Consider the following 111675-nt stretch of genomic DNA (forward strand, 5'->3'; position numbering starts at 1 on the left):
TAGGGGTCCACCGCACAAACCGTGGAAGCAGCGGATGCGGATACTTGATGATGCGCAGATGGAAGATGAACAACTCTCCAGTAGTGGTGTGCAACTGCGGTCATCCACGACAGACACCGTAACAACGTAGGACGACGCGAACGCCCGATCCGCAAATACGAAGGAGACGTCGCGGATGTCTCCTTTTTTGGCATCGACACCAGCAGCCACACGAAATAAGCAGACTCGTGGATACCCATAGATATCCAGACTCACAGAGATGCACAGAGACTCAGGAGACCCAGAGACACCCCTAGAGACCCGTATAAACACATAGACCATGGAGACATCACAGAGATGATTCACCACTCCGCTACTCCCTGTCGACGGGGTCGTCTGGCATGACCACCCGAATGTGACATTGTAGCTGTTGCTCTGCATCCACATCAGCAGCCGTACGGAAGCAGAAGAACACGGATGTCCAGTATGGGCACGGGGTCAGCGAGTTACAACAACCAACAATGCAAACAACACGATGGGAGAGAGAGTCGCACGCAAACTGCAAGTATGCAGCACGCGTCATCAGGGTCGGGATCGAACCCACGCCCTCCTGCGTATCAGGCGAGGTAGTCAACATCTCATAGCCACAGTGCCACTCACAGCCGTCCAACCAGAAGACGGTGGGAGGAGGAAAGCCGTGGGGAGGGTGGCAGCGCAGCACGGCCGGGGAGCCCTCGGCGGCCATGATGGGTTGAAGCAGCTCACGGGGCCACAGGGGAGCACCTGCAGGATACAGGCAAAGACTCCCCGTGTAGCCTCAAACAGACCATTGGGGCAAGTGCTGTCGGCGAGCAGCATCACCTGTGAAGGCCGACGTGGCACACGACAGGGTTGGTGGTCAGCACTGCACCCGGGCCGCCTTTGTCTCCCCAATGGTAATGTTTTTACATTTCGCATTAGATACTCGTTTGAGACTGAGTCGACCTAGGGGAGGGCCCAGGACGGGTTCAGTAACAGTCGTTGGTTGTTGTCTAATTAAACCTGACTAAGTGCAGCCAGAGGGACAGCGCACTTTGTGTGTGGGGAGCAGTAGTGTAGCAGTTAGCGCACTGTGTGTGGGGAGCGGTGGTGCAGCGGTTAGCACACTGTGTGTGTGTGTGTGGGGAGTGGTGGTGCAACGGTTAGCACTCTGTGTGTGTGAGTGGTAGTTCACGGTCCAAGCGTGGCATCATACCCCCCCCTCACTCACGCGCCAGCCGCACGGTGATGTTTGCGGTGAGCGCCGTGCCGGCCCGGTTCTTCGCCGAGCAGCGGTAGACCCCCTCATAGGCCTCCACGGTGATGCTGTCATCGCCGTAATCCGCGGACGCCACCACCACCGCCGCCATGTCTACAGTGAAGGTGCCCGAACTTTTCCCATGCCGCCTCACGTGGGGGTCGCTGTCCGGGTCAAAGCTCCGGCCATCTTTGCTCCACCAGAACCTGCAGCACAAACGGGAAGGGAGGGAGGGGGAGGGGAGAGAAGGGAGGGAGAGAGTTAATAAGAGATGGAGGGAGGAAGGGGGGGAGGGAGGTGGGGAGGGAGGGCTAAGTCGGGAGGGAGGGACGGAGGGAGGGGATGGAGGTTGGGACGGAGGGATGGAGGGAGGTGGGGAGCGTACTTGGGCGTTGGGTTGCCGTGTGCCTCACACTCCACCACAATGTTGTCCCGTGGGTCCACGATGTAATCCACCCGCGATTGCCGGGTGATGGACGGAGGCTGAGTAACTGCAAGATATCAACGGGTTAACAAACCGTGGCAGCAGCAGCAGCAGCAGCAGAAGAAGAAGAAGAAGCGGATACCTGACAATGCAGCAAATGTAAAATAATAAGAACTCTCCGTCAGTGGTGCAACTGCGGTCATCCAGAACAGACACCCAGACACCGTAATAACCTATAACGACCCACTGCCCGATCCACAAATACGAAGTAGGAGACATCACAGTGTCACCGGCTCGCCATATCCCTCTCCTGCCGTGGCCATAACGAGGGGACAGGCCGTTGAATACAGACAACCACAACAGACGAGATCGGAGGCGACGAGTGGATACTCCGCGTTGTGTTCTGCCCTCCTCCTGAGGATCGAGTGACTCCACCACCGAGGGACACCAGAGGGTCGTTGCACGGCAACTCGTTATTTCTAAGTGTTCTGAGGAGCATTTGTGCTTCTGCAATAGTGACCAGGTGCACACCGATCGACCCAACGTCCCACAGCACCTCACTGCTCAATCCCCATACAGCGTCCATCTGAATCTGAATAGGTGCCCTGTACCCTGAATTGATTACTCCACTGGTGGGCATTGCCTACTGTGCAGTCACGTGAGTCTATGGGTCCAATCTAAGGTCATCATTAACTCCGTTGGATAATTATACGTGCGGTTTGTTACAATCAAGCCCATAGCGGTTACATTAGCGATGATGATACACAACTCTGTGACTGCTCCTGACGTGGTTATCTGGGCTTGGCCACCTGCATGTGAAATTGTAGTTGTTGCTCTGGAATTGACATCAGCCATAGGGAAGAAGGAGATGGCTCATACATATCCATACAGATCCAGACTCAGAGACTCACAGACACTCGGAGACCCATAGAAAGTTGTAGAGACTCAAAGACCCATAGAGACTCACGTAGACTCATAGGCACCCACAGAGACTCAAAGAGATCCACGGAGACTCAGACCCAGAGACTCTTGTAGACCCAGGCTCAGAGAGCCCTATAGAGATCCATAGACTCAGAGAGACCCCATTGTGTCCCAGTGTCCCATTGTGTCCCAATGTCCCATTGTGTCCAGTTGTGTCCCATTGAGCCCTGTTGTGTCCCATTGTGTCCCAGTGTCCCATTGTGTCCCAATGTCCCATTGTGTCCCAATGTCCCATTGTGTCCCATTGGGTCCCATTGTGTCCAGTTGTGTCCCATTGTGTCCAGTTGTGTCCCATTGTGTCCCGCTATGTCCCATTGTGTCCCATTGTGTCCCGCTGTGTCCCATTGTGTCCTGTTGTGTCCCATTGTGTCCAGTTGTGTCCCATTGAGCCCTGTTGTGTCCCGTTGTGTCCTGCTGTGTCCCATTGTGTCCCGTTGTGTCCCATTGTGTCCAGTTGTGTCCCATTGAGCCCTGTTGTGTCCCATTGTGTCCCAGTGTCCCATTGTGTCCAGTTGTGTCCCATTGAGCCCTGTTGTGTCCCATTGTGTCCCAGTGTGTCCCAGTGTCCCATTGTGTCCCATTGTGTCCAGTTGTGTCCCATTTGTGACAGGAAAAGGCGGCTTCTGAAAAAGAGCGACAGAGCAGCTGAGTGGGGCTTCCTTGGTAAGATAAAGACATCGTTTAGTTGATAGACTTTGGTGGGTGATTTGTGGGTGTAGTGTTGTAGAGGGGGTATCAGCTGGGAGAGGGGGGGTGTTTGCTACTCACCGCCAAGGGGCAGGACGAGGGGGTGGTCACAAAGAGCGCCAAGCAGAGATGCCAACAACGCCACGAAGCAGGCGGTGGTGGTGGAGAAAGCCTCCATCGGGATGGGGGCCGGGCGGATGGTCGGACCGGGGGGGTGGGGTGGGGGCTTCCTTCACTTGGCTAGGAGAGGAGGAAAGGGGGGAGGAAGAGGGGAGGAGGAAGGGGCGGAGGAGATGGAGAGGCAGGAGGGGGAAGGATGGGAGGGAGCTTTGAAGGCCTTACAATGGAATAAGTAATATTGAAAAAAAACTTTTAAAACGCTTTATTCAAATGTACCGTACTAGTAATGGAAGAACTCCACGACTCCAGGAAGTGGCCCCGAAGCTTGCCACAATGTAAAGGGGACCGTGGGCAATTACAGCCAGCGTCAGTTGAGCGTGGACAATTAGACCCAAGCCGAAACATGACGTATAAAAATGAATGTTTAAAAATATATTTTTAATGATTGAATATCGTATTGTCATCAGTATGACACAAGTATACCAAGTTTGCAGTCGATACTACATTTGGAAGTGGGTTAAAATTGAGTTACAAGATTTGAGGACACAACAACAACAGAGTGAGTTCAATAAAAGCGTGTTGAGTACAATCTCACGCGGCGTTCGGGTTTTCTCCCTGTTGTTTGTGTACTAAAAGCTGTCTGGGAAGCCAATTTCAGCTTTCTGCCTCGTCGGCAAGTATCCTGGAGGTGTTTTAGAAATACAGATGAAGGTTTTCACCCCGACGAGCTATGAAGCTCTCTTACACAAACGTCGAGGAAGGGCACGGGGTCAGAACATGAGGACAATCACTACAAAGACACGATACGTTCAACGTGAAGAAAAGGAAGACAATACACTTTTAAAAATGTATAAATTATCTGTACATCGATTAAATGTACATGGTAGTCCCCGACTTACGACGGAGATGCGTTACGACGAACCCCATCGTAGGTCAAAAAATATCGTAAGTCGAAGATGGCCTTAGCCTACCCAGGAGTCTTAAAGAATGCTGATAATTTAGCAAAACACAGCAATTTACAGTAGCGTACTGTATAAACTATACACTGTATGTATTGATTAATTACAATACTGTATTGCTCGGTAAAATGTAAAGTAAACACCAGGGTAAATTCTTAGCCTACCTATATGAACTGCAATTTCATTCTTGCTCTCACTCACCCACACAGGCGGAGGAGGAGGTGAGGATGAGAGGGCTTGGCTGAGGAGGTGTCAGTGGCAGCAACACAGCCACAGCAATGGTGGAGCAGCAGCAGCAGCAGTCCAGTAAAAAGCCAGCCAGCACGCGACTTGACTACAGCCAGCGTCTTTGTTCAGGGCTCAGGAGGCGAAGTTGTTGACTCAGCCCTGTTGACTCAACACGCCCCTTAGCAAGGGGTGGCTTAAGCTCTGGCAAATAGGCGATGGTTTCCGCCGAGTTGTGTGGATTAAAGTTTCACATTCCTGGGATGCATTGCCCAGTACTCACGTCTAGAGTCAACATCGGCGTATACACACAAAGACAAAGATCCCCCGTGTAGCCTTAACAGACTGTAGGGTCAAGTGCTGTTAGCGAGCACCTATGAAGGCCGGAACGGTACACGAGGGGGTGGGTGGCCAGCACCACGCCCGACCGCCTTTGTCTCCCGAGTGGCAATGTTTACACACCACACAAGGTACTCATTTGAGGCTGAGTCGACCTAGGGGAAGCCCGGGACCGGTTCAGATAATCGTCACTGGTGTTGGCCGTGAGCGGGAATCGAACCCGCGTCGCCAGGTTCATAGTGCAGCGTAGCGCTAACCGCTACACTACCGCTCCCCACACACACATATACATACACACACACAAATACAGTGAGGGAAGAAAGTATTTGATCCCCTGCTGATTTTGTACGTTTGCCCACTCACAAAGAAATGATCAGTCTATAATTTTAATGGTAGGTTTATTTGAACAGTGAGCGACAGAATAACAACAAGAAAATCTAGAAAAACGCATGTCAAAATGTTATAAATTGATTTGCATTTTAATGAGGAAAATAAGTATTTGACCCCCTCTCAATCAGAAAGATTTCTGGCTCCCAGATGTCTTTTATACAGGTAACGAGCTGAGATTAGGAGCACACTCTTAAAGGGAGTGCTCCGAATCTCAGCTTGTTACCTGTATAAAAGACACCTGTCCACAGAAGCAATCAATCAATCAGATTCCAAACTCTCCACCATGGCTAAGACCAAAGAGCTCTCCAAGGATGTCAGGGACAAGATTGTAGACCTACACAAGGTTGGAATGGGCTACAAGACCATTGCCAAGCAGCTTGGTGAGAAGGTGACAACAGTTGGTGCGATTATTCGCAAATGGAAGAAACACAAAAGAACTGTCAATCTCCCTCGGCCTGGGGCTCCATGCAAGATCTCACCTCGTGGAGTTGCAATGATCATGAGAACGGTGAGGAATCAGCCCAGAACTACACGGGAGGATCTTGTCAATGATCTCAAGGCAGCTGGGACCATAGTCACCAAAAAAACAATTGGTAACACACTACAACGTGAAGGACTGAAATCCAAAATCGATCCTGAGATGTGTACAAACCTGGTGGCCAACTACAAGAAACGTCTGACCTCTGTGATTGCCAACAAGGGTTTTGCCACCAAGTACTAAATCATGTTTTGCAGAGGGATCAAATACTTAATTCCCTCATTAAAATGCACATCAATTTATAACATTTTTGAAATGCGTTTTTCTGGATTTTGTTGTTGTTATTCTGTCTCTGTTCAAATAAACCTACCATTAAAATTATAGACTGATCATTTCTTTGTCAGTGGGCAAACCTACAAAATCAGCAGGGCATCAAATAGTTTTTTCCCTCACTGTATACACACACACATATACACACACATATATACACACACACATATATACAGGGCTGGTTGGGTGGGTGAGTGGGGTGTTTGTTTTTGGCATCATCCGAGATAGTGCTTTGGCGCGCGGCAGTCACACACACAAAAGACAAAGATCCCCCGTATAGCCTTAACAGACTGTAGGAGCAAGTGCTGTTAGCGAGCAGCACCTATGAAGACCGGCACGGCACACGAGGGGGTGGGTGGCCAGCACCACGCCCGACCGCCTTTGTCTTTCTCTCCGGGCGGCGCACGATTCTGCTCGCAGCTCCTCACTCACTCTCAGAACTCACCAATTGTATTCGCGCCGCGGCCCTCAGCTTCTCGCAACTCTTATCGCTCATCGAAATCCTTGACTCTGGAAAGCAACTCAAAATATCAGGGTAAATGTAGAATAAAACTTTCAGCGACGCTGTCGGTCAGCACCCAGCAACACTTCACCCCTCTCCTCTGCAAGACGAAGTTGCATGATCTTTTGTCCTTGCTTATATGTGAAATAAAGTGAATAAAAAAATAACGACGTCGTGATATGTATACAAAAATCACGACTTCGTGATATTTTTAATATTTTTTAATTCACAGTCTGTTCAAGGCTACACGGGGGATCTTTGTCTTTGTGTTGGGTGCTAACAACACTTGCCCCAACAGTCTGTTCAGGCTACATGGGGGATCATTGTCTTTGTGTTAGGTGCTCACTAACAGCACTTGCCCTAACAGTCTGCTCAGGTTATACGGGGGATCTTTGTCTTTGTGTTAGGTGCTCGCTAACAGCACTTGCCCTAACAGTCTGCTCAGGTTATACGGGGGATCTTTGTCTTTGTGTTGGGTGCTAACAGCACTTGCCCCAACAGTCTGTTAAGGCTATACTGGGGATCTTTGTATTTGTGTTAGGTGCTCGCTAACAGCACTTGCCCCAACAGTCTGTGTGTGTGTACACTGTGTGTGTACACTGTATGTGTACACTGTGAGTGTGTACACTGTGTGTGTCCACTCTGTGTGTACACTGTATGTGTGTACACTGTATGTGTGTACACTGTGTGTGTGTACACTGTGTGTGTACACTGTGTGTGTACACACACACAGTGTACACACACAGTGTACACACGCAGTGTACACTGTGTGTGTACACTGCGTGTGTACACTGTGTGTGTCCACTTTGTGTGCACACTGTGTGTGTGTACACGGTGTGTGTGTCCACTCTGTGTGTACACTGTGTGTGTGTACACTGTGTGTACACTGTGTGTGTGTACACTGTGTGTGTCCACTCTGTGTGTACACTGTGTGTGTGTGCACTGTGTGTGTGTCCACTCTGTGTGTACACTGTGTGTGTGTACACTGTGTGTGTCCACTCTGTGTGTACACTGTGTATACACTGTGTGTGTACACTGTGTGTGTGTACTGTGTGTGTGTGTACACTGTGTGTGTGTGCACTGTGTGTGTGGACACTGTGTGTGTAGTGGGGGGCACAGGTGGTGCATTGGCCAGTCATCTCAGTCAGTCGACCCATGGCATCTTTTCATCAATTTATTATTTTCAATTTATTATTTTTATTTGTTACTAATTTTATTAAAATGTTAATTTAGATTTTTTATCTTTCATTTTGTTTATTTTTTGTTTTCTATCTACGTGACTTTACTGAAAGAACCAGGAATATGGCAGCGCATTCTCTATTTGTTGCAGAGGTTTAAGGTTCAAACCCGACAGGCACACCTGGCTACCCCAGTAACATTCACCACAATATGCGCAGTCTGCTTAACAGCGGATGTAAAACAGTATTGTGTCACTCAAAACGCACAGGTCATTGCATGTTGGTGTCACGGTCAAAATTGTGGTTAATTCCAGACATTATCCAGAATCTCCACAAGGGAGATGACGCGTCAATGATCGCCCCCTTACCGACAGACTCATGCCACGTGCAGGCCGGTGTAGGGCCACCTTGTGCCACACAGGGGCAGCTGCCACTTAGGGGCACCCTTCGATTGTTTGAGATGAGATTCGATACGAAACACCGAGTAGGCAAGCGACTTATGAGTGCAAATATGTTGCTTATAACGTAGTGAATCCATAATAGAAGTTTTTTGGGTTTCATCGCGTAAATATATAAATGTTGTGTCGTTAAAACCCGCCACCACCCGACACAGCCAACTAGTAAGGGTTGTCACGTAAACAGAACGTGCCAATTCGTCACTAGCACAGCACAAGTGTATAGTGTAGTGTATATAGTAGTGTATAGTTTAGTGTATATAGTAGTGTATAGTGTAGTGTATATAGTAGTGTATAGTGTAGTGTATATAGTAGTGTATAGTGTAGTGTATATAGTAGTGTATAGTGTAGTGTATATAGTAGTGTATAGTGTAGTGTATATAGTAGTGTATAGTGTAGTGTATATAGTAGTGTACTAGCACAGCATTAGCGTGTAGTGTATAGTGTAGTGTATATTGTAGTGTGTAGTGTATAGTGCAGTGTATATAGTAGTGTATAGTGTAGTGTATATAGTAGTGTATAGTGTAGTGTATATAGTAGTGTATAGTGTAGTGTATATAGTAGTGTACTAGCACAGCACTAGCGTGTAGTGTGTAGTGTAGTGTATATTGTAGTGTATAGTAGTGTGTAGTGTAGTGTATAGTGTATGGTACTAGCACAGCACTAGTGTGTAGTGTATAGTGTAGTGTATAGTGTAGTGTACTAGCACAGCACTAGTGTGTAGTGTATAGTGTAGTGTATAGTGTAGTGTACTAACACAGCACTAGTGTGTAGTGTATAGTGTAGTGTATAGTGTAGTGTAGTGTATAGTGTAGTGTACTAGCACAGCACTAGTGTGTAGTGTAGTGTATAGTGTAGTGTATAGTGTAGTGTATAGTAGTGCATAGTGTAGAGTAGTTTAGTGTATAGTGTATTGTACTAGCACAGCACTAATGTGCAGTGTAGTGTATAGTGTAGTTTACTAGCACAGCACTAGTGTGTAGTGTAGTGTATAGTGTAGTGTACTAGCACAACACTATTGTGTAGTGTAGTGTATTGTGTAGGGTATAGTGTAGTGTACTAGCACAGCACTAGGGTGTAGTGTAGTGTATAGTGTAGTGTGTAGAGTAGTGTATAGTGTAGTGTACTAGCACTGCACTAGTGTGTAGTGTAGTGTATAGTGTAGTGTATAGTGTAGTGTAGTGTACTAGCACTGCACTAGTGTGTAGTGTAGTGTATAGTGCAATGTATAGTGTAGTGTATAGTGTAGTGTACTAACACAGCACTAGTGTGTAGTGTATAGTGTAGTGTACTAGCACAGCACGAGTCTGTAGTGTAGAGTAGTGTAGTGTATAGTGTAGTGTATAGTGTAGAGTATAGTGTACTAGCACAGCATGTGTGTAGTGTAGAGTAGTGTATAGTATAGTGTACTAGCACAGCACGAGTGTGTAGTGTAGTGTATAGTGTAGTGTATAATAGTGTATAGTGTAGTGTAGAGTAGTGTAGTGTATAGTGCAGTGTACTAGCACAGCACTAGTGTGTAGTGTATAGTGTAGTATACTAGCACAGCGCTAGTGTAGTGTATAGTGTAGTGTAGAGTAGTTTAGTGTATAGTGTAGTGTACTAGCACAGCACTAGTGTAGTGTATAGTGTAGTGTAGAGTAAAGTCACGTAGAATGAGAATAAAATAATAAATTGATAAAATAAAATAACACAACAATATTCTCACGACGTTTCGGCCACAACACAAGCGGCCTTCATCAGGTGAAGGGGCGAGACTGTCTGGTAGGACAGCGCTGGAGCGCTGTGACTTTACCGAAAGAACCAAAGAAGATGAATCATTGCAGTCACGAAAGCTTTAAATCGAAATTTAGTGTAGAGTAGTTTAGTGTATAGTGTAGTGTACTAGCACAGCACTAGTGTATAGTGTATTGTACTAGCACAGCACTAGTGTGTAGTGTGTAGTGTATTGTATAGTGTAGTGTACTAGCACAGCACTAGTGTGTAGTGTAGTGTGTAGTATAGTGTAGAGTAGTTTAGTGTATAGTGTAGTGTACTAGCACAGCACTAGTGTGTAGTGTATAGTGTAGTGTACTAGCACAGCACTAGTGTGTATTGTAGTGTATAGTGTAGTAGTGTGTAGTGTAGTGTATTTCATACAGCTGCGGGGACATGCCCCTTGCACTGCACACAATTTTTATATCCATGTAATGAGTGGCTCCGACACGGTAAAGACTTGAAGTTTGTTTATTAATAAATATTCGCACAGACTTGTTCCTCTCTCTCTCTCTGTGGATGTCCACCCGCGCTCACCCCGCTCACCAACACGCCGCTGGCTGATGGCGGCGTGTTGGTGAGTGGGGTGAGCGGGGTAAGCGCCATGTGGCCATAAACCCACTCACCAACACGCCGCCGGCTGACGGCGCGCTGGGGAGCGGCTGAGCGGCTGGAGGTCTCGACGCCACGTGGCCGGTGGAGATGGCGGGGCAGCAGCAGCTATGGGGAGCTCCTCTCGATCTTCAACACCGACCCCTAACGTTGCTGTGCCCCCGGCTTATAAACGCTCCACGGAGGCTAAGCCCCGCCTCTGGCCACGCCCCTCTTGGAACCTTCAGGAACGTTTCAGAGGCTTCCCTGGTGGATCCTTTCACCCAGATGTAATACCCACTATAGATAAACACAGCCTGTATAAGGTAATTTAGTTCGATCCTCCACACATTTTGAACCGCTTTTAATGAACGCACGCCCAGTGTCAATTGTGGCATTCAGCAAAGGTAACTTTAAACCTAATGTCAAAATAATTAACGTCAACAAACAAACGATAACCATCGAACAAGGAAGGACACCAGTTCAATCACTGGTTTGGGCCGACTCAGCCCATCATGTCTACAACAACTCCACGTCCGAAGCCCGAACGCAAAAAGGCGGAAACCTCCCCAGGGTTCTACGTGGAGACCTGGGGACACTTGGAGGCATTTTGACACCACCTACCACCCTCGCACGGTGCGATGCTGAGACGCTTGGAGCAGGCCGCTCTCACCCCCCCTCCATCCTCCCCTTCCACCCTCTCCCCTTCCCTCCCACCCCTCTCTCCCCTCCCTCCTCCCCTCCCTTCCACCCCTCCCCTCCCTCCCACCCCTCTCTCCCCTCCCTATCTCCCTCACCCACTGCTCGTCCCTCCTGACCCCCCCCTCCCGAACTGATGATACGGGTTCCATCTCAGCGTCATCGCCTGTCGCAGTCGCTCCATCCACTCACGCCCCCTCCGACCCCTCTCCCCGCCCCGCCCTGCACCCCCTCCCTCCGCCCTCCCTCCTCCTCCCCCTCTCTCCACCCCTCCCCCCGCTCCACCCACCCCTTCTCCCTCCGCCTCCTCTATAACCCCCCCTCACCCAACTCTGTTCCCTCCACCTCTCCCCCCGCGCTCCGCCGTGCCCCCCCCGGCGTGTCTCCACGCCTCCTCCGTCGGGTTGAAGTGGACGTTCCGCCCCCGGCTGGCGAGCTCCTGTAGCTCCCGTCGCCTCTCGACAGAACTCTGATGCCGCGAGAACTGCTCCCTCAAGAACACCTCGCGCTCCATCGCAACCCTCGCCTGCTCCACCGCCTCCCTCTGCCTCACCCGTGAGCCCTCCTCGACTCCCTGTCGCCTCCGGCCCTGCTGCTGACCCCCCGCCCCCGGCCCTCCCTGTCCGGAGGCCGCCGCTGCCCCCTGTCGGCGTCAATCAGCTGCCTTAGCCTGTCCGAGATGTCGGAGATCCTCCCGCGGTTGACTTCTCCTTCTCGACCTCGGCCCCTCTCCATGGCCGGCGGTTGTCACCGGTCGGATTCTTGCTCGGCCCCTCCTGTGCCGTCACAGCAACCATCACAGCCGTCATCGCCTCCAACACCGTCACCTCTGTGTGGGTCTCTGTAGGTCTCTGTGAGTGTGCTGGTTTCTGTGGCTCTCCGTGGGTCTCTATCAGTGACGTGAGGTGAGGTCAATGGCTGGGGAGGCACTGGCTAGTGTCAGAGCCAGATTCACACACTGAGGGGGGCGTGGCCTCACTGATGTGGGCGTGGCCTCACTGAGGGGGCGTGTTAGACACGTCCCCCTCAGTGAGGCAGATGTGAGAGCTGCCTCCCCTGGTGCTTTTTCATTGCAGTTTCACGAAGAGACCAGCGGGCCTACATATCTTTATACACACACGTGAAATAAGTTACCTGGAGTATGGAAGGCGAGGACATGAAATGAAGGGGTCCAGGGGCGGTGCCGAGGGGTGCCGAGGGGTGGGTCCAGGGGCGGTGCCGAGGGGTGCCGATGGGTGGGTCCAGGGGCGGTGCCGAGGGGTGCCGAGGGGTGGGTCCAGGGGCGGTGAGGAGGGGTGCCGATGGGTGGGTCCAGGGGCAGTGCCGAGGGGTGCCGAGGGGTGGGTCCAGGGGCGGTGCCGAGGGGTGCCGAGGGGTGGGTCCAGGGGTGGGTCCAGGGGTGGTGCTGAGGGGTGGGTCCAGGGGCGGTGCCGAGGGGTGCCGAGGGGTGGGTCCAGGGGCGGTGCCGAGAGGTGCCGAGGGGTGGGTCCAGGGGCGGGTACAGGGGCGGTGCCGAGAGGTGCCGAGGGGTGGGGCCAGGGGTGGGTCCAGGGGCGGTGCCGAGGGGTGCCGAGGGGTGTTGTCCAGGGGCGGGTCCAGGGGCGGTGCCGAGGGGTGCCGAGGGGTGGGTCCAGGGGCGGGTCCAGGGGCGGTGCCGAGGGGTGCCGAGGGGTGGGTCCAGGGGCGGGTCCAGGGGCGGTGCCGAGGGGTGCCGAGGGGTGGGTCCAGGGGCGGGTCCAGGGGCGGTGCCGAGGGGTGCCGAGGGGTGGGTCCAGGGGCGGGTCCAGGGGCGGTGCCGAGGGGTGCCGAGGGGAGGGTCAAGGGACGGTGCCGAAGGGTGCCGAGGGGCGGGTCCAGGGGCGGTGCAGGAGGGTGCCGAGGGGCGGGTCCAGGGGCGGTGCCGAGGGGTGCCGAGGGGCGGGTCCAGGAGCGGTGCAGAGGGGTGCCGAGGGGCGGGTCCAGGGGCAGTGCCGAGGGGTGCCGAGGGGTGCCGAGGGGCGGGTCCAGGGGCGGTGCCGAGGGGTGCCGAGGGGCGGGTCCAGGGGCGGTGCCGAGGGGTGCCGAGGGGCGGGTCCAGGGGCGTTGCCGAGGGGTGGGTCCAGGGGCGGTGCCGAAAGGTGGGTCCAGGGGCGGTGCCGAGAGGTGGGTCCAGGGGCAGTGCCGAGGGGTGCCGAGGGGTGGGTCCAGGGGCGGTGCCAAGGGGTGCCGAGGGGTGGGTCCAAGGGCGGTGCCGAGGGGTGCCGAGGGGTGGGTCCAGGGGCGGTGCCGAGGGGTGCCGAGGGGTGGGTCCAGGGGCAGTGCCGAGGGGTGCCGAGGGGTGGGTCCAGGGGCGGTGCCGAGGGGTGCCGAGGGGTGGGTCCAGGGGCTGTGCCGAGGGGTGCCGAGGGGTGGGTCCACGGGCGGTGCCGAGGGGTGCGTCCAGGGGCGGTGCCGAGGGGTGGGTCCAGGGGCGGTGCCGAGGGGTGGGTCCAGGGGCGGTGCCGAGGGGTGCCGAGGGGTGCTGAGGGGTGCCGAGGGGTGCCGACGGGTGGTTCCAGGGGCGTTGCCGAGGGGTGGGTCCAGGGGCGGTGCCGAAAGGTGGGTCCAGGGGCGGTGCCGAGAGGTGGGTCCAGGGGCAGTGCCGAGGGGTGCCGAGGGGTGGGTCCAGGGGCGGTGCCAAGGGGTGCCGAGGGGTGGGTCCAAGGGCGGTGCCGAGGGGTGCCGAGGGGTGGGTCCAGGGGCGGTGCCGAGGGGTGCCGAGGGGTGGGTCCAGGGGCGGTGCCGAGGGGTGCCGAGGGGTGGGTCCAGGGGCGATGCCGAGGGGTGCCGAGGGGTGGGTCCAGGGGCGGTGCCGAGGGGTGCCGAGGGGTGGGTCCAGGGGCGGTGCCGAGGGGTGCGTACAGGGGCGGTGCCGAGGGGTGGGTCCAGGGGCGGTGCTGAGGGGTGGGTCCAGGGGCGGTGCCGAGGGGTGCCGAGGGGTGCTGAGGGGTGCCGAGGGGTGCCGAAGGGTGGTTCCAGGGGCGTTGCCGAGGGGTGGGTCCAGGGGCGGTGCCGAAAGGTGGGTCCAGGGGCGGTGCCGAGAGGTGGGTCCAGGGGCAGTGCCGAGGGGTGCCGAGGGGTGGGTCCAGGGGCGGTGCCAAGGGGTGCCGAGGGGTGGGTCCAAGGGCGGTGCCGAGGGGTGCCGAGGGGTGGGTCCAGGGGCGGTGCCGAGGGGTGCCGAGGGGTGGGTCCAGGGGCGGTGCCGAGGGGTGCCGAGGGGTGGGTCCAGGGGCGATGCCGAGGGGTGCCGAGGGGTGGGTCCAGGGGCGGTGCCGAGGGGTGCCGAGGGGTGGGTCCAGGGGCGGTGCCGAGGGGTGCCGAGGGGTGGGTCCAGGGGCGGTGCCGAGGGGTGCCGAGGGGTGGGTCTAGGGGCGGTGCCGAGGGGTGGGTCCAGGGGCGATGCCGAGGGGTGCCGAGGGGTGGGTCCAGGAGCGGTGCCGAGGGGTGCCGAGGGGTGGGTCCAGGGGCGGTGCCGAGGGGTGCCGAGGCGTGGTTCCAGGGGAGGTGCCGAGGGGTGCCGAGCGGTGGGTCCAGGGGCGGTGCCGAGGGGTGCCGAGGAGTGCCGAGGGGTGGGTCCAGGGGCGGTGCCGAGGGTGCCGAGGGGTGGGTCCAGGGGCGGTGCCGAGGGGTGCCGAGGGGTGGGTCCAGGGGCGGTGCCGAGGGGTGCCGAGGGGTGGGTCCAGGGGCGGTGCCAAGAGATGCCGAGGGGTGGGTCCAGGGGTGGGTCCAGGGGCGGTGCCGAGGGGTGGGTCCAGGGGCGGTGCCGAGGGGTGCCGAGGGGTGGGTCCAGGGGCGGTGCCGAGGGGTGGGTCCAGGGGCGGTGCCGAGGGGTACCGAGGGGTGGGTCCAGGGGTGGGTCCAGGGGCGGTGCCGAGGGGTGGGTCCAGGGGCGGTGCCGAGGGGTGCCGAGGGGTGGGTCCAGGGGCGGTGCCGAGGGGTGGGTCCAGGGGCGGTGCCAAGAGATGCCGAGGGGTGGGTCCAGGGGTGGGTCCAGGGGCGGTGCCGAGGGGTGGGTCCAGGGGCGGTGCCGAGGGGTGCCGAGGGGTGGGTCCAGGGGCGGTGCCAAGGGGTGGTTCCAGGGGCGGTGCCGAGGGGTGCCGAGGCGTGGTTCCAGGGGCGGTGCCGAGGGGTGCCAAGCGGTGGGTCCAGGGGCGGTGCCGAGGGGTGCCGAGGAGTGCCGAGGGGTGGGTCCAGGGGCGGTGCCGAGGGTGCCGAGGGGTGGGTCCAGGGGCGGTGCCGAGGGGTGCCGAGGGGCGGGTCCAGGGGCGGTGCCGAGGGGTGCCGAGGGGCGGGTCCAGGGGCGGTGCAGAGGGGTGCCGAGGGGCGGGTCCAGGGGCAGTGCCGAGGGGTGCCGAGGGGTGCCGAGGGGCGGGTCCAGGGGCGGTGCCGAGGGGTGCCGAGGGGCGGGTCCAGGGGCGGTGACGAGGGGTGCCGAGGGGCGGGTCCAGGGGCGTTGCCGAGGGGTGGGTCCAGGGGCGGTGCCGAAAGGTGGGTCCAGGGGCAGTGCCGAGGGGTGCCGAGGGGTGGGTCCAGGGGCGGTGCCAAGGGGTGCCGAGGGGTGGGTCCAAGGGCGGTGCCGAGGGGTGCCGAGGGGTGGGTCCAGGGGCGGTGCCGAGGGGTGCCGAGGGGTGGGTCCAGGGGCAGTGCCGAGGGGTGCCGAGGGGTGGGTCCAGGGGCGGTGCCGAGGGGTGCCGAGGGGTGGGTCCAGGGGCAGTGCCGAGGGGTGCCGAGAGGTGGGTCCAGGGGCGGTGCCGAGGGATGCCGAGGGGTGGGTCCACGGGCGGTGCCGAGGGGTGCGTCCAGGGGCGGTGCCGAGGGGTGGGTCCAGGGGCGGTGCCGAGGTGTGGGTCCAGGGGCGGTGCCGAGGGGTGCCGAGGGGTGCTGAGGGGTGCCGAGGGGTGCCGAGGGGTGGTTCCAGGGGCGGTGCCGAAGGGTGCAGAGGGGTGCCGAGGGGTGGGTCCAGGGGCGGTGCCGAGGGGTGCCGAGGGGTGGGTCCAGGGGCGATTCCGAGGGGTGCCGAGGGGTGGGTCCAGGGGCGGTGCAGAGGGGTGCCGAGGGGTGGGTCCAGGGGCGGTGCCGAGGGGTGCCGAGGGGTGGGTCCAGGGGCGGTGCCGAGGGGTGGGTCCAGGGGCGATGCCGAGGGGTGCCGAGGGGTGGGTCCAAGAGCGGTGCCGAGGGGTGCCGAGGGGTGGGTCCAGGGGCGGTGCCGAGGGGTGCCGAGGCGTGGTTCCAGGGGAGGTGCCGAGGGGTGCCGAGCGGTGGGTCCAGGGGCGGTGCCGAGGGGTGCCGAGGAGTGCCGAGGGGTGGGTCCAGGGGCGGTGCCGAGGGTGCCGAGGGGTGGGTCCAGGGGCGGTGCCGAGGGGTGCCGAGGGGTGGGTCCAGGGGCGGTGCCAAGAGATGCCGAGGGGTGGGTCCAGGGGTGGGTCCAGGGGCGGTGCCGAGGGGTGGGTCCAGGGGCGGTGCCGAGGGGTGCCGAGGGGTGGGTCCAGGGGCGGTGCCGAGGGGTGGGTCCAGGGGCATTGCCGAGGGGTGCCGAGGGGTGCCGAGGGGTGGTTCCAGGGGCGGTGCCGAAGGGTGCAGAGGGGTGCCGAGGGGTGGGTCCAGGGGCGGTGCCGAGGGGTGCCGAGGGGTGGGTCCAGGGGCGATGCTGAGGGGTGCCGAGGGGTGGGTCCAGGAGCGGTGCCGAGGGGTGCCAAGGGGTGGTTCCAGGGGCGGTGCCGAGGGGTGCCGAGGCGTGGTTCCAGGGGCGGTGCCGAGGGGTGCCGAGCGGTGGGTCCAGGGGCGGTGCCGAGGGGTGCCGAGGAGTGCCGAGGGGTGGGTCCAGGGGCGGTGCCGAGGGTGCCGAGGGGTGGGTCCAGGGGCGGTGCCGAGGGGTGCCGAGGGGCGGGTCCAGGGGCGGTGCCGAGGGGTGCCGAGGGGTGGGTCCAGGGGCGGTGCCGATTGGTGCCGAGGGGCGGGTCCAGAAACACGGAGAGAGAGACACGGGGAGAGAGAGACACGGTGAGAGAGAGACACGGGGAGAGGGAGACACGGGGAGAGAGAGACACACGGAGAGAGAGACAAGGGGAGAGAGAGACACGGGGTAGAGAGAGACACGGCGAGAGAGAGACACTGGGAGAGAGAGACACGGGTAGAGAGAGACACGGGGAGAGAGAGGGACACGGGGAGATAGAGAGACACGGGGAGAGAGAGACACGGGGAGAGAGAGACACGGGTAGAGAGAGACACGGGGAGAGAGAGACGGGGAGAGAGAGACGGGGAGAGAGAGACACGGGGAGAGAGAGAGACACAGGGAGAGAGAGACATGGGGAGAGACAGACATGGGGAGAGAGAGACACGGGGAGAGAGAGACACGGGGGGAGAGAGAGAGACATGGGGAGAGAGAGAGACATGGGGAGAGAGAGAGAGACAGGGGGAGAGAGAGACACGGGGAAAGAGAGGCACGGAGAGAGAGAGAGAGACACGGGGAGAGAGAGACACGGGGAGAGAGAGAGAGACACGGCGAGAGAGAGACAGCGGCACCATCTGGAGGAGACACGGGGTGGTGAGACACGGGGAGAGAGAGAGACACGGGGAGAGAGAGACACGGGGAGAGAGAGACACATGGAGAGAGAGACACGGGGAGAGAGAGACACGGGGAGAGAGAGACACGGGGTGGTGAGACACGGGGAGAGAGAGACACGGAGAGAGAGAGACACGGGGAGAGAGAGAAACACAGAGAGAGAGACACGGGGAGAGAGAGACACGGGGAGAGAGAGACACGGGGAGAGAGAGACACGGAGAGAGAGACACGGGGAGAGAGAGACACGGGGAGAGAGAGACACGGGGTGGTGAGACACGGGGAGAGAGAGAGACACGGGGAGAGAGAGACACGGGGAGTGAGAGACACGGGGAGATACGGGGAGAGAGAGACAAGGGGAGAGAGAGACACGGGGTAGAGAGAGACACGGCGAGAGAGAGAGACACTGGGAGAGAGAGACACGGGTAGAGAGAGACACGGGGAGAGAGAGGGACACGGGGAGAGAGAGACACGGGGAGAGAGAGACACGGGGAGAGAGAGACACGGGGAGATATGGGGAGAGAGAGACAAGGGGAGAGAGAGACACGGGGTAGAGAGAGAAACGGCGAGAGAGAGACACTGGGAGAGAGAGACACGGGTAGAGAGAGACACGGGGAGAGAGAGGGACACGGGGAGATAGAGAGACACGGGGAGAGAGAGAGACACGGGGAGAGAGAGACACGGTGAGAGAGAGACACGGGGAGAGAGAGACGGGGAGAGAGAGATGGGGAGAGAGAGACACGGGGAGAGAGAGAGAGACGGGGAGAGAGAGACATGGGGAGAGACAGACATGGGGAGAGAGAGACACGGGGAGAGAGAGACACGGGGGGAGAGAGAGACATGGGGAGAGAGAGAGACATGGGGGGAGAGAGAGACACGGGGAGAGAGAGACACGGGGAGAGAGAGACACGGGGAGAGAGAGAGACACGGGGAGAGAGAGACACGGGGAGAGAGAGAGAGACACGGCGAGAGAGAGACAGCGGCACCATCTGGAAGAGACACGGGGTGGTGAGACATGGGGAGAGAGAGAGACACGGGGAGAGAGAGACACGGGGAGAGAGAGACACACGGAGAGAGAGACACGGGGAGAGAGAGACACGGGGAGAGAGAGACACGGGGTGGTGAGACACGGGGAGAGAGAGACACGGGGAGAGAGAGACATGGGGAGAGAGAGAAACACGGAGAGAGAGACACGGGGAGAGAGAGACACGGGGAGAGAGAGACACGGGGAGAGAGAGACACGGGGAGAGAGAGACACGGGGAGAGAGAGAGAGACACGGCGAGAGAGAGACACGGGGAGAGAGAGAGACGTCCACGTGGTGTACGGTCTTACAGCACAGCTCAACAACTACAGCACTTAAATGACGTGGTGCACGGTCTTACAGCAATCCTCAACAACTACAGCACTTGAACCACGTGGTGCACGGTCTTACAGCACAGCTCAACAACTACAGCACTTAAACCACGTGGTGCACGGTCTTACAGCAAGCCTCAACAACTACAGCACTTAAACCACGTGGTGCACGGTCTTACAGCACAGCTCAACAACTACAGCACTTGAACTTTTTGGTGCACGGTCTTACAGCAAACCTCAACAACTACAGCACTTAAACCACGTGGCGCACGGTCTTACAGCACAGCTCAACAACTACAGCACTTAAACCACGTGGTGCACGGTCTTACAGCACAGCTCAACAACTACAGCACTAAACCACGTGCCGAACGGTCTTACAGCCAGCCTCAACAACTACAGCACTTGAACCACGTGTCGCACGGTCTTACAGCACAGCTCAACAACTACAGCACTTAAACCATGTGTCGCACGGTCTTACAACACAGCTCAACAACTACAGCACTTAAACCACGTGGCGCATGGTCTTACAGCAAGCCTCAACAACTACAGCACTTAAACCACGTGTCGCACGGTCTTCCAGCACAGCTCAACAACTACAGCACTTAAACCACGTGGTGCATGGTCATACACCAAGCCTCAACAACTACAGCACTTAAACCACGTGGTGCACGGTCTTACAGCACAGCTTAACAACTACAGCACTTAAACCACGTGGCGCACGGTCTTACAGCAAGCCTCAACAACTACAGCACTTAAACCACGTGGTGCACGGTCTTACAGCACAGCTCAACAACTACAGCACTTAAACCACGTGGCGCACGGTCTTACAGCACAGCTCAACAACTACAGCACTTAAACCACGTGGTGCACGGTCTTACAGCAAGCCTCAACAACTACAGCACTTAAACCACGTGGCGCACGGTCTTACAGCAAGCCTCAACAACTACAGCACTTAAACCACGTGGTGCACGGTCTTACAGCACAGCTCAACAACTACAGCACTTAAACCACGTGGTGCACGGTCTTACAGCACAGCTCAACAACTACAGCACTTAAACCACGTGGCGCACGGTCTTACAGCACAGCTCAACAACTACAGCACTTAAACCACGTGGCGCACGGTCTTACAGCACAGCTCAACAACTACAGCACTTAAACCACGTGGCACAAGGTCTTACAGCAAGCCTCAACAACTACAGCACTTAAACCACGTGGCGCACGGTCTTACAACACAGCTCAACAACTACAGCACTTAAACCACGTGGTGCACGGTCTTACAGGAAGCCTCAACAACTACAGCACTTAAACCACGTGGTGCACGGTCTTACAGCAAGCCTCAACAACTACAGCACTTAAACCACGTGGCACACGGTCTAACAGCAAGCCTCAACAACTACAGCACTTAAACCACGTGGTGCACGGTCTTACAGCAAGCCTCAACAACTACAGCACTTGAACCACGTGGTGCACGGTCTTACAGCAAGCCTCAACAACAACAGCACTTAAACCACGTGGTGCACGGTCTTACAGCAAGCCTCAACAACTACAGCACTTAAACCACGTGGCGCACGATCTTACAGCACAGCTCAACAACTAGAGCACTTAAACAACGTGGTGCACGGTCTTACAGCAAGCCTCAACAACTACAGCACTTAAATGACGTGGTGCACGGTCTTACAGCAATCCTCAACAACTACAGCACTTGAACCACGTGGTGCACGGTCTTACAGCACAGCTCAACAACTACAGCACTTAAACCACGTGGTGCACGGTCTTACAGCAAGCCTCAACAACTACAGCACTTAAACCACGTGGTGCACGGTCTTACAGCACAGCTCAACAACTACAGCACTTGAACTTTTTGGTGCACGGTCTTACAGCAAACCTCAACAACTACAGCACTTAAACCACGTGGCGCACGGTCTTACAGCACAGCTCAACAACTACAGCACTTAAACCACGTGGTGCACGGTCTTACAGCACAGCTCAACAACTACAGCACTAAACCACGTGCCGAACGGTCTTACAGCCAGCCTCAACAACTACAGCACTTGAACCACGTGTCGCACGGTCTTACAGCACAGCTCAACAACTACAGCACTTAAACCATGTGTCGCACGGTCTTACAACACAGCTCAACAACTACAGCACTTAAACCACGTGGCGCATGGTCTTACAGCAAGCCTCAACAACTACAGCACTTAAACCACGTGTCGCACGGTCTTCCAGCACAGCTCAACAACTACAGCACTTAAACCACGTGGTGCATGGTCATACACCAAGCCTCAACAACTACAGCACTTAAACCACGTGGTGCACGGTCTTACAGCACAGCTTAACAACTACAGCACTTAAACCACGTGGCGCACGGTCTTACAGCAAGCCTCAACAACTACAGCACTTAAACCACGTGGTGCACGGTCTTACAGCACAGCTCAACAACTACAGCACTTAAACCACGTGGCGCACGGTCTTACAGCACAGCTCAACAACTACAGCACTTAAACCACGTGGTGCACGGTCTTACAGCAAGCCTCAACAACTACAGCACTTAAACCACGTGGCGCACGGTCTTACAGCAAGCCTCAACAACTACAGCACTTAAACCACGTGGTGCACGGTCTTACAGCACAGCTCAACAACTACAGCACTTAAACCACGTGGTGCACGGTCTTACAGCACAGCTCAACAACTACAGCACTTAAACCACGTGGCGCACGGTCTTACAGCACAGCTCAACAACTACAGCACTTAAACCACGTGGCGCACGGTCTTACAGCACAGCTCAACAACTACAGCACTTAAACCACGTGGCACAAGGTCTTACAGCAAGCCTCAACAACTACAGCACTTAAACCACGTGGCGCACGGTCTTACAACACAGCTCAACAACTACAGCACTTAAACCACGTGGTGCACGGTCTTACAGGAAGCCTCAACAACTACAGCACTTAAACCACGTGGTGCACGGTCTTACAGCAAGCCTCAACAACTACAGCACTTAAACCACGTGGCACACGGTCTAACAGCAAGCCTCAACAACTACAGCACTTAAACCACGTGGTGCACGGTCTTACAGCAAGCCTCAACAACTACAGCACTTGAACCACGTGGTGCACGGTCTTACAGCAAGCCTCAACAACAACAGCACTTAAACCACGTGGTGCACGGTCTTACAGCAAGCCTCAACAACTACAGCACTTAAACCACGTGGCGCACGATCTTACAGCACAGCTCAACAACTAGAGCACTTAAACAACGTGGTGCACGGTCTTACAGCAAGCCTCAACAACTACAGCACTTGAACCACGTGGTGCACGGTCTTGCAGCAAGCCTCAACAACTACAGCACTTAAACCACGTGGTGCACCGTCTTACAGCACAGCTCAACAACTACAGCACTTAAACCACGTGGCGCACGGTCTTACAGCAAGCCTCAACAACTACAGCACTTAAACCACGTGGTGCACGGTCTTACAGCAAGCCTCAACAACTACAGCACTTAAACCACGTGGTGCACGGTCTTACAGCACAGCTCAACAACTACAGCACTTAAACCACGTGGTGCACGGTCTTACAACACAGCTCAACAACTACAGCACTTAAACCACGTGGTGCACGGTCTTACAGCAAGCCTCAACAACTACAGCACTTAAACCACGTGGCACACGGTCTTACAGCAAGCCTCAACAACTACAGCACTTGAACCACGTGTCGCACGGTCTTACAGCACAGCTCAACAACTACAGCACTTAAACCACGTGGCACACGGTCTTACAGCAAGCCTCAACAACTACAGCACTTGAACCACGTGTCGCACGGTCTTACAGCACAGCTCAACAACTACAGCACTTAAACCACGTGGTGCACGGTCTTACAGCAAGCCTCAACAACTACAGCACTTAAACCACGTGGTGCACGGTCTTACAGCACAGCTCAACAACTACAGCACTTAAACCACGTGGTGCACGGTCTTACAGTACAGCTCAACAACTACAGCACTTAAACCACGTGGTGCACTGTCTTACAGCAAGCCTCAACAACTACAGCACTTAAACCACGTGGCACACGGTCTTACAGCAAGCCTCAACAACTACAGCACTTGAACCACGTGTCGCACGGTCTTACAGCACAGCTCAACAACTACAGCACTTAAACCACGTGGCACACGGTCTTACAGCAAGCCTCAACAACTACAGCACTTGAACCACGTGTCGCACGGTCTTACAGCACAGCTCAACAACTACAGCACTTAAACCACGTGGTGCACGGTCTTACAACACAGCTCAACAACTACAGCACTTAAACCACGTGGTGCACGGTCTTACAGCAAGCCTCAACAACTACAGCACTTAAACCACGTGGCGCACGGTCGCTGTACCCATCCCAACAACAACAGGGTGCCCCCTGCCTCCTAGCACACGATGGGGTTACATTCGGGGCGGCCACGCTCTCAATCAAGGGGACATGTCACGCTCAAACCTATCGGCAAACCAGGCAGAGCAGCGAGCGGCACGGCAGGACTGCGAAAGCCACCGGGGAATGCGACATCAAACGCGATGCTGTCTATGCAAGAACGTCTAATGGAGAGAATCAACGCGTCCATTCGTAGGAAAGGTACCAAAATAGATTGTGTTATGTAATTATAGATGTATACTACAGCTCGATTATAATAGAACGTTAGAGGTGGTGGTGGGGGGGGTAGTTGTCTGTATCGGCTGCTTGTGTCTCGCCACCGATCTGATGATGATGATGATGAGGATCGTGGTGGTGGTGGCGGCGGCGGCGGTAACAATCCTCAATGTTTGCGAGCATCAATCGAGTAGTGACAGAGTTGCCGCCAACCTGCCGGAATGAGTTGCTTCGTCGCAACGAGTGAACAGCGCCGTTCGTCGGCGTGGGCGCACCGTTCCACGTGGTGTGTTGTGTTGAACCTACCGGCTCGCTGCTGCGCATGCGCGAAAACGCCGTTGCCCCTGGCAACGCGCAGGCGCGAGTTGTTGCCCCTGGCAACGCGCAGACGCCGTCACCGCCGCAGCCGCAGGTGGGGGACGCCATTGCTCATTCGAAATGCAATTTTTTTTTTACACGCGACGCTGAGGTAAATTCATCAAAGTGTCACGTCCTCTTCTCTCCCCCTCCACCCCAATGTTGTGCACTTACTGTTATAGGCTCGGTAGATTCTAAAATTATAGCGATTAAATAGGATTATTGTAGCGCGGCATGGGGGGGGGGGGGTAGCGGCCCAGGCCCCAGCCTCGGCCGGCCGGGGAATCTAGGCGAGACGGAGGCTTTGCACGGGGACTAGGCCTCGTCACGGCAAATCTGCCAGGGAGTACCTTGTGCAATAAAGTCGATACATATATACTGCTACTAGCGGGGAAATATATAAAAAAACGTCTGAAAACTTAAAAAACAACAACATACAAATTAAAAGATAACGAATTAATTTAGAATAAAATTAAAACCAGAGCGCGCCAAGAATCGATTCTTTAAATCGCGCAAAGGAATCGAAGGTTGTAGATTCCTTTAGAATCGGCCTATTCCCGTTCACAAAACTTGCTTGCATGTCGCCAAGTATGCTTAAACATTTAGAACAGACACACACACTCACACATTTACCTCTCACATTTAAGATACATCACGTCAGCATGTACTGCTGTCTTCATAGCAGTTACCACAACCACAGTATGTACTGCTGTCATCATAGCAGGTACCACCACAGTATGTACTGCTCTCATCATAGCAGGTACCACCACCACAGTATGTACTGCTGTAATCATAGCAGGTACCACCACAGTATGTACTGCTGTCATCATAGCAGGTACCACCACAGTATGTACTGCTCTCATCATAGCAGGTACCACCACAGTATGTACTGCTGTCTTCATAGCAGGTACCACCACAGTATGTACTGCTGTAATCATAGCAGGTACCACCACAGTATGTACTGCTGTCTTCATAGCAGGTACCACCACAGTATGTACTGCTGTCATCATAGCAGGTGCCACCACAGTGTGTACTGCTGTAATTATAGCAGGTACCACCACCACAGTATGTACTGCTCTCATCATAGCAGGTACCACCACCACAGTGTGTACAGCTGTAATCATAGCAGGTACCACCACCACAGTATGTACTTCTGTCATCATAGCAGGTACCACCACCACAGTATGTACTTCTGTAATCATAGCAGGTACCACCACCACAGTATGTAATTCTGTAATCATAGCAGGTACCACCACCACAGTATGTAATTCTGTAATCATAGCAGGTACCACCACCACAGTATGAACTGCTGTCATCATAGCAGGTACCACCACACAGTATGTACTGCTGTCATCATAGCAGGTACCACCACCACAGTATGTCATTCTGTAATCATAGCAGGTACCACCACAGTATGTACTTCTGTCATCATAGCAGGTACCACCACCACAGTATGTACTTCTGTAATCATAGCAGGTACCACCACCACAGTATGTAATTCTGTAATCATAGCAGGTACCACCACCACAGTATGTAATTCTGTAATCATAGCAGGTACCACCACCACAGTATGAACTGCTGTCATCATAGCAGGTACCACCACACAGTATGTACTGCTGTCATCATAGCAGGTACCACCACCACAGTATGTCATTCTGTAATCATAGCAGGTACCACCACAGTATGTACTGATGTCATCATAGCAGGTACCACCACAGTATGTACCGCTGTCATCATAGCAGGTACCACCACAGTATGTACTGCTGTCATCATAGCAGGTACCACCACAGTCAGTATGCACTGCTGTAATCATAGCAGGTACCACCACAGTATGTACTGTTATCATTGCAGGTACCACCACAGTATGTACTGCTGTCTTCATAGCAGGTACCACCACAGTATGTACAGCTGTCATCATAGCAGGTACCACCACCACAGTATGTACTTCTGTCATCATAGCAGGTACCACCACCACCACCACCACAGTATGTACTGTTGTCATCATAGCAGGTACCACCACAGTATGTACTGCTGTCATAGCAGGTACCACCACCACAGTATGTACTGTTGTCATCATAGCAGGTACCACCACAGTATGTACTGCTCTCATCATAGCAGGTACCACCACCACAGTATGTACTGTTGTCATCATAGCAGGTACCACCACAGTATGTACTTCTGTCATCATAGCAGGTACCACCACCACAGTATGTACTGTTGTCATCATAGCAGGTACCACCACAGTATGTACTGCTCTCATCATAGCAGGTACCACCACCACAGTATGTACTGTTGTCATCATAGCAGGTACCACCACAGTATGTACTGCTGTCATAGCAGGTACCACCACCACAGTATGTACTGTTGTCATCATAGCAGGTACCACCACAGTATGTACTGCTCTCATCATAGCAGGTACCACCACCACAGTATGTACTTCTGTCATCATAGCAGGTACCACCACCACAGTATGTACTGCTGTAATCATAGCAGGTACCACCACCACAGTTTGTACTGCTGTAATCATAGCAGGTACCACCACAGTATGTACTGCTGTCATCATAGCAGGTACCACCACCACAGTATGTACTTCTGTCATCATAGCAGGTACCACCACCACAGTATGTACTGCTGTCATCATAGCAGGTACCACCACCACAGTATGTAATTCTGTAATCATAGCAGGTACCACCACACAGTATTTACTGCTCTCATCATAGCAGGTACCACCACACTCGGTATGTAATTCTGTCATCATAGCAGGTACCACCACCACAGTATGTACTGCTGTCATCATAGCAGGTACCACCACCACAGTATGTACTGCTGTAATCATAGCAGGTACCACCACAATATGCACTGCTGTAATCATAGCAGGTACCACCACAGCAGTATACACTGCTGTAATCATAGCAGGTACCACCACTGTCAGTATGCACTGCTGTAGTGATAGCAGGTACCACCTCAGTCGGTATGCACTGCTGTAGTGATAGTAGATACTGCTATCGAGTTGGTAGATACTACTATATAGAGTTAGAAGATACTAAAACAGTCAGTATATACCACTACAATCAGCCAATACTGCTACAGTCAGTACATACTACTACGGTGAGTAGCTACTGGAGTCAGTAGATACTACTATAGAGTGAGTAGATACTCGATTTAAAGCTTTCGTGACTGCAATGATTCATCTTCTTTGGTTCTTTCGGTAAAGTCACGTGACTTTACCGAAAGAACCAAAGAAGATGAGTAGATACTGTTGTAGAGTTAATAGTTACTACTATAGTCAGTGGATACTACTATAGAGTCAGCAGATACTACTATACAGTTAGTCGTTACTACTATAGAGTCGGTAGACACTACTGTAGGCCCAGTAAATACCACTACGGTCAGTAGTTACTGCTACAATCAGCAAATACTACTACACAGTCAGTGGCTACTACTGGCTCAGTAGATACTACTGTACAGTCAGTAGATACAACTACAGAGTCAATAGATACTACTTACTCTGTTGTATGTATGGTGTGTACGTATAGATACCTAGAGGAAGGGCCTTTGCTATTGATGCCCCCAGGGTCTGGAATGCTATTGCCAATAAACTGCAACTTGAATCACTACCTATGAGACCTTCACTCAAAACTGCTCTAGAGGAGTTGTACAACCCTAGCTGCCACTGCTATTCAGTGGCCTAAAATATGGCTCTAGATTTTGGTGTTATAATTTATTTACGTAGTTTATTGTTAAAAATTCGGACACAGTCCCTATGATCACTGTTACATTGCATTCATGGCTTTTATTTTGGTGATTTCGAAAAGTTTTTTTTGTTTTGGCCATGTTTTTGTTTATTGTAGTACGGAGTTAGACTGATGGCCTAAATCTTAGTTGTCTTGTGGTTGTTGTTGTTGTTATTTGACTTGCATCCCACTGGGATTTTTGCACACAGCGTTGGTGTACGGTGCTATTTCAGGAATATTTTGATATTTTTTTCCTGTATTTTCTGTTTGCACAGTCACATAATCACTTTAAGATGTTTTCTTGTTCATATTTTTTGTTTGTTGCGGTTGCACCCGATTCAAGAGCCGAATGGCTCACAGGGCTATACCAAATAAATGAACTATGAACTAACTATACCTACGCGGGGGTAAATATATATTTTTTTGGGGGGGGGGGGTGATCCACAATTTTCGGAAACCTTTAGATCAACTTTACCCCACACTTTCTATGACTTTTTGGACTTTTGCAAGCCTCTTATAATTTTGTCGGTGGTGACATGGACAAATGGCCCACCGGGCTTTCACAATACCTTAGTATCTGTGTGTGTATTTGGAAGGTTTTTAAGAGTAGTTCTAAACTATGTTTTGACCCGGGGCAACGCCGGGTACTTACCGCTAGTTTCTAATAAAAATGTAACGGTCAAGGTGCTTCCCTGCAACGACCTGCTCCTGCCACTGCTGGCGGAAGGGTCTCCAGTAGAGGGAGGGGGGGGTTATAGAGATCCCTTCTCGCGGGGAACTTTGGCCTACTCCTCCGCTAACCGCGGTTGTGCTGATGCCGGGTGCGCAGAGGCGGCGCGTGGCGGTTTAAGACGTGCCCGTGCAGTTCCGTTGTTTCGACTGCCGCGTCGGGAAAACGAACCAGTTTACCCCTCGATACGAGCGGTGTGCTGATAATGAACCGTAGCATCGAATGTAAAGTAGAAGTGACGTTGAGCAAAACGACAATTAGTGCCCCACGTGGAGCTGATGTGTGTGTGTGTAGTCCCGTCGTCCTTCCCAGCACCTCCGAGGAGCACGGTTGGCAACGCACGGTGCGAAAGAAGCTGAACGTGCAAGGGTGCGCGGTGGGGAGGTGGTGGTGGTGTTGGTGGTGTTGGTGGTGGTGTTGGTGGTGTTGGTGGTGGTGTTGGTGGTGGTGGTGTTGGTGGTGGTGTTGGTGGTGGTGTTGGTGGTGGTGGTGTTGGTGGTGTTGGTGGTGGTGTTGGTGGTGTTGGTGGTGGTGTTGGTGGAGGTGGTGGTGGTGGTGGTGGTGGTGGAGGTGGTGGTGGTGTTGGTGGTGTTGGTGGTGGTGGTGGTGTGCGCGGTGTTGGTGGTGTTGGTGGTGGTGTTGGTGGTGGTGGTGTGGGTGGTGGTGTTGGTGGTGGAGTTGGTGGTGGTGTTGGTGGTGGTGGTGTTGGTGGTGGTGTTGGTGGTGGTGGTGTTGGTGGTGGTGGTGTTGGTGGTGGTGGTGTTGTTGGTGGTGGTGTTTCGCATGAATTGCATCTGCCCTCAAAGCAGCTTTTTAATGAATGAAGCGCTGCTGCCTGCCTTGTGCAGCAGCATCTCCCCCCTCCAGCTAAGCTGCTCTTAATCCCTTTATCTGTGCCAAACAGCTGGCCACTGACTTCCCAAAGAGATAAATAAATAAGTACATAAATAAACTACGTTTAAATCAATAGCAAACTTACGGTTGTGTAATTTCAGCAGTGTGTGTATAAATATACATATCTGGCCGAATAGCATGGTAGATCGAGGATTCAGCGTACAATCAACAAACACGCTCAACACGTGACTCAATAACACTGCCCTGAAGATAAAATATACACATGATAAGCTACGTATCAGGCCATGGCACGTGTTCGTGTCATTGGTGTGTGCCGTTCCCCGACCATTCGGCCTTGAAGAAGGTTGGGGAGAAAAGTCTCAGCTCAGTTCCGTCATGAACCTGCTGGGTCTCTCACGATGGCGAGGCACCGTGAGGGGGTTGCCACTATAATGTAAGGGGCCAGAGGCTTCTTCTCCTTCGTAGGGCCGACGTTGGTGTAGATCAGGGGTCACTAAACTACGGCCTGCGGGCCGAATTCAGCCAGCGACGTCAGTCCGTCAGGCCCGCCGACGGTACTTGAATCTGGTTGATAAAACGTATTGGAACACGAGACGTTGTGATACAATTTAAATATTATGTTTAGAATACTGGGAGATCTTCACGCGTGCGGAGACCTCCTGACTGCTATGTTCCTCAAATGTACTGTTTTAAATTGTAAATTATTGTATCTAGATGTTCTTGTTTATTGTGACGTTTGCTTATTTCGCGCCATCCCAAGTGGTAGCTCCGCCTACGCTCTGACGTTGCCGTGGTTTCCATGGCAACGTCATGGCAACACGTTACCATGGTTTCCATTGCAACACACACAAACACGCATCTTTCCCGCCCCCAGATTTTCCGGCTGTCAACAAAGGTTCCGACGCTCCAGAAATATTTATTTATTATGCGGCCCACGCTCGTCATTCTTTCAGTTATCCGGCCCAGTGTTAAAAAAGTTTGGTGACCCCTGGTGTAGATCAACAAACTATAATTTTATACCGAGGTGGTCGAGCCGGGTAATTGGGTCAGGGAGCAGCGGAGTGGTGAATTATCGCTGTGATGACAACGATGCCTCCTCCTCCTTCTCCGTGTTTGTGAATCGGGGCACTCAGTTCCACGTTCCGTGGTTATTCTGTTCTGGGTGGTGACCGCAGTCGCCGCACACTGCCGGAGAGGTGACTTGAGGCCCGAGTAATCGACTTTAAAAAGATGTAGTCGATTACAATTTTTTGGCGATTAATCACCTTCATGGACTCATCGTCCCAGCTCTAAATTGTAATATGCAATCCACTGCTGGATGAAGGCCTCTCCTAAGCCGCCGTCATTTCTCGTGATCCTCCTGCGGTGTATAGCAATTAACATCTTTGCATCTCCATATTAATTGTTTGTAGTCACAGGTCTGAGGGTCTGCTGCGTGTAATATTTATTTGTTTGTAGTGGCGGGTCTCAGGGTTTGCTGCGTGTAATATTAATTTGTTTGTAGTCACGCGGGTCTCAGGGTCTGCTGCGTGTATTATTGATTTGTTTGTAGTCACGGGTCTCAGGGTCTGCTGTGTGTAATATTAATTTGTTTGTAGTCACGCGGGTCTCAGGGTCTGCTGCGTGTAATATTAATTTGTTTGTATTCACGCGGGTCTCAGGGTCTGCTGCGTGTAATATTAATTTGTTTGTAGTGGCGGGTCTCAGGGTCTGCTGCGTGTAATATTAATTTGTTTGTAGTCACGCGGGTCTCAGGGTCTGCTGCGTGTAATAATAATTTGTTTGTAGTCACGCGGGTCTCAGGGTCTGCTGCGTGTAATATTAATTTGTTTGCAGTCACGGGTCCCAGGGTCTGCTGCGTGTAATATTAATTTGTTTGTAGTCACGGGTCTGAGGGTCTGCTGCGTGTAATATTTATTTGTTTGTAGTGGCGGGTCTCAGGGTTTGCTGCATGTAATATTAATTTGTTTGTAGTCACGCGGGTCTCAGGGTCTGCTGCGTGTAATAATAATTTGTTTGTAGTCACGCGGGTCTCAGGGTCTGCTGCGTGTAATATTAATTTGTTTGCAGTCACGGGTCCCAGGGTCTGCTGCGTGTAATATTAATTTGTTTGTAGTCACGGGTCTGAGGGTCTGCTGCGTGTAATATTTATTTGTTTGTAGTGGCGGGTCTCAGGGTTTGCTGCATGTAATATTAATTTGTTTGTAGTCACGCGGGTCTCAGGGTCTGCTGCGTCTATTATTAATTTGTTTGTAGTCACGGGTCTCAGGGTCTGCTGTGTGTAATATTAATTTGTTTGTAGTCACGCGGGTCTCAGGGTCTGCTGCGTGTAATATTAATTTGTTTGTATTCACGCGGGTCTCAGGGTTTGCTGCGTGTAATATTAATTTGTTTGTAGTGGCGGGTCTCAGGGTCTGCTGCATGTAATATTAATTTGTTTGTAGTCACGCGGGTCTCAGGGTCTGCTGCGTGTAATATTAATTTGTTTGTAGTCACGGGTCTCAGGGTCTGCTGCGTGTAATATTAATTTGTTTGTAGTCACGGGTCTCAGGGTCTGCTGCGTGTAATATTAATTTATTTGTAGTCACGGGTCTCAGGGTTTGCTGCGTGTAATATTAATTTGTTTGTAGTCACGGGTCTCAGGGTCTGCTGCGTGTAATATTAATTTGTTTGTAGTCACGTGGGTCTCAGGGTCTGCTGCGTGTAATATTAATTTGTTTGTAGTCACGGGTCTCAGGGTTGGCTGCGTGTAATATTAATTTGTTTTTAGTGGCGGGTCTCAGGGTTTGCTGCGTGTAATATTAATTTGTTTGTAGTCACGGGTATCAGGGTTTGCTGCGTGTAATATTAATTTGTTTGTAGTCGCCGGCTCAGGGTTTGCTGTGTGTAATATTAATTTGTTTGTAGTCACCGGTCTCAGGGTCTGCTGCGTGTAATATTAATTTGTTTGTAGTCACGGGTCTCAGAGTTTGCTGCGTGTAATATTAATCTGTTTGTAGTCACGGGTCTCAGGGTTGGCTGCGTGTAATATTAATTTGTTTGTAGTGGCGGGTCTCAGGATTTGCTGCGTGTAATATTAATTTGTTTGTAGTCACGCGGGTCTCAGGGTCTGCTGCGTGTAATATTAATTTGTTTGCAGTCATGGGTCTCAGGGTCTGCTGCGTGTAATATTAATTTGTTTGTAGTGGCGGGTCTCAGGGTTTGCTGCGTGTAATATTAATTTGTTTGTAGTCACGGGTCTCAGGGTTTGCTGCGTGTAATATTAATTTGTTTGTAGTCACGGTCTCAGGGTCTGCTGCGTGTAATATTAATTTGTTTGTAGTCGCCGGCTCAGGGTTTGCTGTGTGTAATATTAATTTGTTTGTAGTCACGGGTCTCAGGGTCTGCTGCGTGTAATATTAATTTGTTTGTAGTGGCGGGTCTCAGGGTTGGCTGCGTGTAATATTAATTTGTTTGTAGTCACAGGTCTCAGAGTTTGCTGCGTGTAATATTAATTTGTTTGTAGTCACACGGGTCTCAGGGTTGGCTGCGTGTAATATTAATTTGTTTGTAGTCACACGGGTCTCAGGGTTGGCTGCGTGTAATATTAATTTGTTTGTAGTCACGGGTCTCAGGGTTTGCTGCGTGTAATATTAATTTGTTTGTATTGGCGGGTCTCAGGGTCTGCTGCGTGTAATATTAATTTGTTTGTAGTCACGTGGGTCTCAGGGTCTGCTGCGTGTAATATTAATTTGTTTGTAGTCACGGGTCTCAGGGTCTGCTGCGTGTAATATTAATTTGTTTGTAGTCACCCGGGTCTCAGGGTCTGCTGCGTGTAATATTAATTTGTTTGTAGTCACGCGGGCCTCAGGGTTTGCTGCGTGCAATATTAATTTGCGGGAAATGTTTCAACGTTTGGATGTTCGGCCAATGCCGGTTCCACTGTACGGTTTATTAGCGGTTCTAGGAAACTGGAGATCCTGGAGGAAGCCCGTGCAGAACACGGGGTGAACATATAAATGCCACGCAGAAAAGTGACCACTAACCGCCACGCTCACTACTTCAGAACCGCTTGTTGTGTTTAGTTCGTTGTCCTTCCCCCGCACCTCCCGATTTTAGCACGGTTGGCTACGTACGACGTGAAAGAAGTTCGACATGCACACCCATTAGATCCTCCCTCCTTTAACATCTTTGTGCTGTGTATCGACCACCGGTGCTCCTTAGATGGTGAGCCAGTGGACGGCTTCACAAGTCGCCTGGAGAATATCTGAATCCCACAGCGAATGATCGACGTGGCAAGCAGTGGTTCATATACTTTATACGAGAATTTGGCTTTTGTAAATTTCCACGTAAGCCACTTCATTGATCCTTCATTTGTGGCCAGATCGGTACTGAAAGAGAGGTATATAGCTCAGTGGACCTTGCCTGGTAAACCGAAAATATAACATTTTTGAAATAGTTCCTCTACGTGGTCCACGGTTGAGTTTGCTGACCGAAGACGCGCTGTGCGCTAGGGCCTGTCGGTGTCGTCGCTAGCTGCACCTGCCTCGACGTGGACACGCGTGAACTCTGCTGAAAGAAGGTGACCGGCCGCGTCTCTTGATTCCTGTGTTGTGTGACCCTTCCACCCTTCCACCCTGCCACCCCCCCCCCCCCTCTTCCTCACAGAGCGGCCAGCAGTGGCACCCTATCCAGGAGTTGCTGGCGCTGGAACAAGATGGCCTGGAGCTCGCCGACGTGAACCGCATTCTGGAGCTGCTCACGGAGAAGAAGATGCGGCTGGAAGCGGTGAGTTGTTGGCCCCCTGGAGGAATGCTGGTGGCGTTTGCACAGGTTTGGCCACCGGCGGCAACGGGAATGCGGCACGGTGGCATTTGCGATGGTGTGGTGTCGGGGAGGAATGTGGTGCCGGAGAGGTCGGTTGTTGTCAGGCGGTGCGACATCGCTGCGATAATTCCGCAGCGATAGGGCGCCGGTATAGTTCCGTTCCGCAGAGGCGTTCGCATGTGCGGCCACAGCTTCTGCCACGAGCTTCCGCTCACGGGGCAATCGCTGGCCTTGCATCCGCACGCTGATGTAAGTTGCTCGCGACAAGTAGCGACGGTGCCCCATGCGCGCACGTGCAAACGCAGCGTGCGATTGCACGGCACCCATATGGACGAAGGGTGATGGAATGTATGGAATTCTCTCCCACCCTAGGGAGAGAATTCCCTCCCACCCGATGTGTACGAAGGGTGATGGAATGTGTGGAATTCTCTCCCACCCTAGGGAGATAATTCTCTCCCACCCTAGGGAGATAATTCTCTCCCACCCGATGTGTACGAAGGGTGATGGAATGTGTGGAATTCTCTCCCACCCTAGGGAGAGAATTCTCTCCCACCCGATGTGGACGAAGGGTGATGGAATGTGTGGAATTCTCTCCCACCCTAGGGAGAGAATTCTCTCCCACCCGGTGCGGACGAAGGGTGATGGAATGTGTGGAATTCTCTCCCACCCTAGGTAAGAACTGACCAATTCTCGGCAGTCATTTAAATACGTTGTGTTTTGTCTTAACGGTGCATTACGCGTGAATTTGTTAAGTGCTTTGCACAATCTTGATCCCGAAATTGCCTTTGAAATCGAATGTTGTTGTAGTTACGGAGCTGGGCCTATGCATGATTACATAAAGGCGGCAAGTTGGTACAATCCAATTAGGATTTATAAAGCGCCTGTGTGTGACCACATCTAAAGATGCTCTACAAGAGTGGTGGGCATGGATGGCTGGAAGATTCCGCAAATCACCATGATAGAAGGACCCTGTGTTGCAATCTTAATTGTTTAGTCCTACAATGGATAAATATATTTTTTTATCACATTGCGATAGAGTTGAGCAGCATCCAAAGGCACTGCCATCGTGCCTGCGAGTGTAATTCAGAGGTCTAATCTACGCCTAGAGACGCACCATTGTATTTATACACGTAGCGCGGTGTATTGGTTTACGCGCACTGCGCTATGAACCCAGCAACCTGTGTTTCGTTCCCAGTCGTGGCTAACATCGGCGGTGAGCTAATTCTGAACCGTGTCCGGGCTCCATCCCTTCAGCAACCCACACTGACGCAGCATGATGAAATATGGCCAAACAATCCCCGTGACCGGCACAGCGTGGGGAAGCCTTTATTCGTCAGTGTATTAACAAAGGACCCTGCATTATTTTACAACGTCTACGTCTTAAGTGAAGATGCAAAGTATTTTATTTGACCTTGTCATGCGCTTTGCTTTTTTTTTACTTTTCCAGGAGTCTACAGTGGCACAACACCAGCTGCTGATTGAATTCCTGCAGCAGGTTCAGCGCGGCAAGCAGGCGGTGCGTTGTCTCATCTCACCACTCGCCGTTCCACAACATCACAAGCTCCGCCACACTGCGTGGCGTGTTTGGCGTTTCGCACAAACACAGAGTTAATGGAATGTGTATTTCCTCTGAAGCGTTTTTATTGCGATCCTGGTATAAAAGCTGATGAACTGATCGTGGTGGGTTCAATAATTAATTTTTGTACTGACAGCCTTGCAGCCCAAGCCTCTACTGTACACTCCTATCGTGTTCTTTGTTGTAACGTTTTCACCCGCACCCTACTGGACATCTGTGAAAAAGAGCTTAATACCTCATCGGATTCCTCCAGTGTAAACACATATTCTGATTCTGATATGCATATTTAGCAAGCTTAACGCCACTTAGCTTCTAAGATCTCGATAACATTCGATGCATTCAAAATGCTTTGGTCAAAGGCGGTGTTAATAATGGAGGTACGTTTTTTTATCTCCATATATATTTGTGCTGTACTACCAACAGTACTTTTTAAAAAATGTCTTTGCATTTATAGTTTCGAGACTGTCCCCCCCCCGCACCTTGTGGCCATGAGAGGTGTTCTCATTGACTACCACTCACGTTTGTAGTGGGTTCAATTGAGGCGCACACTCAACTTGGAGGCAACACTATCTATTAACGCATAACAACCAACGTGAACATTAAGTACAGGGTGGTGACCACCGTTCCTAATCTCGCTAACACTCGGGGCGAGTACTACACAGCGTGACCAGGGCAGGTGACGGGCTGCCTGGTCACGAACGACGATCGGAGACTCGAGGACCGCTGACGGCGTCTTCGTCCCGGGGTTGAACGGCCCAGCTCTCTGTTCACACCCCCCCCCCCCCCCCCCCGATTGTAACTGCCGTGGCTCCGCCCCAGGCCACGCCCCCAAGCTTCCCCCCTGGGGCCCCTAGCCCCACCCCCTTTGTCCGGTCACGTGTCCTTGTTGGTTTCACGCAGAGTGTCCACGGGCTGACACGACCTCCGTGACACCCGCCTACAGCACCCATACCGAGCCAACACGGTAGTGACGTCATGTGTCCCTACGCTCGTACGGTCCCTACACAGTAGTGACATCATATGTCCCTACGCTCGTACGGTCCCAACACAGTAGTGACATCATGTGTCCCTACGCTCGTACAGTCCCTACACAGTAGTGACATCATATGTCCCTACGCTCGTACGGTCCCTACACAGTAGTGACATCACATGTCCCTACGCTCGTACAGTCCCTACACAGTAGTGACATCACATGTCCCTACGCTCGTACAGTCCCTACACGGTAGTGACATCACATGTCCCTACGCTCGTACGGTCCCTACACGGTAGTGACATCACATGTCCCTACGCTCGTACAGTCCCTACACGGTAGTGACATCACAAGTCCCTACGCTCGTACAGTCCCAACACGGTAGTGACATCACATGTCGCTACGCTCGTACAGTCCCTACACAGTAGTGACATCACATGTCCCTACGCTCGTACGGTCCCGACAGTAGTGACGTCGTATGTCACGACACATTTATATTGTCCTCTGGTAATCTTTCAGTCATTTGTTTGACAGGCCTGACTGAATAATATTCGCCTGCAAAGCCAGGCGGGCTGGTGGATGAAGTGATATTGGTTTGTGTAGGCACAGAATAGAGTCCTGATTGCATTTGCATTTACCCTGTTGTACGTATTCACTCACCGTATTGTTGATTGTTAAATAAACGCGTGATTGGCATCTGTTGCAATATAACGACAACTGCAAAGCATTTATCATTGCGTCTTCTGCACAAATGCGATTGTGGTTACCGGTGCCGCACAAGCAAACCGTTTTCGTGTGATGCAGCCCAAGGCCGATTGTGTTTTTTTTTCTCTCTCCCTCCCTCCCCGCAGCAACTGGATCAGCTGTCGAAGGAGCTGAGCGTCCTGCAGGGCGATATGCGGCACGTCGAGGTGCGGGACTGTACCTCGGACGTGGGCACGGGGTCACGTGTTGCAAATAGGCCCTGAGCGCAAGCCGTCCCACGCTCCGATTTAAAGCTTTCGTGACTGCAAGGATTCATCTTCTTTGGTTCTTTCGGTAAAGTCACCGCCACCACGTAGAATGGGAACAAAATAATAATAAATTAATAGAATAAAATAACGCAATCAAATTCTCACGACGTTTTCGGCCACAGCACAAGCTGCCTTCATCAGGTGAAGGGACGAGACTGTCTGGAGGACAGCGCTGGAGTAGAAACACAACCAAGCTCAGACCGCGACCTTTAAGCTGTGTGAGAGTAATTAAGGTGCCTTGTGAAAGGAATTAGCATAACAATTGTCCTCCAGACAGTCTCGTCCTTTCACCTGATGAAGGCCGCTTGCGTTGTGGCCGAAACGTCGTGAGAATTTTATTGTCTTATTTTATTTTATCAATTTATTATTATTTTGTTCTCATTCTACGTGGTGGTGGTGACTTTACCGAAAGAACCAAAGAAGAAGTTTTCCACACTCGTGTGTAAATGAGCACGAGAGCCCCAGCCTCGCGATAACTAAAGCAAACTTTTTTTTATTTTACTAGGTAAGGCCTACTGAGCTGCATAGCTCTTTTTCGAAAAGCCTCCTTGGCCACAAATGATAGCTCAACGAAGTGGGCTATCGTGTGAACACTTATAGCGGCGAAACGCGCGCTTCTAAAACGTGGAAGGAAAAACCGGAGGACCCGGAGGAAAGTCCGCACGGCCGCTGTTGTCCCGGGGAGGGAGACACGCAAACTCCAAATATACGAACGTCATAGGTCGGGATTGAACCCACAGCCTCCTTGTATACTAGGCGAGGTAGTCAACATCTCGCCACGGGTTGCATCTGCAACAACCGCCGATGGTGAACAGGCCTGCCCATGGCTGTGTAGGCGACATTGCAGCTAGGCAGCATCTTGAGTACTTCAAAATGAAATGTGAAAAATTGCAACCACTGCGTTTTTTTTGCAGTGGTTCACCACCAGCACGTGTAATGAAAGCTCAACACGTTTGTCAATGACGGTGGCCCTAGACGTGTGTGTGTGTGTATAAATAATAGGATACGTGTTGGCCACCCACCTCCTCATGTGTCGTGCCGGCCTTCGTAGGCGTTCGCTAACAACAGCGTTTCAGGCTATATGGGGGGATCCTTATTTAATAGGATAGTAGGGAGCGGCAGTGTAGCGGTTAGCGGGCTGTACTACGAACCCGGCGACCCGGATTCGATTCTCGCTCATGGCCGACACCAGTGACGATTATCTGAACCAGTCCTGGGCCTCCCCCTAGGTCGACTCAGCCTCCAAATGAGTACCTGGTGCGGTGCGTGAACATCGCCTCTGGGGAGACAAAGGCGGCTGGGTGTGGTGTTGGCCACGCACCCCCCTCGTGTGTCGTACCGACCTTCGTAGATGCTCGCTAACAGCACTTGTCTCCACAGTCTGTTATAGCCTGTACGGGGGATCTTTGTCTTTATATAATAGGATACATTTTGGGCAGGGGGCTTCTCTGCATTGGTCTCGACGATTAAGAAGGGTGGGCCGTTGTCAGAAGCATTGCTTATCATATATCATTCCTTTCAAGGCAGGGTTTTTGACAGATATTTAAGAGTTTTTGTTACATGCGCGTTATTCGTGCGTCGTGTTAAGTTAATTTGTTTTCATTGAACACATGGGTTTTTGAGGATGCGTGAGAATCTATTCAGCCGTGGTAAATGTGCGATGACCATTTTGTTAGTTTAGAATAGTACGTTTTGCTTTTTATTGCCTTTCTTTTCTCGTGCTGCTTTATTGATATTAATGTGCATGTCCGGTGTCCTGACTTGCGTCATAGCATCGTTAATGGATCATCTTCAGGGTGGTTCGAGTGCCTTCCCTGTTACAGGCGGACTAGAGCGCTTGCGTAAATTATTTTAACTTCGGTTGGAAGGCGTCGCGAACCGAGACGTTGCTTGTAAAGTGTTCCGATGGTGTCGGCGTGGCTTCTACGTCAAATCGTATGTCGGCAAGTTTTTTTTCTTCCCCATGATGCTTAGCCCCTCGATTCAATCCCCCCGCCACCGTAATGTGCACATCTAGGAGCTGATGCAGAAACAGCACGAAGCCGTGGTGCCCCAAGTGCCCCAGTTGCCAGAGACCCCATCGACCAGGTGAACAACAACCGTTGGCTTTGGTGAACCGTGGCCCTGGCATGTCTTAGAATTGGGAGCGCGCGATTGCTTTGGAAAGCCCCAAAAAGACGGTTTAAAATGGGGATCGATGTCTTTCGAAGTGTGGTTCTCGACAACGATAAGAAAACACGTCTTCCGGAAGATCCCTATGGAGTAGTACCGTCTTCCAGAAGGTGACTTATGAACGCACCCCTTTAAATTGCGCAAATACGTCCTGGGGGAAAGGTTATCCTGAACAACCGGTTTAACAAATAAATTAAAATCTTTTTGAAAGACGGCGCATTCTCCGGATGATAAGACGCGCCTGCTCCCGTTCCTTTCCTTTAAATGACATGGGAAAAAGTCCACCTCATAATCCGGATAATATGGCAATGGTCGCAAGAACCTGGGTGTACGAAACCCCGCGCTGGGAAACCAAGCCGTTTTCTCGTGCAGTTAGTTGACGCGGGCGGACTTCTTCTGACGTTGCTGCAACGTTGCGCTTGCGTGCTTTTTTTTTTCCAGCGGTTGTCTGGTGGACTCGGATCACCCCTTCCCTGCATTCACGGACAGCGCTCGGGTGAGCCGGCATGCCAGCGTCTCCCACGTGCGAGATTTACCCGGCACCTGAGCTTCGTTGTAACATCGTGATATGTAACGTACGGCTCTATCGGCTCGTTTTGTCATGTTTACGAGCGGTAAAGCCCCCCCCAATACGTCGTGGACGTTTTTTGACCACGGCGCATGTCGAAGGCAAGGATTACATGTGTGAGAATAGGTGCACTGTTGTAGCGTAGTGGTTAGCGCCCTGCGCTGCAAACCCGGCCTACCCGAGTTGGATTCCCGCTCACGGCCAACACTCGGTCCCCTCCCCTAGGTCGACTCAGTCTCAATCTAGTACTTGTTTCAGTGCGTAACCATCGCCACTGGGGAGACAAAGGCGGCCGTGCATGGTACTGGCCACACCCCCCCCCCCCCCCCCGTGTGGGGTGGCCCTGCGCTGTGGCCTAGAACACCGGTTGTGCATGGCCGGTCTTCCCGCCCAGGAACTATTCTACTTGGCTTCTCTAAGATCTGACAAGGCCGGGAGTGTCGCCGGCCATTTTGTTCATCGGCTATTGGAACGTTAAATACCCAACGAGGACGACTTCCCCCCTCGCCGCCACCCCCGCCGCCGATGGCGAGCACGTCTCTCTCCTCTCTCTCTCTCCGTGCTGGCTTGCAGGCGAAGCGGTTGCCGTGCCACGGGACTGACTCAATGGCGGCAAGGAGGCGGAAACTGTCGGCGCATTTCGACGGCCTGGAGCGGTGCTACTCCGCCCGCCGCCTGTCGTCGCCCCCGGGTCGGTACATCCCCCCTGCGTGGCGGCCGGCCCCAACGCCGTTCCGCCCGTTGTTGCACCTGGGGAAAGGTGTTACGCCTTTCCGAGGTCCATTATGTATGTTGAACTTCTTGCGCGTTAATCGGAGGTGCTGGGGGGGAAGGACAACGAACAAGAAACGGTGCTGTGGAACAGCGAGTCCTCCTTTGACGCGGTGGATGCGTTCCTTTTAAAAAACGTAAATTGCCGTAATAGAACGCGATGATGAAGTTTGGTGGGATGCAATGTACGCACACACAGACGGCGGGACAAATCACTCGGGGTACGCCGCCACGCTATTGTGTTATTTCGCGTACTGCATTGTACCACCCAGCCACGCGGCTCAGGAAAGTCGCCCATTGTAGATCTCTCAGAAACCGCGTTATAGTGGTGCGCATTCCGCGTTTTAACGGGCGCGTTCCCCTTTTTAACGGTGCAACGTTACGCAAAAAAGTCTTCCCTGATGGAATAACTTGCATTTAAAGCAAAAACGCGTTAGTGTGAACACAGCGCATTAACGCGATGACTTTGCCGCGGTGGGTCTTAACCGCGCCTGGCGATATCATCCAGTCACCAGCAGAGGGCTCTGCTCTTGCTCCAGTCTGAAATGACTGCATTGACGCGGCCAGTGCCTGCTTATCAACGCAAGTTCGTAAGCCCTTCGGGGAACTGCAGTACCATGGTGTGAAATGACGCCGGGGAGGCTGAACGTTATTCCGAGAAAGTTTGCCGTTTGTGGAGAATACTAAAAGTAAAGACGAGGATTCGTTTGACCGAGTGAAATAAAACAAATTTAGCCCCACAATCTCATGAGCCTTTTGGACCAGTTTCTGCCAGCAGCAGCAGCATTAGTTGAAGCAGGCGGACTCTGGATTTTGCCTTGACTTGCGCAGTCTTTTCAGCGCAGTTCTGTAATTGCAGATGTATATTTCACAGACTCTGTGTGCATGTATATTAAATTTATTTGTCACCGTACATAGCCAAACGTTCTAATCGGAGGTGGGTAATCACTGGGGTTAGGTGCAATGCAAAAATACGTCATGGGGCTCTTACGGCGTGGCCGGGAAGACCCAGGCATTCGCGTCTGCCGTGCCGGTGGCAGTGATCCACAGGCCTAAGACCCAACACGTCAATAAACTGGCAACGGACGGCACTATCGGAGTTGCGATAGAGTTAACACTTGTCTGGATTTGAGCAGGAGCTTGAGAAAGAGACGATTGTAGGGAATTCCAAAGTCGAGCAGTAGCGAGGAGAGAAACATACGTTTTGTGAGTTTACCACGTAGGCTTTCGCGACCAACATCGCAATTTCGATTTGAAGCTTTCGTGACTGCAAGGATTCATCTTCTTTGGTTCTTTCGGTAAAGTCACCACCACGTAGAATGAGAATAAAATAATAAAATAACGCAATTCATTGAAGCTCTGTCGTCCCGACAGTTCTGTACCTTTCACCTGAAGATGGCCGCTCGCGTTGTGGCCAAAACGTCGTGAGAATTTTATCATGTTATTTTATTATTTTATTCTCATTCTACGTGGTGGTGACTTTACCGAAAGAACCAAAGAAGACAATATCGCAATCTCACCCAAAAAATCTATATTGTGGAGAAGTTTTGTGACCTGCATCGTGGTGGTTGAACACAGTATGGGTGACACAAACCCGCCTGGTAGACCGAGCCCTCGGCGTGGGCGGGTGAATCAATGAGCGAAGTTCTGCGGCAGTGACAAGGAGGCGTCTGTGGAACACCGGTGAGCAAGTGGCGAGGGTGAATTCGCGGGGGTCTGAATCGTTGACAAACCCGACCGCTTTGCGTTCAACCCTGCCGGTGCGTGTCTCTGCGGTTTCGTCGGGGCTCAGATGAGGACAAGCGCGGAGAGCTGGAGGAGTTCCAGGACTGCCTGGCGAAGTTCACGCGCTACAGCTCCGTGCGCCCGCTCGCCACGCTCTCCTACACCAGCGACATCTACAATGGCTCCAGCATCGTGTCCAGGTGACCCGTCTCCTCGTGTCCCCCGTTTCATTTTGATCATGAGGAGGGGAAGAATTAATAAATTTTATAAAGTCTCCCCGCGTCCGTTTACCCTCGGAGAGAGAGAATAATTCGGAGGTGTGTGGGAAACCACAGAGAAGCAGGGAAGGCGGCCTGAATGCACGGCAACAATTGCCCCCAAGCGTTGTGGTCCTATATTTGGATCATCTCCATGAATGTGGTTCGTAATGATGTCCCTCTGTCTCTTCCACCCCCCCCCCGACCGATGTTTTTCTTCTCTATATTCAGGAATATCTTAACCTTGTAATCGGATAATAATAGTGGTTTTTCCCCTTTTTTCTGGCAACAAAACTGAAACCTTTTTTACAAGGATTCATGTCTACTGCATTAACCACAATACCTGCAGTCAAAATGCAAACAAAAAACATACTATGATAATATATGTGTCATTGTCCTTGAAACTGATTGGTCCACACCAAGGGACGGCTTTCTTTTGAGCCTCGACCCAATTAGTGCTCGACCAGATGACGCCAAAAGGCGTCACACAGCTCAAAGACAATGCCACTATCAAAGTAATGAGGGCTCGGGGTGAGCATCTACATCATAATCGGATGTTCAGGACTCTGAAGAGTGCCATTTTGCAATTTGATGTGTAACAAACATATGAACCTGTAATTAGGGCAAATTAGTACGTGTGTGTAATGATTCACCGATTTAATGTTGATTCTTGAGCTCGCGATGCATTCATTGAACTGCTTGCGTAGGAGCCAGTGGGTTTAGATGTGTGCGCCTTGTATGTAATACCGACCCCAGCCACTAGTAGCCGTTGCATTTGTCACATCGTGGAAAAAAAAAGCTGCTTTTGAATGGCAATGATTGGGATTATTAATCAAATCTGTATGGGGGCAGGAGGGATTAACCATTACACCCCCCCTGATATTCAAAGTTTGTCGAGAAATATTAACAACATAAATTTGTCATTAGTACGTAAATTGATGACATTCAGTGACACCGTGTAACGTCTTGGTAAATGCTGCATTGATTGCCCTTGAAATCGTCTCTGATGTCTGGAAAGACATTGGTTCAAATAACTTAATTTAGTTTCTCTCAAACTGGCCTTTGAAGGGCAACTTTTATAGACTCGGTTGTAAGTGACGTAGCAATTCAGTTGTTTTGTCTGAGTTGGTGAATTGATGCTGCCACCCGCCGGCTTTGTAGTAGTCGCGGACGCGCACAGACAGAGGGGGGAGTTTTATTTTTATTTTCCAAAGAGTTAATTTAACTCAACTCGGGCCGCGCGCTTTGTTCCACGGTCGTGCCGCAAAAGCTGCGTTGACAAAGCGAGGCTAAGTGCGAGTTTGGGATGAAGCCTAATGCGCAAGACCTGGGCTACACAAGCACCATTGAGAGACGCTTGGACGCCTAATTCGGAAGCCCGAGAGTGACGTGAAGGGACACAATGGCTGGTCCCCAAGTGGCACCTGATAGCGGCGACGCGGCTTCGTGTTTGCCACGCTGCGTCATTGGCCGTGGGGTCTGGTTCGTGTTCAAGTCGGCGCGTTGACTCGTTCCCGACAGGGGAAATGTCAGAACTACTGTGGTTATGCTTCCCAGTTGTCTCTGGAAAGCTCTGCAGTGCAAAGAGGGAAACAAAATTACTTCTTGTAAATATGCGAATGCATTGTTGCATACCGCTAATTGTACGTATGTAATTTTGTGTGACTTCTTTTGCACCGTACGTAGAGAACCGTGATTGAAGTAATAGGTTTTACCCTTTTAACTGGCACAAAAACTGACACCTTTATTCAAGGCATCGTGTTTGCAATAACCACAACACAAGCAGTCAAAATCCAAACAAAAGAGACAACTCTGATAATAATATTGGCACTGTCCTTGAATTTGATTGGTCCACACCCGAGACGGCTTTTCTTAGAGCCCTTAGTCTCCACTGGTGTTGGACCAGAAGACGCCAAAAGGTGTACAACTCAAAAACAGCGCACTATCAGAGTATTGAGGGCTCGGGGTGAGCAATTACATTATGAGACCTCCTTTGCCAGTAACAAGATATAGGAATAGGTTTTACCCTTTTAACTGGCACAAAAACTGACACCTTTATTCAAGGCATCGTGTTTGCAATAACCACAACACAAGCAGTCAAAATGCAAACAAAAAAGACAACTCTGATAATAATAATAATATTGGCACTGTCCTTGAATTTGATTGGTCCACACCCGAGACGGCTTTTCTTAGAGCCTAGTCTCCACTGGTATTGGACCAGAAGACGCCAAAAGGCGTACTGAGACCTGCTAATCGAAGGTGAGCACATTTTACCTCCGAAGGCAAAAACGTGCTTCGGTTGGCGTTGCATAATCCGCGTGCGTGCACGATTTTTTTTACCCCATAACTGTTTAAGTATTAATAATAATAATGACGATGCCTTTTAATTCGACAGCATCGACTTCGATCGGGACTGCGATTACTTCGCCGTCGCCGGAGTGACCAAGAAGATCAAGGTGTTTGAGTACGGCACGCTGATCCGAGATGCGGTGGACATTCACTACCCCGTGATCGAGATGACCTGCGACTCCAAGATCAGGTGCGCTTCCACCACTCCGCAATCCACTGCCAAGTCCACCCACGCTGCCTACGCCTTTGCACCGGTCCGCAGGGGCCACTACTCCCTGCTCACGGTCGTCGTCGTCACCAGAGTAGTCCTCGTATGAGCAAAGCGTGCCGACGTAACGCAGTGGTGAGGGGGGAGAGTGGAGGCAACCTTTCCATTGCAAGCATACTGCTTCGGATGTTATAATAGTTTACATTTATACGTAAGGTGCCTTCCGCTAATGTCTCAGGGCACCTAAGCGCACACGGCCTTACCCCGGAGGGGTGTGCTTGTATGCAGATTAAACTGCTTCTGAAACGGTCCTGGCAAAAAGGCGCCCCGTCAACCCGCATTGACCGGCGTGGGGGAGGACTGGCAAGAGCAGCTGTATCAACCGATGTACATTTGTGAAAAAAAAAAAAACCTTTATTATTAATTTATTTCCTTATATATTTTTTATTATCAAACATTGCTTCCCTGCCCGGTGCTGCTGCAGCTGCATCAGCTGGAGCAAGTACCACAAGGGCATCCTGGCCAGCAGTGACTACGAGGGCAGCGTGATCCTCTGGGATGGCTTCACAGGACAGAGGACAAAGGTTTTCCAGGTGTGGAGCGTCGTTCTCTTAAGCATTGTTCTGGTGTCGCCGAGATCCTGGGCGGTTGAAATCCAGGTTTTAACCACCCGTTGATAGTCTCAGCCTGGTCACCAGTGACTGTACGCACAAAAAAAAGCAGTCACGTTGAAGTCGGTCCTGAAACTAATTTTTGCTAAATTCCAGCCCTTGAGAAGTCAACGTCGGTTTGGCTCGCCGCGCGTCGAACATTACTCTCTCGATAGCAGAGCGGGATAGGGAAGTGTTGCCCCTTTTCTCTTTGTGTGGATTAGAGGTCACCTTTAAGGGATCCCAGAGGTGGCTCTGTAACATCCGCTTCCCTGGGCCGTTGCTGAACACGTAGGGTTGCGTCATTGCTCTGGGACGGACGTGATTGGACGCCTTGCCTCGTGACGTGATGCCATCATGATAAGAAGAAACATTTCCACGAAAAAAAAACATTGGTGGGGAAATAAAAAAAAATCGTGCGATGCCTTTTGCGAGACACCCAAGACAAACATACTCTTTGGTTCTATTCGGTAAAGTCACCACGTAGGTAAAAAAATAAAACGACAAAAATCACGACGTTTCGGCGAACAACACAAGCGGCCTTCATCAGGTGAAGGGACCGGGCTGTCTCGAGGACAGTGCTGGAGTGAAACACAGCCATGCTCAGACCGCGACCTTTAAGCTGTGTGCGAGGAAACAAGGCGCCTTGACAAAGGAATTAGCATAAAAAATTAGTATTTGATTGGCCGACTTAGCATAGAGGTGGTGTACGTGCGGGTGAACATGCCGGTTGGCGCGGGAGGGGGGTGGAGGGGGAGTTTACCTATTGATGGTGTGAAAAGGGAATTTAAGAGCTGCGAAAGTTTGGGGTACCACTACTTGAAAAATATACTGTACCTTGAAAATTAGTTTAATGTTTGGTTCAATTTAGAACATCTTTCCAATGGTTGCTTAATTTGAAACCATCTTCTCGGTTGAATTTGTCATTAATTTCAATGTTCCGGGAAGGTAATCTATCGGTCAGTGCCCTTGCCACTGGTTCACTTTGCACAGAGTTTGTTTCAAGTCTCGCAGTTTGTAATGTTTATGGTATTAGTAATAGTCATACCGTTATTTGTTATCCAGGAAAAAACCTCACTTCTGCATTGAGATATTTTCATTATCTTTTTAAGGAGTGCTGAGCATGTGGAAGGAAACTTGAATGCCCAGAAAAGATAAAGCAGGGGATATCAATTGGAAGGTTTGGATGAATGGATTAATGACCTGAGTTCGATTCCCCAGCTCTGGCCATCATCGGTGATACATCTGAACCGGTTCTGGGTCAGCTTTTAATGAGTTTAAACATGAGTACCAGAGAGACAAAGGTGGCTGCGCGTGCTGCTAGCCACACCACGCCCTCGTGCACCGTTCCGGCCTTCGTAGATGCTCTCACATGGCGCTTGTCCCAACAGTCTGTGTGCCTTTGGAAGGGTGGGGGGGGGTGGGCGGGGCGGAAACTTTGTCTTTGTCCACATGCGGTGTTGATGTGCTCAGCAGTGCGATGATCGCATGGTGAAATTGTATTCTTTCGGAATGTCCGCTCCCTTAGGAACACGAGCAGCGATGTTGGAGCGTGGACTTCAACCTGATGGACCCCGAGATCCTAGCGTCTGGATCCGATGACACCAAAGGTAAAATGGCAAGGCCGCACTCTGTCGGCGTGACATCATCAGGGATTTAATTTTCGATTGAAGCTTTCGTACTGCAAGGATGAATCTTTTTTGGTTCTTTCGGTAAAGTCACCACGTAGAATGAGAATAAAATAATAAATTAATTAAGTAAAATAACACAATAAAATATCTCACGACGTTTCGGCCACAACACAAGCGGCCTTCTTCAGGTGAAAGGAACAGGCCTGTCGGGACGACAGAGCTGCAATGAACGCTGTTAAGATTCGTAGCGTCTTTTTAAGCTGGTTCAGAGAATTGAGGCACCTTGACAAAGGGGTTTACATATCAAACAGGAGAATTTAGCATTGAAATAGCTGAGTGATTAGCTTTGTGACTGGTCATTGAAATAGCTATGTCAAAGTCAAAGCCTACACATCCACAGAGGCACCTAGTACAAATCAAACAGGAGAATTTAGCATTGAAATAGCTGAGTGATTAGCTTGTGACTGGTCATAGAAATAGCTATGTTAAAGTCAAAGCTTACACATCCACAGAGGCACCTAGTACATATCAAACAGGAGAATTTAGCATTGGAATAGCTGAGTGATTAGCTTTGTGACTGGTCATAGAAATAGCTATGTTAAAGTCAAAGCCTACACATCCACAGAGGCACCTAGTACAAATCAAACAGGAGAATTTAGCATTGAAATAGCTGAGTGATTAGCTTGTGACTGGTCATAGAAATAGCTATGTTAAAGTCAAAGCTTACACATCCACAGAGGCACCTAGTACATATCAAACAGGAGAATTTAGCATTGGAATAGCTGAGTGATTAGCTTTGTGACTGGTCATAGAAATAGCTATGTTAAAGTCAAAGCCTACACATCCACAGAGGCACCTAGTACAAATCAAACAGGAGAATTTAGCATTGAAATAGCTGAGTGATTAGCTTGTGACTGGTCATAGAAATAGCTATGTTAAAGTCAAAGCTTACACATCCACAGAGGCACCTAGTACATATCAAACAGGAGAATTTAGCATTGGAATAGCTGAGTGATTAGCTTTGTGACTGGTCATAGAAATAGCTATGTTAAAGTCAAAGCCTACACATCCACAGAGGCACCTAGTACAAATCAAACAGGAGAATTTAGCATTGAAATAGCTGAGTGATTAGCTTGTGACTGGTCATAGAAATAGCTATGTTAAAGTCAAAGCTTACACATCCACAGAGGCACCTAGTACATATCAAACAGGAGAATTTAGCATTGGAATAGCTGAGTGATTAGCTTGTGACTGGTCATAGAAATAGCTATGTTAAAGTCAAAGCCTACACATCCACAGAGGCACCTAGTACAACTCAAACAGGAGAATTTAGCATTGAAATAGCTGAGTGATTAGCTTGTGACTGGTCATAGAAATAGCTATGTTAAAGTCAAAGCTTACACATCCACAGAGGCACCTAGTACATATCAAACAGGAGAATTTAGCATTGAAATAGCTAAGTGATTAGCTTGTGACTGGTCATAGAAATAGCTATGTTAAAGTCAAAGCTTACACATCCACAGAGGCACCTAGTACAAATCAAACAGGAGAATGTAGCATTGAAATAACTGAGGGATTAGCTTGTGACTGGTCATAGAAATAGCTATGTTAAAGTCAAAGCTTACACATCCACAGAGGCACCTACTACAAATCAAACAGGAGAATTTATCATTGAAATAGCTGAGTGATTAGCTTGTGACTGGTCATAGAAATAGCTATGTTAAAGTCAAAGCTTACACATCCACAGAGGCACCTACTACAAATCAAACAGGACAATTTATCATTGAAATAGCTGAGTGATTAGCTTGTGACTGGTCATAGAAATAGCTATGTTAAAGTCAAAGCTTACACATGCACAGAGGCACCTAGTACAAATCAAACAGGAGAATTTAGCATTGAAATAGCTGAGCGATTAGCTTGTGACTGGTAATAGAAATAGCTATGTTAAAGTCAAAGCTTACACATGCACAGAGGCACCTAGTACAAATCAAACAGGAGAATTTAGCATTGAAATAGCTGAGTGATTAGCTTGTGACTGGTCATAGAAATAGCTATGTTAAAGTCAAAGCTTACACATGCACAGAGGCACCTAGTACAAATCAAACAGGAGAATTTAGCATTGAAATAGCTGAGTGATTAGCTTGTGACTGGTAATAGAAATAGCTATGTTAAAGTCAAAGCTTACACATCCACAGAGGCACCTAGTATAAATCAAACAGGAGAATTTAGCATTGAAATAACTGAGGGATTAGCTTGTGACTGGTCATAGAAATAGCTATGTTAAAGTCAAAGCTTACACATCCACAGAGGCACCTAGTACAAATCAAACAGGATAATTTATCATTGAAATAGCTGAGTGATTAGTTTTTTGACTGGTCATAGAAATAGCTATGTTAAAGTCAAAGCTTACACATCCACAGAGGCACCTAGTACAAATCAAACAGGAGAATTTAGCATTGAAATAGCTGAGTGATTAGCTTGTGACTGGTCATAGAAATAGCTATGTTAAAGTCAAAGCTTACACATCCACAGAGGCACCTAGTACAAATCAAACAGGAGAATTTAGCATTGGAACAGCTGAGTGATTAGCTTTGTGACTGGTCATAGAAATAGCTATGTTAAAGTCAAAGCCTACACATCCACAGAGGCACCTCGTACAAATCAAACAGGAGAATTTAGCATTGAAATAGCTGAGTGATTAGCTTTGTGACTGGTCATAGAAATAGCTATTTTAAAGTCAAAGCTTACACATCCACAGAGGCACCTAGTACAAATCAAAGAGGAGAATTTAGCATTGAAATAGCTGAGTGATTAGCTTGTGACTGGTCATATAAATAGCTGTGTTAAAGTCAAAGCTTACACATCCACAGAGGCACCTAGTACAAATCAAACAGGAGAATTTAGCTTCGAAATAACTGAGGGATTAGCTTGTGACTGGTCACTGAAACAGCTATGTTAAAGTCAAAGCTTACACATCCACAGAGGCACCAGGGATGACCAGCGTTCCTTCTGGGCCCAAGGGCTCTTTAAAAGTGATTATTTTTCTCACTTTGGTTTCCAGCTGTTCGGGCGGACTCGTTCCTTTTGAAGTCGGTTCCACAGTTTTGGGGTTCCTTCCCTACCCCCTATGGCTAGGCTGCTTAGCTTTTAAATTCCGCAAACCTGGACGATAATTGAGCCGGAGAGAGTTGCGGGCATCTGGAAGCTTCTTATCTCTTGCCTCAGCCTCTCTTTTCTTCCTGGCAAACTGCGTTTTATGTCGTGGTTGTGGTGGTGGTGGCGGCGATAGGGGTGTGAAATGTCATGCCCCTAAATTGACCCCCCCACTTTCCCCAGGGTCTCGCAATTCGATTTGCGTCCCGTCAGTCGCACTCCGCGCCAACTTCCCCGCCACCCCTCGGTGCTTCGTCGCTGCCGGCCCGTAACTTCCTGCTCAGCGACGAAGGGCTCCATTGCCGCTCTCTCTCAGCTGCTCCTCCTCATCTCCATCTCGCCGGCGCCGTCTCTTCCTTCCGCTGCCTTCCTCCGCTCCTTTCACGCTCCTCCGTCGTCAACCCCGCGGTCGGTTTTTGCATGACGTGTGCCGCTCCCTTTCCCGCTCAATTCCTTTTTGCTTCAGCAGCAGCAGCACGTGACCCCCGTCTGTTCCTTATACAGTGGTCCCTCGTAAAAATAACCCGCAATAGACGAAATCCGCGAAGTAATCAGCTTTATTTTTTACAATTGTTATACATATTTTAAGGCCGCGAAACCCCTAACCACACACTTTTATACACTTTTCTCAGACAGGCATTAGCATTTTCTCACATTTCTCTCTTATTTAAACACTCTCAAAGTTCAAACTTTCGCAGATTTAAAAAAATAAGTGCAATATTAGTAAATGAAACCAAAGATCAAAACCTGTTTTCAAGCCCAAAACATTTTTGTGAATCTGGCTAGCCGAACGCATTCTGTACTCCCTTAGCTAATCAGGACGCAGAACACAATGCGCGTTCATACTGTACGCAGGAAAAGAAAGCGTGCAAAATTACACTAAACAAAAATCCGCGAAACAGCGAGGCCACGCAAGGTGAACTGCGTTATAGTGAGGGACAACTGTACCTCCATCCCTTAACCTAAACCCATCCCCCCCCGCCCCCCGCCCAGTCAAGCTGTGGTCCACGCACATGGACGCTTCCGTCGCGTGCATCGAAGCGAACACCAACGTCTGCTGCGTCAAGTTCAGCCCCACGTCACGCTACCACCTAGCGTTGGCTTGCGCAGGTGGGCGCTCGAGTCCGCACCGCGCGTTTTACCTCGCTCGCCTGATGATCGCGCGCTCGTTTTGGGGGGAGAGGGGATTTGGCGAGCGGCGGGTACGGTGGGGGTACGGTGGGGGGTTACGGTGTGGGGGTACGGTGTGGGGGTATATTGGTGGGTACGGTGTGGGGTTACAGTGTGGGGGTACGGTGTGGGGGTACGGTGTGGGGGTATATTGGTGGGTACGGTGTGGGGGTACGGTGTGGGGGTATATTGGTGGGTACGGTGTGGGGTTACAGTGTGGGGGTACGGTGTGGGGGTACGGTGTGGGGGTATATTGGTGGGTACGGTGTGGGGGTACGGTGTGGGGGTATATTGGTGGGTACGGTGTGGGGTTACAGTGTGGGGGTACGGTGTGGGGGTACGGTGTGGGGGTATATTGGTGGGTACGGTGTGGGGTTACGGTGTGGGGGTACGGTGTGGGGGTATATTGGTGGGTACGGTGTGGGGTTACAGTGTGGGGGTACGGTGTGGGGGTACGGTGTGGGGGTATATTGGTGGGTACGGTGTGGGGGTACGGTGTGGGGGTATATTGGTGGGTACGGTGTGGGGTTACGGTGTGGGGGTACGGTGTGGGGGTACGGTGTGGGGGTATATTGGTGGGTACGGTGTGGGGTTACGGTGTGGGGGTACGGTGTGGGGGTATATTGGTGGGTACGGTGTGGGGTTACGGTGTGGGGGTACGGTGTGCAGGTATATTGGTGGGTACGGTGTGGGGTTACGGTGTGGGGGTACGGCTTGCGGGCCGTGGCGTTTCTGTGCCCGGTGTTGCTCAGTGCCGCCCCCCCAACAGCAACCGTTGGAAGATCTCTGCGCAAAAATGCACGCGTGTTAAGAATCTATTTACAATCCATGCACGCTGGGTCCTCTCGAACCATTGGGCTAATTGATTTAACGATGTGGAACAAGACGGAACATACGAGATAGACGATGCAAATAAGAAAGAAGGGAAAACATTTTTAAATCAAATCGTTGTCCCGAATAGTCTCTGTTCGTTGAATTGTTGCGGCGGGGACGAGGAATGGCGGTGAATCGTTGTGTGACGAGTACTCGCTGCGGTTAAAAATTCATCGCCGTAGAGGTTATGCAGACAGATCTCGATGTGCACGGCTACACGCTTCAATTAAATGGGGAACGTAGCAGCGGCGGCGGCGGCTGTTGTGTTTTACAACAAGGTGGGCATTGTGAATCATCGGTGGAAGCATTATTTTTTGTTCGTATTCTCCTGTGGACAGGCTATTAACGCGTTACTCACTGAAGAGTGCCGAGCTGTCCTCGCTACCCTCCGTGACATTGCCGCGGGCGTAGTAAGCTTTTATACCCTCCCTTACATTTAATTGGCGAAAAATAAGACTTTGTGAATAAAGAACTAAGACTGTGAGAATGATAAGCAAATGACGGTAATGGACCTCCTTTTGGGGGCATTATTCCACTTCCTTTCCGGCTAACGTTTCACAAGAGCCCTCGTTGGGTGTGATTTTTCCACCGCACGGTTGATTGGGCCAGCTTAATCTGAGCCGGGCGATTCGTCCGCCGTCTTTGAAAGGCGCGGGGAGAGGCGGGGGGCACGGGACTCGCGCGAGCGTGAAGTGACCCCTTCCGATTGTGCTCGGCAGACCACTGCGTCCACTATTACGACCTGCGCAACACCGAGCTGCCCGTCACGGTGTTCAAGGGCCACCGGAGAGCCGTCTCGTACGCCAAGTTCGTGAGCGGCGAGGAGATCGTCTCTGCGTGAGTAGTGCCCATTGAAAGGCGCGGCCGTTTAAAGTGGCAGGGGGCCAGATCAACTCGGAATGCCCACCCAATCACGCGCGGCTCGCCAGTTATGAAAGTTGTGCTTGAATAAAAAGTTATTTTTTTATTTAGAGCTTTCGTGACTGCAGCAATTCATATTCTTAGCTCTTTCGGTAAAGTCACCACGTTGAAGGGAAACAATAAAATAATAAAATATATATAAAACAATAAAAATTCTCACGACGTTTCGACCATAACACCATAACACACCTGATGATGACCGTTTGTGTTATGGTCGAAACGTCGTGAGAGTTTTTATTGTTTTATATATATTTTATTATTTTATTGTTTACCTTCAACGTGACTTTGCAGAAAGAGCTAAGCATATAAAAAGTTATTTATTTCTGTGAAAGAAAAAATCTAAAATGGTTCGCTAAGAATTTTCTTTTCTCAAAATGTATTTACCTGCGGAGTCAAGAAACCGCGAAAGGCCGTCGAATTGAGCTTGTGCCGTGCCTTTTGCTGCTGCTGCGTGCGCCCTTGCGAGACTGGCCCTGTTTAATCGCCGGTGCCCGCGTCCGCTTACAAAATCGAGGGCCTCATTCGCTCACGTTGTTTCGTTCGGGGGCAGCTCGATAGACGGCCAGCTGAAGCTGTGGAGCGTGAACAAGCCCCGCTGCACGCGCTCCTTCAGAGGCCACGTCAACGAAAGGACCTTTGGGGGGCTGGCCACCAACGGGGACTACGTCGCTTGCTGTGAGCGCAGCCTCCGCACGCTGACCCCCACCCCCCCACCCACCCAACCCTTGCCTGCCCCCCCCACACCCCCTGCTTATCGCGTGCACAGATACACACACACACACGCGCGCGCGATCATGTTTCAATCGTGACAATCCCCCGATTTACCTCTGTCTTTATTTTTATTTTTTGTTTTGTTTTTGGGCCGAGCGGTGGTGGCGCTCGCCGTGGGGTTTGTCGCCTTTGAAGCCGGGCGAGGGCCCCCCCTCCAGGGGGGCGACCCCCCTAGGGGGGGGGGGGCCGTCGTGTCAACGGCGGCGTTTCCCGTGGTCAGCTTCGCGTGTTGGAGTCATCGTCGGGGAAAGCAGCGGTTGGGTCACTTTGCGCGCGGTCGAAATGTACCGAATTTTAAAAAAAATCGCCCACAAAATTGCCAATTTGAACGCTTGCGATGACGAACGGCCGCCTGCTGGAAAGCGTCGGCTAATTGATGCGCGCGGATGATTTCCCGGGACACGCGTTTGGCTCGCGTCTCGTCGGTTGCGCGTGGCGTGCGCGTGGTGGAGGCGGGCGGCGGCGGCGGCGGGGTGGATGATGGCATCGTTTTTGAACCGGTGATGCTTCGCCGGTCTCTCACGTGTCCCCCCCCCCCCCCCCCTTCTGACCGTGCCGCCGGTCGCTCCGCTCTCTCTCTCTCTCCGCCCTCTCCGTACGCAGGGAGTGAGGACAACTCGCTGTACGTCTACTACAAGGGCCTCTCCGAGGTGTCGCTCACGTTCAAGTTCGACGTGGCGACGGGTGCGCTGGGGAAGGAGAGTGAAGGGGACGGGAGAGAGTTTGTGAGCGCCGTGTGCTGGCGGCTGCTGCCGGACGGGGTGAGCGCACGCCCTGCAGCCTGGCCCGCGGGCCCGGGCCGGTCGCCCGCCGCCCTTCACGCTTGCTCACTCGCTCGCTCCCTCACACGCGGATGCTCGCCCGTCTGATTCGCTCGCTCCCTCGGAGTTACTCAGCCGCAAAATTCCCCTCGGCCCCCCCGGGGGTCACCCGCCCCCGCAAGACGTACGTACGTATGCACGCTGAGCTTCTTTTGTACCGTACGTGGCCAACCGTGCTAATTGAAGGTGCGGAATCCACTCGCCGAAGGTTACTCGCCCACAAAATCCACTCGACCAAAGAGGGCCTTTTTTTAAGAGCAAGCGTGGAACCCTCACGGCTTCCTATATTCAGATTCCTCAAGCAACCCGGTGTTGTCCCGGGCGCGTGCACAACGGCATCCACACTCTTTGGTTCTATTCGGTAAAGTCACCACGTAGGTAAAAAATAAAACAACAAAAATCACGACGTTTCGGCCACAACACAAGAATATGAATAAGGCCACTTGTGTTGTGGCCGAAACGTCGTGAGAATTTTATTGTGTTATTTTATTTTATTATTTTATTCTCATTGTACGTGGTGGTGACTTTAACCGAAAGAACCAAAGAAGATGAATCCTTGCAGTCACGAAAGCTTCAAATGGAAATTTAAGAATGTTTTTGTTTTGCTGTTGTTCTTTCATCGCCACCTCGGAGAAGGACGACGCTCACCTCAACGGTCGGGGAATATTTAGGAGGCGAATCTCGGTTCCGCCGAGGAGGACGGAGCGGGTGGTGGTAGCGGGGGTCCGGGGTGGACAGAAGACTTCTCGCGTCATTGAACGTTTAATGTGCCAAGGGCGGCGTTGAGCCACCTGCTGGTGTTGCGAGTCTCCATGCTGCCCGCTGCGTATTGTTGGCTTGCTTCCCGGCGCGATTTCGGTGCCCGACGCGTCTGTCCCCGTGGGGTTAAGATTCAACGGCGGTTTACGTTGCTACTGCTGCCGCTGCTGCTGCTCTGCGCTGTAAATGAGCGGCTCACCGGTTACGTTGGATCTCCCGGCGTGACAGCTTGAAATGACGTGGCAGCAGCTATCTGGAATTTCAACCACCGCCTCCTCTGTCCACGCACACGACGGCGCGAATGGCTGCGCCGCGGTCGATGTACGATCGGCACGGTGGGCGTGGTGGGGGAAAGTGTGTCGGTGTTCCCAGCTCTTCGAAAGACATCTGGCCAGTGTGGAGGAGTAGGCCCAAATATTGCATCCTCTAGAGGGGACTGCCCGCACATTGCTAGTTGCGGCCCCTTGTCAGCAGTGGCACGGCTGGCTACGTGTGGAGCGAAATAAGTTAAACGTGCACACGCGTGCTAGCAATTGCGAAACTGCACCTTCACCTTTATACGTTATTCGTACGGAAAATAAAAAAGGTATACCGTTGGTTTGCATCGCTGTCGTGTGGCAGGATCAGTGTGGAAAAGTTCGAATTCGTGACGTTGCTATCGCTTTGCTTAAAGTGATTCTCGCCCTTGCAGGACTCCAATGTACTTGTAGCAGCCAACAATCAAGGAACCATCAAGGTAAGGGTACCGTGGCACTGACTGCAATTGCTTTTTTGAAGGGAAGGCGATGCGCCATGCACTATCTGTAAGATTGGTTGTGTTGGCGTGGTAGAATCGTTACTCGGTATAACCTTCGTGGGGAACTTTGTTCATTGCCTGTTGCTGATGATGAGATGTGCAGTGACCCGCTGATTTTATTTTTGTTTGCTCAATTGCGATCGCTCGTCCAGGTGTGTGTGTGTATGGTGGGGGAATGTTGGTGCGGTGATGTGTGCATTGTGCTGTGAGCCCATTGAGAGAGGTTCACTTCCCTGCCACGGCTCACGTCACAGACGAGTCGATGTATCAAACGTTAGCGGGCATCCTTCTAGGTCAAGCTACGCCTTAAATAAGTATGTCGTGTGGTGCGTGAACACCAGCATCGGGGAGACGAAATCATTCCGATCTTCGTAGTGGTCATATCTGCCTTTGATTTTTTGTCTTGTTGGCTTTAATCGGTGCTTATTCTTAGCTCTTTCGGTAAAGTCACCTTCAACGTGACTTTACCGAAAGAGCTAAGAATATGAATTACTGCAGTCACGAAAGCTTTAAATCAAAATTTAATAGGTGCTTGTTAACACTTGCTGCTACAATAACTAAAGGGTGGGATTTTCTTGTGTGTGTAAGTGTGGTTACTTGGGTAGCGGTGGTGTAGCTGTGCTCTGAATAACCGCAGGAGCCCCGGTTCGATTTCCGGCCACGGCCAACATCGGGGACGAGTGATATTGAACCGATTCAAGGAACCTCCCCTTGAGCTCGCCCGAGCTGAAATCACTGACTGCTGCGGTGTGTAAAACATCGGCACTGGGGAAGACAAAAGCAGGCCAGGGGTGTACCCCGGGGCCACATCGCCACCACCGCCACGGTGTGGCGGTCTCAATAGGCGCTCGCCAGTCGCGCTTCGCTTGTCCGTTGCTTGTACCCATCATCATCGTCATCATCGTCGTCATCGCCGTCTTTCACCACCAACCTCACTCTCTTTGTCCTCAGGTGCTGGAGCTGGTGTGAGGGGCCGCCCGCTGCAACGGCACTTTGCGCGGGGACCGGCCCGCGGTACCGTACGACGCACAACCCCGCCGTGGTTCTTTGGTTCTTTCGGTAAAGTCACCACCACGTAGAATGAGAATAAAATAATAAAATAAAATAACACAATAAAATTCTCACGACGTTTCGGCCACAACACAAGTGGCCTTCTTCAGGTGAAAGGAACAGACCTGTCGGGACGACACATTCATTGAAGCTCTGTCGTCCCGACAGGTTTGTTCCTTTCACCTGAAGAAGGCCGCTTGTGTTGTGGCCGAAACGTCGTGAGAATTTTATTGTGTTATTTTATTTGATCAATTTATTATTTTATTCTCATTCTACGTGGTGGTGACTTTACCGAAAGAACCAAGGAAGATGAATCCTTGCAGTCACGAAAGCTTCAAATTGAAACCCCTCCGCGGTCAGGCGGTGGGCACCACCCACCGCCCGACCGCTCGACCACCGGCACAAACCAAGCCCCCCCCCCCGCCCCACCGCATCACACGAAGACGTTTCCGCGAAACACAGCGGGATCTCGCCCTAGACATTGGGACGTCGGTTTCTTTCCGTGTCGTGTCTACGCAGCTGACGTCTACAATGCGGTCAAGATGGACATTTTTATTGTAAACCACGGGTAAGCGGAAACGCAGAGGGCAGCGATGGACCGAGCGCTTTACGACGCAGCGAGCCCTCCGGACGGGCGCATGCCCCACAGAATCAGATTCCGATTTAAAGCTTTCGTGACTGCAAGGATTCATCTTCTTTGGTTCTCTCGGTAAAGTCACCACCACGTAGAATGAGAATAAAATAATAAATTGATAAAATGAAATAACACGATAAAATTCTCACGACGTTTCGGCCACAACACAAGCGGCCTTCATCAGGTGAAGGGACGAGACTGTATGGAGGACAGCGCTGGAGCGAACACAGCCACGCTCACCTGATGAAGGCCGCTTGTGTTGTGGCCGAAACGTCGTGAGAATTTTATTGTGTTATTTTATTTGATCAATTCTATTATTTTATTCTCATTCTACGTGGTGGTGACTTTAACCGAAAGAACCAAAGAAGAGAATCAGATTCGTTCATCAGGATGATTATTTATACACGGGAGGAATCCAATCGTTACATTTTTTGTTTTATATATATTTACAATTGTTAACAAATACGTAGAGTTTGATGAGACAAGTTGCCACTTACACGTGCCCGCGGCTTAATTTGTGTTTTCGATTCTATTTTGCCTTCTGAAAAAGAAATCTGCCCAACGAACCCCCCCAACAGGGAGTCCGTGCACCCCGGGTTAGGAGCCACTGCTGTGCACTGTAATTCCTGGTTTTACTCTGTCATTCCGTACGATTGGCGCTGTGTCCGCATAAGTACATTAGACACACACACACGCACACACCAATACGTGCGCTGTTTGAAATTGAAAATGTAATCGAGGCGGGTTTTTACATGTAAGTAAAAAAAAAAGATACATTATTATTAGCATCAATGTAGATTAAAAAAACACGTACGAAACAGAATCTCTGTTCGAGTCGACATACGTGATCAAACACAAACTCGTCCGTCTGTCAGCTGGTCTAACATGTCAGTGAGGAGGACCGGGTGTCGGTCACGCACACGAGAGTCGAGTCAGCCTGGGGCGCCTCACTCCCTGCCGCGAGCCACCATGGGGAGCCGTGGCATCGAGCGTGCGGCGTACGGGGGGGACCCGATGGCCCCTTGACCCCCGTACTCTTTGGTTCTATTCGGTAAAGTCACCACGTAGGTAAAAAAATAAAACAACAAAAATCACGACGTTTCGGCCATGATACAAGCGGCCTTCATCAGGTGAAGGGATCAGGCTGTCTCGAGGACAGCGCTGGAGTGGAACAGCCACGCTCAGACCGCGGACCTTTAAGCTTAAAGGTCCCTTCACCTGATGAAGGCCGCTTGTGGTGTTGTGGTCGAAACGTCGTGATTTTTGTTGTTTTATTTTTTGACCTACGTGGCTTTACCGAATAGAACCAAAGAGTATGGATCCTTGCAGTCACGAAAGCTTCAAATCTAGAATTCCTTGACCCGTATCGGTCAAAAATAACTTCCGTCACTGAAATACGACGCGACTCAAGATGCGTTAAACACGCCTTCCCCAAACTTCACAATGTTTTCAAAATCAAATAGTTTGGTGGTGGTGGTGGAGGAGCCCACGTTGGCCTTTGGGCGCGTGTGCTTTCTCGGAGGCGCGTATTGAAGCAGACTCCTCGCAACAAAGTGAACTTGGTTCTGTCTCTCACTGTTCAAATAAACCTACCATTAAAATTATGGACTGATCATTTCTTTGTCAGTGGGCAAACCTACAAAATCAGCAGGGCATCAAATACTTTTTTCCCTCACTGTATACACACACACATATACACACACATATATACACGGCTGGTTGGGTGGGTGAGTGGGGTGTTTGTTTTTGGCATCATCCGAGCAAGTGCTTTGGCGCGCGGCAGTCACACACACAAAAGACAAAAGATCCCCCGTGTAGCCTTAACAGACTGTAGGGGCAAGTGCTGTTAGCGAGCAGCACCTATGAAGACCGGCACGGCACACGAGGGGGTGGGTGGCCAGCACCACGCCCGACCGCCTTTGTCTTTCTCTCCGGGCGGCGCACGATTCTGCTCGCAGCTCCTCACTCACTCTCAGAACTCATCAATTGTATTCGCGCAGCTCTTAGCTTCTCGCATCTCTTATCGCTCATCGAAATCCTTGACTCTGCAAAGCGACTTAAACTATCAGGGTAAATGTAGAATGAAACTTTCAGCGACGCTGTCGGTCAGCACCTAGCAACACATCACCCCTCTCCTCTGCAAGACTAAGTTGCATGATCCTTTGTCCTTGCTTATATGTGAAACGACTTCGTGATATATAAAAAAAATCACGACTTCGTGATATTTTAAATATTTTTTTATTCACAGTCTGTTCAAGGCTACACGGGGGATCTTTGTCTTTGTGTTGGGTGCTAACAGCACTTGCCCCAACATTCTGTTCAGGCTACACGGGGGATCTTGGTCTGTGTTAGGTGCTCACTAACAGCACTTGCCCTAACAGTCTGCTCAGGTTATACGGGGGATCTTTGTCTTTGTGTTGGGTGCTAACAGCACTTGCCCCAACATTCTGTTCAAGGCTACACGGGAGATCTTTGTCTTTGTGTTAGGTGCTCGCTAACAGCACTTGCCCCAACAGTCTGTGTGTGTGTACACTGTGTGTGTGTACACTCTGTGTGTGTACACTGTGTGTGTGTATACTGTGTGTGTGTCCACTCTGTGTACACTGTGTGTGTATACACTGTGTCTGTGTGTACACTGTGTGTGTGTCCACTCTGTGTGTGTCCACTCTGTGTGTGTCCACTCTGTGTGTGTGTACACTGTGTGTGTGTGTACACTGTGTGTGTACACTGTGTGTGTATACACTGTGTGTGTGTACACTGTGTGTGTGTACACTGTGTGTGTGTACACTGTGTGTGTGTACACTGTGTGTGTGTAGTGGGAGGCACAGGTGGTGCATTGGCCAGTCATCTCAGTCAGTCGACCCATGGCATCTTTTCATCAATTTATTATTTTCAATTTATTATTTTTACTTGTTACGAATTTTATTAAAATGTTAATTTATTATTTGTATCTTTAATTCTGTTTATTTTTTGTTTTCTACCTACGTGACTTTACCGAAAGAACCAGGAATATGGTAGCGCATTCTCAAATTTGTTGCAGAGGTTTAAGGTTCAAACCCGACAGGCACACCTGCCCACCCCAGTAACATTCACCACAATATGCGCAGTCTGCTTAACAGCGGATGTCAAACATAGTATTGTGTCACTCAAAACGCACAGGTCATATTGCGTGTTGGTGTCACGGTCAAAATTGTGGTAATTCCAGTAACATTATCCAGAATCTCCACAAGGGAGATGACGCGTCAATGATCGCCTCCTTACCGACATACTCATGCCCACGTGCAGGCTGGTGTAGGGCCACCTTGTGCCACACAGGGGCAGCTGCCACTTAGGGGCACCCTTCGATTGTTTGAGATGAGATTCGATACGAAACACCGAGTAGGCAAGCGACTTATGAGCGCAAATATGTTGTGTATAACGTAGTGAATCGATAATAGAAGTTTTTGGGTTTCATCGCATAAATATATAAATGTTGTGTCGTTAAAACCCGCCACCACCCGACACAGCCAACTAGTAAGGGTTGTCACGTAAACAGAACGTGCCAATTCGTCACTAGCACAGCACGAGTGTATAGTGTAGTGTATAGTGTAGTGTATATAGTAGTGTATAGTGTAGTATATAGTAGTGTATAGTGTAGTGTATATAGTAGTGTACTAGCACAGCACTAGCGTGTAGTGTATAGTGTAGTGTATAGTAGTGTATAGTTTATGGTACTAGCACAGCACTAGTGTATAGTGTAGTGTATAGTGTAGTGTACTAGCACAGCACTAGTGTGTAGTGTAGTGTATAGTGTAGTGTATAGTAGTGCATAGTGTAGTGTAGAGTAGTTTAGTGTAGTGTACTAGCATAGCACTAGTGTGTAGTGTAGTGTATAGTGTAGTGTTCTAGCACAGCACTAGTGTGTAATGTAGTGTATAGTGTAGTGTATAGTATATTGTACTAGCACAGCACTAGTGTGCAGTGTAGTGTTTAGTGTACTAGCACAGCACTAGTGTGTAGTGTAGTGTACTGTGTAGTGTATAGTGTAGTGTACTAGCACAGCACTAGCGTGTAGTGTAGTGTATTGTGTAGTGTATAGTGTAGTGTATAGTGTAGTGTACTAGCACAGCACTAGTGTGTAGTGTAGTGTATAGTGTAGTGTACTCGCACAGCACTAGTGTGTAGTGTAGTGTATTGTGTAGTGTATAGTGTAGTGTACTAGCACAGCACTAGCGTAGTGTATAGTGTAGTGTACTGTGTAGTGTATAGTGTAGTGTACTAGCACAGCACTAGTGTGTAGTGTAGTGTATAGTGTAATGTATAGTTTAGTGTATAGTGTAGTGTACTAACAGAGCACTAGTGTGTAGTGTATAGTGTAGTGTACTAGCACAGCACTAGTCTGTAGTGTAGAGTAGTGTAGTGTATAGTGCAGTGTATAGTGTAGTGTATAGTGTAGAGTATAGTGTAGTGTACTAGCACAGCATGTGTAGTGTAGAGTAGTGTATAGTGTAGTGTATAGTGTAGTGTATAGTAGTGTAGTGTATAATAGTGTATAGTGTAGTGTATAGTGCAGTGTACTAGCACAGCACTAGTGTGTAGTGTATAGTGTAGTATATAGTGTAGTGTACTAGCACAGCACTAGTGTAGTGTATAGTGTAGTGTAGAGTAGTTTAGTGTATAGTGTAGTGTACTAGCACAGCACTAGTGTGTAGTGTAGTGTATAGTAGTTTATAGTGTAGTGTAATAGCACAGCACTAGTGTGTAGTGTAGTGTATAGTATAGTGTAGAGTAGTTTAGTGTATAGTGTAGTGTACTAGCACAGCACTAGTGTGTAGTGTAGTGTATAGTGTAGTGTACTAGCACAGCACTAGTGTGTAGTGTAGTGTATAGTGTAGTGTACTAGCACAGCACTAGTGTGTAGTGTAGTGTGTAGTGTATAGTGTAGTGTACTAGCACAGCACTAGTGTGTAGTGTAGAGTAGTGTAATGTATAGTGTAGTGTACTAGCACAGCACTAGTGTGTAGTGTATAGTGTAGTGTATAGTGTAGTGTAGAGTAATGTATCGTGTAGTGTACTAGCACAGCACTAGCGTGTAGTGTAGTGTATAGTGTAGTGTACTAGCACAGCACTCGTGTGTAGTGTAGTGTATAGTGTAGTGTATAGTGTACTAGCACAGCACTAGTGTGTAGTGTAGTGTATAGTGTAGTGTATAGTATATTGTACTAGCACAGCACTAGTGTGCAGTGTAGTGTTTAGTGTACTAGCACAGCACTAGTGTGTAGTGTAGTGTACTGTGTAGTGTATAGTGTAGTGTACTAGCACAGCACTAGCGTGTAGTGTAGTGTATTGTGTAGTGTATAGTGTAGTGTATAGTGTAGTGTACTAGCACAGCACTAGTGTGTAGTGTAGTGTATAGTGTAGTGTACTCGCACAGCACTAGTGTGTAGTGTAGCGTATTGTGTAGTGTATAGTGTAGTGTACTAGCACAGCACTAGTGTAGTGTATAGTGTAGTATACTGTGTAGTGTATAGTGTAGTGTACTAGCACAGCACTAGTGTGTAGTGTAGTGTATAGCGTAGTGTATAGGGTAGTGTAGAGTAGTGTAGTGTATAGTGTAGTGTACTAGCACAGCACTAGTGTGTAGTGTAGTGTATAGTGTAATGTATAGTTTAGTGTATAGTGTAGTGTACTAACAGAGCACTAGTCTGTAGTGTAGAGTAGTGTAGTGTATAGTGCAGTGTATAGTGTAGTGTATAGTGTAGAGTATAGTGTAGTGTACTAGCACAGCATGTGTAGTGTAGAGTAGTGTATAGTGTAATGTATAGTGTAGTGTATAGTAGTGTAGTGTATAATAGTGTATAGTGTAGTGTATAGTGCAGTGTACTAGCACAGCACTAGTGTGTAGTGTATAGTGTAGTATATAGTGTAGTGTACTAGCACAGCACTAGTGTAGTGTATAGTGTAGTGTAGAGTAGTTTAGTGTATAGTGTAGTGTACTAGCACAGCACTAGTGTGTAGTGTAGTGTATAGTAGTTTATAGTGTAGTGTAATAGCACAGCACTAGTGTGTAGTGTAGTGTATAGTATAGTGTAGAGTAGTTTAGTGTATAGTGTAGTGTACTAGCACAGCACTAGTGTGTAGTGTAGTGTATAGTGTAGTGTACTAGCACAGCACTAGTGTGTAGTGTAGTGTATAGTGTAGTGTACTAGCACAGCACTAGTGTGTAGTGTAGTGTGTAGTGTATAGTGTAGTGTACTAGCACAGCACTAGTGTGTAGTGTAGAGTAGTGTAATGTATAGTGTAGTGTACTAGCACAGCACTAGTGTGTAGTGTATAGTGTAGTGTATAGTGTAGTGTAGAGTAATGTATCGTGTAGTGTACTAGCACAGCACTAGCGTGTAGTGTAGTGTATAGTGTAGTGTACTAGCACAGCACTCGTGTGTAGTGTAGTGTATAGTGTAGTGTATAGTGTACTAGCACAGCACTAGTGTGTAGTGTATAGTGTAGTGTAGAGTAGTGTAGTGTATAGTGTAGTGTATAGTGTAGTGTATAGTGTAGTAGTGTGTAGTGTAGTGTATTTCATACAGCTGCGGGGACATGCCCCTTGCACTGCACACAATTTTTATAATCATGTAATGACTGGCTCCGACACGGTAAAGACTTGAAGTTTGTTTATTAATAAATATTCGGCACAGACTTGTTCCTCTATCTCTCTCTCTCTCTGCGGATATCCACCCGCGCTCACCCCGCTCACCAGCACGCCGCCGGCTGACGGCGCGCTGGGGAGCGGCTGAGCGGCTGGAGGTCTCGCCGCCACGTGGCCGGCGGAGATGGCGGGGCAGCAGCAGCGATGGGGAGCTCCTCTCGATCTTCAACACCGACCCCTAACGTTGCTGTGCCCCCGGCTTATAAACGCTCCGCGGAGGCTAAGCCCCGCCTCTGGCCACGCCCCTCTTGGAACCTTCGGGAACGTTTCAGAGGCTTCCCTGGTGGATCCTTTCACCCAGATGTAATACCCACTATAGATAAACACAGCCTGTATAAGGTAATTCAGTTCGATCCTCCACACATTTCGAACCGCTTTTAATGAACGCACGCCCAGTGTCAATTGTGGCATTCGGCAAAGGTAACTTTAAACCTAATGTCAAAATAATTAACGTCCACAAACAAACGATAACCATCGAACGAGGAAGGACACCAGTTCAATCCCTGGTTGGGGGCTGACTCAGCCCAACATGTCTACAACAACTCCACGTCCGAGGCCCGAACGCAAAACGACGGAAACCTCCCCAGGATTCCACGTGGAGACCTGGGGTCCCTTGGAGGCATTTTGACACCACTCACCACCCCCGCACGGTGCGATGCTGAGACGCTTGGAGCAGGCCGCACACACCCCCCTCCATCCTCCCCTTCCTCCCTCCCCCCTTCCCTCCCACCCCTCTCTCCCCTCCCTCCTCCCCTCCCTTCCTTCCACCCCTCCCCTCCCTCCCACCCCTCTCTTCCCTCCCTATCTCCCTCACCCACTGCTCGTCCCTCCTGACCCCCCCCTCCCGAACTGATGATACGGGTTCCATCTCAGCGTCATTGCCTGTCGCAGTCGCTCCATCCACTCACGCCCCCTCCGACCCCTCTCCCCGCCCCCCCCTGCACCCCCTCCCTCCGCCCTCCCTCCTCCTCCCCCTCTCTCCACCCCTCCCCCCGCTCCACCCACCCCTCCTCCCTCCGCCTCCTCTATAACCCCCCCTCCCCCAACTCTGCTCCCTCCACCTCTCCCCCCGCGCCCCGCCGTGCCCCCCCCGGCGTGTCTCCACGCCTCCTCCGTCGGGTTGAAGTGGACGTTCTGCCCCCGGCTGGCGAGCTCCTGTAGCTCCCGTCGCCTCTCGACAGAACTCCGATGCCGCGAGAACTGCTCCCTCAAGAACACCTCGCGCTCCATCGCAACCCTCGCCTGCTCCACCGCCTCCCTCTGCCTCACCCGTGAGTCCCTCCTCGACTCCCTGTCGCCTCCGGCCCTGCTGCTGACCCCCCGCCCCCGGCCCTCCCTGTCCGGAGGCCGCTGCTGCCCCCTGTCGGCGTCAATCAGCTGCCTTAGCCTGTCCGAGATGTCGGAGATCCTCCCGCGGTTGACTTCTCCTCCTCGACCTCGGCCCCTCTCCATGGCCGGCGGTTGTCACCGGTCGGATTCTTGCTCGGCCCCTCCTGTGCCGTCACAGCAACCATCGCGGCCGTCATCGCCTCCAACACCGTCACCTCTGCGTGGGTCTCTGTAGGTCTCTGTGAGTGTGCTGGTTTCTGTGGCTCTCCGTGGGTCTCTATCAGTGACGTGCGGTGAGGTCAATGGCTGGGGGAGGCACTGGCTGGTGTCAGAGCCAGATTCACACACTGAGGGGGGCGTGGCCTCACTGATGTGGGCGTGGCCTCACTGAGGGGGCGTGTTAGACACGTCCCCCTCAGTGAGGCAGATGTGAGAGCTGCCTCCCCTGGTGCTTTTTCATTGCAGTTTCACGACGAGACCAGCGGCCCTACATATCTTTATACACACACGTGAAATAAGTTACCTGGAGTATGGAAGGCGAGGACATGAAATGAAGGGGTCTACAAACATTACATTGGTGACATACTGAGATAGTAACAAGCACGCGCTTTTTGCCCACGCTCCATCCAGTTACTGAGGGGTTGCGCAATCAGAGGGGAGGCTGAGCTCGTCGCTGCCTCACCACTCGTCTCTTCCTGTATTTGCAGCGGAGCTCCGCAAATTTGGCGATTTTGACTCTAAAAATGATTGGAATCGTACAGAAATTACATTCATAACACACATCAGTGGAAAAATCTTAATATTTATTTTATTGGATTATTCTTTATTTTTACTTTTCGTAACAGCTGTTTTCATTGAAGTATCACAGGTGAGGCTCTGCCTCCCTTGCCTCCCCTGACCGCACGTCCCTGGTCTCTATGAGTGTGAGTTTCTGTGGGAATGAGTCTCTGTGGGTAGCAGTGGGTCTCTATGAGTGTGGGTTTCTGTGGGTATGGGTCTCTGTGGGTAGTAATGGGTCTCTATGAGTGTGGGTTTCTGTGGATATGGGTCTCTGTGGGTAGTAATGGGTCTCTATGAGTGTGGGTTTCTGTGGGAATGGGTCTCTGTGGGTAGCAGTGGGTCTTTATGAGTGTGGGTTTCTGTGGGTATGGGTCTCTGTGGGTAGCAGTGGGTGTCTATGAGTGTGGGTTTCTGTGGGTATGGGTCTCTGTGGGTAGCAGTGGGTGTCTATGAGTGTGGGTTTCTGTGGATATGGGTCTCTGTGGGTAGCAGTGGGTCTCTATGAGTGTGGACATTTGTGAGCATGGGTCTCTGTGGGTAGCAGTGGGTCTCTATGAGTGTGGGTTTCTGTGGGTATGGGTCTCTGTGGGTAGCAGTGGGTCTCTATGAGTGTGGGTTTCTGTGGGTATGGGTCTCTGGGTAGCAGTGGGTCTCTATGAGTGTGGGTTTCTGTGGGTATGGGTCTCTGTGGGTAGCAGTGGGTCTCTATGAGTGTGGGTTTCTGTGGGTATGGGTCTCTGTGGGTAGCAGTGGGTCTCTATGAGTGTGGGTTTCTGTGGGTATGAGTCTCTGTGGGTAGCAGTGGGTCTCTATGAGTGTGGGTTTCTGTGGGAATGGGTCTCTGTGGGTTGCAGTGGGTCTCTATGAGTGTGGGTTTCTGTGGGTATGGGTCTCTGTGGGTAGCAGTGGGTCTCTATGAGTGTGGGTTTCTGTGGGTATGGGTCTCTGTGGGTAGCAGTGGGTCTCTATGAGTGTGGGTTTCTGTGGGTATGGGTCTCTGTGGGTAGCAGTGGGTCTCTATGAGTGTGGGTTTCTGTGGGTATGAGTCTCTGTGGGTCGCAGTGGGTCTCTATGAGTGTGGGTCTCTGTGGGTATGGGTCTCTGTGGGTAGCAGTGGGTCTCTATGAGTGTGGGTTTCTGTGGGTATGGGTCTCTGTGGGTAGCAGTGGGTCTCTATGAGTGTGCGTCTCTGTGGGTATGGGTCTCTGTGGGTAGCAGTGGGTCTCTATGAGTGTGGGTTTCTGTGGGTATGGGTCTCTGTGGGTAGCAGTGGGTCTCTATGAGTGTGGGTTTCTGTGGGTATGGGTCTCTGTGGGTAGCAGTGGGTCTCTATGAGTGTGGGCATTTGTGAGCATGGGTCTCTGTGGGTAGCAGTGGGTCTCTATGAGTGTGGGTTTCTGTGGGTATGGGTCTCTGTGGGTAGCAGTGGGTCTCTATGAGTGTGGGTTTCTGTGGGTATGGGTCTCTGTGGGTAGCAGTGGGTCTCTATGAGTGTGGGTTTCTGTGGGTATGGGCCTCTGTGGGTAGCAGTGGGTCTCTATGAGTGTGGGCATTTGTGACCATGGGTCTCTGTGGGTAGCAGTGGGTCTCTATGAGTGTGGGTTTCTGTGGGTATGGGTCTCTGTGGGTAGCAGTGGGTCTCTATGAGTGTGGGTTTCTGTGGGTATGGGTCTCTGTGGGTAGCAGTGGGTCTCTATGAGTGTGGGTTTCTGTGGGTATGAGTCTCTGTGGGTCGCAGTGGGTCTCTATGAGTGTGGGTCTCTGTGGGTATGGGTCTCTGTGGGTAGCAGTGGGTCTCTATGAGTGTGGGTTTCTGTGGGTATGGGTCTCTGTGGGTAGCAGTGGGTCTCTATGAGTGTGCGTCTCTGTGGGTATGGGTCTCTGTGGGTAGCAGTGGGTCTCTATGAGTGTGGGTTTCTGTGGGTATGGGTCTCTGTGGGTAGCAGTGGGTCTCTATGAGTGTGGGTTTCTGTGGGTATGGGTCTCTGTGGGTAGCAGTGGGTCTCTATGAGTGTGGGCATTTGTGAGCATGGGTCTCTGTGGGTAGCAGTGGGTCTCTATGAGTGTGGGTTTCTGTGGGTATGGGTCTCTGTGGGTAGCAGTGGGTCTCTATGAGTGTGGGTTTCTGTGGGTATGGGTCTCTGTGGGTAGCAGTGGGTCTCTATGAGTGTGGGTTTCTGTGGGTATGGGCCTCTGTGGGTAGCAGTGGGTCTCTATGAGTGTGGGCATTTGTGACCATGGGTCTCTGTGGGTAGCAGTGGGTCTCTATGAAGGTGGGTTTCTGTGGGTATGGGTCTCTGTGGGTAGCAGTGGGTCTCTATGAGTGTGCGTCTCTGTGGGTATGGGTCTCTGTGGGTCTTTGTAAGTATGGGTCTCTGTGAGTGTGGGCATTTGTGAGCATGGGTGTGGGGCCTTACGTGGTGAAATGAAAATTATCGTGAGGCGATGTATGATGATTATGCGTAATCTAAACTGTTTTTTGTGTGTATACATAAACTGTATATCATGTATATATGAACTGTATATTATGTATATATAAACTGTATATTACGTGTATATAAACTGTCCGCACCAGGGACAGCTCCAAGCGAGGAGTGAGGAGCACGCTGGGGCCTTCTTGGCGTTGATTCAGCGACGGAGAGCCGTGGGGAGGGAGGGGGTGAGATGGGGAGAGATGAGAGAGGGACATCGAAAGAGAGAGATGAAACATCTCCTGCTGCTACTTTTGCTGCGTCTCCCCTTAAACTCATACAGGAGACTACACATTATAGTGGTAGGACACAGTACTACTACTACACAGTACTACTACTACACAGTACTACTACTACACAGTACTATTACACAGTACTACTACACAGTACTACTACTACACAGTACTATTACACAGTACTACTACCACACAGTACTATTACACAGTACTACTACTACACAGTACTACTACACATCACTACTACACAGTACTACTACTACACAGTACTACTACCACACAGTACTACTACACAGTACTATTACTACACAGTACTACTACTACACAGTACTACTACACAGTACTACTATTAAACAGTACTACTACTACTATACAGTACTACTACTACACAGTACTATTACTACACAGCACTACTACACAGTACTACTACACAGTACTACTACACAGTACTACTACTACACAGTACTACTACTACACAGTACTGTTACTACACAGTACTACTACTACACAGTACTACTACACAGTACTACTACTACACAGTACTATTACTACACAGTACTACTACTACACAGTACTACTACACAGTACTATTACTACAGAGTACTACTACACAGTACTACTACTACACAGTACTACTACACAGTATTACTACTACACAGTACTACTACACAGTACTACTACACAGTACTATTACACAGTACTATTACTACACAGTACTACTACACAGTACTACTACACAGTACTACTACTACACAGTACTACTACTACACAGTACCATTACTACACAGTACTACTACACAGTACTATTACACAGTACTACTACTACACAGTACTACTACACAGTACTATTACACAGTACTACTACACAGTACTACTACTACACAGTACTACTACACAGTACTATTACACAGTACTACTACACAGTACTACTACTACAGAGTACTACTACTACACAGTACTACTACACAGTGCTATTACACAGTACTACTACACAGTACTATTACTACACAGTACTACTACCCAGCACTACTACACAGTACTACTACTACACAGTACTACTACTACTACACACGCCAGCTCGTGACGTCTACTTAGTAACACTTGGCCTGCTGAGTCTCTGTTTCTGTCTCTCTCTGTCTCTCTCTGTGTCTGCCTCTCTCTCTGTGTCTCTCTGTCTGTCTCTTTCTCTATCCCTGTGTCTCTCTCTGTGTCTCTCTCTGTCTCTTTCTCTATCCCTGTGTCTCTCTCTGTGTCTCTCTCTCTCTGTCTGTCTCTTTCTCTATCCCTGTGTCTCTCTCTGTCTGTCTCTTTCTCTATCCCTGTGTCTCTCTCTGTCTGTCTCTTTCTGTATCCCTGTGTCTCTCTCTGTGTCTCTCTGTCTGTCTCTTTCTCTATTCCTGTGTCTCTCTCTGTATGTCTCTTTCTCTATCTCTGTGTCTCTCTCTGTGTCTCTCTCTGTCTGTCCTTTTCTCTATCCCTGTGTCTCTCTCTGTGTCTCTCTCTCTGTCTGTCCCTTTCTCTATCCCTGTGTCTCTCTCTCTCTGTCTGTCCCTTTCTCTATCCCTGTCTCTCTCTCTCTCTTTCTCTATCCCTGTGTCTCTCTCTGTGTCTCTCTCTCTCTGTCTCTTTCTCTATCCCTGTGTCTCTCTGTGTCTCTGTCTGTCCCTTTCTCTATCCCTGTGTCTCTCTCTCTGTCTGTCTCTTTCTCTATCCCTGTGTCTCTCTCTCTCTCTGTCTGTCCCTTTCTCTATCCCTGTGTCTATCTCTCGGAGGCGACGACGAGATGGTGACGACGATGGACGTGAGTAGCACGACGGGCAATCATCCCACTTCCCAGCAACAGCCACGAGGTCCCACACAGGGGCCCCTCCTGGACTCTCAGCGAGGCCACGCCCCTCCCCGGCCACGCCCTCCTTCTGGAACCTGCGAGCGCCCTTCCCGATTGGCTCCCTCTGTGACTTTTAGCCGAGATGTCCCCCTCTCAAGTTTCTACCGTGGCCTGCAGGCGTCAGTAGTGGCGTCGCAGGCAGCGCTATGCCACGCCACTCGCAAAGGTTAAAGTTGAGTACTTAACAATAATGACATTTTGATTTAAAGCTTTCGTGACTGCAGGGATTTATATTCTTGGTTCTTTCGGTAAGGTCACCTGCACGTAGAAGGGAAACAATAAAATAATAAAAATATAAAACAATAAAATTCTCACGAAGTTTCGACTGCAACACGAGCAGTCATCATCAGGTGTTTCCCTTCTACGTGACTTTTACCGAAAGAACCAAGAATAATAATGACATTGCCAGGCATCTTAATTTCTTTGGGAGTACTCCCTCGGTGATTTAATATTGCTCGAAATAGATTGGTTTAATGTGGTTCATTAAGGTCCAGGTAATGACTACGCTTGCTGTACGAGTTACAAATCTGTTATGAGTGGCTAATGCTGATTTGTTTTTACGTGGATTAAATGCACACAGCAGCCAGTGCAAAGGCGTTTTTTTGTACAAATACATTTTGAAGTATATATAGTATGGCCAATTTAAACACTGCATAAAACAAATTATAAGATTAATGCCTTTTAATGTTAATGAATGCAAAGGAAAAAAGATCAAAACACAGTGTTTAACCATTCGGTCTCTGATACATTTAATGTTTAGTTATGAAATCGGCTCAAATCTATCAATATATCAATAGTTACAATTCCTGTAAGTTTTAAACTATTATACACTGCAAGTACATCAAGTGAAGGTTGGTTGAATACTGTAGTTAAAATTTTTGAAGATTTTGGTTGAGGTTTTATTTTGAACAGTACAATCGTGTTCATCAACCAATCAACAGAGAGCCGCTCTATGGGTATCTCGGTAAAGTCAAGTAGGTAATAAAATAATTTAAATTAAAACAACATTTTATCTTATACCTACTACGTAACTTTACCGAAAGAAACTAAGAGTGTGGATCCCTGCAGTCACGAAAACTTCAAGTCGAGATTATTATTATTGTTGCTGATACAGCTGACCCTGGACTTTCAATATCCCGGGAAAGGATTCGAGACTTCCCCGGACGTCGGCAAACGCGAACTTACCAGGAAGAGAAACCGGGACAGGTGGCAACTCCAAGTGGAGCGCCCCGCGACAATTACCGACCGCGCGCGCGGTCGGAGCGAGCGACTGGCGGCGCGTAGGCGGGGCTTGGTGACCCACCCGGACTGTACCACCCCGCTGGACGTTGTGGGGGGGGGGCTGGCAGTGCCCTGCCCGACAATGGGTCTCGGTGGTCACGAGTTACATTGAGAGATGGGATCGGCCAAGTTCGGCTTCCCCCCCACCCCCCACCGCCCACGCCGCACCTCCTCCACTTTGTATCGGATACGGTGAGTTCAGCTCCTGGCTAAGTGACTCAGTGCCCAGGTCGACTGCCGCCACTCTGCTGCGTCATTAAAATCGTAAGCCTGGCCAGGTTCAAGTCCTGCTCTGGAGAGGGGGTGGTGTTGACTCAGCCCATCATCATCATCATGCCTCGGTGGGAGTGGTCGATAAAATAGGTACTAATTAGGTGGCACGTGACTAGTAGCCACCAGGGCCATAGAAAGATGCGGGCTGGATGTTTTATGCCGGGTGAACAATTATGATGCCGGATCATCGACGCATGCAGAGAGAATCGACGCCCCGGGCAAATTGTAGCTTGTGGCGAGCGGACACCGTGGACCCTAGCGACTGGGTCGCGACTGATTAATGAAAAGATTGTGGGGTCATTAGGAAGGATCACAGGGAGGTAGTGAGGATGGGTCTGGTAGGACGGGGAGGTGGGAATTGGAGCGAGTGGACAGTGTGGGGGAGGGGTTCAATGGGGTCTTGGTTTTGTGGGGGGGGGGGAGGTATGGGCGAGGCGGGGGGGGCTGTTTACAGCCCTGAACCAGTGGTGGAAACTCCACATTACTATGGTGGGGGGCGAGTGACTCCATGGATGATCAAACCCGGAGATCTGCGTTGGGTCTTTCACATCCACTACCACCTATGGGCACACGACCCTGTCACGTGGGGGGGGCGGACCCTGCTACGTGGGGGCGGACCCTGCCACGTGGGGGCGGACCCTGCCACGTGGGGGCGGACCCTGTCACGTGGGGGGGGGGGCGGACCCTGCCACGTGATGCGCGTTCGGTCGACCTCACGGCCACATCGCGTCACTGTGTCACGTGAGTACTTTGTGCTATAGAGTCACTAAATATACTGTTATAGAGTCACTATTAATACTGTTATAGAGTCACTATTAATACTGTTATAGAGTCACTATTAATACTGCTATAGAGTCCCTATTAATACTGTTATAGAGTCACTATTAATACTGCTATAGAGTCACTATTAATACTGTTATAGAGTCACTATTAATACTGCTATAGTCACTAATAATACTGTTATAGAGTCACTATTAATACTGCTATAGAGTCACTATTAATACTGTTATAGAGTCACTATTAATACTGCTATAGTCACTAATAATACTGTTATAGAGTCACTATTAATACTGTTATAGAGTCACTATTAATGCTGTTATAGTCACTATTAATACTGTTATAGAGTGACTATTAATACTGCTATAGAGTCACTATTAATACTGCTATAGAGTCACTATTATTACTGCTATAGAGTGACTATTAATACTGTGATAGAGTCACTATTAATACTGTTATAGAGTGACTATTAATACTGCTATAGAGTCACTATTAATGCTGTTATAGAGTCACTATTAATACTGCTATAGAGTCACTATTAATACTGTTATAGAGTCACTATTAATACTGTTATAGAGTCACTATTAATACTGTTATAGAGTCACTATTAATACTGTTATAGAGTCACTATTAATACTGTTATAGAGTCACTATTAATACTGTTATAGAGTGACTATTAATACTGTTATAGAGTCACTATTAATACTGCTATAGAGTCACTATTAATACTGTTATAGAGTCACTATTAATACTGTTATAGAGTCACCATTAATACTGTTATAGAGTCACTATTAATACTGTTATAGAGTCACTATTAATACTGCTATAGAGTCACTATTAATACTGTTATAGAGTCACTATTAATACTGTTATAGAGTCACTATTAATACTGTTATAGAGTCACTATTAATACTGCTATAGAGTCACTATTAATACTGTTATAGAGTCACTATTAATGCTGTTATAGTCACTATTAATACTGTTATAGAGTGACTATTAATACTGTTATAGAGTCACTATTAATACTGCTATAGAGTCACTATTATTACTGCTATAGAGTGACTATTAATACTGTGATAGAGTCACTATTAATACTGTTATAGAGTGACTATTAATACTGCTATAGAGTCACTATTAATGCTGTTATAGAGTCACTATTAATACTGCTATAGAGTCACTATTAATACTGCTATAGAGTCACTATTATTACTGCTATAGAGTGACTATTAATACTGTGATAGAGTCACTATTAATACTGTTATAGAGTGACTATTAATACTGCTATAGAGTCACTATTAATGCTGTTATAGAGTCACTATTAATACTGCTATAGAGTCACTATTAATACTGTTATAGAGTCACTATTAATACTGTTATAGAGTCACTATTAATACTGTTATAGAGTCACTATTAATACTGTTATAGAGTCACTATTAATACTGTTATAGAGTCACTATTAATACTGTTATAGAGTGACTATTAATACTGTTATAGAGTCACTATTAATACTGCTATAGAGTCACTATTAATACTGTTATAGAGTCACTATTAATACTGTTATAGAGTCACTATTAATACTGTTATAGAGTCACTATTAATACTGTTATAGAGTCACTATTAATACTGCTATAGAGTCACTATTAATACTGTTATAGAGTCACTATTAATACTGTTATAGAGTCACTATTAATACTGTTATAGAGTCACTATTAATACTGCTATAGAGTCACTATTAATACTGTTATAGAGTCACTATTAATACTGTTATAGAGTCACTATTAATACTGCTATAGAGTCACTATTAATACTGTTATAGAGTCACTATTAATACTGTTATAGAGTCACTATTAATATGGTTATAGAGTCACTATTAATACTGCTATAGAGTCACTATTAATACTGTTATAGAGTCACTATTAATACTGTTATAGAGTCACTATTAATACTGTTATAGAGTCACTATTAATACTGTTATAGAGTCACTATTAATACTGCTATAGAGTCACTATTAATACTGTTATAGAGTCACTATTAATACTGCTATGGAGTCACTATTAATACTGCTATAGAGTCACTATTAATACTGTTATAGAGTCACTATTAATACTGATATAGAGTCACTATTAATACTGCTATAGAGTCACTATTAATACTGCTATAGAGTCACTATTAATACTGTTATAGAGTCACTAATAATACTGTTATAGAGTGACTATTAATACTGCTATAGAGTCACTATTAATACTGCTATAGAGTCACTATTAATACTGCTATAGAGTCACTATTAATACTGCTATAGAGTGACTATTAATACTGTTATAGAGTCACTATTAATACTGCTATAGAGTCACTATTAATACTGTTATAGAGTCACTATTAATACTGTTATAGAGTCACTATTAATACTGTTATAGAGTCACTATTAATACTGTTATAGAGTCACTATTAATACTGCTATAGAGTCACTATTAATACTGTTATAGAGTCACTATTAATACTGTTATAGAGTCACTATTAATACTGTTATAGAGTCACTATTAATACTGTTATAGAGTCACTATTAATACTGTTATAGAGTCACTATTAATACTGCTATAGAGTCACTATTAATACTGTTATAGAGTCACTATTAATACTGTTATAGAGTCACTATTAATACTGCTATATAGTCACTATTAATACTGTTATAGAGTCACTATTAATACTGTTATAGAGTCACTATTAATACTGTTATAGAGTCACTATTAATACTGCTATAGAGTGACTATTGATACTGCTATAGAGTCACTATTAATACTGTTATAGAGTCACTATTAATACTGTTATAGAGTCACTATTAATACTGCTATAGAGTGACTATTAATACTGTTATAGGGTCACTATTAATACTGTTATAGAGTCACTATTAATACTGCTATAGAGTCACTATTAATACTGTTATAGAGTCACTATTAATACTGCTATAGAGTCACTATTAATACTGCTATAGAGTCACTATTAATACTGTTATAGAGTCACTATTAATACTGCTATAGAGTCACTATTAATACTGCTATAGAGTCACTATTGATACTGCTATAGAGTGACTATTAATACTGCTATAGAGTGACTTTTAATACTGCTATAGAGTCACTATTAATACTGCTATAGAGTCACTATTAATACTGCTATAGAGTCACTATTAATACTGTTATAGAGTCACTATTAATACTGATATAGAGTCACTATTAATACTGCTATAGAGTCACTATTAATACTGCTAGAGAGTCACTATTAATACTGCTATAGAGTGACTATTGATACTGCTATAGAGTGACTATTAATACTGCTATAAAGTGACTATTAATACTGCTATAGAGTCACTATTAATACTGCTATAGAGTCACTATTAATACTGCTGTAGAGTGACTATTGATACTGCTATAGAGTCACTATTAATACTCTTATAGAGTCACTATAAATACTGCTATAGAGGGACTATTAATACTGCTATAGAGTGACTATTAATACTGTTATAGAGTCACTATTAATAATGCGATAGAGTGACTATTAATACTGTTATCGAGTTACTATTAATACTGCTATAGAGTCACTATTAATACTGCTATAGAGTCACTATTAATACTGCTATAGAGTCACTATTAATACTGCTATAAAATCACTATTAATACTGTAGAGTCGATATCTACTGCTATACAGTCAGCATGTACTACTGTACAGTCCATTAATACTGCTATACTGTCAGCATGTACTACTGTAGAGTCGATATCTAATGCTATAGAGTCAGCATGTACTACTGTACAGTCCATTAATACTGCTATAGAGTCAGCATGTACTACTCTAATCATAGCAGGTACCACCACTGTCGCTTGCCCTGCTCTAATCATAGCAGCTTACACCACAGTATGCATGCACTGCTGCAGGGAAAGCAGGTACCACCACACTATGCACTGCTGTAGTAATAGCACGGACCACCACAGTCACTATGCACTGCTGAATTAATAGTGCTCAGTTGTGGAGAGAGTGCAGAGTTTCTCACATCTGCCCAGTGTGCTCATGACCGGCTCCGGTTTAACACCAGAGTGTGTGAGGACAGGTGAGACATCCTCTAACACAAGTGCGGCTACGCTTTTTTTTGGTCACGCTGCACAATGGTGCCGATCGCCGGGACTGGTTTACTACGGCCTTTGGAGCGGCTTTGCCAGTTTCGCCAGATCGGCCCAGGACCGCTGGATAATGTCGGATGATAATCGTGTGGTGACGGATAATCGATGACGATCGACGGTGTCTCGAGCTGAATGCGGTGCCCAACGTGCGACATTGGTTGACGCGCGGCCGGCCAACGCGCCGTCTAAATCCGCGTCTCTCTTCTGGAATTCTCAGGCGGGCAACGCTTTTGGTGAGCCGGCGGTCGCAATGAGCTGGAGCTTCCTGACCCGTCTGTTGGAGGAGATATCTCTGCACTCGACGTACCTGGGCAAGCTCTGGCTCACCACGTTCCTGATCTTGCGCATCATGCTGACTATCGCGGCGGGCGAATCCATCTACCACGACGAGCAGAGCTCGTTCATGTGCAACTCGCAACAGCCGGGCTGCACAAACGTCTGCTACGACTCCTTCGCTCCCCTCTCCTACGTGCGCTTCTGGATTTTTCAGATTATCACCTTGGCGGCGCCCAGCATTCTCTACCTCGCCTTCGCCATGCACAGGATACAGAGGTCTAGTAGAGTTACGACGACGATAATTGTGATGATAATAATGACGATGAAGGCCCCCCCCCCCCCCCCCCAAAAAAACCTTAATTCCACTCTTTGTTTTGGTGAGAAGGATATTTTTAAACTTTCATTCCCGCGTCGTTATCCGCAGGTCAGAAGGCTCGACCGGCCACAAAAAGCACCGACGGACCGAGCAAGCCGAGGAGAATGTCCAAGCGGAGAAAGGAGGGGAGTTTGCCGACGAGGCCGGCGAGGTCAAGAAGAACGACCACAGATGGCACGACGGGCGCCGCGCGATCCGGTCCGACGGCCTCATGTGGGCGTACACGCTGCAGCTCGTCCTGCGCACGGTGGCCGAAGTGGGCTTCCTTCTGGGCCAGTACGTGATGTACGGCTTGGAGGTGATCCCCCGCTTCGAGTGCCCCCGCCGCCACCCTTGCCGCCACCGCGTCGACTGCTTCGTGTCGAGGCCCACGGAGAAGACCGTCTTCCTGTATGTGATGTACGCCGTGGGCGGCCTCAGCCTGGCTCTCGACCTGGCCGAGCTGTGGCACCTGGGGATGGGCGCCCTCGGGGACTTGCTGCCAGGCAGCCGAGCCAAGCGCCAGCAACGGTCAGGGCTGGATTAAGGTTCTTGTAGGCCCTAGACACTTCTGTCTCGTAGGCCTTCAGTCAGGGCCGGATTAAGGTTCTTGTAGGCCCTAGACACTTCTATCTCGTAGGCCTTCAGTCACGGCTGGATTAAGGTTCTTGTAGGGCCTTGACACTTCTATCTCGTAGGCCTTCAGTCAGGGCCGGATTAAGGTTCTTGTAGGGCCTTGACACTTTTATCTCGTAGGCCTTCAGTCAGGGCTGGATTAAGGTTCTTGTAGGGCCTTGACACTTCTATCTCGTAGGCCTTCAGTAAGGGCTGGATTAATGTTCTTGTAGGGCCTAGACACTTCTGTCTCGTAGGTCTTCAGTCAGGGCTAGATTAAGGTTCTTGTAGGGCCTTGACACTTCTATCTCGTAGGCCTTCAGTCAGGGCTGGATTAAGGTTCTTGTAGGCCCTAGACACTTCTATCTCGTAGGCCTTCAGTCAGGGCCAGATTAAGGTTCTTGTAGGGCCTTGACACTTCTGTCTCGTAGGCCTTCAGTCAGGGCCAGATTAAGGTTCTTGTAGGGCGTAGACACTTCTATCTCGTAGGCCTTCAGTCAGGGCTGGATTGAGGTTTATTGTAGGCCCTAGACACTTCTATCTCGTAGGCCTTCAGTCAGGGCTGGATTAATGTTCTTGTAGGCCCTAGACACTTCCATCTCGTAGGCCTTCAGTCAGGGCCAGATTAAGGTTCTTGTAGGGCCTAGACACTTCTATCTCGTAGGCCTTCAGTCAGGGCCAGATTAAGGTTCTTGTAGGGCCTTGACACTTCTATCTCATAGGCCTTCAGTCAGGGCTGGATTAAGGTTCTTGTAGGCCCTAGACACTTCTATCTCGTAGGCCTTCAGTCAGGGCTGGATTAAGGTTCTTGTAGGCCCTAGACACTTCCATCTCGTAGGCCTTCAGTCAGGGCCAGATTAAGGTTCTTGTAGGGCCTTGACACTTCTATCTCGTAGGCCTTCAGTAAGGGCTGGATTAATGTTCTTGTAGGGCCTAGACACTTCTGTCTCGTAGGCCTTCAGTCAGGGCCGGATTAAGGTTCTTGTAGGCCCTAGACACTTCTATCTCGTAGGCCTTCAGTCACGGCTGGATTAAGGTTCTTGTAGGGCCTTGACACTTCTATCTCGTAGGCCTTCAGTCAGGGCCGGATTAAGGTTCTTGTAGGGCCTTGACACTTTTATCTCGTAGGCCTTCAGTCAGGGCTGGATTAAGGTTCTTGTAGGGCCTTGACACTTCTATCTCGTAGGCCTTCAGTAAGGGCTGGATTAATGTTCTTGTAGGGCCTAGACACTTCTGTCTCGTAGGTCTTCAGTCAGGGCTAGATTAAGGTTCTTGTAGGGCCTTGACACTTCTATCTCGTAGGCCTTCAGTCAGGGCTGGATTAAGGTTCTTGTAGGCCCTAGACACTTCTATCTCGTAGGCCTTCAGTCAGGGCCAGATTAAGGTTCTTGTAGGGCCTTGACACTTCTGTCTCGTAGGCCTTCAGTCAGGGCCAGATTAAGGTTCTTGTAGGGCGTAGACACTTCTATCTCGTAGGCCTTCAGTCAGGGCTGGATTGAGGTTTATTGTAGGCCCTAGACACTTCTATCTCGTAGGCCTTCAGTCAGGGCTGGATTGAGGTTTATTGTAGGCCCTAGACACTTCTATCTCGTAGGCCTTCAGTCAGGGCTGGATTAATGTTCTTGTAGGCCCTAGACACTTCCATCTCGTAGGCCTTCAGTCAGGGCCAGATTAAGGTTCTTGTAGGGCCTAGACACTTCTATCTCGTAGGCCTTCAGTCAGGGCCAGATTAAGGTTCTTGTAGGGCCTTGACACTTCTATCTCGTAGGCCTTCAGTCAGGGCTGGATTAAGGTTCTTGTAGGCCCTAGACACTTCTATCTCGTAGGCCTTCAGTCAGGGCTGGATTAAGGTTCTTGTAGGCCCTAGACACTTCCATCTCGTAGGCCTTCAGTCAGGGCCAGATTAAGGTTCTTGTAGGGCCTTGACACTTCTATCTCATAGGCCTTCAGTAAGGGCTGGATTAATGTTCTTGTAGGGCCTAGACACTTCTGTCTCGTAGGCCTTCAGTCAGGGCTAGATTAAGGTTCTTGTAGGGCCTTGACACTTCTATCTCGTAGGCCTTCAGTTAGGGCTGGATTAAGGTTCTTGTAGGCCCTAGACACTTCTATCTCGTAGGCCTTCAGTCAGGGCCAGATTAAGGTTCTTGTAGGGCCTTGACACTTCTATCTCGTAGGCCTTCAGTCAGGGCCAGATTAATGTTCTTGTACGGCCTTGACACTTCTTTCTCGTAGGCCTTCAGTCAGGGCCAGATGAAGGTTCTTGTAGGCCCTAGACACTTATATCTCGTAGGCCTTCAGTCAGGGCCAGATTAAGGTTCTTGTAGGGCCTTGACACTTCTATCTCGTAGGCCTTCAGTCAGGGCTGGATTAATGTTCTTGTAGGCCCTAGACACTTATATCTCGTAGGCCTTCAGTGGTAATGTTCTACAGCTGCTACTGCTCCTAACCCGTGTCACTAACTCCCTCCGCTGTCTCGTCGTCGCTGCTGACACGTTCATTACTTAGCCAGTGCCCTCGTTCTACGGGAGGGCGCGCTGCGTGCCCGCACTTCGGAAGATTCCTACTTGAAGTTATTGGGGAGAGGAAAAAAAATATATCACGCGAGGTAAGCCTCAAAATATCGAACGCGGAAATGTCTTCCGCTATATATTTTTTGACCACGGCTATTGCGTGGGATGCCGTTTGTTTTCACCGATAACAAATTCAACGTCACCATGGGACCCCCCATGATGTAGCTGCACGTGATGTAGCTGCTCACAACGAGCTCTCAATGTGCTGATAGTGGCATTGTCTCTGTGCTGTTCGCCTTTTGGCATCCTCTGGTCTAACACTGTTTGAGACTAGGCTCTAAAGATAGCTCTCCCTGGTGTGGACCAATCAGTTTCAAAGACAATGCATCATATACTACCAGAGCATGTTTGTTTGCATGTTCACCACAAGTGTAGCTACATAAATGGTGTCATTACTCTGTAGCGACAGTACCGAGTGAAGAGTGGTGCTGTACGCGTGGTGCCGCTCTATGGTACCAGAGTGAGCACGGCACGGAATCGCTCACTAGAGGGCAGGGTCCGGGTGTCGCTGAGGTCGGGTCAGGACATGATATCCTGGGTGAACCCGAGAGGGCACGTGACTGGACGAGGGGGCAAGGGGGGACATGAGGGTCACGTGATAAGGACCCAGGGTCCCTCCCGGAAGGATCTGGAAGGGGCGTGGCCAAGGGCAGAGCCGGCCACACCCCCTCCCGGAAGGATCTGGAAGAGGGCGTGGCCAAGGGCAGAGCCGGCCACGCCCCCTCCCGGAAGGATCTTGAAGGGGGCGTGACCAAGGGCAGAGCCGGCCACACAGTTATAAACCAAGTCCCGGGTGGGAGCGGGGCTGCTGGGTCAACTCTGGGAATGAAGCCGCCATCTAAGGTCCTCGGTCTCCGGTCTCCGCTAGTGGACCAGGCAGCGTGTTGAGCTGTCCTGGTCCGGTAATATAGTATCCCCCCGCGTGTTAGCTAAGTTGGGAGCGGTGGTTACCGCCCTATGTCGTCATCCTGTTGAGAGCTACCTGTTGCCTCCAGTTCTAGTGTGCGCCTAAATGGAACCCACCACACAAGTGCTGTGTGTGGTTAATGTGAACTTGATTCCATGCAAAAGGTTTCTATTTGGCGTTCCAACATCTTAACACTACTTGTGCTTTATTGCCAGAAAGGGTACGGGCTTCCTCCCTGACGCTCAAAACGTGCCGTTCCCGCTGCTACTGTCGTTGCCATGAACAGGATTGCGAACGGCGATCCTCCTCCTCCGCCTCCTCCTCGTCGTGCGGCCGAGACGGAGGAGGCCGCCCCCCGGCAGGTGGCGATAACGCCGGCGGCTGCGTCACAGCTGCAAGGTTACCTGCGCGCGATACAGCGGCGGCTGGAGCTGACGGTTTCCCCACCACCCCGACGGGCCAGGGCAGCGCGGGGATACGGGGAGAGCGGAGCAGGGAGAGGTGGGGGAGGCGGAGAGGGAGGACGGCGGGAGACTCCGGCCTTACGCTCGGCCGCGGTGGCCGTGAGCAAAAACCCCCAAGTGCAGCTCGGCAAGAAATACGAAGTGGCGGCGGCGGCAGACGAAGTAGGAGATTCCTGAGAAGAACAAGGAGAGGTCAAGGTCGCCTCTAGGAAGGGAAGGGCCGTCCGAACGAAGAAATATCCAACCATCTCAGTTTGAGTTTCCTTACTCTTTGGTCCTTTCGGTAAAGTCACGTCGGTAGAAATAAACATTTTACTTTTTATTCTTGGTTCTTTCGGTAAAGGCACCACGTAGAAGGGAAACTATAAAATAATAAAAATATAAAGCAATAGAATTATCTTATTGTTATATATTATTTTTTATTTTATTGTTTCCCTTCTACGTGGTGACTTTACCAAAAGAACCAAAGAGTGTGAATCCCTGCAGTCGCGAAAGCTTCAAGTCGAGATTTAAGTTTCCTGTTTTGAGTTGAACGCCGAGTTATTCACGAATAAAGGTTTTCTCTTTTGGGGGGGTCAGATCTCGCTTGTGAGTTGTAGATATGTCATTGAGCACTCCACCACCCGGCATCAGCCAGCAAGGTTGTGTCACGTAGACGAAACCTCGTGCCGGGTGGTTACTACTGCAGCCCACCAGTGTGTTTGAGAGAACAATTGTGAGCGTGGATTTATTCTCCCAACACTATACACTGCACTACTATACACTACACTATACACTACGCACGGCACTATGCTATACCCGACTATACACTATACTACTATACACATCACTACTATACATTACACTACTATACACTACACACAATACTGTACACTACACTACCATACACCACTATACACTACACTATTATACACTACTATACATCACTATACACTATAGCAGTGGTTCTTAACCTTGTTGGAGGTACCGAACCCCACCAGTTTCATATGCGCATTCACCGAACCCCTCTTTAGTGAAAAATAAAATGTGATTTTTTTTCAAATTCAAGACATAGATATGTTTTTTACTGGTACACAAAATGAGCCGTGCATGAACATTACCTTGTTCAAAGAATAAAACCAACACAATGCATAAACTCACAACAAATTACATACCTGGAAATCAATGTGACTTCTGCTGTTGCCTTTGAGAGATCAGTTCAGATATGCGTGGCTTCACCTTGGCAAGTGCCACTCTCATGTCATTTTCACAGCAAAGTCTGTTCCTTTTCTTCGTTTTTATGTCCAGCATCCTCGAAAAGGATTGCTCACAAAGATATGTTGTAACAAATGGTATAAAAAAAATCCAGGGCTTTCTTAGCAATAACTGGATACTTGTTCATTTGTCGACACCAAAACGTTGAGAGCGTTGTTGTTCTGAAGAGTTGCTGTTGAACCTGGCTCTGCTGAATTTCAATGATTTCGTCGAGGAATTCATCATTGACATCTGCTGTTTCAACAGCAAACGTGAACGGCTGTCTCACCCATGCTGGATATGACTCTCTTGTAGGGAAATATCCGTCGAGAGACTTTGCAAGCTCATCTAAGTGCGTGGCAATTGTTTGCTTCAGTTCCGTGGATACAGAAATATCTCCGATTCCAGACACATCTTCGATCTTACTTGCACAGTCGTCCAGAAGCGTGAAGTTTGCGAAGTTATTGTTCTCTGTTCGTCGTTTCCATAACGGTAGCTTTTTTTGAAAAGCCTTCAGGTGTTCTTCCGCTTCCATGATATTGACTCCACCACCCTGCATCTGCTGATTGAGATGATTGAGAGCTGCGAATATATCAGCCATGTACGCTAAAATGAGAATGAACTCAGGATTTTTGAAGCAATCTGCATGGCAGTGTTGGTGCTCTTGCAAAAACAGGGCTAATTCCACACGCATGACAAAAACACGATTCAGCACCTGTCCCCGGGATAACCACCGAATATTAGAATGGAGCAGAAGTACCTCAAATTCAGAGCCCATTTCTTTACACAGCTCACTGAAGATGCGGTGCCTCAGAGCACTTTTTCGCACATAGTTCACACATTCCACCACAGTTTTTAATACTTCTGCCATTTTTGGAGGTAAGGTTTGTGTTGCCAACGCATGCCTGTGCAGAATACAATGCGTCACAATGATGTGTGGTGCATCGGCCTTTACTAGCGCACCAAAACCAGACTTTCTTCCCAGCATGACTGGAGCTCCGTCCGTACAAACTGCAGAAACCATATCCCATGAAAGATTGTTGTCTCTGAAGAAGTCATCCACAAGCTTCTTCACATCGGCTGCCTTCGTTGTTGTTGTAAGAGGCTTACAAAATAAAAACTCTTCTTTTATCATGTCGTCTTTCACATAGCGTACAAAAACAGCAAGCTGGCTTAGATCAGAAACGTCTGTGGTTTCGTCGAGTTGAAGGCTGAATTTTGCCGGGCTTGAAATAAGATCCGCGACTACTTGAGCCAAGATGTCTTTACTCATGTCTTCTATTCTGTCACTGACGGTGTCATTTGAAAGGGGAATTTGGGATAATTTACCTTCGGCCGCTGTTCCGAGTATCAGATTCGCCATCTTTAATGCAGCTGGTTTCACAAGTGTTTCACCAATGGTGTGTGGCTTGCCCTGCTTTGCGATCAGGTAAGCAACTTCGTACGATGCTGTCAGGATCGGTTTGTTAACAGGTACAAATCCAAGAGCAGGCAGAGTGGCCCTTTCATCGAATCTGGCTCTCTTCACCCTGAATTCAGCAAGTGTGTTCTTGTATTCCCCGTCTCCATGCAGCTTCAAGAAGTGTTCCTTTAGTTTTGCCGGTGCAAGACTAGAGTTGCTCAACTTGGCGTTGCAAATCATGCAGATAGGACGCTCACTCCCATCACGTTCCGTGATACATGAGAATCCATGTTGTACATATTCGTCCGACCACTTTCTTCTTTTGCCCGACATAGTATGGATAAAATATTAAAGAAATCACACGACGTACGACAACAACAGTCACACGTTGACTACTGAGTACGCACTAAATTCCCCGCAGTGCTGATTGGCCAAGCAGTGTAGCATGATCATCTGCAGCCAGTGATGGCCAAGCGGGCCGTGTGTGTCATCACAAATTTACACAATAATTCAAGTGTGTCCGGACCTCCGTGGCGGGGGCTCTGCCGAACCCCTGAGATCGACTCACCGAACCCCTGGGGTTCGATTGAACCCAGGTTAAGAACCACTGGTCACTATAGTAATATTCACTGCTATACACTACACTATACGCTGCTATACACCACAGTAATATAGGCTACACTACTATACACTACACTATACACTGCACTATACACTACTATACACTACACTGCACTATACTCTACTATACATCACTATACACTATAGGAATATACCTTGATATACACTACACTATACGCTGCTATACACAGTAATATAGGCTACACTACTATACACTGCACTATACACTACACACAATACTGTACACTACACTACCATACACCAATATACACTACACTACTATACATCACTATACACTAGTAATATACACTACTATACACTACACTATACCCAGCTATACACCACAGTAATATAGGCTACACTACTACACACTACACACAATACTGTATACTACACTACCATACACCACTATACACTACACCACTATACATCACTATACACTATAGTAATATACACTGCTATACACTACACTATACACTACACCACTATACATCACTATACACTATAGTAATATACACTACTATACACTTCTATACACAACACCACTATACACCACTATGCACACTATACACTACGCCACTATACACTACACTATACACTACTATACATGACTATACACTATAGTAATATACACTACTATACACTACACTATACACTACTATACACTACACCACTATACATCACTATACACTACTATACACTACACTATACACTACACCACTATACACTACTATACACTTCACCACTATACACTACACTATACACTACTATACATGACTATACATTATAGTAATATACACTACACTATACACTACACCACTATACACTACTATACACTACACTACTATACACTATAGTAATATACACTACTATACACTACACCACTATACACTACTATACACTCTGCTATGGGTGGGGGGGAGGGGCTGTCTCGTGCTGAGGGGGCTTTGAAGAGGGAGGCGATGTGAGCCAATCAGGGGGTGTGCGTGTCACGTGAACTAAGGAATCGCTTGTCGAAGGAATCTTTTACCAAACGATTCTCCAGCCAAAGAATCGACGTTTAATGTCTGCGGCACTTTTCCGGATCGACTCGACAAGAAGGAATCGACGATAAAAACCACGATTCGCGATCCACAATGGCGGCGCTGCTCCTGTGCCCACGTTGACGTCTCCAGCTGCAGACTGATCACCTCCAGTAGGGCAGTGAAGATGCGGCTACTAGTACCAGTACTACTAGTACCAGTACTACTAGTACTGGTAGTAGTAGTAGTACCACTAATACTACTAGTTGTATTAGTACTAGCGGTACTACTACTACTCGTACCACGAGTAGTAGTAGTACCAGTACTACTAGTACTGGTACTACTACTACCACGAGTAGTAGTAGTACCAGTGCTACTAGTGCTGGTACTACTACTAGTAGTACTAGTAGTACTACTAGTAGTACTAGTAGTAGTACCACTAATACTACTAGTTGTGGTATTAGTACTAGCGGTACTACTACAAGGCCTACGACAACTAGTACTACTACTGTACTACCACTACCAGTATTACTACCAGTACTACTACTACCAGTACTATTACCAGTACTACAACTACTACTACCGCTACTACCAGTACTACTACTACCAGTACTACAACTACTACTACCACTATTACCACTACCAGTACTACTGCTACCAGTACTGGTACTACTGGTACTACTACCGCTACTACCAGTACTACTACAACCAGTAGCACCGGTACTACTACTACCACTGCTACTACTACCAGTACTACTACCAGTACTACTACCAGTACTTCTACTACCAGTACTACTGCTACTACTACCAGTACTACTACCAGTACTACTACCGCTACTACCAGTACTACTACAACCAGTAGCACCGGTACTACTACTACCAGTACTACTACCAGTACTACTAATACTACTACCACTATTACCACTACCAGTACTGCTGCTACCAGTACTGGTACTACTGGTACTACTACCGCTACTACCAGTACTACTACAACCAGTAGCACCGGTACTACTACTACCACTGCTACTACTACCAGTACTACTACCAGTACTACTACTACCAGTACTACTACCAGTACTACTACCAGTACTACTACTGGTACTACTACCGCTACTACCAGTACTACTACAACCAGTAGCACCGGTACTACTACTACCAGTACTACTACTACCAGTACTACTACCAGTACTACTAATACTATTACCACTATTACCACTACCAGTACTACTGCTACCAGTACTGGTACTACTGGTACTACTACCGCTACTACCAGTACTACTACAACCAGTAGCACCGGTACTACTACTACCACTGCTACTACTACCAGTACTACTACCAGTACTACTACTACCAGTACTACAACTACTACTACCAGTACTACTACCAGTACTACTACTACTGGTACTACTACCGCTACTACCAGTACTACTACCAGTACTACACCTGGTACTACTACCGCTACTACCAGTACTACTACTGGTATTACTACCGCTACTACCAGTACTACTACAACCAGTAGCACCGGGTCTACTACTACCACTGCTACTACTACCAGTACTACTACTACCAGTACTACTGGTACTACTACAGCTACTACCAGTACTACTACAACCAGTAGCACCGGTACTACTACTACTACCAGTACTACTACTTCTACCAGTACTACTACCAGTACTACAACTACTACTACCGCTACTACCAGTACTACTACTACTAGTACTACTACCAGTACTACTACTACCAGTACTACTACCAATACTACTACTACCAGTACTACTACTGGTACTACTACCGCTACTACCAGTACTACTACAACCATTAGCACCGGTACTACTACGACTACAACTACCACTGCTACTACTGCCACTATATCTACGAAAAATACTACTACCACTATGACTACTCGTCAATTACTACTACTACCACTACAACTCAATCGGAGGTGAGGTCTTGAGTCTATGGGCAATGTTGAGCATATGGGTAGTTTTGAGTCTGTGGGCAGTGTCGAGTCTATGGTGCAGTGTTGAGTTTATGGTGCAATGTTGAGTCTGTGGTGCAGTGTTGAGTCTATGGTGCAGTGTTGAGTCTATGGTGCAGTGTTGGGTCTATGGGCAGTGTTGAGTCTGTGGTGCAGTGTTGAGTCTATGGTGCAATGTTGAGTCTATGGTGCAGTGTTGGGTCTATGGGCAGTGTTGAGTCTATGGTGCAGTGTTGAGTCTATGGTGCAGTGTTGAGTCTATGGTGCAGTGTTGAGTCTATGGTGCAGTGTTGAGTCTATGGTGCAGTGTTGAGTCAATGGGCAGTGTTGAGTCTATGGTGCAGTGTTGAGTCAATGGGCAGTGTTGAGTCTATGGTGCAGTGTTGAGTCTATGGTGCAATGTTGAGTCTATGGGCAGTGTTGAGTCTATGGTGCAGTGTTGAGTCTATGGTGCAGTGTTGAGTCTGTGGTGTAGTGTTGAGTCTGTGGTGCAGTGTTGAGTCTATGGTGCAATGTTGAGTCTATGGTGCAGTGTTGGGTCTATGGGCAGTGTTGAGTCTATGGTGCAGTGTTGAGTCTATGGTGCAGTGTTGAGTCTATGGTGCAGTGTTGAGTCTATGGTGCAGTGTTGAGTCTATGGTGCAGTGTTGAGTCAATGGGCAGTGTTGAGTCTATGGTGCAGTGTTGAGTCAATGGGCAGTGTTGAGTCTATGGTGCAGTGTTGAGTCTATGGTGCAATGTTGAGTCTATGGGCAGTGTTGAGTCTATGGTGCAGTGTTGAGTCTATGGTGCAGTGTTGAGTCTGTGGTGTAGTGTTGAGTCTGTGGTGCAGTGTTGAGTCTATGGTGCAATGTTGAGTTTATGGTGCAGTGTTGAGTCTATGGGCAGTGTTGAGTCTATGGTGCAATGTTGAGTCTATGGCAGTGGTTCTTAACCTGGGTTCGATCGAACCCCAGGGGTTCGGTGAGTCGATCTCAGGGGTTCGGCAGAGCCCCCGCCACGGAGGTCCGGACACACTTGAATTATTGTGTAAATTTGTGATGACACACACGGCCCGCTTGGCCATCACTGGCTGCAGATGATCATGCTACACTGCTTGGCCAATCAGCACTGCGGGGAATTTAGTGCGTACTCAGTAGTCAACGTGTGACTGTTGTTGTCGTACGTCGTGTGATTTCTTTAATATTTTATCCATACTAACTATGTCGGGCAGAAGAAGAAAGTGGTCGGACGAATATGTACAACATGGATTCTCATGTATCACGGAACGTGATGGGAGTGAGCGTCCTATCTGCATGATTTGCAACGCCAAGTTGAGCAACTCTAGTCTTGCACCGGCAAAACTAAAGGAACACTTCTTGAAGCTGCATGGAGACGGGGAATACAAGAACACAACACTTGCTGAATTCAGGGTGAAGAGAGCCAGATTCGATGAAAGGGCCACTCTGCCTGCTCTTGGATTTGTACCTGTTAACAAATCGATCCTGACAGCATCGTACGAAGTTGCTTACCTGATCGCAAAGCAGGGCAAGCCACACACCATTGGTGAAACACTTGTGAAACCAGCTGCATTAAAGATGGCGAATCTGATACTCGGAACAGCGGCCGAAGGTAAATTATCCCAAATTCCCCTTTCAAATGACACCGTCAGTGACAGAATAGAAGACATGAGTAAAGACATCTTGGCTCAAGTAGTCGCGGATCTGATTTCAAGCCCGGCAAAATTCAGCCTTCAACTCGACGAAACCACAGACGTTTCTGATCTAAGCCAGCTTGCTGTTTTTGTACGCTATGTGAAAGACGACATGATAAAAGAAGAGTTTTTATTTTGTAAGCCTCTTACAACAACAACGAAGGCAGCCGATGTGAAGAAGCTTGTGGATGACTTCTTCAGAGACAACAATCTTTCATGGGATATGGTTTCTGCAGTTTGTACGGACGGAGCTCCAGTCATGCTGGGAAGAAAGTCTGGTTTTGGTGCGCTAGTAAAGGCCGATGCACCACACATCATTGTGACGCATTGTATTCTGCACAGGCATGCGTTGGCAACAAAAACCTTACCTCCAAAAATGGCAGAAGTATTAAAAACTGTGGTGGAATGTGTGAACTATGTGCGAAAAAGTGCTCTGAGGCACCGCATCTTCAGTGAGCTGTGTAAAGAAATGGGCTCTGAATTTGAGGTACTTCTGCTCCATTCTAATATTCGGTGGTTATCCCGGGGACAGGTGCTGAATCGTGTTTTTGCCATGCGTGTGGAATTAGCCCTGTTTTTGCAAGAGCACCAACACTGCCATGCAGATTGCTTCAAAAATCCTGAGTTCATTCTCATTTTAGCGTACATGGCTGATATATTCGCAGCTCTCAATCATCTCAATCAGCAGATGCAGGGTGGTGGAGTCAATATCATGGAAGCGGAAGAACACCTGAAGGCTTTTCAAAAAAAGCTACCGTTATGGAAACGACGAACAGAGAACAATAACTTCGCAAACTTCCCGCTTCTGGACGACTGTGCAAGTAAGATCGAAGATGTGTCTGGAATCGGAGATATTTCTGTATCCACGGAACTGAAACAAACAATTGCCACGCACTTAGATGAGCTTGCAAAGTCTCTCGACGGATATTTCCCTACAAGAGAGTCATATCCAGCATGGGTGAGACAGCCGTTCACGTTTGCTGTTGAAACAGCAGATGTCAATGATGAATTCCTCGACGAAATCATTGAAATTCAGCAGAGCCAGGTTCAACAGCAACTCTTCAGAACAACAACGCTCTCAACGTTTTGGTGTCGACAAATGAACAAGTATCCAGTTATTGCTAAGAAAGCCCTGGATTTTTTTATACCATTTGTTACAACATATCTTTGTGAGCAATCCTTTTCGAGGATGCTGGACATAAACACGAAGAAAAGGAACAGACTTTGCTGTGAAAATGACATGAGAGTGGCACTTGCCAAGGTGAAGCCACGCATATCTGAACTGATCTCTCAAAGGCAACAGCAGAAGTCACATTGATTTCCAGGTATGTAATTTGTTGTGAGTTTATGCATTGTGTTGGTTTTATTCTTTGAACAAGGTAATGTTCATGCACGGCTCATTTTGTGTACCAGTAAAAAACATATCTATGTCTTGAATTTGAAAAAAATCACATTTTATTTTTCACTAAAGAGGGGTTCGGTGAATGCGCATATGAAACTGGTGGGGTTCGGTACCTCCAACAAGGTTAAGAACCACTGGTCTATGGGTAGTGTTGAGTCTATGGTGCAATGTTGAGTCTATGGTGCAGTGTTGAGTCTATGGTGCAATGTTGAGTCTACGGTGCAATGTTGAGTCTATGGTGCAGTGTTGAGTCTATGGTGCAGTGTTGAGTCTATGGTGCAGTGTTGAGTATTGTAGTACAAATACTTACACCATGATCCAATGTTCTAGTGTGCAGGTGGAGTCACCGGTAGAGGCGGCCTGCAGATGCCGTCGGAACGCCCTCCCCCCGTAGGAGGGGGTTGATTCTCTGGTTCACTCACCCACTCACCCAGTCAACCAATCACTCACCCACTCACTCACCCACTCACCCACTTACTCACCCAGTCAACCACGCACTCACTCACCCACTCACCCAGTCAACCACTCACTCACCCAGTCAACCACTCACTCACCCACTCACTCACCCACTCACCCACTTACTCACCCAGTCAACCACTCACTCAACCACTCATCCACTCACTCACCCACTCACTCACCCACCCACTCACCCACTCACTCAACCACTCACCCACTTACTCAACCACTCACCCACTCACTCAACCACTCACCCACTCGCTCTCACCCACTTACTCACCCAGTCAACCACTCACTCACCCACTCACTCAACCACTCACCCACTCACTCAACCACTCACCCACTCACTCACCCACCCACTCATCCACACACCCACCCACTCACCCAGTCAACCACCCACTCAACCACTCACCCACTCATCCACTCACCCACCCACTTATCCACACACCCACAATCACCCACTCACTCACCCAGTCAACCACCCACTCACTCACCCACTCACCCACCCACTCACCCACTCACCCACTCACTCACCCACTCACCCACTTACTCACCCAGTCAACCACTCACTCACCCACTCACTCAACCACTCACCCACTCACTCAACCACTCACCCACTCACTCACCCACCCACTCATCCACACACCCACCCACTCACCCAGTCAACCACCCACTCAACCACTCACCCACTCATCCACTCACCCACCCACTTATCCACACACCCACAATCACCCACTCACTCACTCAGTCAACCACGCACTCACTCACCCACTCACCCACTCACCCACCCACTCACCCACTCAAACACTCACCCACTCACTCACCCACTCAACCACTCAACCACTCACTCACCCACCCACTCAACCACCACTCACTCACCCACTCACCCAACCACTCACTCACCCACTCACTCACCCACCCACTCACCCACTCACCCACTCACTCACCCACCCACTCACCCACCCACTCACTCACCCACTCACCCACCCACAGGTCCGAGAGAGCCCATGACTCCCGTGAGAGGAGGAGGAGGAGGCCTCGGGTGGGCCAGGACGCCCAGCTGACGGAGGTTGTCACGCTACACTCCCGTGGCAGTCGAGCGAGTACAAGGTGGCCGCTAGTCCGGACGCCCATGGCGGCGTCTGCAGAGGCGTCTCCTCTCACCCGACCAGGAAGCGCCCCCATGCTTTGGGGACGCCGCCGGAAGAGCCGGCGCCGCTGACGGGCGCCGAGTCCCCGGGCACGGCGATCAACGCGGGCTTCATCTTCGCCGGGTCGGCGGCGGCGGCGGCGGCGGCGGTGGTGGTGGGGGGGCTCCGTTGAAGGCTCCGCGGTTGGCACGATGGCGGCGCTGGAACCCAGAGAGAGACGGCGAAGGGTCCCCCTCAGGGAGTGATGTAGGATCACCCTGAGCGGGGGCCCATACCATTGGCTGCCATCGGAGCAGAAACCGCGCAAAAAATCCCCTAGGCCCCGTGGTAAAATCCCCTAGGCCCCGTGGTAAAATCCCCGAGGCCCCGTGGTAAAATCCCTAAGGCCCAGTGGTAAAATCCCCGAGGCCCCGTGGTAAAATCCACTTGGCCCCGTGGTAAAATCCCCTTGGCCCCGTGGTAAAATCCCCGAGGCCCCGTGGTAAAATCCACTTGGCCCAGCGGTAAAATCCCCTTGGCCCAGCGGTAAAATCCCCGAGGCCCAGCGGTAAAATCCCCTTGGCCCAGCGGTAAAATCCCCGAGGCCCCGTGGTAAAATCCCCTAGGCCCCGTGGTAAAATCCCCTAGGCCCCGTGGTAAAATCCCCGAGGCAATACCTTTGCCCTAAGGCTGTGATTCCCACATTGGAGTACGAGCGTGGAGATGATTGTGTTCTCTACGTAATAATTCTAAGGCATCTTCTTTGGTTCTTTCGGTAAAGTCACATAGAATGAGAATAAAATAATAAATTGATAAAATAAAATAACACAATAATATTTTATTAATTTATTATTTTATTCTCATTCTACGTGACTTTACCGAAAGAACCATAGAAGATGAATCCTTGCAGTCACGAAAGCTTTAAATCGAAATTGAAAGGCAATTTTACTCAATTCCAGTAATATGTTTGCGTGGATTTCGTTGCGATATCGAATGGCCTCAGTTTGAATGTTTCCCCTGAGACACATTCAAACTGTTAAAAAAACATGCCTGAGTATTGCAATTACGTTTGCATTTTAAACAATTGTATAGTCTGTTAGCATGTGTGTTGCAGTGTCACCATGAAAGTATGCTTGAATTCCAACCCCTACGTCACAAAGTTTTGAACATGCACTTGTTATCGCGTGTAAATGTACAATTTTATAGTTCTGACAAGATTGTTGGCTTGTGTTGCCACTGTTCCTCTGACTGTCGCCGTGTTTTTTCACGGTAATTTGTACACTAACATCGCTGTGCGTGACAATAAATTAGCCGTCTCTGTTCAGGGCTTGGTGTTGCAATGCCACATTCCCCAAATTAGAAGTGGATAAACTCAACATTCCCCAAATGAGAGACGGATAACCAGAGTTCACCCGTATGTCTATTAACATGGAGTTATATAAATATAAGTGTATTGGTAATAATTATAATTTGAAGCTCTTTGTCAATCCACTGCTACGATGGAGGCCTTCTCGTTCTTTTCAGTCGCGTGGCTAGTTTGACCATACTTCGTGGAGTTACAATGATCATGAGAACGGTGAGGAATCAGCCCAGAACTACACGGGAGGATCTTGTCAATGATCTCAAGGCAGCTGGGACCATAGTCACCAAGAGAACAATTGGTAACACACTACGCCGTAAAGGACTGAAATCCTGCAGCGCCCGCAAGGTCCCCCTGCTCAAGAAAGCACATATACATGCCCGTCTGAAGTTTGCCAATGAACATCTGAATGATTCAGAGGACAACTGGGTGAAAGTGTTGTGGTCAGATGAGACCAAAATAGAGCTCTTTGGCATCAACTCAACTCGCCGTGTTTGGAGGAGGAAGAATGCTGCCTATGACCCCAAGAACACCATCCCCACCGTCAAACATGGAGGTGGAAACATGCTTTGGGGGTGTTTTTTCTGCTAAGGGGACAGAACAACTTCACTGCATCAAAGGGACGATGGACGGCGCCATGTACCGTCAAATCTTGGGTGAGAACCTTCCCTCAGCCAGGGCATTGAAAATGGGTCGTGGATGGGTATTCCAGCATGACAAGGACCCAAAACACATGGCCAAGGCAACAAAGGAGTGGCTCAAGAAGAAGCACATCAAAGGTTCTGGAGTGGCCTAGCCAGTCTCCAGACCTTAATCCCATAGAAAATCTGTGGAGGGAGCTGAAGGTTCGAGTTGCCAAACGTCAGCCTCGAAACCTTCATGACTTGGAGAAGATCTGCAAAGAGGAGTGGGACAAAATCCCTCCTGAGATGTGTGCAAACCTGGTGGCCAACTACAAGAAACGTCTGACCTCTGTGATTGCCAACAAGGATTTTGCCACCAAGTACTAAGTCATGTTTTGCAGAGGGGTCAAAGAATTATTTCCCTCATTAAAATGCAAATTATAACATTTTTGACATGCGTTTTTTCTGGATTTTTGTTGTTATTCTGTCTCTCACTGTTCAAATAAACCTACCATTAAAATTTTAGACTGATCATTTCCTTGTCAGTGGGCAAACGTACAAAATCAGCAGGGGATCAAATACTTTTTTCCCTCACTGTATATAAATCAGCACTGAAGAGACTAAAGCGGCCAGGTGTGGTGCTGGCCACCCACCCCCTCGCGTGTGCTGCTCGCTAACAGCACTTGTCCCACCTGTCTGTTAAGGCTATACGGGGGGGGGGGGGATCTTTGTGCAGTGGATGGACGAGAGAGCCGAGAGCTCGCCTACACACAGCTCAAGATCGGCGAAGACGCCGGAACGAGTCCACAGATGCTCATTCAGACGGGGCGCTCGGGCGGCGGTGGCATCGGAGCCGAGAAAATAAATCCACACCTTTTTTATGTTTCGGTCGGCCGTGGGTGGGGTCGTTTGACCATACTTCACCACACTGGTCAGTACAGGTTGTTGAAGGCAGGAAGCATAGCTGTGAGAATATGGAAGTTAAATAAAACAATAGAATTTGCAGTGCAGCGCTCTGATATTTAGTATATTGTAAAAAAAAACTGTTAAAATCGGTGGCATTCGATGTCTGAACCGCTGCTAGGCCCTTCTCTTCACCTACCCACAATGACCAGCGTGGTGAAGTATGTTCAAACAACCTCCGCTTAACTGACAAATAGCGGCCAAGTAAATAATTCCCATGTATTCATAAATATTTGTTGCTTTTGTAACCTGCAGGGGCGCATCTCAATTTGTGGCAATTTTGCGATTCAGCGCCCTACTTGGTGGAATTTGCTATGCGGGGGCTTGCACGGGAATAGCGAGTCAAGGAATTGAGGTGGAGGTGGGGGTGGGCGGGCTAGGAAGAGAGGAGAGTAGGGGTTTGATGTTGCAAATTTTAAACACGAATTCCCCACGGCATCGCAGTCATTGCGTCCCAGATCGGAGGCGCACGTTTCCACATTTTCATGGTAACCGCAGTCAGACTGCCGGGATCACTTTGACAAATCGAAGTGGTGAGGTTTTGATGCTGCCACGGAAACGCCAAGGTGCTCGCGCAGATTTCCATCGCTGAGCGAAATAACTACCGCTATTTCTTACACCACCACCCAAACCATTCCCTCCACGCTCACCGAATGTTTAAAGAGAACATTTTTTTAAAGTAAATAAATAACGCCAACCGTGCAGGTCACAGGTTGCCTTTTTGTTACAGCTGACCTGCATTCAGGGTCAATTCTGATGGTAAAAAAATAAAATAACTCGTGTAAGTGATTACGCAGATGCGTTTTTTTCCCCCCGCTGTTTGTGTATGTGTATACAAACGCACTGCAGTTATGTACTGCGAACATAGTTACATACCGTGTGTCTATTAACATGGAGTTATATTAGGTGTGTTTGCGCTGCAGGTGACAGCGGGAACATTGTGTACAAAAGTAACCCGGTACCATTACTATTTACAGACAGGCTTCGAGTGCTTCTGCAGTGACATTGAATTCGTTTGAAAAGGGTGGAGTGGAAGAAGAGGGGGGTAGAGAAAAAGTTCGCTCTTATTACAACACAGCTTATAATCCCACCAATCGGTCATCTTGGTTTTTGTGGCAGTGCAAATTAGCTCGAGCACGAATATTTAAAAGGTCAGAAAAAGTTTAAATTTCAAATCCTGGAATTTTTTTCAATTACATTTTTTGTTCCTCTGTTGTAATTATTATCATATATTTTTACGCGTTCCAGCCACGTACTTACGCTCATTACAAAGCGGAAGTGGAGGTCATGCAGCGGCTCAGTGCGCCAAGCAGGAGTTGACTCATTAACCCAAACCAACTTAACAAAAAATTCCTCTCAAATTGTTTTTCGGGGAGTAAATATTGCAACGTATTTAAAATAAGGAGAACTTTACGTTGCGGATTACGTGCGTGTGTGCCAATAACCAGGATAATTCATGTTTGCAACAGCATTTGCGGGGATTGTTGGCCAAGGTTGACCCGCAAAAGATTTCTCGGCAAAAGGTTAACACCTTTACACTCCATCAAAGACTTCCGTGGTGGGCCCATTAATGTTCCGCATTGCTGATAGGTCCCGTACGGACTCTTAGACGCTCAATTGTTATGTTTTGATGTGCTTTTCATGCCTCTTTTTACTTAATTAGAAATGTGGGAACTTTAATGGTAACATAACCAACAATGTTCTTTCAAGGTTAACCCGTACACTTTGGGCGTAGACAGTCTTAAAATAACGGTCGATAGATCACTGCTTCAAATTTGTGTGTAAGTGGCAGTGGCCAAAATTTGGCAAATCCTTGGTGGAGTGGCATCACAGTCTGGGTAATTGCAATATGGCGGCAATAGCAGTGTCTTGCATCGTTGAGATAGCAGCGTTGTGCGATTATGGTTCTGGTGAATAAAACTTTGAAGGGAGCTGAAATGTATGGGGAGGTTAGGGTGTACACTTCAGCGGTGCTTGCGTCTTGTACAAACGAGTGCTTGAGTGGTGAAAATGGTTTAAGAAGGTGGATGGATTGGATGCATGTGTCCCAGAGATGTCTACGCTTCTGGCATTTACATGGTACAACACTGATGAGGCACGTTCGTAAGTGTAGCAGGGAACACGAGAGTGGGAAGGTCTCTGTCCAGCAGCGGATTGAGAAAGGTCTCTAAAAGAAATGTACCGCATTCTTTGTCAATCACAGCGGCAATCGGTCGCTGCTGGTCAACCTCCAACTGAGGAATATTACCGAATGCTCATCGAGTCTGTCTCGTTTGTGGACACATCAAATAGCAGAGCCTTAATCCGAATTCATGTTTTACCTTTGTCAGCCCGCGACTGTGTCGGTCGTGAGGGAGGTTGTTCATGAACATACTTCACCACGCTGGGCAGTGCGGGTTGGTGAAGGAAGTGGGGGCCGTGTCCAAGACTGGTTTCATATATCACCCGACCACCGCTGATGTCAGATATAGCTATGAATCGAACTCGGATCGCCAGGTTTATAACACAGTGTGCCAACTAACCATGCCGTTTGTAATTGCAGGAGCAAATCCTCGTTTTTTTCTGTGGCTGACGCCGTGTGGAAAGACCCAGGGGGATTGTGGGGGAAGTGGCGGGCCTCCATAGGTGGCTTCGATATGCAGCAGGATGGGTCAGAAGCCTCTTGAACGGATTCGGTGATCTTCACGCATCAACTACAACCGAGAACAGGCCACAATGGCGATGTTTTATGAAGGGCCTGCTTTTCGACTCAGAAGTTCAGAGGTCGAGAGTTGACCCCGCAGCAGCGTGAACGGTGGTGCAGCTTAAAAAAAAAAACACTTAACCCACTCCGCCAGACGCGTCCCAACTTGTTGCCATGCAAAGAGTAGCAAAATGCCCTTTTGTTTGCAAAGGCCGCTGCCATTAGGAACAGGTTTTACCCTTTTAACTGGCACAAAAACTGACACCTTTATTCAAGGCATCGTGTCTGCAATAAACACAACACAAGCAGTCAAAGTGCAAACAAAAAAGACTGCTTGATGAGTAACCTGTGACCTTCGGTAAAGTCACATAGAATGAGAATAAAATAATAAAACCAACACAAGCGGCCTTCATCGTCGTGAGAATATTACTGTGTTATTTTATTTTATCAATTTATTATTTTATTCTCATTCTACGTGGTGACTTTACCGAAAGAACCAAAGAAGATGAATCCTTGCAGTCACGAAAGCTTTAAATCGAAATTTAACCTGTGACCGTACAACCTGCTCCGTCGATGCCGCGGTTTACGCATTGGCGTCTATCCACCGCTGGGTTGAAGGTCTCTTAAATTTCGATTTAAAGCTTTCGTGACTGCAATGATTCATCTTCTTTGGTTCTTTCGGTAAAGTCACGTAGAATGAGAATAAAATAATAAATTGATAAAATAAAATAACACAATAATATTCTCACGACGTTTCGGCCACAACACAAGCGGCCTTCATCAGGTGAAGGGGACGAGAATGTCTGGTAGGACAGTGCTGAAGGCTGCTTGCGTTGTGGGCGAAACGTCGTGAGAATATTATTGTGTTATTGTATTTTATCAATTTATTATTTTATTCTCATTCTACGTGACTTTACCGAAAGAACCAAAGAAGATAAAGGTCTCTTCCCTGTGCCGTCGTCGTTGCGACGACGCCGCAACGCGTCTCACTCCGGCACGTGAGGCAGGGCCCTTCATTGTAGTGGGCAACGTTCGCCGATTGAATGGTTTCTTCTTCGGAGACACGCGTCGATTACGGTTGCTTTTCGTTGTCGGTTTTCCAAAAGCACTCCAATCCTGCTCTCGTGTGTTGTCTTAACGGTGTGCAAAATAAAAATAATAATAAACCAACGGAATAAGTTGGCTGTATTATTCTACACAGGGGTTAAACTGTTCGAAAATGCAATTGCCAGAGATTCAGAACTCCCCGTACTTTTGATTTGCCTCAATATAAACAGTGTACCGAAGCCCCTGCATCATGATTAAGACGGACGCACTGCTTGTAGCTTGGAAGAGTCCACAATGATGGGGTGGGATAGAGGATATTATTTACCTCTGACTTTATCCCAGGTTTATACGGTGGAACTGCTTGTCCAAAAAATGTAATATTGCGCTTTAAAAATGGATCAAATATGAGAACAAACGCGCTGTCGTTCACCCTGTCAAATCTCTGGAATTAGACATTTTATTTTGAAAACCATTTATACACAACGCATTTTAATCATTTTGCACTATTCCGTGTGCCAGAGGTGATATAAATTGGAATGATATCAATCTGTATTCTTAGCTCTTTCGGTAAAGTCACGTTGAAGGGAAACAATAAAATAATAAAATATATATAAAACAATAAAAATTCTCACGACGTTTCGACCATAACACAAACGGTCGTCAACGGTCGTCATCAGGTGACGACCGTTTGTGTTATGGTCGAAACGTCGTGAGAATTTTTATTGTTTTATATATATTTTATTATTTTATTGTTTCCCTTCAACGTGACTTTACCGAAAGAGCTAAGAATACAGATTGATATCATTCCAATTTATATCACCTCTGGCACACGGAATAGTGCAAAATGATTAAAATGCGGTCGTCATCAGGTGACGACCGTTTGTGTTATGGTCGAAACGTCATCAGGTGACGATCGTTTGTGTTATGGTCAAAACGTCGTGAGAATTTTTATTGTTTTATATATATTTTATTATTTTATTGTTTCCCTTCAACGTGACTTTACCGAAAGAGCTAAGAATATGAATTACTGCAGTCACCAAAGCTTTAAATCAAAATATCAATCTGGTTGGGGCGTACAACCATTCCAGAGGTGATTCCTCGAGACGTCTTTGCAGTAAATATTGTGGCACGAAGCCCGCCTTAAATATCGCAAATTCTCCAAGCCAGCCTCCGATAGAGCTTGTAGTGAAACGTTTCTGGATTGAGAAAGGTTACTCTGCCACCCAGCCTGACCTCGCGGTAACCCCACGAGTTCCCATTGCAGCAGGGCTGGCTGTATGGGAGAAAGCGGCTGCGGTACTATTTGTGGGGGTGAGTTGTGGGGGGGGCGGGGGTGCTGGGGAGATGTAGTGATGAGGAGGTGGGGGTGAGGGGATGTAGTGATGGGGAGCTGGGAATTAGAGGGATGAGGCTTGTGGTGGTGGTGGGGAGAGAGAGAGAAAGAGGTTGCGGTGTGGAGGGGAGTTCAGTTGCCACGTTGTGTTGTTTGGTGGTGAAGTAGGTCGAGAAACGGGAATGGATAGACAGACAACCAGGAATGGATGGACACATAATGGGGAATGGATGGACACACAACTGGGAATGGATAGACACAGAACTGGGAATGGATAGACACACAACTGGGAATGGATAGACACACAACTGGGAATGGACAGACACACAACAAGGAATGGATAGACACACAACCAGGAATGGATGGACACATAATGGGGAATGGATGGACACACAACTGGGAATGGATAGACACACAACTGGGAATGGACAGACACACAACAAGGAATGGATAGACACCCAACCAGGAATGGATGGACACATAATGGGGAATGGATGGACACACAACTGGGAATGGATAGACACACAACTGGGAATGGATGGACACACAACCGGGAATGGATAGACACACAACTGGGAATGGATAGACACACAACAAGGAATGGATAGACACACAACTGGGAATGGATAGACACACAACTGGGAATGGATAGACACACAACAAGGAATGGATGGACACACAACGAGGAATGGATAGACACACAACTGGGAATGGATAGACACACAACTGGGAATGGATAGACACACAACTGGGAATGGATAGACACACAACTGGGAATGGATAGACACACAACTGGGAATGGATAGACACATAACTGGGAATGGATAGACACACAACGGGAAATGGATAGACACACAACTGGGAATGGATAGACACACAACTGGGAATGGATAGACACACAACTGGGAATGGATAGACACACAATGGGAAATGGATAGACACACAACAAGGAATGGATAGACACAACTGGGAATGGATAGACACACAACTGGGAATGGATAGACACACAACGAGGACTGGATGGACACAACGGGGAATAGGTGGACACACAACCAACGTTATTTCCCTGTTGTTCTTTCACGCCCTACCTATTTCAGACCCGTAACGTCCCTCTCTATTATGGCAAAAGGCTTGAGAACAACGCCCCGCTGGTGTGGCATCGTAGGCCTACGTGGTAATCTGCGTGTGACACAGAGATAAGTGCGGGCGAATACCGGCTGCGTCGCACGCGTGAACGTGAAGTGAGCGCGGCACTGTCGGTGTTTGAAGCGGTTAGAAAATGAAAGGAGACTCAGAAGAAGAGGCGATTGAGCTAATTTTGTGGAGGGTGGGGGGCGGTGAAAATTTTATTTAAGAGCATTTTCATCCCACCCCCCCACCCCCCCCAGAATCTATAAAATAAACACAATGACAAGCATCATGTTAGGCATCAGAATGGCTGTTTTGATATGGTGTGCCAAGATCAAATGTAACGCGGAGAATGTGGTTTGCAGGGCCGTACAAATGATGATGGGTCATGACAATGTTTAAGGTCCACTGTTTATGAACTTATGCTGTTGCAACGTGGGGTGAAGGCATCGATGTACAGAGTTATGCTATAGAGGAATGGCATGAAAACTGTTGGTTTATGTATTCATTTAACATTCCATTACCAAAAACGTTCTTCCGTTATCTCGGAACGTAACGTGTTTTATTTTTATAACATTCTTCGTACAACGTGAACAGCCCTTGTCACAGGCCACTTCTGGATGAGGACTTCCTCCTTGCCGTGCGGGTTGTGGAGGTCATTTGACCACGCCGATCCGTGCGAGTAATATGAGGCGGGGAACATAGGAGTAGAGTACAACAGCATACCGTACTGCTTCTAACAGGCTCGACGTAGCCCACAACACACGACGTTCGGTTCGAAGCACTTGGTCTGTGCGCCCTTCCGTTGCTTGGGTCAACAGTGGGGCTAAGTTTTTGCCCAATCATCGCCAGCTGGATCAAAAACGTAATGAACTGACACCGATGCTCAGCTCCGTGATGACCCATTAAAACACTATCCAGTCTCAACCCTTTGCGTACCATAATATTTGCTTCATATTCTTAGTTCTTTCGGTAAAGTCACATTGAAGGGAAACAATAAAATAATAAAAAATATATAAAACAATAAAAATTATCACGACGTTTCGGCCATAACACAAACGGTCGTCATCAGGTGTGTCGGTTTGCATTAATTTATTTATTTTTTAAACGGTGTATTTATTTATAAAAAAACGTCAGCGCCACGCGCAGCGATTTGGCAGTTTATTTAGAAGGACTAGTCCATCTATGTTCTGAAAAGAGGAGGGGGGAGACGAAAAATGTAATGTATGCTGTCTGAAAGCCACTGTAAGCGTGAACAATCAATTAAGACCTTATTTGATAAACCATTTCAGTTCTTAATTGATTGTTCACGCTTACAGTGGCTTTCAGACAGCATACATTACATTTTCCGTCTCCCCCTCCTCTTTTCAGAACATAGATGGACTAGTCCTTCTAAATAAACTGCCAAATTGCTGCGCGTGTCGAAACGTCGTGAGAATTTATTTTATTGTTTTATAGATATTTTATTATTTTATTGTTTCCCTTCAACGTGACTTTACCGAAAGAACTAAGAATATGAATTACTGCAGTCACAAAAGCTTTAAATCAAAAATATTTGCTTCATTCATCTTTCTCTGTCTCAACTCACGTCGTCGTCATCGCCGTTGCTGTTGCTGTTGTTGCTGTTGTTGTTGTTGCTGTTGTTGTTGCTGTTGTTGTTTTTTGCCGTTGCCGTTTGTGTTTCTGTGCAGGTTCATCAACGCTCGCCGTCGGGATAGTGCAGCCCATGATTGACCAGTCCAACCGAGCAGGCAAGTGTCCACTCGCTGACTGAGCCATCGCCACAGAGGCACAGGCACACGAACACCCCCCGAGTTGGTTGCTGCCGTGTCGGCTGTCACGAGAAATTTGACACCAAAACAACAGCTTACGACTCGTGCCAATTCTAAGTTAGATTTTCCAAAAAGTACGGTGGGGGGAGAGGGGGGTGGAAATAAAAGTCCACTTATTTATTTTCTGACAGTTTTTACGCACGCTCGCCAGGGAGTCGCAACTTCTCGAGGAGCCTGCCGAAATTGTCAGCGCGGCCAGAACTATTTTTGTAAAGATCCAGTGCACAAGCGGCGCGTGAACACAGCACGTGAACACAGCACGTGAACACAGCACGTGACACACAGCGCGTGAACACAGCACGTGAACACAGCACGTGAACACAGCACGTGAACACAGCACGTGACACACAGCACGTGAACACAGCACGCGGGTAGACGTTGCGTATGCGAGGCGCCACCTTGCCAAGGCTTGCCAGCCACAGCGTCGTTGCCCGTGCAAACTGGCACTGGTGGTGCCATCGTTTTACAAGTTTTACAAGTTGTGGGGGAGGGGGGGGGGCTGACAGCGCAATGGGGAGAGGACGTATGATTTCGGAAAGGGGGTCACACCAACAGGCCAGACTATCGCATATGGTAGGTCCGGATGACCTCCGTCGTGGCCATTAAGCCGACGAATCAGTCGAATTTTAAAATCTGTGGTAATTCTTGTATAATTATTTAAATCATTCGGGCAGGATCTGCATGTCGTAGGCCTAGCCTAGGACTCCCCATGTATTGAAATTGGCAGAGCGGTTTCGGTGATATTCTCTGAACCACCATACGTATACATACGGATAGATCAAAGGATTATTAAATAGATGTGCTACTCAAGTTACATGTCAGGGCATCAGCCACTGGGTCACGAGCGTTAGTGTTTGAAATGGAATCCCTTCCTGAATACCGTGTGCCGTTCTACAGATTGGACACTATGCAAGATTTGTTCCCTCTACTTGCAAATACTATAGGTTCTCTCTCTCTCTCGCATTTCCACTGAAGCTATGCCAATGAAGACTTGGCTTGTGACTAATCGTATGAATGCTCGAATCAAATTAACATGTTGGCCATTCTCAGTCTACCTATGGATGGATGGATTGATTCCTCCCTGATGCCTTGTCGGTCATGGGGGTTTTAGCCGTGTATCACCACGCTGGCCAGAGCAAGTTTGTGAAAGGAAGTGCCCAGGACCGGATCAGATGTCACTCACTATTGATTTGAGCTGTGGCAAGGAATTGAACTGCGGTACTCTAACTACTACGGCACTGTTCCCCCCGTAAGTGATCATAACCATTCATTATTAATGTCACAGATCAAATTTGACATCTAGTTAGTTATTCTGTTAATTTCTATTCAGCCATTGTGGCAATGCTTTGAATTAATATCTGAATGAGCAGGAGTTTGTATGAACTCCTCCTGTTCTGCAGAGTGAGTGGAGTTTGTATGATCTCCTCCTGTTCTGCAGAGTGAGAGTGAGTGGAGTTTGTATGATCTGCTGCTGTTCTGTAGAGTGAGTGGAGTTTGTATGATCTCCTGCTGTTCTGCAGAGTGATAGTGAGTGGAGTTTGTATGATCTCCTGCTGTTCTGCAGAGTGAGAGTGAGTGGAGTTTGTATGATCTGCTGCTGTTCTGCAGAGTGAGAGTGAGTGGAGTTTGTATGACCTCCTCCTGTTCTGCAGAGTGAGAGTGAGTGAGTGGAGTTTGTATGATCTCCTCCTGTTCTGCAGAGTGAGAGTGAGTGGAGTTTGTATGATCTGCTGCTGTTCTGCAGAGTGAGTGGAGTTTGTATGACCTCCTCGTGTTCGGCAGAGTGAGAGTGAGTGAGTGAAGTTTGTATGACCTCCTCCTGTTCTGCAGAGTGAGAGTGAGTGGAGTTTGTATGATCTCCTGCTGTTCTGCAGAGTGAGAGTGAGGGGAGTTTGTATGATCTGCTGCTGTTCTGCAGAGTGAGAGTGAGTGGAGTTTGTATGACCTCCTCCTGTTCTGCAGAGTGAGAGTGAGTGAGTGGAGTTTGTATGATCTCCTGCTGTTCTGCAGAGTGAGTGGAGTTTGTATGGCCTCCTCCTGTTCTGAAGAGTGAGAGTGAGTGAGTGGAGTTTGTATGATATGCTGCTGTTCTGCAGAGTGAGAGTGAGTGGAGTTTGTATGACCTCCTCGTGTTCTGCAGAGTGAGAGTGAGTGAGTGGAGTTTGTATGATCTACTGCTGTTCTGCAGAGTGAATGGAGTTTGTATGACCTCCTCCTGTTCTGCAGAGTGAGAGTGAGTGAGTGGAGTTTGTATGATCTCCTGCTGTTCTGCAGATTGAGAGTGAGTGGAGTTTGTATGATCTGCTGCTGTTCTGCAGAGTGATAGTGAGTGGAGTTTGTATGATCTCCTGCTGTTCTGCAGAGTGAGAGTGAGTGGAGTTTGTATGACCTCCTCCTGTTCTGCAGAGTGAGAGTGAGTGAGTGGAGTTTGTATGATCTCCTGCTGTTCTGCAGAGTGATAGTGAGTGGAGTTTGTATGACCTCCTGCTGTTCTGCAGAGTGAGTGTGAGTGGAGTTTGTATGACCTCCTGTTCTGCAGAGTGATAGTGGCGTTTGTAGATTATCTCCCCCAGTTCTGCATCTGTTTCCTCTAGATTTTCCATCATTCCTCCTCCCGCAGTTAAACACAAACACAAGTGCAAACTGGAATTGATTTAATAAATATCCCAGTGGCTAAAAAAAGTACCGGACGATTACTCATTCGAGATTACACGCAGCAGCAGCGGCAGCAACAGCAAAATCGCTCTCCCTACCGCGGACAACTTTGGCAGGAAAAGTCTTGAGACACGTGAGTGAGGCTTTGAAGTGAACACCTCGATATGCGTACGTTCGATATCTCGAACTTTGGATTTGTGACCATTGCTTTAAGCAGAGGAAGGACGTAACAGAGAATGGGTTGACGACAGCGGAAGAGATTGGGTGTCAGTGTGATGTGGTGCACTACTTGAGCGTAATACAAAGCAGAGAGAGAGAAAAGTGGAAATGACAAATGATGGAATGTGCAGTGGACACCTAACGGGGCCACGTGTCCATGAATCGTGGTGATGATGATGATATAATTACTTTAAACGAAAGGCTAAATATAAAGTATGATCAAGTATAAAATACGATATGAGTGTACGACGCTACAGGAAGGCATAATACAGAGTGGTTTTTGGGGGGTTAGATCGTGTAAATATACATGTGTCGTTAAACCCACTGACCACCCGACACAGCCAATTACTAAGGTTTGTCACGTAAACAAACTTTACATAAACCGTATTAACTTCACATCTCTATTTATGCGATCTACCCCCCCCCCACTCACCCCAAAAAAATAACCTGTACTATGGATTATATTGGTTGCGTCAGCCTGCTTGTTAAGCCGAGGTTTTGCAGTCCATGAAGGAGTCGTGGTAGCTGTGTTCTGATTTAGATCTGGAGCGATGGGATAGCTTCGTGGGTAGACGCTGCTGGGTTGAGATGCTGGCAGTGGCTCAGGGAGGCCTTCATCCAGCAGTGGATTGGTGCGAAAGAATTCTAAATACATGGCTGATGATATTATTGACCCCATGCACAACACCGCAGGTGTTCTCTCTCAAGCGAGAATGTTCACAGCTGCCAGTGAGTTGAAGGATTTCGAGTTTTTAATCCGACTTGGGGGGGTTGGCTCAATCCATCATCCTCTGCCTCCAGCGGAGGTGGGGGAGGGTCGATAAATTGGGTACCACTTTGTTTTGGAAGTCAAAAACGATTTGCCTTCACAAAAATGAACTGAAATAAAATATAATTATATGGGCAGTCTCCAACCCTTATACATCGCTCTCTGGCCTATGTGCAGTGTAGGAGGGCCATTGTCCGAAACGTCGCCTTATACAGGGACTCCTCTGCTTACGAACGTTCGACTTTCAGAGATACGAAAAACCTGTCCGTATGTCATGTAGATGCTACATGAAGAACCAGTGGCATCTACATCTACAGAACATGAAAAACCAGTGGCATCTACATCTGCAGAACGTGAAGAACCAGTGGCATCTACATCTGCAGAACTTAAATAACTAGTGGCATCTACATCTACAGAACGTGAAGAACCAGTGGCATCTACATCTGCAAAACGTAAATAACCAGTGGCATCTACATCTACAGAACGTGAAGAACCAGTGGCATCTACATCTGTAGAACGTGAAGAACCAGTGGCATCTACATCTGCAGAACTTAAAGAACCAGTGGCATCTACATCTACAGAACGTGAAGAACCAGTGGCATCTACATCTGCAGAATGTAAAGAACCAGTGGCATCTACATCTGCAGAACGTGAAGAACCAGTGGCATCTACATCTGCAGAACTTAAAGAACCAGTGGCATCTACATCTGCAGAACTTAAAGAACCAGTGGCATCTACATCTACAGAACGTGAAGAACCAGTGGCATCTACATCTGCAGAACGTGAAGAACCAGTGCCGTCTACATCTGCAGAGCATGAAGAACCAGTGGCATCTACATCTACAGAACGTGAAGAGCCAGTGGCATCTACATCTACAGAACGTGAAGAGCCAGTGTCATTTACATCTGCAGAGCGTGAAGAGCCAGTGGCATCTACATCTGCGGAACTTGAAGAACCAGTGGCATCTACATTTACAGAACGTGAAGAGCCAGTGGCATCTACATCTGCAGGAGATTATACAACTTTTAAAGCGCATTCCCCGTGTTTAGTGTACACGCCGTACAACAGGTTTGGAGTAAAGTTACGAACAGAGACCTCTGGAACGGAACTCGTTCGTAAGTCGAGGAGTCCTCGTTGTATATAAAAAGTCACCGCCAAAGCACAATCACCAAATTCTAAGTTCTCTCTCCCCGTGTGGACGTGGGAGGGGTGCGGGTTCCACCGACCACTGCTCCACCCTCTATGCTCCACGCTCATCCCCGTCCAGAGGAATGTGGAATTTCCACTGCCGTGCAAGCACGTGACTCTTGACGTCTTACGGCCTCTGTGGCCGCCATGTTGGGTAAGTAGGTTCCGCTGTTTTGGACGAGCGTTTGCAGCCATGTTGGGTGAGTAGTTTCAGCCATCTTGGGTGAGTAATTTGCCGCCATTATTGGGGGAGGAATTTTTGCCTTGAGGGCCGTTTTCACAGTAGCAGTCAAAGTAATCGATTCAGCAAAGGCCCAGTGAATCGATTCCAGAGACGGCCATAGCAACAGATTAAAATTTACGATTCCCGATTTTGTATGGCAGTAATCGAAGAATCGATTACTGTTTGTATTTTGCAGGCGAGGTAACAAAAGCGACCCGCGCAAAAACTCCTCCTCGACACGATTGTTCTCTACATACTACAGCGTAATTAATTAACACAATTAATGAACACTTTACCTCATAATTTACCTCACGATTATCGTATTTTAGCTTAACTCGGGTTTTTTTAAAATTTTGTTTTGTTCACTGGTGGTGGGGTGGGGATTGCTCAAT

At 49.1% G+C, this 111675-nt stretch overlaps 3 protein-coding genes across 3 annotated transcripts in view; 2 read left to right on the forward strand and 1 right to left on the reverse strand.

Moving 5' to 3' along the window:
- LOC142920765 (neuronal cell adhesion molecule-like) overlaps positions 1 to 3545 on the reverse strand; it is a 14428-nt gene extending 10883 nt beyond the window's left edge. Inside the window, exons 1-4 of the mRNA XM_076062836.1 lie at positions 3429 to 3545; positions 1641 to 1746; positions 1229 to 1461; positions 640 to 762 (exon numbers count right to left, since the gene is read on the reverse strand). Of these exons, the coding sequence (XP_075918951.1) occupies positions 640 to 762; positions 1229 to 1461; positions 1641 to 1746; positions 3429 to 3525 (559 nt within the window). The 5' untranslated portion in view covers positions 3526 to 3545. The remainder of the gene's footprint in view (positions 1 to 639; positions 763 to 1228; positions 1462 to 1640; positions 1747 to 3428) is intronic.
- Positions 3546 to 33515: 29970 nt separating this feature from the next.
- On the forward strand, positions 33516 to 58718 carry LOC116958721 (E3 ubiquitin-protein ligase COP1-like). The gene is made up of 17 exons (XM_076062837.1): positions 33516 to 33521; positions 34254 to 34373; positions 35860 to 35928; positions 37810 to 37869; positions 39989 to 40059; positions 40585 to 40639; positions 41285 to 41402; positions 43275 to 43407; positions 45860 to 46003; positions 46506 to 46614; positions 48200 to 48281; positions 52449 to 52565; positions 54218 to 54335; positions 54970 to 55094; positions 55794 to 55951; positions 57462 to 57506; positions 58518 to 58718. Exons 1-17 carry the CDS (start codon positions 33516 to 33518, stop codon positions 58533 to 58535), a joined length of 1548 nt encoding a protein of 515 aa, XP_075918952.1. The 3' UTR covers positions 58536 to 58718.
- Positions 58719 to 74862: 16144 nt separating this feature from the next.
- Positions 74863 to 106131, forward strand: LOC142920766 (gap junction gamma-1 protein-like). The gene is made up of 6 exons (XM_076062838.1): positions 74863 to 74934; positions 79354 to 79688; positions 79837 to 80298; positions 84146 to 84485; positions 95226 to 95404; positions 106089 to 106131. Exons 2-6 carry the CDS (start codon positions 79387 to 79389, stop codon positions 106129 to 106131), a joined length of 1326 nt encoding a protein of 441 aa, XP_075918953.1. The 5' UTR covers positions 74863 to 74934; positions 79354 to 79386.
- Positions 106132 to 111675: the final 5544 nt, after the last annotated feature.

The sequence above is a fragment of the Petromyzon marinus genome, unplaced genomic scaffold (assembly GCF_048934315.1).
Source record: "Petromyzon marinus isolate PM22_M1 ecotype Great Lakes invasive population unplaced genomic scaffold, UKy_Petmar_22M1.pri1.0 PM_G_Scaffold_75, whole genome shotgun sequence".
NCBI classification, from domain to species: Eukaryota; Metazoa; Chordata; class Hyperoartia; order Petromyzontiformes; family Petromyzontidae; genus Petromyzon; species Petromyzon marinus.

Bases quoted from the DNA above. Each gene is read 5' to 3' on its own strand.
- LOC116958721 (XM_076062837.1), top strand. The intron at 35,929-37,809 runs GTGCGTTGTCTC...CCCTCCCCGCAG, and splicing joins TTCAGCGCGGCAAGCAGGCG to CAACTGGATCAGCTGTCGAA. The intron at 37,870-39,988 runs GTGCGGGACTGT...GTGCACATCTAG, and splicing joins GCGATATGCGGCACGTCGAG to GAGCTGATGCAGAAACAGCA.
- LOC142920766 (XM_076062838.1), top strand. From the start codon at position 79,387: ATGAGCTGGAGCTTCCTGACCCGTCTGTTGGAGGAGATATCTCTGCAC. The intron at 80,299-84,145 runs GTCAGGGCTGGA...TGCCATGAACAG, and splicing joins CGAGCCAAGCGCCAGCAACG to GATTGCGAACGGCGATCCTC. The intron at 84,486-95,225 runs GTAGGAGATTCC...CTCCCGTGGCAG, and splicing joins TGGCGGCGGCGGCAGACGAA to TCGAGCGAGTACAAGGTGGC.